Source organism: Phalacrocorax aristotelis, chromosome Z, assembly GCF_949628215.1.
Source record: "Phalacrocorax aristotelis chromosome Z, bGulAri2.1, whole genome shotgun sequence".
Taxonomy (NCBI): domain Eukaryota; kingdom Metazoa; phylum Chordata; class Aves; order Suliformes; family Phalacrocoracidae; genus Phalacrocorax; species Phalacrocorax aristotelis.
Genome location: NC_134311.1, coordinates 57,547,278 through 57,691,456, shown reverse-complemented (window position 1 = coordinate 57,691,456; position 144,179 = coordinate 57,547,278). Strand labels below are relative to the sequence as shown.

At 40.1% G+C, this 144,179-nt stretch overlaps 1 protein-coding gene across 4 annotated transcripts; it reads left to right on the top strand.

Annotated features, from left to right (window-relative positions):
• The first annotated feature begins 68,694 nt into the window (after nt 1–68,694).
• PIK3R1 (phosphoinositide-3-kinase regulatory subunit 1) lies at nt 68,695–127,538 on the top strand. Of its 4 annotated transcripts, XM_075080004.1 has the most exons (17): nt 68,733–68,852; nt 70,265–70,414; nt 73,502–74,265; nt 102,526–102,618; nt 103,712–103,786; nt 106,688–106,819; nt 108,805–109,006; nt 109,207–109,286; nt 119,483–119,585; nt 120,262–120,360; nt 120,508–120,688; nt 121,156–121,281; nt 122,305–122,447; nt 122,720–122,896; nt 123,004–123,072; nt 125,412–125,582; nt 126,037–127,538. In XM_075080004.1, exons 3-17 carry the CDS (start codon nt 73,932–73,934, stop codon nt 126,224–126,226), a joined length of 2,175 nt encoding a protein of 724 aa, XP_074936105.1. In that variant the 5' UTR covers nt 68,733–68,852; nt 70,265–70,414; nt 73,502–73,931; the 3' UTR covers nt 126,227–127,538. The 4 variants fall into 4 exon arrangements, with proteins under 4 accessions (XP_074936104.1, XP_074936105.1, XP_074936107.1 ...); XM_075080003.1 differs by lacking the exon at nt 70,265–70,414 and having other exon boundaries at nt 68,695–68,852; XM_075080006.1 differs by lacking the exons at nt 68,733–68,852; nt 70,265–70,414; nt 73,502–74,265; ... (3 more) ...; nt 108,805–109,006; nt 109,207–109,286 and adding an exon at nt 115,825–115,940.
• The last annotated feature ends 16,641 nt before the right edge of the window (nt 127,539–144,179 follow it).

Genomic DNA, 144,179 nt, shown 5'->3' with positions numbered 1-144,179 from the left:
CATTTGAAGCCATAGCTGCAAGAGTGAGTGAGAGCTAGCAGCCTGATAGAGAGGAGACACAGAGATCTCTCACAGTTCCTTATGTGATTTTCCCTGTAATTAAAATAAAGACTCATCATAGTTAATAAGCTTTGAGTCAAACTTCCCTTTAACCATGATGAAAGAACACTGCCATTAATTAGCTACACATGCAACTGCCAGTGAAAACCTGGAAATTACAGCTGAAATAAGAAGCAACCCTATCTGATTGCAGCTGTATTTTGCACTCCTGCAATATAAGTGCATTTTTTTCAAATATGTTCCCTTTTAATGCAAGTTTTACTTGTAAGGACTTACTTTTGATGTAATCAAACTTACATTCAAAGCAGATTCAAAATGCTCCCAGTACACAAGCTGAGAAAATATGAACAAGATTAAAGCAGAAAGTATATACATAATCTAAAGTAATTTGAGGAAATGAAATGAGCTGTGCTGTGAAAACTAGAACTAAGCAAGCTTCATCTTCTAAGGATTTGTATGCATTGCCCCATAAACTTCCCCCCTAGAAGTTTCCTTGAAATAAACCCAGCTCCCTAGAACCCACTTCTCTTCCACCTTATCCTCCACACCATGAAGGGCAGCAGGTGTTTTAACCCAGACAGCCACTGCCAAAAGCAATATATAACAGCACAGCTCAGCTCACTGTTCCCTCCATGGGGTATTCATCTGATTCTCCCTCTTCCACCCAGAAACAGAGTTTCAAAAAACTTGTAGGTCTGCCCTTGCTCACTCTCAGATGTCTCCTTCTGTACCGCTCTTGCTTGAAATCTGTGAACAGTTATTGGGATGGAGAGAGGAAGAAATGCCAGCAAAAATAGCAGGCAGGCATATGGTCAATGCCAGCGGAAATGTCTTCTTCCATTAGAAAGCCTGGCTAAAACCAAGCAAAAGTTATTTATGAGTCAGCACACTGGAGGCACTCACTGAGGTAAGAGAGATGTCCTTGAATCTCATGGAGAACGAGATCAGTATTGGTGCTTATGGCATTATTTTATCACTCCCTGTATGTTAACCCCTCTTGTTTTCCTTTCCCTGACCTGCCTCCTGGAAAATTGGGGTGTTGATTATAGGATCATTCAAGAATTTTGAATGTAATGTAGCTTTTGAAGTTTTTGAGAAAGGAAGTAGGGCTATTTCCGTATCTTTAACAGCTACAATAGTATAATAATTTGCTGTAATAATAGACTTTGTTTTGTAGCCTTAGTTACCTTACTAGACTATTTCTGATGTGTATTTGCACATCTTATGCACTACTTCCAGCTGTTGCAGTCTTAAGTTAAAGATGGGCCAGAAGCATTGCATTCCTGAGAAATAGCCCCTGTGATATTTTGCAGTCAGGGTATCTGTGTTGCCAGGCATGCTCCATAGTGAAGTGATAGGCATATAACAAGCTGGTTGTCTGGCTGCTACATACCACAGATTAGTTGTCATGCCTCGGTCAAAACAAAGCAGCGTGAAATACTTTTCCCTTTCCTGAGAAATACAGCACGTCATAATAAAAGACAGGCTTCTGTCTGCTCTTACAGAAGCAACTTCCATCATACAGTTTTTCTTTGGAAACTGAACAATCAGATAAAATGAAGCATATCTGCAGTATCTTGTGTCCATAATTTGTCTTGAGTTACACGAATTAAGAATATCACTTATGTCCCTTCTGTCAGAAGATAAAAATTACCACAGTGAATGCAAACCATTCATTTTTACAGACTCTATGTTCAAGAGAGTTTCATCAATGTGACCGCATGATATAATTTGCATCTGGATAGATTTCAGCTGAAATAGGACTAAAATCACAAGTAACTAGGCAACTCCCCCTCATATTCTGGGGGTTTGTGCTATTCCAGTACACATATAGAAAGTGTTGGGCTTGTGAATGATGCTAGTAGGAGTACAACTGTAACAGAAAGACAGCTAACACTTTTTCAGATTTCTTGAATATGGCATTTCCTAATTGACGTTCAGAAACACTTGGTGCTCTTTGCACCTTTTGCCGAGATTTTTAGAATTGTTAATTAGGTGTGTAACCGATCTGCGGGAGAATTCTCAAAGGTCATTTAAAGGACAAGCTTTGTTGGGAACAAAAAATGTACAGTACTAAAGAGGCTGTTTACATCAGTTCTAAAAAAAGTGCAAAACTTTCTCTTCATCTCATAGAAACACAGGCATTTTACCTCTCTTGGTACATCATACATGAATTGTAAAATAAGAGCAAAACCCTGCCTAAGATGAATCTGCAACAAGGAAAAGTTAAATTTTTCACAAGCAAACAAAAAAATTAAGAATCCATGGAGAATTTACACTGAAGCTCACTGAATCAGTTCTGTGTGTAATTTGTGAGCCTCTTTTTATGTTTAGTCTGGTACAACAGCTTAAAAATTCTTTTGGTCATTATTTTGCCACAGTTTTCATGTGTATTCTCCTGTTCATTTACTGTGCAAATGTACCATAAATACTTTTGCTACACCATTTGAACAATGCAATAGGATAATGTTAGGCTTTCATTGGACATCTTACTGTAATAGTCACTTCTTATCTACTGAGTCATTTTCCAGGTTATTAAAAGGTGATGGTCGCCAAGGAGTGACTTGTAAAAATCTGCTTTGCCTGTCACTGGTTGAAAGCCCTTTCAAATACTTGTCACAGAGGTAACTGCACTTTTGAAGAAGCTGTGATGGTCTGAAGACATAGATGAAGAGAGGTCTGTGGAAACGGAGAGAATTTATTTTAACAGGTCAGCTAGCACAGCTGGAAAAAGTAGCCTGAGCTTGCAAGGCCCATATCTTTCTCTTTAGGTCAGAAACATTAGAAGCAAAAGTGAAATATTAATACAGGTCAAATAAAAGGAAGGTGATACCAAGGGAGTGGCAAAGGTTAAGATTCTCACTGGTCTTACTCTCACACTTGATGGAGGTAAAAAGGAGCAGCCCCAACCCTAGGAATAGCTTCCTGACTCCAGTTCCTGCCAGGTCTTTCATCCACACCTCCTCCCTAGGTCTAGCTATTTGAACTCAGCAGAAACCCACTGTCCAGTCTAAAGCTAAATTCATACCTGAGCATGCCACTGGCTGTATCTCCCTATCTTCCAGCAGGAAAGCATCTTCTTATTAATATTGGATTTCCACTTATTTTTATGCATCTTTTTCTTGAGCTTTGTTGCTAACTTGCAAGGAACTTTTGTTACATAGACAACAGTAAGCATGCACCACAAGGGACTACTCAAAAATCACAAGCGATGCTTAAATGGGAAATATGCATTTTGAGGTTACTGTATGTGTGGAGATTTTGACAGCTGATTTGAAAAGAGAACAGAAATAGAATTACATATGAAGCAGCAAAGAAAGCACTCAGTGTTAAGGAAGGATGATTGGACAAATTTTAGATAGTATGAAAGAAGAAACAAACTTCTCTGTAGTTCCCTTTTATTCTGCCCCTCCATGGGATTAGCTGTCTTGTCTTTTATGTTTAAGTCAACAGCCCGCTGCTTGTTTCAAGAATCTGTTTATTTTTGTGACCCATAGACTCATACAATACTGAAGGCTTTTCAGACACTGGTGAAGAACCATAAGCTAGGGAAGCTCAGGAGCTCATCCATGTGCCAGGGTCAGGGACACCCTGGGGCAGACCTGTGGCAGTTGTTGCATCTTATGGAACTGGCTTTTGCAAGAGGTACAATGAATGCGGAACTATTTTCAGAACAGAACACAAAACTTTTGTTCAGCTTGGCTTTTCACATGCTTGAAGCTAAGCAGCACAACTACTCCTCATGCAAAGAAAAGCCACAAAGCTTACAACTAGAAATGCCCTCACAGACCCTCTGCCACCTAACCAAACTATTCTTCAAGAAGTTGGGAAGGTGACCAGCAGAGAGACACATTAAGGTGGTAGGGTGAGATGCAGCCCCTGATGAACACACAGCAGACAGAGCAGACACAAGAGAAGCTTATGAAGAAATCTGGTGTGTGCACTGCATAAGGGACTACCCAGGGCACACATCTCCATGCTTGATGACAAAGAATTAAGTTCAGTCACTTTTTGGGTGGTCCTGGCATACTGCACCCCCACGGTTTTCTATGCCAGTTCACGTGCTATTTGGGGCCTCCACAGCGGGAATGATGTGGTTCATTTCTCTTGGAGTCACTGCCTCTTGTTCATCAGTTTTGTTGTGTGGGTTTTTTTTCTTTTTTTTCCCCAGAAGCACAAAAAGAGCAAGAGAGTGCAGAAAACCCTCAAAACTTACCCAAGCATTCAGAGTCATTTTACTCAATAATGAGACCTGCCTGGCCCAAGAACAATTATGTTTGGTCAAGCACATCAGATTCACTACCTCATACAAAAGAAAGTGGCCAGTGCTGGATAATGCTTCAGCAAAATAAAATCCCAGTGAAAGGATATCTTTACCTTCAGCACACATCCAACAAGTCCTTTGTTTCTGTTTCTGCTGATGACAATGGAAAGCACATGAAAAACAACGGCGACTACCTCTTCAAATTCTCATGTTGTGATGACATAAAATTCTTCCTGAATTGTAAGATGAAACTGGAAGATTCTATTGCTGTAGGTAAGAGAAAAGAGGCATGAGTTCCTGATAATGTGCAAAGGAGCCTATGAAATATGTTGCTTTAAAATGAATAGTTTCAGATTAAAAGAGAGACTTGTTAAAGGACTGGTGACAATTTCTTGTTAAAAGAAAGACAAATCTGACATTTTATAAATTATGCTCAAGCCTGTCTCCAGCCCGTAAATCTAATATGTGCACTATAAGATCACAGCAAAAATTTTGAACAGTACTCATGTTAGTGTAAATCTTCTTGAAATGGCAGCCATACCTAGCCATCAAGTCCTGTGAATAGTTACAGCCTTCTTCCATTTCACGGGATTTGAAGAATCTGTGACAGTGCTTCAGGGAGAACTTCTGAGGGACTTTGGCTTTCAGCAAGTGCAGAGGGGGTAACTTTCTCCCCAGTCTGAGAGTTACTTGCAGTGTGATTAGAAAGACGATCTCAACAATACAAGGTGTTCAGTTCAGTAAGAACATCTGAAAGAAAGAAGGTGCTGCCCTGTATTAAGCAGCGAGGGCTGGAAAGAGCAGCATTCGAGGAGTGTAACTTGATGATATGAAATTTCACAGCAGGCACAGATCTAATATAAAAGTGATCATCCACTGGAATGAAACAAAACCAGTCCGACATTTACCAGCTGCGCACTAAAACTGTTACGGGGACAGTTCACTTTAACAAAGCTAACAATAAACAGATTCCTGTATCTAAGAGCACTAGTGTGCAGGCAGTGATGTGCCTTTATTGTATTTTTTCACCTGTAATGTAAAGGACCATGAGAACCATATGCTTTGAATGAATGTTAAGGCAGAGGAGAGTAGATGACTTCTTTTTAAGGAAAAACTGTTTTCTCATTAAAGGTGATGTGTAATTGAATTACATTGTTATCTCCTCTTAAAAACAAGTGTGAATAAAATTAACTTTGAAATTATGACAACCTACATTATAGCTTAAATATAATGTGACTTAAGAACATACTTAACATTAAGATTCAGGCAGTACATAATTGCTATCAATATTTTAAAGAAAGTTAAAAAAACCCAAACAACCAAACAAACAAAGAAAAAGCCACTGGAGTTAGAACCAGTCTGCTGAAGGGATAATCTGACTTTGGACAGACTTAACTTCCTCAGAAACTGCAGAAAAACTGTTTTCTTCATTCTATTTATTCAGCATGGGTCATGTCAATGAGGTATTTTCTCAAAGCTGAGAAACTGCAAGTTAAAAGGAAACTATGCTTTCCCCAAAACAAGGTGTGGGAGATAGGAATCTATTAATTCTACCATCTAAAAGAACATAGGCCCTATGCCAGCAAATGTCCAGATCAACAAAGTATTTATGGCTCCTAGAAAGAAGTTAGAAACCTGAAGAGGAGTTAGAAGCTTAAGTATTTAATTCTGTTCTGTAATGTTTCCTTTATTTAAAAATTGTCCTGCTTTAAAAGCAGAAACAAAATAACATTCAAAATGGAACCTCAATGCACAAAGAGACATTGAATGGCTCAGGTGACAGTGCACAACAAAGCCCGTCCAGAGAGTCTTCAAAGCTATTCTAGGAAAATGGAAGGGCCACAGTTCTGAAATCCTGGATGGCACATTAACATGTTTGTTCTTCATAAAGAGCTGTTCTGAAAAGAACAAGGTTAATTATACTAATGCAGCATGTGGAAGGGCAGGCATACTAGAGGAAAAGCAAAATGGAGGTGAAGGGCCAGCACCCCTACCCTTCAGATATAACCATTTGAGATGATACAGGAAACTATGTCTTGTGGCAAGGCTTCATGGCTATGCAGACATGTCTAAACACTTTCTTAACATTAAAGAGACAACTGTCCTTCCTAGTAATACAGCTGAGAGAGAATGAGGTTTTGTTTGCCTTCTTCCTAAACCTCATTCCATCTTACACTGTAGTAAAATACTGTGTGACAGAGTACTGTAGTTTTGATGCAGTACAGCCTGTCACATAAATATAAGAGGGCAGGGAGGACCCACAAGACATGCTATGATTCAAAAACTTTGGAGATATTCAAGGAGCAAGTCATTGGTGATCAAGGTTGCCCTCCATCATTTTCTCTTAGCCGTGGACTTCAACCTTCCAACCCTCAGATGATGTAAGTTTGACTTCACTTATGTACTTTACAACAGAGATCACGTTGCATATTCCAACACCCAGACCATGACTCTATGTATACTAAACCCATCACCCTTAGTTAATTAATTACCTTACCCATCAGAAGAGGAAAGTGATGCAGAGTGGAATGAAGTTGACTGGTGCTGACTTGGCAAGAGTTACAATTTTGCATCTCTAAACAGTCAACTAACATGATGGTGAATGCAGGGAAGTGGTTTATGAAAATTCCATATTTTACAACTTCAAAAAGTACATACAGTGTAATACTGCTCCTAGTCTAGACATAACCATTACCAATATGTATGGATAATTCCTAAGCCTCCAGTGTCAACATGCCATAGGAAAGCAAAGCTGAGAGCAAATATGAGTGTGGTTTGCATCAGGAAAGTTTCAGTGTTGTTTCGTTTGCTTTATTAGAATTAACAGAAGATCTAATCAAACAGATTTTAAAAGAGTGAAACAGATCACAAATATGCAGTTTCTGATCCTTGTTACGCTGAGTATGTTTTCATTGCTACATTCAGAGGACAAGCATCTTTGATTTTCCCCTGATAAGCAAATGGCCATCTCTTGGAAAGAACATATTTTGAGAGATGAATAGCTCATGTGCATATCTTATCTACTTTGAATTGATTCAGTGTGGTTTCTTCAAAGCAGATTTAAAGCTGAGAAAATGTTACGGTGAACTAGCTGTACAAGCCAGAAGTAATTAATTTTGATCAGCAGAGTCTCAACAAAGTATGAGATGTTAAATACTTTGAGCCTCTTCAGTCTATTTTGAAAAAATGAAAAGGGTCACCCTGATGGAAGCAGAGTATTTTCAACACTGTTGAAACAGAGTTGATTGAACATCTCTGTGTTTTGAACATGGGTGGAATTATACTCTATCTTTATCTAACGTCAATGCATTAAGATGATCATTCATTCATACTTAACAACAAAAAGAATGTAGCTGTCAATCAGAAATTCCCAGCAGAACAGGGAGAAAGCTGATCAAAACCAGACTTATCTCCCTTAAAACTAAACAAGGAATAATGGCAACCCGCTCAGAATGGCTCTAAAAAGATGAGGCATACAACAAAAATCCAAATTTTGTTCCAAATAAACAGGACATTATGCCATGTGAACTCTAAATTATATTAAGTAGTGACTTAATACAAATAAAACTGGTCTGTGGAGAGTTATGTAAACATCATACTACAATTAGCCATCATCATTTTCTATTGTAAATGTTCGTAGGGATATCCATTCTTACCACAATGGCTGGATGCCAGCTACCAAAAGTTATACAAAAGCATTCAAGACAAGGAAATCCTAAACTACTACTTCTCAGTAGTGCCCATTCCCACTGAACTTGATGACACCAGGACTTTGGCTCCATAGCAATGAGGCCATACTACCAGCCTTTGTTTTCCTTAGAAAAGCCTGCTTCCTACATCTTTCGTAGTGGTAGTGCAGGGTTAGTACATCAGGGTAGTTTAGACTTTGCAAACTTTCTATAATCCAAGTTTTTGTTACAGGCACATGAGAAAACACTAGTTACTGATTAGGAAAAAAAAAGAACCTCTTCTTTCTGGACCTTTTTTGTCACATATCCTCCACCCCTTCTCTGTTTTGTCAAGTTGTAGAAAGAAATTTTACACTCTTTCCCTTTGTTCACTTTGCGTGAGCAGGCACAGACCTCTGTGTCCTATGGTCCTCTGACCAACCTGCTTCTTCAAGGATGTCCAGGCTCTACCAGCTCTGCAGTCTGGATCATATTTAAGCCCAGGAATTAATTTCCTGTGACAACAGTGGATTTGAAACAGACTTAAGCAGCACATACTTGCCTATCATTGACAGCCTCTCCTTAGTGCTGGCAGCCACTGCTGCCAATTCCCTCTCAAATTATTTGCTACCCTGCATTTCCCCCTCCTTTTCTCTGTCTGCCACCAAGATAATGCTCCTTTGTTTCCAGTCTTCCCTCTCTTGCACTTCTCTCCTTAAGCCTGTCCCAGTGTTGCTGCCTTTCCATTTCCCACGCCACTGAATACCTTCTTTAATTTCTTCAGTGGCTTTTTTTTCTCTTTTCTATATGTTTTAAGCATCCTCTCCACCTGCACAGTTCTCTGTCTCTTCACGTCCTATTTCCCTTCATGGTTAGTAGAATGTTTTATCTGTTACAAAGCACCACAAATACTCAAGCTGCCATATAAATTACACAATGTGCCAATGAAAATAAAGAAAAGAAAATACTACAGCCCAAATACTTACTGCTCAGCTGCCAGAGCTTTCCTTGTTCTTTTAGAGCTGCCTCAGATGCTGACTCCCATTTATACCCACTTGATTGACCTGCTGGCACTGCCAAAATGGTGTAATGTGGTTTAAACATAAATCTGTGTCAGGCCGTAATTTTGCAGTGCAATGCTGTCTCTCTGAACAGAGTACTATTCAATGGACTTGGGGGCATTTGGGATTGGCTAAAGGGTTATCCATAGAAATAGCAGTGCCGCACCAGGCCCCTGGTGTGGCAGCTGCAGCTGCATGGACAGGATGGCTGTGTCTGGTCTGGGCCAGGAGCTGTTCCACTGCACGTTCTCATAAGCTATCCTCCTCATCATGGTGACAGCAAAATTATAGTTCAGTCACCACACAGCAACATATGGCAGTAAAACACAGCAGCTCCTCAAATACATGGATCATTTTGTTTTATAACTTCCAGCTCACTATCATAGATAATCACCCCTGTCCCTGCCTCCCCATCTCGACTCTTAACATTTCCTCAGACAAAAGTACTTGTGCATCTGTCCTCCCAGTGTCCAGCAGCAGCACCTTCCTGCACTGTAGCAACACAACACATTTGTGTAGGATAAAACACTTCGGCGGATAGAGCTAGTAACACCACAAAACCTGACCTACCGAATCCCAACCAAACAGCACATGGCCCTGACCAATAAAACATGCTCGCAATTTATATTCTCTTTGAAATGTATCCAAAAAAACTCCCAAAAGCAAACACACTGTACAAAAATAGTATCTATATTTGCTAAGCAAAAAAGGTACGCTCTACTTCGTATTTTAATGCTATTGAAAATCATCCCAGCTTAATAACTCATCTCACAGGGTAGACAGTGGGAAGAAATCTTTGCCATGGGATCGCTTCTGAGGCCAGCTTTGTGAACTTCAGAAAAGGATTAGACATTTGAATGGGAAATAAAGGTCTCCACAGCTGAGATATCTGATGCTTTAGGTCTAACCGTCCCAGGGACTCTAGGCATGGAAGCTTTCTCCGAGCCTCGTGCTTCAAGTGCCCCTCCTGGTTTGGCATGCCTTGCCTTGCCTTACCCTTTCCTAATTCAAGCTCCTTTTCCAGACCTGTTTTCTTTCTATGCAGTCACTTATTATTTACCTGACCCTGAGACTCATTTAACTGGTTCCACAATAAAAAGAACCCACTGTATCTTAAAGTGTTTTTTTCATCATAATACAAAGGGTGAATTGTCATGGTTTTACCATAATGTGCAAAATTCTTATTTTACAAGCATTGTTTTGTCTTTTTTTTTTAATTTTCAGCTGCCCACAATTATCTTGTTATTCCCTTCAACAGCCATTCAGAGCATGCAGATTTACAGGATATGCATCATGTATTTTTATCTCTTGAGAGACATCTAGAAAGCTTTTGTGTCTCCATGATAACTAATAACTAAAGGTCATACAGCCCATCTTCCTGCAAATAAATCTCTTTCACACCTACTGTTGTCTTATCAATTTCAGAACACACTGTGAATCCTAAAAATAACCAGAAATGAATGTCACCAGAATAAAGGCTTTCACCTCATGTTTAGGGCACCTATCTGTTAGTGCAGTAAAGCTTGCTGTCAGTATTTTACTTTAATTTAACCCTGCATTTTATTATTTTATTCACACCATTATTTCTAGATCTCTAAAAAACTGTGCTAAATAATTCCTGTGGCAACTGCATAACTCCAGACTACATCCCAGATCAGCCATTCTAGTGAAGCTGTAATTACTGAGATTTGCCCTGCAGAAGTTAATTCTTCTTCTCCCCCAGTGCAGACACTGCCCTTGCAGCTCTACTAGAACTGGCTGGATGTAGGCTGTCACTTAAACTCTCAGCTGCTAGTTAGTTATCACCAATCAGCTGAAGCAGTTACCGTAAGCACTTCTTTTCCCTTTCAGTCCAAAGTCAAAGAGATCAGCTTACCCACAACAGGGAGGTGGTGTGAATCAACCTGACTGACTTGTTCCAAAATGGATTGGGCTCACTCACAATATCAGCTGTAGAGACTAGGCAGAGTATGAAGATGGTCTTTCCTCTTCTGCTCTCTGCCTCTTAGCTGTTAGCCACTAGATCTGAGCTTGAGCCTCCGTAGAATTTGCATAGACTCCATCTGCTGTCTAGACAGTACCCAGGAACTCACAGTTGCCCAGCAGGGAGGTCTCTCTCCTAGCCCTTGGCTCCAAGAAAGTCTCAGCAATTGGAAAGGGTGAGTGTCAGAGGAGCATCAAAGCCATGCATGGCTGATGAGTTAGAAATCCAGGTTGGATGCAAGCTGTGCTTAACTAACAAGGTGAATGAACTTGATAGGGAATATTGTCTCCTGTTCACACTGAGGTCTTTATAATCTTTCATTGTAAAAGCTCAGCAAAATGTGACTTTACCATAATACCCACAGAAGTGTCTGATTTCAGTATTCATCGAACAGCAAGCTAAGACTTCCAGAAGGTTCATGGTAGCTTCCCAGTAGTAGACAGTGTTCAAAATAAATAGCACAACACTATGTTACTTGCAAACATAGCAGTGCGATGGAAGTGCCACCATTTTTATCCATATCTCAGTCAAGGGAGATGCTGATACCTAGGTGCCTGTCTCCATTGTGTGCTGGAACATAGTGCAGAAATTTTCAAACTAACATCGAACATGATAACTGCAAAGAGAGACCTGCACAGTCACTTCAGCATGTTAGGCCACAGACAGAAAATACACCTGTGTCCAGGACTGCTTTTAGTAACTGACCTGGTATCTTTTCCTGGCACTGAACTTATTCCACAGCTTCCATTGCACTGGGTAGATTTGCCCCAAACATCTCTTGTAGGACCTGCTGGTAAGTGTGGACAATTTAGGGAAGATTGGTGTGCCCCCTGCATTAAAGAGTATACTCCTATAGCAAGTGTGTCATCACAAATGACACCAAATTCCATGAGACTGTGGATGTGCTGTAGCAGCCACCACTGTCACAACCCGGTCCCCACAATGCCACTAGCAGTCCCCCAGTGTTACCAGTGCTTATGGTTTGTTTATTGCTTTGGCTTATTGCTATTCCTGCTGTGTGACAAAACTTACATTCACTGCAATGGATTCAGAGTTAGATATGTGCTGAGCACTAACCCAAATTTACAAGCTCCAAATTTCCACCTGCCACTGCTGAAATGGAGGTCTCTGCTGCAGTCAGAAGCAGGACATCTACTGCTTTTACCAAGGTTTGCTCACCTTATGTTCCCAATGGAGCTGGAGAAAGGGTCAATCACATAGTTATTTAAGAGCTATGCTGTTTTGCAGAGAGGTTAGTTATCCCTCTGAATTATCCCAGGTTTAGCTGGATACTGAAAGTTCCTCTGTATCCCACCGATGTCAGCTTTACTAAGTTCATCCTAGTCTTCACTCTAGTGAGAATGTAGCAAGTTACACGGTGGTATTGTCAGCCATCTAGACATTGATAATGCAGGGATTTTAGTTGCAATCACCACATCTCAAGTTTCTGAGCTAAGACATTTCATTAAAAGTGTTAAAAAATCCCACAAGGTGGTTAATTCCCTGGTTTTTATACAGACTTCAATTTTTACTAAGGCTCAGCCCTCACAGAACAAGTCATCTAGCAAGGATAAATCTCTGAATCTGCTTCTGTGCTTGAGGAAGTGCAGGGACTGCTCCACCAGTCTGTTGCTGCAGCAGACTTAGAAAGACTACAGCCCCACTGCTGTTCAGGTAGAACAGCCTGGCAACATCAGGCATTAAGGAAAGGATTGTTTCTCTTTCTCCTCAAGGAAAAATCCTTGCCAGATTGCTCATGAGTAAGTACCATCTGTTCTTTCCCCCACCCTACACAGCTCTGTGCCGTGTCAAATAGAGCAGTGCTCTGTTGCCTCTTCACAGCAAGAACATCAATATCATTAAAAGGTCTGCAATCGCCTTTTAAGCTCAACACCAGACTGACAAACTATACCCTGGATTAAAAACATGCACAGACTTCACTGTATGTCAACAGGTGGAAGATTTTACTGTTTCCAGACCTTCTTCATGATGGAGAGTAATTATTATGATTACATGGCAGAGATACAGCAGCACAGAGAGACACTACATCTGTGAGTCATTCGCACCAGTAGAGTTAGCAGAGACACAGCCTGGATAACGGGATTAGCAAGGCAAGACAGATACATCCTTGTGAGTGAACACAACGTGTGTGCTCATTAGGTGTCAAAATAGATAATTAAGGATTACACTGTATTAAGAAGATCAAGTAGGACTTAGGGCACATTCATGTCAGCTGGACTGGTAAATGGATCACAGCACCTACACACTACTTTCCTCTCCCCACTCCCTGACCCCCAACATTGTCCCTGTTGTTTAGTTTTAACTGAAAAGCCTCAATGCCAAAAATAGAAGCTTAGGCAAAAGAATTTATCCCAGTACATTTCTAAATTTCATACAAGTATTGAAGACTATTGCAGTGTTTTAATACAGAAACACGTAAGAGAGTGCTACATATTTCTCCTCTTTCATTTCCTAAAAGCCAACATGGTAAAACTTTCCTTCCTTCCTTTCTTCTGTCCTGGAACAGTTCTTTTCCTTCAGTAATTGTATGCCCACATGGGGAGGGAATCAATGTGACTGAGGGGTTGGGCATCCCTCATGGCAACTGCACACTGGAATAACTAACCATGCGAAGCAAATTCCCGAGAGAGGGACAGAAATATGCATCAGAGTGCTTACTTTTTTTGATACGTACACCGAATGGCAGCTATGACAGGGAACTCAAAAATCTTTGTTCTCTGTTTCATTTTTGCTATTCTTTGGCTGTGCATTACACATACTATGTGTTGGAATTGAATAACAGTTCCCCTCAGTTTTTTCTTCTGTTCCGTTTTATAGAAGTCTCCTTTTCGTTATCTTTGTTATATTCTCCTCTTGCAATTAGAAGCAAGTCATAAAACCAAGGCTGATATTAATATCACACAACAAAATATTTGTGGTATTGTGGACAAGGCAAATATCTGTAAATAGCTTGCATCTCCCTAATGTCAGTGCATTTTCTATTCATTACATATCCTACTGCTGTGTTCAGCTATGTTTCCAGTGGTCACGTGATGGAAGCAGCAATGGTCAGAGACAGTGCCTGTAAGGAGACAGAATAGGGGATTTGAATAAAATCAAATGAGATCAGCATCCAGTAATATTCTGTACTGAATCTCAGAGCACGATTCTTTGTGCTTTCTCCTACCAGTCTTAAAAATGCATGATGGTGTTATTTGGGACATATAGTGTATCTTCTCAGCTAAACACCCATAAAGCTTTCAAATCACCCTATCATGCGTTTCTTATGTGCTCTGTCTTGGATGAAGAAGTGTGCACTGTCTGTACCAGTCGGGAGTGTACGGCTCTTGGTTCCTCCAGCACAGAGCAATCTCATTAACTTTTGATGGTCATCAAGAGCTTCTACACCTGCATATCTTCTCTTAAATGAACAAATCCAGCAGCTCTTATTCTAATCAGAAACATAACAAGACGGGGCAAGCTTTTTTCCTCCCAAGGCAGGTGGTGAGCACATACAGCCTCTCAAGGGCCTGTGGGGATATACAAGAAGGTTGTTCCTTCTTTGTGGACCATCTTACGCCTGATACAGAGTAATCCACAGAGAGGAATCTGTGAGATTAATTCAGCATCTATGCTCTCTTTTCATTTACACAGAAAAAAACTGGGAATGACTCCACCAGAGAAATGCAATTACAGCAGTGTAATTAAGAGAAGAAATATGCCCTGGGCCTCCACACTGACCTGTCTCCCCAGTGGGAGAAACTGCCGGCCTGAACTGTTGTGCCAAAACTGAAGTCAAACCTGCCCAGTGGCAGGGAGGGTTTGCTGTCTGCCTGTGGCAGAGGCTACATGATGGTAGCCTGCAGCACAGGGGAGGCACCCCCCTCACTGTACCCCCATCATGACAGCCTCATGCAGCTGCAGCAGCTGAGGGAGGGAGGGAGAGAGGGAGGCAGGGCCTGTGCACACAGCCTTTTTAAAATGTCACTGAGTAGGCTTCAACTAAAGTGCACAAAAAGAATCTAATTCCACTCCTACTCAAAGAGGGTAGCATATATTTTTTCTCTTCATTTATTTCCCCTGAAAGCTTTCTGCACCTGGTTGCATTAACGAACACTGAACTGATGATGATGCAGATCAATATGGATGTACGCCGAATTAGGTCATTCTGATGGAGAGCAGGTCCAGCCGGCCCAGGAGCACTCTGCCAGATGACAGAGAGTGAGCCAAGCCCTTGTCCCTCATTTTCGCTTCTTATACGATATGCATGAGAGTGAAATCCAGGATGCTAGAGGTGCATTCTGCGGAGACAAAAACTTGCTCTGCATGTGGCCTTGGGACACAAGTACCTTGTACGCTAAAGTACCAATACTTGGCCCCTATCTGCAGTTGTTGAGGCTTCTAACAGCTAGGTAGGACCTGCTCTTTAGATGCAAGGAAGAGGGACAATTTGGAAAGAGGAGACAAAGATCTGCTCATATACTCCGTGTGGGGTAGTAACAAGTCTTCAAGACTGGGAGAAGAGCAAGAGTGAAACCAAAGGTATCTGTCACTGGACGGATGGACTGTTACATCACACCTTCTGCCATCAGTGAGGTGGGTAGGACAAACTGGAAAGTGCAAGGGAGTCCCAGAGGGTCAGCTATTGACGAAACAGAGACATCTTAGGGCAGAGCCACAGGGAGCCGGCAGGGGTTGAAAAGCAGGTCTGAGATGAACCTTGTTGCTTCATGATATTTCTATGCTGGTACCTCAACATCCCAGAGAGCAGCCTGACTGTTGATACTAAAGGCTGTGAGCTTTATTTCTGCACAAGCTGAAAAAGGCACATTCCTGGACTTTACCTCAAAGTGTTACACTAAAATCTCCGGGAAGATACCTTGTGCTGAGGGTATGATATACTTCATTAATAATAAAAAAGATATAAAGTCTGAGACCGTTACCCAGCAACACTGCAAATGCATCAGGTATTATGGCATGTAAAGCTACTGTTATGCTGGTACATCCACCTCCTCATACATTACAGTAGCAGTACTGAGAAGAAGCAGGTAGCTTCTTGGAGTGGTACAGGCCACCACAAGCTAAGGGAGCTTAGGGGACAGTGGCAGTAATGCATCTCTGTTGCTCTGACAATGGTCCCACCATAAACTGCACGGACTGTGAATGAAGGGCATGCCAGTGTTTGAGATCTCCACCCTGTCTAAGCTTTCAGCAGTGCAGACCAAATGGGAAGTTGATAGGGACTACAAGGGCTACCAGGAGGTCATCACCTATTCAGGTCCTGAACTATGATCTCACAAAACTAAGCAAGAAAATTTGAAGCCTTGGTTACTCTGATGAAATGTTAATTACCATGATAATATTTCAGTTCCCATACAGTCTACTATTTAAACAAACCCAGACGGAGTTTTCCTGATGTGAAGAATGAGAATATGAACTGCATACTGTATGATGAGTAGGTGCTCCCAGCATAGGCATGCATGCTGGCTATCAAGACAAACAGCAAAACATTCCTGCCTGTCTGGAGTGAGAAACACAGCCCATGCAGTATTAAATGGCCAGTATGAGATTGAAATTTGGTTCTAAAAAAGCCTGTGCTACGGAAGAATGAGGGGGCTGGGTTTCATCATTTTAAAATAGATCTTTTCCCCATTTGTAGGTTGGTCTCATTTTGCAGCAGCTATATTCTGCACCAACATGTGGCAGACCAAAGATTAAGTCTCAGATTCCCAGACACTGGGTTAGAAGAGGCCAAGAATGTCACAGAGTGACTAGCTTAGTGTCAGGAGAAGGGGGTTTGGTTGCCATAATTTTCAGCACCTCTTGTTACTCAAACCTTCCAAGAAGCTTGACATTCATAACCGAAGTGGCTAATTCCCACCTCTCTTTTCCCTAGCAATCAGCTCTCAGTGGGAGGCTTAGCTAAGAAGAGCCATGTAGTTTTTTCAAATGGTTGTGGCTTACACCCTCCCGCTGGCAATATTAATACCATTCTTTGCTTTTTATGAAGTGGTCAAGACTTCATCAGTGTGCACAGACTTGGAAGCAGGAAAATATCAAAATAAATACTACAGTTATCAGCCAGAGTTCAAATATGTGCCAGGTAGTCATTCAACTGCTTTATGAAATGAACACTTTGTTTTAAAATTGCTTGTAGCATATGTTTCTGAACTCCTTTTGACTGCAGAGAAAATGATTATATGTGTTTTCAAGGCCAAAATCTTGCCTGGTTAGCAAATAAAAACATAAGAAAGATCAAAGGGATACAGCTACGCTACAGTGTGAAGGGTATTTCTAGGGCATCCTGCAGCCCATATACACTCTCCAGACATTTGTTCAGAATCACAGCCTAAAGTATGGGCATAAGCTGCTGTCAAAGGGATGTGGCTCTGCTGCTTCCTGAGCTCACTTAGTGGCTTAGTACATTGCAACTACTTGTTTAGGTGCTTACACAATGTTCCTGTTGCCTGCAAGATATCAAAGTCTGCTGGACATACATGGATGTGGGCATCACGTTGTTCTTCTGGATGTTCTTGGGAGCACTCCATAATGGCAGGGAAGGCACAGCCCTCCAGGATTGTTTGAGACTTTTTTAAGGTATCATTAAAACAAAAGTCTATTTCTCAATATCAGCCTTGCTCTTTAATCCACATACTTCATCCGGAGCTCAAAAATTCTGAACTTCAACATCTTTACTGTTTATATGGAGTCAGGAAACTCCAAACTCACCCATTTTTATCTTCCAGTACCCCAGGATGGAATTTTATCTTGGTTCAGTTCGGGGGATTCTGACTATGTGTTTCGTGCTCAGAAGCAAAGGGCTGAGATATGAGCTGGCTAAGAGCCTACTTCAAACCACTTCAGCAGAAAACCAAGTTCAGTTCTGGAAAAGGAATGTACGATAGTTTTCAAATATGTTTTTCCTGGATTGACATACTCTAGTGTCTGGAGAATCAAAAGCCAGCTTCAGATCTCATGGGAGATGGCAGAGGAATGAGCCCAGAGCATTTCAGTCTTTGCCAAGCTTTCATACCTTTTCCTTTTACAATCCAAATGCAACAGCAGAAAATAACATTTAATTTCACTCACGTATCTGAATGGGAATTTCCATTTTCTCAAAAGAAATGTTCATCTATACCCCAATAAGTGATTAACAGCACCTTGGAAAGCTAAACCTATGGAAGACACATTAATCTCCACCTACCTTTCAGACCAGTGAATTTTAACCAGATCACTAAACAGAGTCCTGATACATCAGCCTCTTCTACTGATACTCACCAGTCCTCTCTCCCAGTTGCAATAGCCACTCCAGCCCACACCATTTATCCTACCATTCAGATCTCACCTCTGAGCTCATTAGCTCACTATGCTGTTGGTTTCCAGCAAGGCTGTGGGTATTGCAGCTATTTCAGGCTACTGTCAGCATCAGACTTGCAGAGTCTATCTTATGCCACTATTCGAATGCTCTGATGCTTACTGAAGATTACAGAAAGCAGAAATGCAGTAAGGAAGCTCTGATGTCTCCCTGTAGCAAGTCACAGCATGACAATGGCTAGATTTGAACCTCCATTTCAAAGTAGAATTTTCAGTAAAAGTTAAATTTCCTAGCTGCTACAACCACTACCTTAAGGCCTACTCTAAAGACCAGTGAAGGTAATGGAAAACTACTCACTGACATTACCATTCCTCCAAAGTAAGGAACCACTTTCCATAACTACCAGTTAGTTTGTCATTCTTCTCATATTGACTATGCACTGGTCACCATAAAAGTGACCAGTACACCGCAGCGCCTCTCCACTGTGTGTTTATATTTCACTTGTGAATTGTCTGTGAACAAACTAAAACCTTCCCAAATTCATACCTGTTTTAGCATTCTTCTTTGTTTTCATAGCCATTGCCTTAGCCTATAGATATTTGTTGTTTGCACCTTTGTGTGATAGTTGCCATTAAAATCTCAGGTTGCTTTGTTTTAACATGTTGGTAATGTTCATTGATGGAATAATAACAACAACAACTAATGCACCATATTTTCAGTGCAGATGATCGTTACTTTGAATCTGCAATTTACTCTCTCTGAGTGTTCTCAATAATAATTTAAAATTCACTACTTCCAAAAGTATTCCTCTGTACAAATTTGGCTGCTAGAACATTAATGGAAGGTGGGTAGAAAAGGGGTATAAAGTAAGCTGAAGCACACATTAACAATTGGAAAAATTATTTATGAATATGGTTTTTGTTGTATACATTGAACTTTATGGATACTCAAATGTGTATTTGATCCAAATTGCCACCTAACTTATTTAGGGAATAAGCCCACCTTTTACTTTTTTTAATGAGTTACTAAGATAAATAATGAGTTCTGACTATCAAGGAAATATAAAAATTACAATGCATTTTATCATGTGTAATTTCCTATTCTAACAACATTTACCTTTTCCCACCCCCAGATCACAATTGACTTTTGAGCACATGGAGAAGCAGATGTGTCAGAAGTATCTAAGGGTGTACTAAAAGAAAGGGAAAAAAAATTATGCAGTCTCACATGATTTAATAAGGTTTATGTGAACTCAAATCTGCACTAGCTTAATAGCTTTACCTAAAAGCTGAGCATCATAGTTCCTTTTGTCTCTTGTGCTGACTTGCCCTTTTACATAGTTTTACTGAAGTTGCACTAAGTTTTGTATTTCAGCACGTTCCCACTGTGTATTTAAAAAAGTGGAGATGTGTCACGTGAAGATATCTGATATACAGCTAGAGATAGGCACAGCATTTTGGCCTAAATTTTTCCTGAATAACTGTAATTCAATGGTGTCCATTTTTTCTCAGCTGCTTAAAGAAAAAAAGTCTTAAAACTGGAAAAATGTCAGCATTTTCATTTTTAGATAGTTTGACTTTTAGTTCTAAGCATTTGGAAATCTACTTCAGTTTTATCAAGGAATTAACAAGGAAACAAGTAACCCTTCCTAAAACCCAAACCTTGTTCTTAATCATAAATTATTATTTTCTATTTGGCTAAACACTTCTTTCCAGGTTGACGGAAAATGAATTCTTGTAGATCTGCCAGTGCCCCCCCCAAATCAATTATTTGCCCAGCTCCAGATACAGAATTCTAGTTTGGAGCGTTTCTTTGGCAAAAACACCAGCTGTAATTTTTGTGTGAGTGTCAAACTCCTAGGTTATTTTCAGATAGATGAATGGTATGCTTTCAAGAGACTGTTCTTCCAAACATTCTGTTTGTGCTTATCATGCATCAGTAGTTTTGCTTTCACATTGAAAATGTACAAAGACACCACTTATGGTCATGAAATTGTGCAAGAATGATGCTAATACAAGGCCAAAAAGGAATATCTGGCTTTGAATCTACAACAATGCAAATATGAAGGCCTTAGTGGCTTAAAGGGGATGCCAGAATCTTCTATTTCTGTTTTACTGTTTTGAACCCTGGATTCAGCTTCTCATAACATAAAGGGTGAATGGAAGAATTTGCAAATAAAATCTGATGGGATTATCATAATAATATCGGTTGAAATAAAAATCACAGACAATTAGGAGCCTGAGGCAAGATATGTACTAACATCTCTGTTACACAAAATCCTTTTCTCCTGTCAGAAGGCAGCAGGAGATATGAGCACTGTCCTCTGAAATTCAGGACAAGTCCTTGTACAATGATACTGGCATGCTATGGACCCTTCAGTTTTCCAGGGCAGTGCAGGGAGCTCATGAGCAGTGAAAAGGGAAATACCACCTATGTACATCAGCCACAAAATCAGCATTTGTGAGAGGCAAGTCACTTTGTGAAAGGTGAGAAATCATGACCATTTGTGAGAGGTGAGAAGGGTCTGGACAGTATCTAAAGTCACCTTTTCATGAAAGAGTGCCAATAATGCTTTGAGCATTACCCATTTTGTGGCAGTGCAGACCTGAATCTACTGCTCTTTGCCTAGTTGGAGAAGATGGCAAAGCCTGCTGACATATTAGGGTGGAAGAAAAGAGAGAAGTTCAGATGGAGGTTCTGCTATTCAGTGCAAATGGTGGCAAAAATCCAGTCCTGCTGGATTCAAACCCAAATTATTTTCCCATTGCAATAGAAAGCAAAGCACTGCACACAGCTGTGGCCCAGGACACATTACTTTGGACCAAACTATCTTCATATACCCAAAATACACTAAGCACAGGACAATCACTTAATCATTTGTAACTAAAGCTGAGAAAATAATCCTTACTGCATAGTAAATGTTTTTCACCATACTGAGTAAGTAATGTGCAGCCAAATACAATTAATGAGCAACATCAAGGGTCATGCCTTCCCCGGACCTCCCTGAATCCTCTTTCAAAGGACTATCAGAGCACTGAAGTTACTTGAAGAATAACTCCTGGCTCTATCGATCTCTGAAAGATCAGATTTACTGTTTCTAGTGATGGAGATGACGTTGTCAAATCTATAAAGATGCCAAGTTTAACCACAAATTGCATCTGACCCATTGTTTAAGCTACTGATACAAAATGATTTTTATTCTCATTAAGTCCAGGCAATGCCTGCCAGGCACTGCCAAGAACCTAGCTGTCCAATTTCATTTTCTTCCTCAAAGGCAGATGAATTCTAGCCAATTCTTTTCTTATTTAAAAAAAAAAAAAGTTCATGAGAGTAACTGGAACAAGATGTACAAGCAACATGAATCCCACTTTGCAGAGAGCTATAGCTTCAGAACCTAGAAAGTTAGATTAAAGTTACATATGGCTACCACCCCATGGGAAGCAATGCTATCTTCAGCACAGTAGATAAACCACTACCAGGTTGGAGCTCTGACATTCTTCATCCATCTAACAAGAAGTGCACAGTTCTGCCACCAGGATATTTCACCTGAAGGACATCTGTCTCTTTGGATTTTTCAGTGTTCCCAATGGGACATGCAAATTTTCACACAAGAATCTTAAAATTCTCCGAGGTTCATGTCTCTAGTGAAAAAAACCCAGAAGAACCAAACAACATTTTTACAGTTTTGGCTTCATAATTCCATATCTTTGGTGAGCATGAAATAAAATGAGGAGGATACCAAGTCATAAATGAAATGCAAATAACCCGAGACTGAAGTGTCAAGTGCCTTTTGAATGGTTTCCTGTGCACTCCCCATTATGGGCAAAGTTCACAGCTATGTAATTTATCTCTGTACTAGAAATGCACCAGCATAATTGAAGTAATTCCAAGACAGGCACAAACAATTATTTGAGCAGTAAAAGAGATGATGTGTGAGATGAGTTGAGAACAACTGGATGCAGATATGTCCAACAAATTACAGTTAAGTGCCTCGGGAGACTGTAGGACAGAGCAGCCCATGCTTCACGGTGGGAAAGGGTGAAGCATGTTCTAGCCCCAGCCAGCCCCGGTCTGCTGCTCGGTGAGTCAGGTCTGTGAGCTCGGAGCTCTTGCACCATGTAAACAGCGTGATTACCAGCAGTTTCTGCACATGGTGACAGGGGAAGGATCCTCTCTCTCTTGGCCCTCATGCACAGACTTAAGCAGACGAGTAAGTGTCAAATGCCAACCCTCATGCAACAGCCAGAGAGATTCTACACAGAAATATATAATTAGGGTCCTTTTTCTGTTAAAGGACTTTGAGTAACCCAGTGATGATTCTCCTTTCCCCTCTCTTCATACCTTTTTTGTTTGCTTTCCTTTTTGTGAATTAATGCTAGATTTATTGCCTTGGGTGAGTTTTTCAAAGCACTCACAGTTGGCCTAATCCTGTTGCTGTTGAAGCCACTGGGAGTTTTGCCAACACTTTTAATGAGAACAGAGTTAGGCCAGTGCTGTCAGCTTTGAAGCCCCCGCTTTGTGTGTACTCATGTGAAGGTGGGGAACAGGGTGCAGATAAAATGAGAACCAGTCTAAACCTCGATCCAGCAAGGAAAATTAATGCAAACAAAACCTTTCTTGTGGTTCAAAGGAATCTTTTCAGCCATTTCTTGCACCATTCCAAAAAAGCATCAAATTGATTTTGTAATCAGCACCCGGTCTGTGGGGATACTCCACTCTGTTGGGCTTTAGCTTTGTTTAATGGTGATTTAGTTTACCTTTTGAGGCTAGCTGTTTTTCACTTAGGAAAAGTGTGCAGAATCCACCTTTTTTCTTCAAGTGCACCAGTGAACAGTCTGCTAGTAACCCACATTTAGTCAGGAATTTTAAAACCAGAAGGGACAATCACAGTCATATAGTTACACCTTCAGCATAATAACAGTTTGTAGAGTTACAGTCAATAATTTCAGTATTCATCCACAACTTCTGTTTGAGTTATAATAACGTATAGAATGTTCAAGTGTTTGTTTTCAGTGCTATAAATAGGGAAATACACACATAATCTACCTGGGTTGGGAGTGCCACAAAGAGAGAAAGCATTATCCAGTCTGAAACAGGCAAATGATTATGAAAGACAAACTGAAAAATACAGGGATTTTTTTGTTGTTATTGATGAATTGCAGTAATATTTTCTTATTGCCCTTAAATATAAAAAATATATTGATTTTGATTGGCATTGCCTGTTAAGATTGCTAGATTGGACAAAGATTATACTCATCAACACAAAATGCTTTCATAAATTCAATTTCTTCATCTACATCCAAAAGTAATATTAAGAACCGCATTTCTCCAGAACAGATTACTACATTGCCCTGACTCAGGCATTGCCAAGAGAGACAATAAACAGGCTTCAACTTGTTTGAAATACTCTTGCCAGTGTTAGCTTTAATGCAAAAAGCAATGACAGTTTTTACTGTCAGATTTTACAGATTATAGTATTTTTCAAAAGATATCAAAAGCAGTTGATTATAAGCCATTACTGTTTCAAAAACCCTCAAGCCCTAGAAAATCTTTGCTAAAAAATACCAGAAAAAGTACAGTGCTGGAATAAGAAACTTCTGAATTTAAATCCTGGTCCTATGGTCAGATGCTCTGCAGCCTTCTCAGTGAGGCCAAGTCTCACAATAGCTCAGTCAACTTCCTAAATCCTTTGCTGCTACAGTCAAGTGATAACATGAGAAATACAGCTTTTAGGTCAAGAAAATAAAAAACTGTGGCCTTCACAGCAGTGGAAGATACCTTCAAAACAAACTCTCAGAGCTCAACATTGTAAAAACAGTTTAAAACTCTCATTTTCTTCCAAATACCAGGGTATGGAGTAGGGCTGGAGTATCATTTGCACATATTTAGGCCAATCAAAGTTCATGCTCAGTTTCTCCTAATTATAGATAAGTATTCATGTCATAGAAGCTACTAAACAGAAGAAAACAATCTCTACCTCAGAAAATCCTCAAGGACAAAGTATTAGGGCTTAAGAAGAGAAGCATCACTTTCTGATCAGTTTTAGTGTTCTCATACTCCTGCTCCTATATTCTTAGCCAAAGAGGCTGTGTGCAACGGTTCTGGTGGATATTGGGCTGCATGGACCTTCACCTGACCCAGTGGTATGTCTATGCAACCAAACATAAGAGGCCCAGGAAACAATGTCAAGGTTCCTGGAAAGAGGGTCTGGGACTGTGTAAAGTAATGTGAATAATGTACTATGCCAGAGTGGACTTTTATAGACTGAAATTCAGGGTAATGCCTGCATGCTCCAGGGTGTAGAAAGGAGGTATGAAAGGACATCAGGGGATGCAAGGACTGACAGGATTGCGTTAGAGGACTGTGTACTGTGGAGGGAGTGAACTCTGGTGCAATACCTACACTGGTGTTTGGGGGGAATGGTCCCTGAAGATACCTGTCCTTAGAACTAAGATCAAGGCCAGTCTGACTGGCTCAAATAGAGAAAAGTAGAGGCTTAGTAATCAACTTGTCTCAGCAATCAGGAGGGAAATGCTCTCGGTTGCTTCCTGGACCCTCTTCATTTAGCAGCATGCATGTAGCCAGTGTGGTTATTCTTACAAGTTTTGGGAAGAACATTTAATTAGCAATTACATTGTGCTCTAGCACTGTACAGAAGTACTTAGTGTTATGCAAAATTAGAAAAAAAAAGTTTCTAAAAATGGTTCTTAGAGTACTTTTATAATGTTTGACTGTTTTATTGTCAAGACCACTCAGCTCTAACTTGCGGATACCTTCTCTAGCATCATTCAAGAGCCTGGAAGGGTGTCTCTTTGGAATGTGTTTCCTAGTATATTTTAAACCATGTTTTCACTTCTGATTTAAATGTAGTATTTGGCTGTGTTTCTTTAAAGCATTTTTATGTACTCTTACTGTAAGGGCTTTGAATGTGCCTCTGAAAACCACTAAACAACAAAGTTGTTGTTACCATTGCTGCTTGATCTTTCTGGGAGGCCAGTCCCACACAAACCTCCTTCTCTCTCCAGAATACTGCATATTGTAAATACAACAACAACTTTCAGTTTAGTCAGAGGAGAAAAATGCAGTAGCTTTCTCTTCTTTCAGATCATGAATTAATTTTTTGTTTTGTGAATACCAGTTTCAATAGTCGCACAGCCATTTGTGTTAACCAAAAGACCTCAGATATAACAAAAAGCATGAGGGATGTGGTGAGATGCTATTTCAAATTTGCCATTCTGGGACTGAACAGGGCATTATATTTAGATGTGTTCCCAGATTTTAATTCCTTTTTATACTTTTAGTTCTTCATGTGCTGTAATCACAGGTATTTAGTTGAAAAATTACATTAAAAGTTTATTCTCATCACATAGCAGGAAGCTTTATCTCTGAGTAAGTGAACTCTGACATTTCATACTGTGATAGCTATAGCCCTATTCATGTGACTGAAGAGAAACTGAGGGAAAGGCAGACTAAAAGAAGAGGAAAGAATATTATTCATGTTATCTCTGCTCTCCAAATATAATTGGAAAATTATCCTCCCATTCCATATGAGTTTTTTGAGATTTTGCAACTTTTTTCCCATGCTGAAATGGGGCAGGAATTGAAGGGTAGGAAAATATCATAAACTGGTACACTGGGGAAAAATAATTCGGACCAGATGAACTGTATCATTTTATTTAGGCATGTTAGAAACTCTCGTCTTCATTGTGGCCATTTTAAGGTAATTATTTGTCATCATAAGTGACTTAAAAGTTTTAAGGAAAAATGTAAACTTAAGGGGTAAATTGAAATGTGTGTTTTTCAAATGACTGAGAAGGGTGTTAATAACTTCCAATAAATTTGGAAACTTAAGACAGTTTTTGAATCAGAAGACTTGTTGAAACAGCTCCCTTCTCCCTGGCAGCTTCATTTTGACAAATTGACATGAAAAATGTTAGAAAGTTTTTAACCAGCTCTACCAATACCTTCTTCCTGTCCTCTTTTCTGCCATTTGCCACCTCTGGACATTTTGGCTACAGAAAAGGTGATTGTTTTTGAAATTCTCCTAAGTCTTACAGCTGTGCTGCTCCTTTGAATATTGCTCTGCCTGCCCTGCTGCAGCAGATGCAACACTTCCTGACACCCAGGGTGAGGAAACACTGGCATGCAGCTGAGATCTGGATGGGCACAACATGGTAAGAAGTGCACCAGGCAGACATGAGGGACTGGGCAAGAAGAGAGCCATAGGGAACATTCCTGTGTCACTGTTGCCTATTTTGACACTGCATCCAAGCTACAGACAGGGAAATGGAAAACACAGGAGGAGGCTAAAGTGGAATTGGAGATAAGGTGGCAAGTAGTCTGGGACGGTAACCAAAAATACAGAAAATTGGATCAGAGGTTTGAAACAGTTTGCAGAAGACAACTAAGAATGAATCCTAATCTGGAAACAGAAAAGGACAGACACTTCCAATTGTACCTCATCCCCCAGTCTAATTTTACTGCACATTTCTGCTCATCTAACTCTTGCTTCCTCTCCTAATGTACACTTAAAAGCTAACAATATTTTACCTCCCCAAAAAATGACTTTCAGCAATAATACTTGAATCATGGACAATCTTCCCTTACGTAGGAAAGTCCCTATGCATATTGTCGTTCCTTCACTATTTTTTTTTAGATTTCTAAAAGTGTTAGCTCTGCTTCTGTGCTTCTTATTTTAGTTGTTTAAAGGCTGAGTGTTGAATATTCACTGCTCAAAGCCCCATAACATAAAGACATTGTCATCATCTTATTCTTCCACATGTTTTGGCTTAGAGTCAGAATGAAGCAGAAAACGTGCATTTGCTATAATAGACAATATGCAAAGCAGTGCTCTACTTACTCAGAAGTGGAATAAAGACCTTGCAGAGCAAATGGAATAGAGGTATAAACCAGTATCACTCAGTACAGTCTGGAAATGTGTAAGTATGGTTGCTAACAAATCCGAAAAGGGCAGAGTTTTCCTCTCTCACAAGAAAATGTCAACCATAAGGAGAAAAAGAAGGAAAGCATAGGCCCACTGTTAAACGGAAAAGGAGAATCAATCACCAGTGATGCTGAAAAGGCAGAGGTCCTCAACACTTTCTTCACCTCTGTCTTTACCAGCACTGTTGGGTCCCAGGCTTTGGGAACAAAATTGCCAATTGAACCAAACACCAACCCACCATTGGTGAAGGAAGAGTTAGTACATGAATTACTACAGGAGCTTGACCCCTACAAATCAATGGGCCCTGACGCCATCCACCTGAGGGCGTTGAGAGAGCTGGCTGACATCATCGCAAGGCTGCTCTCCACAATCTTTGAGAAGTCATAGAGAACGGGGGATGTCCCAGAGGACTGGAGGAAGGCAAATGTTACCCCTATCTACAAGAAGGGCTCGAGGGAGGATCCAGGTAACTATAGGCCCATCAGCCTTACTTTAATCCCTGGGAAAGTTATGGAATGAGTCCTCCTGGGGGCCATCACAAGTCAAATGAAGCACGTGATTGGGAAAAGCCAACATGGCCTCACTAAAGGCAGCTCATGCTTGACAAACCTGGTGGCCTTAAACGACAAAGTGACTTACCTGGTTGACATGGGGCAAGGCAGTGGACATTGTCTACCTAGACTTCTCCAAGGCCTTTGATATGGTCCCCCACAGTCTCCTCCTGGAGAAATTAATGCATTACGACCTAGACAAGTGGTCTGTGCAGTGGGTGGGGAACTGGCTGACAGGCCGCACCCAAAGGGTGGTGGTAAATAGCTCTTTCTCAAACTGGCAACCTGTCACAAGTGGAGTCCCCCAGGGATCAATATTGGGCCCAATGTTATTCAATATCTTTATAAGTGATCTGGACAATGGCATCAAGTGTAGCCTGATGAAGTTTGCTGATGACACCAAGCTGAGTGGGGAAGTAGACATTCCAGAAGGGAGAGCTGCTCTGCAGGGAGATCTGGATAGGCTGGAGGAGTGGGCCAACAAGAACCTTATGAAGTTCAACAAGGACAAGTGTAAGATCATGCACCTGGTAAAACATAATTCAGGAGTGCAGCACAGACTGGGATGCACCTGGCTGGAGAGCAGCTCTGTGGAAAGGGACCTGGGGGTCCTGGTGGACATGAACAAACAGTGTGCTGCTGCAGCCAAGAAGGCCAACAGGATGCTGGGTTGCATCAAAAAGGGCATCACCAGCAGAGATAAAGAAGTCATCATCCCACTCTGCTCAGTGCTGGTCAGGCCACACCTGGAGTACTGTGTACAGTTCTGATCCCCGCTATACAAAAAGGATGTGGACAGGCTGGAAGGGGTCCAGAGAAGGGCCACCAAGATGATCAGAGGACTGGGAAGCTGCCACATGAGGATAGGCTGGGAGAGCTGGGTTTGTTCAGCCTTGAGAAAAGGAGGCTCAGAGGGGATCTCATCACCGTGTACCAGTACTTAAGGGGCAGCTACAGAGAAGGTGGAGACTCCCTTTTTACAAGGAGTCCCATGGAGAGGACAAGGGGGAATGGACACAAGTTGCTCTTGGGGAGATTCCAATTGGACATGAGAGGGAAATTCTTCACATTGAGGACAGTCACCCATTGGAATAATCTCCCCAGGGAAGTGGTTGACTCCCCTCCATTCATCCCTCATTATAGTTTGAACTAACCTTTCTCAAATATGACACCCAAGTTTGAATTTAATTGTATAAAAGAGGTTTCATGCATTCTTGGTACTGTGACTGTAACAGTACTCCATTTCTGTTGGAAGCACTTCTCCTAATACACACTAGTATCATGCTTGCCTTTCTAACTGCATTGCATTGGCAGTTTATAGCTGTTCCTTACTCAACTTCATACTAAGCTCCTCACAAGTCATTTCCAACGGATGTTTATGTTATGGGTCACTACAAAGTCAAATTCTTCATAATCCAAGGACCAAGAATTTCCATTGGGCAAAAAATTATTTTTCCCCAAAAATTGCAGAGTAGTTTCATTGCAGTGTTTGTGATAGCATGAGGTGCTAAGAAGTTTTAGCCTGAACTAATTTACAGTGCTCTGAAAGGTACTGTGTGGCTTTGCCATGCACAGAAAATGCTGAACAGTTGTGTCAATAAAAAGTCTACTGCATATCACTTCCTTGGTATTACTAATTGTATATTATTCATTTGGATATTTTTACATCTGGGTCAGCCCCCAAAATATGAAGGATATTCTGAAAAACATGCAGCTTAACAATGAATTTAAGGAATTTCAGAAGATTCTCTTAAGGTTTAGCTCTCTAAAGGTAAAAACCTCAAAATAAATTCACAAAACCATACATTGCCCGTACCATTGATGCTTCATCCTATCCTATTCTTTCTGAGGATTGACATAAGGCTTGCTAACGACTGCATAGAATTTCTTTGGTTATAAGTTTTGAAAAATTCTTAACTGTAATGCTGATGATATGTGGTGCATTACTTCCTCAACATCAAGGAACAACCTCCACAATTGTATTTTTAATACCCAGCACTGAGAGGTCCCTTTGCCAAATAAGAATGCCTGCAGTATTTGCCTAGTTTTCAGAATTGCCTGTAGTAGAACAATCTTAATTTAAACTAAAAATGCCATGCCAAGGAAAATGGAAGTATCTGACATTATGCATATAAGAACACTGCAAACATAGATGTATTTTGTAAACAGAAATTGAAAATTGTGTATTGAAACTTTTTGCATTCATCTTGGAAATGAAAATTGGTCTTATTTTAAGTGCATCTGCTACCTTCTGCTGCAGGTATGTGTATCCCTATAGATTTGCTTATCAAAATCCATCTGTATTCATCAGCTCCTGTCTCTCCATCAAATATAAAACAAAGATAATGATTCTTAAGCAGTAAAATGCTAACAGTTCTAGAAAAATGCTTCTGTGCACATTACGTGGGCATCTAAATCTTGCTACTCAATGACATTTTTTCAGTGATAAAAATACAGAGTTTGAATGTCTTTAGAATTTCTTGCCATGGAACTATTGGTGTGTTTGCCAGCCTCAAGTGTTCAAAAAAGGAGAAAAAAAAGATCAATTTAACAAAAAGTTGAAGATGTTGGTTTAAAAACAATGAGATTCTAAATAAAAATACCTGCTGGGACCTGTTTATTTGCCTAAAGATGTTTGAACCTGCAACGTTCCTTTTTCATGTTTTGCTCATTAGGCCAGTTTGTGGAGTGTTAATTATGTATGTATTTTTTTAGTGAAAGATGAGATTCTGATGTAGTCATCAGCTCCTTAAGAGAGATGTTAAACTGTGAGAGCTGTCAAAATGGTATGTCATTATCATTGACTTGAGAATGTTTTATCCAGTTTTGAGGGACTTCTGTATTTTAGAGTAGATTTTTGAAAGTACAGTAACAAATGTCTCTGAAACTTGTTGTTCCAGAATTAGAAATACACGTGCCCAAATATACCCATGAAGTAGCACACTGACATTGCTGTGGAATGCAAGGCTACTAGAAATGATGCGTTTAGTGGTTCAACATGATACTGGGCTTTTTGTCTTAATAACAGTCTGGTTATAGTGCATATGGGCAATTGACTTGGCATTAGAATAGATGACCTCAGCTACTGACACTGAAGAATTACTTATGGAGATTAAAAAGCATGCCCTTTAAGAAAGCAGAGTCTCTGAAACAAGCAGAGTAGTCCAGCACAATCCAAAGTTATGAGTCTTGCCAAGTAAAAAGCTAATCACCACTACTGTTACAACAGCAATGAAGGAACACAAAAGAAAAATCTTGGAGTTTGGCTGCTTCTGGACAGCCAGGGAGTGGTTTCTCAAGAATGCCTTGCGTTATTTGTGGAAGGCAATGAGTCTTCCAGTTTCTCCCTGAGCTGCAGGTCTCTTCACACCTCAACATACCTTTATCACATGGAGATGGATCCTAAATGCTGGATGACAGGCTTCCAAGAGGCCCATGTGCACCAGGACAAATCCTGGGCATCTCCAGGAAATGATTCTTGGTGGTGGAAGCTATCAGAAAGTGCTTCAAGAAACAAGAGCAACTGAATAATTATCCTGAATAATTATCATTAATTCTGGAAACTTTACATAAACTACATTCACCTAGATCTACTCTACTGTGTAAAGTAGGACCATTGTATATTTAAAACTTAATATTGTGGCAAGAACCTAAAAATATCGGCACAGTTAGCCTGCTCAGAGACAAGACACTGCATAGCACTGATAGTCCAGCACATCTAAATTATACCAGGTACTGGAACTTTGCCAATACAATAATTATGTCAGTTACAACACAACCACACATATATTTTGTGTGTTGTGTATAGACAATTGGACAGGTGGTTATATTAGTCTTCCATGCAAAATACTTAAAAATAAAGAAGATTCACTGCCTGCATTTCTCTGAATCCTGCCTGAGGGACAGAACAATGAGTGGTACACACGCAAGCCTATTGCAGCCCTCACTCTCAAGCTCATTGAAACTAATCAAGGAAGGGCACCAAGGAGATAGATGATGAAAGCTGTTCCCAGGCTCTTTCAAGCTGATTTGGTTCAGAAACCACTTCAAAGAATGTGGTCAGGTGCGCACCTCTTGGTTTTACATCTGTGGAGCTGCATCTGCGAGGACTGTCCTCCTCACCTTCTCCAAACACTTGCTCCTGGGTTGGCTGGTGCACATTGGCACCTGGATGCATGGCTTTTCACACATGAATCATTTACAGAAAAGACACAATTATATAATTTTTTTTTAGATATCATCTTAAGAATATTCTAACCAGCATTATATACAGCTTCCAAAATACAGAGCCAGCGAATCAGAGCAAATAATCTAAAAATTGTAGTAGCAGTCTTCTAAAAAGGAATTAATTGTAATGGATGGGAACCCTTATCTTTAATAGTTCAGTGGGCTATATCTGGTTTTACTCTGTAAACTTCCAGTTGTCTGCAGACTTCTCCTTATTCACACCTATATTCCACATTTGGAATAAAAAGCCAAGCATGAATCTGAATATGTTAGCCTTCAGGACATGCGAGACAGACTAAATTGTCTGCTGTGGCTTCACTCTGTCTGGAGGTCTGTGCTGTGCACACTCTTTGGATATTCATAGTCTCTGAAAGACCCAGAGGCTTGAGGGTTGCTACTATTTCAAATTCAGCTGAAGCCTGATATAGCTCTGCAGTTAAATGCTAAGCATTTTTGTCAGTCTATGGGAAGGATGGGTCCGAGAATATCGACAGAGATGAGAAAGGATAAACTGAGATTCATTTATAGACTTCTATTTTAATGCAAGGCCATAAGGATTCTATATTTCACCTTGTTTACATTAGTTCATTTCTGGGGCACGGACAGTGAAAAGTAAGGCCTGAGAGCATGGGATCATGCTCCACTTTCAGTTACTGACAGTTTTGCCTGAGCAAGAACAGCATGGCATGGTGCACAGTAACAACAGATGCTTCTGTAAGAGCTGGTCAGATTTCTGCATACATAGATATTAACCAGAATTATACATGCAGAGTGTTTAATTGTCACTTTGCTGCATTGTAACAGCTGGTACCGCTCAGCCCTTCCGCTCTTCTTTTTGGAAATTTCCCTCGAGTCCACAGTGTCTAATGCAATGGCCAAATACGGCTTAACTGTGTCTAATGTTGGTGTGGATTGGTGACAATAATATTCAGGATATAAATATCCTAATTCTGGCTTAACCTTGGGCCACCAGACTGCATGACAAATAAGCAGAGGACCAAATATGTGCTTGGAGGACTATAACTTATAGCTGCCACAGTTGACACGCATTCCTATTCAGAAGGCCCCTAAGGATTCACACATAGCTAACACACCACCCCCTGAAATCTTGCTGGCAAGGACTTATTCGGTTTTAGGGCCACTGATCTTTCTCAAGACAGTTGCACGTCCATCTCTTCTTTCCCACCAGTACTGACCCTTTTTATTGCATAGTACTTAAAAGTGTCAATATTGATAGCCCTTTAAAATTGACCTATAATTTGTAGCAGAACAGAGGAGCATTGCACAGGATTAATGACTTGAAAGCTGTTAATCAATCTCATTAATAATTATCTGGAAAGTAACCCTGTTGTCACTGGTTGATTCCAGAAGAAAAGAGAAATCATACTTTGCTTCTTAGTAAGGAAGTAAAATAGAATTAGTGAGGAAATTACTTGACTCCATAAATATCTACAATTTCATCTGAGAAGAAATATCAGAAGCACCCAGATAGCACTGAGGGAGCCTACAGTGTCAGAACAGGTTTTAAAAAATGGATCACTTATTTTAAATTACCCATTTTAGGCCCACGAGTAACTAAATCACTCTCACTACATCTGCAGCTAACAAACTATAGCAAGGAGGAATACCCTATGAACGCTGGAGAGCAGGAACTGTTTTAGCTCTAGGAAAAGCAGCATCTGAAATGCACTGCATGAATATGGCCAGCATATGCAAACCAAACTTTACAAATCGGACTAAATATAAACAGGGCTTAAGAAATGGGACACAGACAGACTCTTCACAAGTACTTCCCTAAATCTGAAGACCCCTCAAGGACTTGCACAAAAAGCACACACTGAATGATTAATAGGGAAAACTCATCTGTCAATGGATTTATTTGCAAACATCATGTTTCATTGTCTCTGTCTTACAAATCTACACATTTCTTGATCCCACTAATAACCTTACAAGGTTGCATGGTATTGACCCAGGTTAAATAGCACTCATTTTATTTCAATCCATAAACTGAAGCCAATCAACATGCCTTGATATCACTACCCCAAATTCTCAATAGGACCGAATAATAGAGAAGAAGTAAATCAAAGCTAACTACTTCAGCTCCAGCCAGTCTGTCTCCACTCAAAGCATCCATTCAGCTGGGAAGCACATCAAAATTTATAGCGTAGACATTTACTGTGAAAGGCTTTAACACTATGAGGAATCCTATACTCGTGCCTTGAAAGCCAATAATATGACACAGAGCCTATATTTGCACTGTCCTACAGGAGTGCTCAGTGGCTGACTGCAACAGCAAACAAAAGCATTTATTACCCTCTGAATCTTATTTCATCTGCATACACTGACACTGGATTTGTTTTCCCAACTAGAGTCCAGAATCACAGAATACTGATACAATTCTCCATCAAAAACCTGGGCAACACAACCCTGTGTTTCCACCATCATAACTAAGCAACACAGAGCACAAAAATTCTTGCACAGGGAATACAGAGCAAATCTGTTTTGCTAGACAGTGAAACTAACATTCTTCAAAGTTCATTAAAAGAACCGAGATTGCAAACATTTATATTGCTGGCAAAATCATGCTTTAATTCTCAATATTACCATTGATTATATGAAAGAGATGAGCATCTGAATTACCCTCTTACTGTGAAATTATAATCTTGTTTGGACAAATCTCACAGCTTTTAAGAAAGACCCTTGAGTGGATCAGAGATAGCAGAAGTATATCTGTGCTTCCTTTTTTCAATCTTAAATTTAATTTTATTGCATATTCCTCATGAGAAACATACATGGCTAAAGCAATGCATAGGATATATATGTTCTACTGCACTTCCCTTTATGTTTGGACAAGGGGAAATCGGGTGAATTAGTCCCACTGCTTTTTTCCAGATTGGGGTGTAGTCAGATGTAGAAGGTAATTGCACAGCTGTTGGAGTGAGTGCCCTTTGCAATGTCTGTCTCTCTTACAATCTGTTTGACAAAGCTGAATGTTACTAAAAGTGATTACTCTTTCCCTCATGAATTTAACAAGGTACTGTTTGGCAAACAGGAAGGACATGAGATAGGCTGACCTCGAAAGGCTCTTGATTTAATTGGTGACCTAAGATTTCTTTTTACTTTGAAAAAGAAGGCTTTCTTTTAGACCTACAACCTTCAGAGCATCCTTCTAACATTCTTTACAGCCAGAGAGGATAAAAAGCCATCACAGCTGTGATCTACATTTTGTACAGCAGTGAAATGCATTGCCACTTGCAGAACATCGTTGCTTAAGATTGCAACCCAGAAGCAAAGAGGATCTTTGTTGGCATTCTCTTATATCACTGAGTAATAATTGTATCACAAGTGTCAAGTCAGAAGTCCAACCTACTGGAGGGATGCTCAAGCGACAGGGACTTTCCTAGATGCTCAGTGGACGTACGAACAGGAAAACAACCTTGCTTTAAAGTAGCAGGAACCTTCATGCATTCCTGAGTGTTCCATTGTTTTGTTGTTTTGGTTTGTGCGTTTGTTTGTTTAAAGAATTATTTTGGCAATAGTATTTACTCCTTTCCTTTTCCCATCCCGAAAAGTTCAGAGGTTCAATCTCCCCTTACCTTTTGCTTTCTAAGTTTCCTTAAGCAAATCTAGGAAAGGAAGTTGTGCTTAGAACTTAAAAAATGTACTACCTGGTAATGCATAGAAAGTTTAAGTTTGAAAAACCATCATAGCATACTTTCAAAAGCAATTTATCTTCCTGGCCTATATTTATCCTGAGTAACTCACCTTTTCCCCATTCTGGTGCCTTTGTCTTTTCTTGTGTTTGCTAATTGCTTGCCAATGGCTATTCATTCACTTTTCAGGAAGAAGGTTTTTAATCTGACATGAGTAGTGCATATTAAGGAAAAAAAAAGTGAAAGGTGGAAACAAAATACCATAAAGCAAACCATGTGAAGTCATGCATGGCCTGTATCGCTGACCCTGCCAAGTTTATCTTCTGATACAACTCCACTTCGTTGCTAAAGCAAGTGAGTGGGGCAGTGTTGGCAATTCTGTTATAAAACTGCTAGAGCTGATAAAGGTTAAGAATTTTCTTTCCATTAGGCAATAAAAAATTGTGAGAGAAAGATATTCTACATTGTTCCAAAATGTCTTCAGAAATTTCAAAGCTTATTTGCAAAGGGGAAATTCCCACCACATTTAATTTTGAAATCATGACAAGCATTTCATTTCAGATATTTCAAATCAAACTTCTACTAACAACAGAAGCAAAGACAGCTCTTAGTTGTCACTTAGTTGCAACTAGCAAATCTGAAAACTCTTGGACTGCTGACCTCCAGGGCTGCATGCAGGATGGGGGCTTCCAGGGGTGCCAACCTATTAAAACTTAGGTCATGAACATGAGGCTGCATTACAGGTGGCTGGCCAAGCATACAGATGAGGAAACTGGTAAACTTCCGATAGAAAACTGTCTGGCAGGCAATTTTTGCAGGTCTCCTTGTAGGAAAAGTTCCCAGTGTGTTCCCAGATTCCCAGATCAGTATCTTCCTGTGACTTGATTTCATGCTATTTATTTCACAGTTTTGATTAGAAAAAGATCAATATGGAAATTTCTGACCAGTTCTAGTAAAATTTGTTACATAAAATCATGTATTATTCCCATTTCTTTTTATCTCCATTTCCTTTGATTTTCTTTTGGGTGAATTCATTTTCATTGTAGACATCCTATTAGATCCTATCACCTCGCGCACCCTTAGCTCACAGCTCCTGTTGAGCTGGAGTTCCAAGTCAGGTCCTTCATATCACACCCATTTGCTTGGTCTTTACTGACCAATGCTCTTTCCCTTACTAAACTTCCAAACTAATTCTGCTGCTTCTTGAAAGTACAGACCTCCCTTCATGTTGTGAAGGAGTTTTTGATATTTTCTAGGAAAGGAACATTCACCTCACAGTAGTATGTTAGAGCAGCTAGTTTCACATGCATCTTGTTCAAGCCATGCTAAAAAATATTCAGATATCTAATTAGGGAAGATGTAGCTCTCAGCTGACTACAGTGCACTATGCTATGGAGGAACATGCTCTGAACTGACTAGCATTACGAAAAGGCCAAGCCCCCCTTGGAGTCCTGATAAACTATTTCTAGTTATCAACAACCTGTCAGTGACTTACAACAGTGTGTGCTGTCTTTCCATGCAGCTTTTGTAGTAATACTCACCTTGTATCAGCAATCTCACCACATTTGAGTTAGTTGCCTCCCAACCCACCTCATACTGAATACAGGTGAAACCCCCAAACACAGATTGTTGTCAGATACACAGTTTTTCAGGTGACACATATTTTGAGTTAAAAATTTTACCTCATTCTTGTTGAAACTCCTTCCTACTCTAAAATATATTTAAGGCCAGATGTGCACACCTCCTATCATTTGTCATGGCTGACTCTGAGAGGCCGTCGTATTTGCTCAAACATACGTTCCCTCAGAGGGTGACCACATTGTTTTCTGAAAATATTAGACTGGATTATATGAACAATAACTGGAGGTGTATTCAAGATTGTGTAATTCTAGAGATTGTACTTTCATTCAAGATGTGTCAGTCTTCTATCTGTGAAAGAAGTTGGTGAGCATATCTATTCATCAGAGCTCAAACACCTGCAACTCAGATACTTAAGGTTGTTGGATAATCCCTTAATGAATCTGATTCTATAGGGTAAAGCTGAGCTACATTTAGACTAACTCCCATATGCTGTCTGACACTACTACTTCAAGAGAAACTCTTCTCACATGTCTTAGATCAATGTTTAAGAAGCTGCTCCACAGGATTCCATAAGATCAGAAGAATAATTTGGTGTCACCTTGAGAGCTGTCAAGCACAAAGGATGACCAAAATAGATACAGCTCTCTTCCAGCACATTATGGTTACCATATGCGATATAGGAAGTATACTATAATATTCCATGACAATGCCTAATCCAGCACAAGCAACAGGAACCTTTCCCACCAATATATTATTACAACTCATTAACTAATTCCTCAGCTGCGTTTGCAACACTTGTATGTTCTCACTCCATGAATAATCAAGCTCTTGCCTTTAAGAGCACAGATATTAATTGAAACTTCATTTGCTGAAAGTATTTTCTGTTGGTGGTGGTTTTAATGCTGTTATCTAATAACAGGATTTCAAATATGGTATGGGTTTGATGAGTTAACCACATGTGACAAGGTCTATAGTGAGGGCATGACCAGGGTGAAAAGTCTTGGGGCTACGGGCTGGAGAGGCAACGGTCAAGTGGCAAAGGTCACAGTCACCTGGGACTCATTAGCCTCCTAGAAAGCAGTCTGCAGCAGCAGAAAAGGAGAAGGCAGTTCCTAGTGAAATTCAAAGGGTAGGGTTTGAACTTACGTTGTAATGAAGGGTTTCGACAGGTTTTTTTGTTTGTTTGTTTCATACTGTTCCTAGATGCAAAGTAAGTTTAAATAGCATTCTTATCTTGCTGTGGCTTTCTAAGAACTTGGTGGCAAAGAACACAGAAAGCTGTTTTTTCCATATGGACGGGAAAATACATGGGATGTTACATGTTTTGGATCATCAGTCCGCAATGTTAATCTTTCCAAATTGGATGGAAAAGAACACAAATTTATTTATAGTTATGATTAAATAGGTAGGGGAGGTAGCATATTGAAATCATATCTTCAAGACTAGTTCATTACAGAGGAGATTCTGCAGCTCTTCAAAGAAGTAGGCTTTATTTTCCCCAAAGACTGAAGGTGCCAGTGGACAGTAACTAAACTGGGCATGTAGGCTGAGTTCCAGGGCTGATTTAAGAGGAATATTGGTGAGGACATTCTGAAGAAGAGCATATGAAGGAACCTGCATTCTGCCTGAGCCATAGGTAAGGCAAAGAAAGATCAGATATTGCAATACCCTGAAATAATTTCATTAATTAGCAGGAACTTGCTTTCAGCTAATGTGTAGCACAGGTCTGTAGCAAGTTGCATCATTCTACTATTGCAAGCAGGAGCTTGATAAACACCTTAGCATGATGGTTGTATGACATCCAGTGTCTCAACTGCCTGCTTCAGCTAGCTTTGTACTCAGTTAGAGGAAGGCATGCCATGCTAGTCATTCAGCCATGTCATGCCACCATATTACAAGGGAATACTTACTTTGATAAATGCCAGAGGCTGGCATCTACCAGGAGCACAGCATAACTCCTGCCTGGGGTATGTTGTAAGAACTGGAAGAGAGAAAGAAAGTTTTCATCCCCATCAAAGTCTGTCTTGCCTTGATATGGGATTAAAACAGGGCTGACAGGCATGAACTGGAAATTGTTCCCAACTGTGTTGGTATAGATGAAGTTGTAGAAAATATCTGCAACTGTTCCTGTAAAATGTATTATAATATTGTTGGGACTACCATTTTATTGCAGTTCTGCCTGGAATAATTACAGCAGAACTAGTGTGGAACCTCCTTATGAAAGACAAAATGTCTTACATATACAGCCTGCACCCACCTCCAAAAATATAGGTCCTTCTTACTCACCCTTTTTGGAACCTAGGCTGTTTTTCCAGCTTTAAATTTATGGTCACTAAACAAAGACTTCAGCAAAAGCTTCAGTGCCCACCTCGAGTCCTCAGCAAGTGCTTCTGTAGACACATGAAACAACTTCAGAGCCTATTTACACAGCAAGCTGGGGGATGTAGATGAAAGGTGAAAAGTAAGAACCAAAAGCTTTTGTTATCTTAATGGGAGACTAGGAACTGCCTGAGACCCTGCCACCAGCCCTCAGCCTATGGCAGAGACAATATAGGTATCTGTCTGTATACTGTGATCCTGGATAGAAGGATAATACAGAAAGACTTGTACAATGTATAAGAAACTAAAAATGGAAGACAAATTTTAATCAGATGAGTAAACCTGATCTCTGTGTCTGACTTCAAAGACATTAAGGGCTTCTTATTTAAAGATCAAATTGTCTGGGGAACTAATTAGTCCCCCTTATGGGACAGACTGAGAGAAATATATTCAATCCTACAGGAAGCTTTCAAGGAACAAGGACAGCTGAGGAAAAGGATCAAGGGATAACTCTTATTGGTGTGGAACAAAAGCAAAGGTAAGCAGGGGAAGAATGATCCAGAGATCAGGTGGATGCCTGGGGAAGCAGCACAAAACTCAGACAGCAAGATGGAGCTGTATGCGGGGTTCACAGTGCCTGGTGGAAAAAACACCTTGCCCTATGGCACAGCTACCAAAGGAGGACAAAAGCAGCAGTATCTGCAGGGTCTGTCAGCCATTAACTGCCATATTTGTGATTAAAATACCTGATCAACGACCCATTTGATTGCAGCTGGATTGGGAAACCAGTTGCCGTTGCTGCCAGCTGAGATAAGCAGTGCTATTCACATGGAGACACGTGGCTGAGTACTGGTGAGGTGTGTTCTGAGGCCAGTGGGCAACTGCTGGCTGTTGATAGGAAACCCACAAAATGAGAAGTGTTGCTGCTCAGATATCATCGTGGCTGGCACACAGGGAGTTCCCTTCTGTGCTGAGCAGCAGTGCAGCATGAACCGTGGTCACAGCAGAACATCAAAACATCTCAAGGAGGAGGGTATTGCTTTAGGCTCTGTGCAGTATGCTGACAAATGCTGAACAGAAGTTTAGAGGGAATTATTAAATCCAGAATTATCTTAGCTTTGGGCGATACACCTGAGGTCAGTTCCAGTTAGTTCCAGTTCCAGCTCTCTGTAGAGGTTTTCATCCTACATGTCCCAGTACCTGATGAAGGAACTTACTGCTGAATTCATATACTTGAATTACATGGAGACTGATTCACAGGTTTTTAAGTCCCATCTCAAGTTGTCTGGTTAAGTACACCACCTGTAATCGACATTATCAGATCAATAGCAGTAAGGAAAAATCCAGGTAAAGTGAGGGGCTGGACTAAACAAAAACACTGATCTGAGCATGGAAGACAATGACTTGTTCAGGGCAAAAGCACTGACTGTGTAAAATCAAATGGTTTTTACACTGCTTTGCGAGTACTGCTGTGTTCATTGCCAGCTTGGAAACCCCGACCCCACAGTAGGCTTCTGCTCATCCACACGGATCTGTCACTTGGGTCACTGAAGTAACTGATAGCCATCCACATACAGGATGACAAGAGTTAATGTTGGATATTCTACCAGGGTTTATCGTAAGTGTCTGCTGATAGGGGAACAGCAATATACCTTTCCCCTTCAGGATTTTTTTGGGAGGGAGGGGAGAAGAAGAATGGAGCAGGAAAGGGTTGCTTATGATTTAGTTGAAAGTTTGGGATTAGGGCATAGTTTTTACTTCCTGAGTTGTGCACTCCATTGGGTAGTGGAATTAACATTATGAAATAGAGAATAGATTGGAGACCTTGGGTCATTCTTAAAAGCAAAGAACTTTACTGTACTTGCAATTAACTGCTGGCACAATCCCTCCTTTTTGACAGCTAAGTCCCTTATTATGGACTGCGTAAAAGGAAAGCATGAGGAAGAATATGAGTCTTCTTGCATTAACAGTAGATGACTGAGGGAGAAAGAAATTTTTAGGAATGTTAATAATTTATGTGTGACATGAGGTTAGGAAGAACATTTTGTATTCCATCAGTTTCTGCCTGAACAGTTCTCACGTTGTCATCCTGCTCCCTGCTAAAACAAATGCTAAGCATTTCTAATGGCCAATAAACTTCATTGCATTATTCAAAGCATTTTTTAAATCCAGTTTTTACACTACATCAAGAATTGGCATTGCATTTCTTTCCCAGGAAAAAATCCAAATTGTTTTCACCAAGAGAACACAACAAATCCTGTTTAACTACTGTTACTAGAAAGAAAACAAAGCTAAGGAATGTATGTTGCTGATTAATTGTATTAATAAGTCACCAAGAAAGTATAATGCTATGACTGGCTGATGTGATGCATCATTCATGCTGTTTCTGCAATTCTGCATTAAGAACTACATGGAGTAGAAAAGGAATTATGAGAAGCTGACAGCACTGGGTTACTAAAGGTTTGTTAACTTCACCATAAATAAAAATGAATGAAATATTTGGAAGCAGGACTAGAAAGAGCTGTGTTGTCTTAGAAGTATGATAAGCACATTTTATTTTGTTGCCAGCCTTATTTTATAATTGAAGATCACTTTAAAAGGCCACAGCATGAAAAACAAAGCATTTGAAAGTTTCAAGTATACTTTCTATTAGCTAGGTTTTGAAAGTTGCTTGAAGAGAAGTTGGGTAAATTACACTTGCCAAAATATCTTTTTAATAAAAGATAGTAAGAAAAGCAGGTTAAAAAAAGTATGAATAGGAAACTTTAAACCAGACCTTTTGGTGAATGTATCTTTGGGCTTTGAACACTTAAGAACCTGGGGACTTTTAGGCAACGAGCAACTTTGGCTGATCATTCTAGTGGAATATCTAAAAGTGCTTCAAAATACTTTGGGTTTGAGTATTAAAAAAAGAATAGCTCAAGCCACTTACAGTTACAGCAGAAAAAACCCCCAAGCATGTAGAAAGGCTACCATCTGCACTGGAGTAAAGGCTGTGTTTGAACAGAAACTAGCTAAGGACCTTATATATGGACCTCATACATGGACCTTAAAGGTATTTTGATGCTTAACCAGCATTGCCTCTGTCCAGTTCATGTGGATTTGTCCTGTGCCAACAAAGTAATTTCAAAGTCAGTTCAGTTATCTCCATGCAGGTTACAAAGCGTGTCTCTTTTTGTTTCAGTCAGAGGAAAGAAGAGGTGCTGTACTAGGGATGGAAGCTTAAATAACCCACTTGACATAGGCTTTGTGCCTTAGTTACATATGTGGAGTTTGCTGCAACTCCCAGTTTAGATGACTTAGGTTCAGATACCCTGAGCTGTAAGTACTTCATACTGATAGAGGTGACTTACTGTGTAAGTACCTGCAATCGGGACTTCTGTCAAGCTGTATCACCAGATTCATCCACTTAACCACATAGATTCTGTAGGTTCAGTCCCCTGTTGTTCACGGCAACTGAACTTGATGTAGCTGTTCTTTAATTATCTACGGACATGCAGGAAGAGCAAGCTAATTTTGGACATTACCTCAGCCCTGAATAAGCCAGGGACTCAAGCCATTCATTGTTACTCATTCAGTTGGGAAAGTTAAAATCGATACAAAGTGTGCTAGATGGTGTCTAGTTGTACCGTCTTCAACAGCAATGGGATACTTGCCAATGACTTCAGTGGGTGGGGACTGGACCCTGAATCTCCATTCTCCAGCTCCAATTTCTGCAGTTGCATTTATGAGCTCTACCTCCAAATGAACAAGTCAGGTTCTTACTGGGTATTCATTTTTCCACATAATGGAGATTAAAAACTTTCTATCCACCATTCCAATTAATTTGAAAATTTGCAATTTATTTTGTGACTTGCAATCTGTTTCATGCAAACAAATTTGCAATTTTTTTCGTGCCAGTGGGAATTGTCTTGCCTTTACAAACAGGGTTGCAGGCATTAGAAACATCCAGAAATACAAAGAGACATTCATTGTAGAACAGCTTAACCAATTTGGAAGCAATTGCTTCTGATAGCAGGTGCTACACAGGGCAACTACACTGCTACAAAAATCATTGCATTTGGGAGGCCCAGCGCTTGGTATTGTTGAGGGAAGTTCTCACCTTCTGCATTAGTTTGTTATTGTGTTAGTGATATCAGCAATAGCTCTGTGATGGAAGACCTTTTAAAAGCGTAGAGAGACTGGCTTTCAAAAGTTACTCCAGCTAAGGTAGAAAAGAAGTGAAAGAAGTTCTGCTTTTGGAGCTTGCTGTTCACTGATGCAAACACTTCCAAGTAGCCTGATCCAGAGAAAAGGAGACATGTTAAACGGCGGGCCACTTTTGTGCCTTCTGGCTTTTAGGGTGCATAAGAAAAAAATTATTACCAGTACAGCAGCTATTACAGAAGATATAAAACTTTCTCACTGATTTATGATCTGTCAAAACACGTCAATTAAACAAAAGCATTCATTTGGAGTTCATTGTGTTTCTGCAGTTTTCTACTGTAACAACTGGATTTCATGTTAAGCATCCTGTTTTATATTTAGGAAAAAAAAAATCCAAATTATAATAAAGCACTGTGATAATACCGAAATTAATACAGTGATAAAAGCAACCCTTTGGGATTTAAGAATTCACTCCACAAGAAATTTTACATGTTTTGTCTTATTTCATTCTACAGTTGATTCCCATCCCTCTTGATGAGCTGTGCTTCTGGTCTCTGACCATCATATTTTTATTGGGATGTTTCCAAAGTTAGTTAGTCAGCACTTAAATAAGCTGTCTTCTAGTTGGGTAGTCAGTACATCTTGTCTTGTCATATGTTTCTTCAGTGGATAAACCTCCATAAACTTACAGTTGTCCTGTTGCAGAAAGGAACAGGCCATAGTCCTCTTTGCTGTGAAATTCTAATTCCACATTAATTTTATTTTTTAGTGCCAGTAAAGCATAGACATTTTTCATACAAACTTTTTTAATAGGAGCAATCTTTTCTACAAGTAGAATTTATAGGAGTGTTTTGGGTTTGTGTGGCAAGGCTTGGTAGCAAGGGGGCTACTGGGGTGGCTTCTGTGAGAAGCTGCTAGAAGCTTCCCCTGTGTCCAATAGAGCCAATGCCAGTCGGCTCCAAGAGGGACCCGCCCCTGGCCAAGGCTCGGCCCATCAGTGACAGTGGTAGAACCTCTGGTGTAACATATATAAGAAGCAGGGGTGGGGTAGGGAATCCAACCTGCACAGCAACTGCAGCATCCAGGAGAAAGGAGTGACAATATGTGAGAGAAACAACCCTGCAGACCCCAATGTCAGTGAAGAAGGAGGAGGAGGAGGCGCTCCAGGTGCTGGAGCAGAAACTCCTCTGCAGAAGACCACGGTGAGGCAGGCTGTCCCCCTGCAGCCCATGGAAGTCCATAGTGGAGCAGATATCCACCTGCAGGCAGTAGAGGACCGCACACCAGAGCAGGGGGATGCCCAAAGGAGGCTGTGACCTCGTGGGAACTCCATGCTGGAGCAGGCTCCTAGCGGGACCTGTGGCCCCATGGAGAGAGGAGCTCACGCTGGAGCAGGTTTGTTGGCAGGACTTGTGACCCTGTGGGAGGGACCCACGCTGGAGGAGTTTGTGAAGAACTGCAGCCTGTGGGAAGGACCAAAACTGGAGAAGTTCATAAAGAACTGTCTCCTGTGGGAGGCATCCCACCAGAGCAGAGGAAGAGTGTGAGGAGTCCTCCCTGTGAGGAGGAAGGAGTGGTAGAGACAACGTGTGATGAATTGACCACAACCCCCATTGCCCATCTGCCTGTGCTTTTGGGGGAGGAGTCGGAGAATTCAGGAGTCAAGTTAAATGCAGGAAGAAGGGAGGAGTGGGGAGAAGGTGTTTTAAGGCTTAGGTTTTGTTTCTTATTATCCTACTCTGATTTGATTGGTAATAAATTAAATTAATTTCTCCCTAAGTGGAGTCTGTTTTGCCCACGACACTAATTGGTGAGTGACCTCTCCTTGTCCTTATCTTGACCCATGAGTCTTTTGTTATATTTTCTTCTCCTCTCCAGCTGAGGAGGAGAGTGATAGAGCAGATTTGGTGGGCATCTGGCATCCAGCCAGGGTCAACCCACCACAAGCATCTATTTAAACCTATCAAAGCCCCATTCTTCCACCTGACAAGCTTGATCAATTCACACATTCTATGTGTCCTGAAAGCTGAACATATTTTGTGGCAGCCTTCTGCTACAGACTGAAAATGGAAACTCCTGGTGATGGGATCAATGCCAGAGGGGAAAAAAAACTAAACAGAGAAGTATCTACTTAAGACACAGTAGCAAATCTGAGGCAGAAATACGGTCAGCAGTAGACTAAGCTGTACAACGCCCTGCAGTGGGAGCTGGAGTGTCTTTCCATTGCTGTAGAAACATAAGGAAGGCCCTGTGTTCTCTGAAGGTGCAAAAAGTTGTGTTGAACAATTCCGATTTGAGAAAACGTCTGTTTCTAATAAAAATCCACCCCTCTGTGCACAAAGCCTGAGTGACAGGCATGGGATTTACACCTTCCTGTATAACCTGAAACCTGCCTGGCACACAACCTACACAGTGGGGCACGTGTATAGCTACCACCTTCACAGATCCGGAGGCTTCATTCTGCCTCACCTATGCCCTGCAACAGGATCACAAAGACCTGATATAGTAGAATCTCTAATCATGTTTAGAAAAGCAAACCAAATTGAGTAGACTGGTCATTTGACATTTCTGACTTAAAACAGCTAACTTAAATTAAAACAAGTGGGAAAAAAAACAACCTGAACAAAACCCCCACAAATCTAGGACAAAATGTCATCTATCAGAAAAAGAGGTTTCTCTTTGTCCAACCTACAGTGCATTAAAAAAACCCTGTTTATCACTCAGTGATTATTATATCTGAGTTTGAGCTCTTTTTTCTATTTCCAAAGCCATAAACTGGCTTATAAGGCTGAAGTAGTTGTGGGACAGCAATTAGCAAATGAGGAATATAGCAGTTCCTAAATGACAGTTCCTGTTCCACCATTGGAAGATCTGCATAGGTTTAAGTGAAGATGCTTGACTAGGGTTGGATATATTAATTTATTTCAGTTCTCTTTTACTAAAATACTTTTAAAACTGGACATAGGGCAGTGAAAGTACCTGAAGACTCTTTTCCACCAGGAAGCTCGTAAAACTCTCTGGGGAAAGTTGAAGTCTACAGTAGACATTTTCTCACCTACATAGCTCCAGGAGCATCTGCCAATGGGATTCCAAATGGTGTTGGCTAAAATGCAGAGCAATGCATGCTGTGAACAGAGAACATTCCACACTAGTGTCTTATTCATGTACTCTAGTGGGTGGATCAACTGTTTAAAGAAGTCAAAAAGAGCTGGTAAGGGGTATATATCTGTGCATGCCTACAGTTAGTCGTGGCAAATACTCTTCTAAGTATTTCAGATTATAGTATTTTAATTTATTTATAAACCTCACATACTCCAGAATTTTATTAGTCTGCATTCCACTCCCAGGAACAAGTCCCAGAGAGCTCCAGGAGTACAGGAAAACATTAAGGAGACTGCTGTTTTGGGACTGACTATAGAGGCTACCAAGTTATGCCACTGAATGAGGGGTGATATACTCTGAAAGAGGAAACAGTGTCAGGTACAGGAGAGCTGTTTTACTTTGCAATTAGGGGCATAATGCAGTAAAACGTACATGAGAGAAAGGTGAAGGTCTATGCAATCATTACAACTAGGGTCTGAATATGAAAGATACAAGTCGCAGAAGTCAGGTAGTAACAATGAGTGCTAAAAATTTAGGAAATGGCATTTGCGGTCACTGTTAGTGTGGAGTGAGATGGCTCTCAGTACAAACCTAAACCTGGCTGTTGCCTCTCTCACCTCCATGCTGAAATCCACCTAACAATTTAAGGACAAAACATGATATTTTTCTTGTACCATCAGGACATATTGAAAATATAGAAGAAAAGAAAGAATTATCTGCAGTCTCTTCTCTGCCACATTTCCATGCCTGAGCTTCTCTCTGAGCTAACTGTAAAATTACCATGCCTGCATTTACTTCTCAGTATAGAGTCCAAGGAGTAGAATGTCAGGTTTCATTACCTAATGAGGAAAAATATTTTTAAATTGCCTAATGAGGAAAAAATAACTGCTGCTCATTTTGCTCAGCTCAAACTTTCAGGCTACAGCATTATTTTCTTTTCCATACTTGAAGAGCAGTGACAGGATGTTGTAACTGCTGTTTGAAAGAACAAGCTGTAGACCTATACCTGCCTTTCTTCAGGAGCTATGCCACATTTATTTCAGAATGTCATTCTTCCATACCTTACTATAAATGTTTCACTCTGAAACTGTCCTGAAGCCTTTAACAGCTACCTGTGAGTCAAAGAACTTGAATTCAAGAAATTTGGACAGTAATTACTCATCTAGGACACCTGCCATTTCAAGAGTTGCATATAAGAAACCTGGCACTCAGCAGCGTGTAGAAATGTACATTGAAATGCCACTGAGACTTCAGTGTTCCTATACTCACTATATGGGGCAACAGCACTGGAAAGAGGAGGAGTAGCCTTTGCACTCTAAGAGCATGTCTGACTGCAGAATGCTGCCTGGTTTGTGTCTACCACATGTACTAAGCATCCAGTAATTTTGGCAGGATTTACAATAACTTGTCTTGACGTTTGGTAACTTCAAGATTAAGATGAATTCATGTTAGTTTGGTGTCCCTTCTGAATAGCTGCCAGTTCTTGGTTACAGTTCCATCTTTTGTAGATACTTCACAAGAGGATGCCTATATTCCATAAGAGAAAGGTACACTAAACAAATTGAAATTACTCACTTGTTTTGGAAATTATATGCCCAGCCCAGAATTCAGATCAGCTGCACAGTTCCATGTTATAGTACAAACCGGTCTTGAACCTACTTAGCTGCAAATATGTCAAATATTAATTCATCAATCACCTACCACTGACAAGGGAGAGCAAAAGAGACCAGAACTAGGATTTGCACTGGAGAAAGAAGCTGCATCTCCATATCAAGGAATGAATTTGTTGGCAACAGAGTGATGCTGATCCAAGCAGAGAGAGGGACCATTTTCTTTGCAGCTGCATTTTACTTTCTGACTAGTGAATTTATGAATGGAATTTAGATAGGATTTTGATTTTAATTAATTGTAATTTTGCTTTTCCATCACTGAAAGAAACCTGTATGATCAATGGGGAGTTGCCTGCAACAATAAAATCAACAAAAATGAGATAGGAAAGGGATCCCAGGAGATTATCTAGCCCAATATTTTGCTTCAAAGCAGGAGAAACATGCTTTATTGTTCATGTCAGATATTTGTCTTCCATGTTCAGTAAAATGCATGGTGAGATAAGACTTTAGGGAGAATGGCAGAAAGAAATGTTCTTCTCAGATGCTGTCTAAGAAATTAATTACAGGATGCACTCCATTTGTAAATTCCACCCTTTGGAGATGACTATGTAGTGAAACACGAAGCTCAATATCTTAATGCTAATTGTCCCACAGTGCTTCTTTTGTCCATTTCTCTCCCACTCAAAATTATTCATTACTAATGATGAGGCCCAGTTTCTCTACTTCTTTGCATTTTTCTGAGCAAAGATTATGTGATAGTCACTCTACAGATGGCTACAGAAATTGAAAGACAGAAAAAACAGGCCTTGAAGATTTTAGTTCAAAGGGAAAGAAGAAAGTCTCAAGGCCCCTTTTCTGAATCTACTTATGGGGAGAAGGACAGGAAGGAACTGTTCATTTTATTCATTTCATCCCCTCCATTCAGAAGACAAACAGCTGTGTTAGCTATTGCTACATCCAGCCAGATAGCAGCATGCTTTGTTGGTTGGCATGTTATTACCTCTAGAAAAACTTTACTCACTGTCTACTAGTTCGGGTCTTCTGGTCCTTCTCCCTGGGCTCAGAAGTAGGTTTCCTTCAGTATCTTCCACACCTGACATTGTTTAAGCCCTACAATTTCATCAATATAGCAAAAGAAAAAAAAATCATCAAGCCTTCTGAAACTTGTCTCTCTGGAATTATCTTCTTTAAGTTAGCCACAAACACACACACAAAGATATAAAACCAGTAAAAATAACTGTGCTGCCTTAAAGTTAATACTAATCTGAGCTGTGCTCCCACAGCGTCCGAACAAAAGTTGCAGTCAATTCTTCTTCTTCATGGGTCATTATATATGTTCTTAATTGCTTATACATCTGAATGCCAACAAACACGTTTATGGCCCACTAGCCAAAATGCAGTACTATAACAGTTGGAAAGCTCACTTTTTACTATAAGGTTTACCTCTAATTAGAAAACCAAGTGTGTCATGATAAGTCTTCCTTTGTCATATGACTGGACTGGCAGAGAACTTGCTAAGCTGTCTGTTTTTTGGAAACATAATACTTTCCATGAACTTAATTTCACCTGTGTTAACATTACTGGTGTCAAATAGCTGGCAAATTAACTAATAAGGCACAATTAACCAAGGACCTTAAAAAACACTGCGCAAATTGAAGTGAGGCTAATAATAACTATCTATAAAACCTGAAAATTTTATGCTCCGCCTCCCTTTTCTCATCATATTCAGAAAGAAGGCATGGAAAGAGTTGTGCTTATACAGAGAAAAGGTTTGTGACATTTTCCATTGAAATATAAATACTAAGTAAAATGAGTTAGGCAAAAGGGAATTTACTGTATGTTACGCATTTAAAATGATACTATTTGAGGAACTGCTGCTACTCCCAGTAAGAGTGAAACCCCACTACTTCTCTACTACTCAGCGAAGCAGTGATAAAACTTTCAATGTGATATTTGATGCATGTCCAGCTAACAAATGTGCAACATTTGTAGTTGCACATCTATATATAGCAGCCTATTAGCAGTTTAACACTATTCCAAATTACTATGAGTCTCAATGAAGCTCTTTATTTTCAGTCTGTGAGTGAATAATTGGTAGAGAAGTCAATGGAACCAGTTTAGACTTGCTGAACGTGTGGCCCAAAATTTCTTAGTCTTAGCTATTCTGGTAAGAAAGCTATTCTCAGCAATAAATAGACTGATTAAAAAACCCCCTTACATCACACAGGGACTATATTTATTCAGGAGCAAAAATAAGGTAACTTCCCAGCCAAAGTTGCATCATTAATGACAGATTCAAAGATAAGGATATCACAAAATGTTTTTAAATAATCCAGTCTCCTAATATGGACCCAGCACATTTTCTTCCTGCCAATTTTGGTGCAGAGGTAAGTGGGTAATTATTGACAGCCCATGCCAATATTAATTTTAAAAACTGTCTTTGTTTCTGCAATGCAAAGCCTCACCAAATGGTACCAGATCTTTGGAAAACAAGGTAATAAGAGCATACCAAGAAGACAAAAAAATTATCTTCACAAAAATCTGTAGGAGTAACTGCTTACCTCAGTGGCTTTATGTTGCTGGGAGTAGACAAACCCAGAGACCACCTTTTTAAAGGGATTTGTAGCTTGCCTTTCTTTGCACAAATGTAATTCACACCTTATCTGTCCATCTGTAGGATAATGCCCAAAGCTGATCTATGCTTGATGTGCAAATGCTAGCTCTATCATTTGCATGCACAAGTGATACACGCAGGGACCCATTTGCACTTACATATGTAGAAGATGACATTTGAAAAACTGGCTCCTAGAATCGTTCCTTCTGTGAATGTTATGCAGCCATCTGTACAAAAGTAGCAACCAAATACTTTGCCATCAGCAGAGCGTTAGCCTTTCAGATGTGACTGGTTGAGAGGGTTTTTTTGTCCAAACTTTATTTCAACAGAAAACTGGTTTTTTGCCTAATACAATTTTTCAACATAATGTTAAAAACGCAATTGGTTTTCAGCGGAATCCTTCCTTTTCTCACCATTGCCAAATTTGATTAATCCAATAGGCGTTAAGCATGTTCATGCTCTGGGACTTCAGTTTTCTCTGTGGTATCTTGATCAGGGATTCTTGTGACACATCCTAGAAGCTCAGCGAGATAAGTGTGATCTCTCGAGGGACTGTAGCTTATGAAAAGAAACATTACCTCAGATAACATCACAGCATTTGGGGAGAAAAAAAAAATCAAGGCTCTTTGTCTTACCCCACTTCCAAAAGCTTTAAAAATACCCAACAAGGAAAGAATTTTCTCTCCAGTCTATCCCAGTGAATATGAAAATCCAAATTTGCCATATAATGGTTCATCTTTCTTCCAGATGGGAACTATTCCAGGACAAAGGTCTTTTTCAGAGAAAATCATTGTGACAAATTGGCAATAAGATTTCTTTACACTAAGATCAATGTCAAGTCAGCTGCTCAAAATGGTCAGTGCTCTGTTTTCAATGAAGTATGTTGCCACTTGATCAATGGAGTGGACGGACAAAGTACGCAATGAGAGAGGCATGAAGGACAAGACTTTGGACAATGAGACCCACATATGGAATCTGTGGTTCATGCACTACACAAAATGCTCAGTATGCTAAACCTACCAGGGGCTACACTGTTGAGACTTTGCAGTATGCCCAGTTACAAATATTAAATATGCACACTCCATGTTAGATTACACCTGACTCAAATAACCTAAACACAGGTGATGGCCAATAGGAGAACCCATCAAAGAGTCATGAAAACAAGAGTGTGGCAATTTTCCAAACTCTGATGAAATAGCACACATGCCAGGACAGGTGTTCTTTACCTCCACGCATTATGCCAGAGAAGTTAATCAGAAAAGTGGAAGAGTGACTTCTATTTGTCATATTAATGAGTCTTAATTAAATTAATTAATTAATCTGTGAAAATACTCATTCCATGTTATCTTTCCTCTGTATTTTATATGAGACCGAGATCATGTGTGCACATGTATACACAGATCAGAGACATGGATCGGATTTCTTAAGTGAACAGTAATCAGTTTTATATTCTTGAATCTTCCACTGGGAGTGGAGGGGGGAGAAAAAAAAAAGCATTTTATACTCAATCTATATATTTAGGACAAATCTATATATTTAGGACAAATTTTGCTCTCAGTTACATAAATACTGGTGTCTGTTGAACTAAACAGAATTTTATCCATGAATCAGAAAAAAAAAAATTACTTTTCCTAGGGAAAAGTTGCTGCAAGTCAACACCTTTTAGAAAGAAATGTTGCATTAGACTTTACCTGCAAAACCTCTCTGGAAAGCCAAGGTACCCAACAATATCTGTGCTCCCTTTAGGAGGAGATATTTTAAATTTTCCATTTTTTTTCTCCCCCGTTTTCTTCACATCTTGCACTGTTCTTTACAAGAATACTGAATGCAGAAACAAAGCAATCTTATCCCACTTCAGTAATGTTTTATTCTTCCATCCTACATTCATATTGTTTTATACATACTTTCTGAGATGGTGAATTATTGCACAGGATACAAGACAATGACAAATCAGGATCTAGGAGCCAGTGGAATTGGGATTTTCTTTTGTATATGTTTCAAAAATGCATTTAGGTGCTCAGCACTCAACTAGCAGGTGAAACCACAGTCAGCAGTGCTTTGTTTTTACTACCAGAAACCTTTCTAAGCTAGGTTTTACTGAAAAAGGACATCAGGTAGGTGACAGCTTTTATGAAGTATATGTTTAAATATACTCTCCAGGCTGACATCCATTTCCATAGAAACAGAGGTGGAAATGGACCATTAGCATCTATGAGTCAATTTAGGCTACTAGCAGTCAATTTCTATCACTGAAAAAACAGCTTGAATCAGTGAAAATGGGAGACTTAAAATGACCTTTAAAAAAATCTTTTACTGTATTTTTCCGCACTTGTCAGGCTGGGTCTCTGTGGAACACAGTCACAAGGCACTCGGAGACAGCAGGGAAGCAGAGGAGGAAGATGAGAACTCCTGATCACATGCATTAGCTGGAAGTAAAAAACAAAACAAACGGCAGATGAAACTTTGGGGTTCTAAAACACCAAAATTAAAATTTTAATTTAAAATTTTCATAGACTTGTTTTTTAAACAGTGACTTTTTAATATCTTTGTTTGAAAACCAAATTCTCAAGTCCCTTTAACAACTGCAGCTATATTCTTGAGGAATTCACTTTCCTTGGAAAGGTACAATTACAGGAGAGAAGCAGCTATCTAGGTCACAGGGATATTTAGTTACTAATCATATATATGGTGATATGTTGTTTTACCAGTGCAGTCTACCCCCAAAGACATGAAAGAAGGAATTCCAAAGTATCTTTTGCTATGTAATTGCAGAATGCTGAGCTGTAAGAATGCTAGACTTGAGGTCTCTTGAGATTATGGTTTAGCAGCATGGTACAGATACTGAAGCCCACATTTCTTTTATTGTGGTGAAGCTCCATTGCCATTAATGACATTACTCCTGCTTTCTAAGCATGAGAAGCTTCCTTTGTGGGAAATCAGGGCAATCAAAACCAGTTTTGCAGTGTGCATGTGCTGTGCTCTATTTGCACATTACACCAACCACAATATTCGACTGCCATTTTTATTCTTGTGTCTTTGTATACAGCTAAAAGCCTACATGTTCTTTCTGGAGTTTGTACCCATTGCACAAGGCTTTAAAATCATCAGCTAGAGTCTGTGCTGGAAGATTATACTTCTACTTGAAGACAGCAGCAACATTTCTGCACAACAGTTTGGATGCCTAGGGCTCAGTAGCTTCTTCTCTCTTTGGATGGGTTTCACTCCCCCCGCAGATGGTTAAAGGATGAAAATTACATGCTTACTATTTTTTTTTCAGGAATTCTGCCTGATTTCTACAGTGCATTGATATAAAGGTCAAATTCCATCAGCTTCTGCCAAAGAATTCTCTGAATTTTGTTCTTTTTTCCAGGACACACAATGAAGCAGTGAACTTGCCTTAAAAATATTTCAACTTTTGGGTGATTTGTTAATTTCTTTTCTTCCAAAAGAAGTGTTACCTTTGTAAAGTATTTGTTGATTTCTGTATTTAGCTCCATTATTTCAGCATTTAATCTTCAACATTGGGTTGAGTCCTTTTTTTCAGTCTCCAAAGCTCTCAGAAGCGAAAAAGAACATCATGTTCCTGCAGACTGCCGAGGACACATGCTTCACAGCTGTGCCAAGTTTGCAGCTGACCAATTGGCCTATGTTGCAAGAAGGCTCATTTTCAAAATTTACAATCGTTTTTTTAAAATGTGTGCCAGATAGGCTGATTCACTGTGAGACTTCTTTGATTTTATTGACGTTTAGAGCCTCATCCAGTTCCCAGTGAAGTCAATGAAAGTCTTTCCAATCCTTATAGCACGACTTGGATGAATCTCTATGTGGGCAGAACTGTTTCCTGTCACCTATTTTGCCCACTGAGACATTCAAAAGATCACTGACCTCCATTCTGTAATGTAGTATAATGGCATTTATCCTGGAATTTAAAGGAATTGCATGATCTTTGAAGGTAGCTACCAAATTAAAGGTGGCAACTAACTTCAACAAATTCCCCAATGTTAAGCCTCTCATGGAAATGGTAATTCTAATGGCTTTATTTTGTTTGATTTGTTCCAGCAATAATGTGTGCTTTTTAGAGTCCCAAGTTCTGCTCCCCAAACATGGTGGCCTGTCTGGGTGAAGGAAGTGCATGAACAAGCAAGTGTTAGGCATCTAATCTAAAATATTACAATGTGATTTCACTAGCAGAATTTTTATAACAGTGAAAGCAGGCATAATTCAACCATAATATGTTTTGATTAGTGTTTAATGTCTGAAACTATTTCAGACTGAACATTTCAGTTTACAGTGCATATAAACAGACTTCCGAAAATCAGCATTTGCAAAGATGAAATCACAAGCTGGAAGACTCCAAACCCAGATGACACCTGAGTCTGCATCCACTCTGCAGCATAAAACAAATGGGGCAGCAGCAATGTTCGTATATGTACTTCTATGTATATGTTACTATATAAGCACAAAAAGCTTGTATACTGTATGTGCTCTGACGCCATTTTTCTGGTGTGTGCAAAAAGAGAGAAAACAAACAAACAAAAAACCAGCTGGACAGTTTAGGGCTTTTTGTTCCAATTACTCACCAAACTATTGGGGTAGGGGGTATGCAAGAAAATGGAGCTGAATAATTCCTCTCCCCAGTTGCTAGGGAAATTCTTTTCAGCAACCTGAAGCAGCACGACATCAGTATGGTAGATGTAGGGAAGAATGAAGGAGGCAAGACAGACTATTTGCTGAAAGAACTGGACTTTTTGGTACCCTACTTTTCTCTCCCCATCTCAGTGTCATCCTTCATCTCTGGAGTCATTATAAGGGAGCACACAAAGAGACAGAAATTAAAAAGATAAATTGTTACAAGAAAATAAAAGATTATTTGTCCCATAGAATAGTTGGCGCACACCACTTCTCCTCCTGTACTTTTGGTGAAAGATGACGAACACCTAATAATTCCAGCACAGTTCAAGTTGTCACTCTCACAGCTTTCAAGTATCTGAATTCACAATTGCTTAGGCCCCTAGATTCCTTGAACTGGTAGATCTTCATCCATGTTATCTGGCACTGGACTGTTCACTCCAGAAAGTTATTGGAGTAAGACTCTTGAAAACAGAGAGAGAATGTTGCCTATTGTAGGCACAAAGGCACGTGACTTGTCTGAAATGGAGCTAAATTAGGGTTATCAAGAAAAGTTTTTAGTAGTGATGTCTATAGGAACATGAAATACTACACCAGTAGAAGAAGTGGGAGAACCATTTACAGTGCTATTGCTCAATGCACTTGAGAATAGGCTATATGGAACAATTTTGATATGAAGACCATGAACTAGAAGTATAATGGGTCCTTTCCATCTCCACTTTCTCCACAGTCTAACAAAATTGAAACTGCACTGTTAGAAAAACTGGTAAAAGGTACAGATGTTTTTCTACATTTCTGTTAAGAGAAGGAAAATGCCATGAAATCGGTTAAGAGAAGCACTAAATCTAAACCCAAGCAATTATGGAAGAAGTGAGCATTGATTTGCCCCTATAGGCACCAGGTCTGCACTTACAGTCACACTGCTGATCTTTAAATGGAAGCATGAACCTAACTGCAAGACAAAGGTAAATGACCCCAGAATACAAGACAACCATCTTCACTGAAATCCTAACTGAAGTAGCAGTGACGCTTATATTGACCATGAAATCCCCTTTTTTAGTAGTATTTCTTAAAAATGAGGCAAATTTCTCTCTTAGCTTATTTGTAATAATGGACTTTTGAATCCTATAACAGGAGCAGATAAACGTTCAATTAATAAATGAATGGCTATGTTTCTGAAATAATACTCAGTTCCATATGGGCTAACAATTTGCTTAGAAAGCAGCTGATAAAAATATTAGACACAGAAGAGGAAATTGTTACTTGTTGCTTCCTAAATTATTTTTACTTTCAATGCTGCCTCAGACAATATTCATACATTGCCCACTGAAGAATTCCAGCTCTCCTTCTCAGAGATAAGGATACCCACAGCCAAGATGTTCTCATAAAAGATTAAAATTCCTTTCCATATCAACAACAAATTAGTCATTCATTTTCACACTGTTGCACTTTGGAATCAGAAAAATATAAATTATTAACTATTCTTATATTCCATTTACAAAAGCAACTATTTTAGCTAATTGCTAATTTGAGCATGGCTTAAAAACAAATTAGAAAATACACTGTAAATGTTAGCACTCAAATACATAACGTGGATTTTACCAGAAACAATATTAGCACACAGCAGGGAGATTTGGGGAATAATTGTTCATAGGAATAACTCTTAATACAAAAAAGGTTTGCAGAAGACATCATTTTCCTACATGGTAGTATAAATATGGATCAAGGTATTTAGGACACTATTTCTGTGTTATGTATCACTTATAACTACTGTATTTTGTTCCCTTCTATAGTGTAGAGTACTTTTATTAGTAGATACAGGAATATGGTTACATGCACTTGTGACTATTTAAGAAACCTGTGTGGTAACCTAATGATAAAATACAGTGAAATCTTATCTATTGGCAAGATGAATAATTATGACAAGAATATTTAATACTTTAACTTCATAACATTCCACAATGGGAATCCTTTAAACAGACTTGTCTGCATCACACCCTTTTACCAGCAATGAACCCGGATACATAAATAACCCAGTAGCATAAATACATGCTGGTTCACCTCAGGTGAGGATTGACAAGCAGGCTTCAACAGGGCTCAACACAAGGACATGGGACTATGTGGTTTGGGACTAGTTGTAACTATGGTTTTCTAAGGAGTAAATATATTTTCACACAGGTAGGGAAGTCCTGAAATTATAAGGAACATTCAGTGGAACATATTCCACCTGGAGTTATCATGCAAGGTAGTGGGCTAACGTAAATAAAATATCAGTCAGCAATTTTCTGGCATGACAAAGGGCTGTATCTTAAAGCTTCAGTTCTATTAATTAAAAACTATATTCAAGCATTAAAGCCATCACAGAGAATTTTCCTATTTCTTTCTTATTCATTAATCAAGCTCCCATTGGACTGACTTGGTGACCCATCACAGTGCCTCACCAGGATCTTGTTCAGCTCTTCTGCAGATCAGAAGGCTCCAGCCCACAGGCTGAGGCCAGGTTAGTTGGACAGACAGACTGCAAGCTCAGAACTTCATATTTTCTGCTCAGACTACAGTATAAACAAAGGCTGGTGAGAAGTCAGGACTGTTGATCTGGCAAAGATGTAGATCCACCACCGCAGACCCATATGTTCCATGGGCACATATGGGAAGAAGGAAATTGTACGCTTATTCTGCTACTATAGACTAGGTGCAGGATAAAGTTAATACGCAAAGTGTGAACTCACCTGCCACAAACCAGACGATGCAGACTCTCAACAGGTCTCTTAGCTTTGCACTGCTCTCCTCCAGTGGATCTGTGTGCTGCTTGATGTATTATGGAACAGAAGTTACCGCCACTAGCTGGAGTCAACTGCAGTGAAAGCACTGAGACTCAGGCTCTTTGTTCTGGAAGTCCTCAGCTTGATGCTAAGCCTGACTGTCCACTCCTACCAACAACCATGAGGGGCTACCACACTTCCCTGCTCTACCACACTGCACAGCTGAATCAAGGACACATGCACAAGTTAATCCCAACAGCAGTTTTCAGGGAGAATGAAGCCTTCAAAAGAAACAGCACTGCAATAGTTTCCAGGATTGGGCACAGGCATGGACAATTTCTGTACTGAGCACAGAGGGAGGCACTGGTTGGCCTAAGCTCTTTACCTACCTCTCACCACACAGCTCTATAGAGTGGGCCTCTTTTTGCAATGCCTGCTCCAAAGATAAGCACAGATGGGGCTTAGATCCCACTGATGCACCTATCCACAGGGCAAAAGCCAAGGAAAAATGAGAGCTATGGATCATATCTGTTGCTGTGATGACACCTCTGCAGCAAAACTACTGAAGGGATCTGTCTTTTCACTTGGAAATGGTAACAAAAGAGAAGTTTTCTCCTTTTTCTATAATCACACTGGCCTCATCACCCACATAAGCTATCTCAAGGTAGTCTCCTTTGACTGAGACATCCAAGGAAACACACTGGATAATTTGCTGTCTTCATGGAGGGAGGGTGGACTTTTCAAGAAATACTGAGGCTTCAGAGTGATACTGACGTGGGAAGTGAAATCTATTTCAGACTACCTCCAAAATTTGTCTCCCTTCAGCTTCTTCTTGCCGAGGCTCACTAAGATTCCATACAGTGCTGATATGATGTGAAATATAGCACTGTGTAGGAAACAAGCCCACCAGGCTTAATGGAATTACTTAATTGCCATGGTAGCTGTACATTACTGTATGGGACGCAGATACATAGATCAGGCATGCATCCAGCCTGTCACTGTTCCCACTATAAGTGGTGGAAGAAAATCAAGTTTGTATTATAAGGTCCCAGTCCTTACAGAGAATTGTAATGCTTTATTAAAAAAAAAACAAACCAGAATACATTATATTATCCAACTCAGAATAAGGTAGGACTCCCAGCCAACAGTGGGGAAAATAACTGTAGACTATAAAGTCTGTGACTTTTCTTTTGAATAAGGTTTTTTTTCAGTTCTCTACACCATCGCTGAAATTATATTCTAAGCACTCTCTGCATTATTTTGTAGACCATTAGCAACCACCAAAAATAAAAAGGCATAGGGTAAACATTCAGCGGTTTAAAAGTGAGATGCTGGGCTGTGAATTCAATAGGCCCTGTCTTCCCCCACCTCTCCTGAGTGTAGCACCACGGGGCAGCAACACACACTGTTCACCCAGATCTCCCTCTGCCTCTCTCTACTGAAAGCAGAAACACTCTCTAAGGACAATTGCTTACAACTTTTTTCACAGGTGAATCTACCACACATGCCCCTGTAACTCAATTTACATGAGCCTTATATTAGCTACATTTTTGCTCTCCAGCTTATTCCATTTTGCCGTTGCTACAACCAGCTGAGAGCCAGTTGTGGCTAGACTAAGGCACATAACTTGGACAAGGCACACCATAGGCTCACCCAACTTGGAATTTCTCTGGGTGACACTTTACTCATGAATACTTAAATTATATTTATTATCTAAATATCTAAAGGCCTCTGTGCTGAGTGTTGCACAAGCACTGAGAGAAGCCAACCTTGCAGGCACACTGGAATTTTCTGCCTCCTGACCTTCCAGAAAAAATGGATCATAGTCCTCAGGTGCCGGGGGACAATCTGAGATGGGGGATTTGCTTCCCACAGTCCAGCCCCTTGGCAGTTTTGAGTTCAGTCACACACAAGAATAGCCACAGTTTCAGAACAAATCATGCTGCTTTAATAGCACTTCCTCTCATCAGCTTCCAAGAAAATGTTTGCTGTACCAGCAATTCTTCTGTCCTTCATTTAACCATGATGTTTCTTACAGTGCACCTCACCATATCACTCTGTTCCCACAACCTATATATTTTATGGTTTTTTTCCCTATACTCAAGCCATCAGCATCGTCTTCTTATAAGACTTTCTCTCCAGAAGGACTCGCAAAAGTCAAACCATTTTTTTGTGTCACATTCAATACTTTTTTGTTTACTACTGTCTCAATCCACTTCTGTACTGAGTTCATCCATTTCTTACATCTTCAAGGCTGTCACAAGATCCCCCTGAGATCTGACTTGTGATATGACACAGCTGATGAACTACACGTTCCGCATATTCCTTTGCTTCAAAAAGTGATGCTTCAGGAAACAGGCCAAAGGGCAGTCCTGTCTCATAAACCACAGGTGCGTCACATCACGGGATCGCTTTTCAGCAGCAAGCTGCATGAATAAATTGCACTTCATAACACAGTTTCTACATCAGACAACTGGCACACTCAAACAAGGGCAGTGAGAGACCTAACCCTGCTCCAGACAACATAGCTCACCTTCATAATTATCTGAGGGGATCGTGGTATCTTTACACCAGCCACTGACTCTTGTTTGCCATCCAAACCTATGCCCATCCAAAAAAACCAAACCAAAACGAAGCAACCCAACCCCCTACACAAATAACAAATACTCAAATACTGCTGGAGACAACGTGGCTCTGTTCTAGGTCCATTTCCCTCTTTTGTAAAGGTTATTGGGAGGTGGTCCTTTTCCAAAATGCATTTTGTTTCCAAAGTCATACAGAAGTGAAATACTTGTTCTTATATGAAACATGCAACAACAATGACAAATTGGTGGGTAAAGGGCAGAAACTACCATCCTTATCTTTGAATTTCCATCCTTTTCCTTAGACCCCAAACCCTTACTTTAAAACTGTGGTTTTCTCCCCCCACACCCCTTTACTTTGTGGTTTAACAGATAAAAGTCGGAATGGGAGGAGGTTACACCGCTTTTGCTGCATGTAAAAACATTACATTATTCTGTTATTCTGAGGCTTGCTGATAGTATGAAGATGACAACTGAACACAAAGGATACAATTTTCTTGTTCTGCTAGTAACAGAGGGCTTCTTTGTTTGGGTTTTTCAGTTTAGCAAATTCCTGATGCAGTTGTCTTGGTATGAGCTCTTCAAGTTTTTACCTCAATTTTTTTTTGCAAAAATAACATTCTTCTTTTCCCTATTTTTTATTTTTGCAAAGAAAGTAATTTCTAAACAACTATTCAGTTTATACTGAAATATACTAGCTCACATGCATTTGCCAAATCCTATTTTTCATCTAATAAAAAAGGTGTCCTAGTAGCACATACCAAATAAATATTCTTATAGAAATGTCACATGTGATATATTGACTCTACCACATTCCAAATGAAAATAAAAGCAATTCAAATTTCATAGAATCACAGACTCACACAATAATTTAGGCTGGAAAGGACCTCTGAGGGCCATCTAGTCCAGCCTCTCCAGTTTGCTTCAAGCAGGGCTAGCTTCAAAGTAAGATTGTGTAAGCAAAAAAGAGTTGGTTCCAAATACTAACTGCTCATATAATTGTTTTTTTACATTGACATTCATTTAATAGTTCTCTAACATTTTTATGATAAGACATAATTTCTTGTAGTACAGCGACTTCTTTGTTGCCATAAAACGACACAAACTCCCTACTCAGATAACAGGCACAGTTAACAATCAATTGGTATGCATGTGCACTGGGGAGATTCAGAATTAATTATCCTGTCCTACAGCTGCATGGTGGAACTGGCACTGTTAGTTCCACTTGCGGTTCCTACCAAGGAAGAGGAGTAGGTAGGAATAACAAAGGCAATTTCCTGCCATGCATTTCCCCTTGAAAAAATGAGAGGCAAATGTTCTCAGCCTTCTGAGATTCAAGGAAGCCTGACTTTCTAAGGTGCAGCCCATAGCACCTCTATTATCATTTTGGCCTTGCTTGAATAACAGCTATCATGTTGTGTGATAACACTTGTAACAAACAGGTGGAAGCCCTGTTGCTGCACCATTAGTTAGCAACAGAATACCATGACACAGCTAACTAATTATGTTGCAAATTTGTCTCAAAGTTTAAAAAAATTATAGCTCTGACCCATCAGATTAAACAGCAAAGATTCATTCATTTATTGCTGCAATAAAAAAAATAACTACTTTCGTAGCCCAGGCAGCAAAAGGAAACTGAATACAATTTTCTTCTGGCCCAGAACTCCTACTAGCTTCACAGGATGAGCCCTATTTTTTTTTCCTAGTACTGTAATTGTTAGAGATGTCACTCAAGATATATTTTATATAGGAGCAACAGCACATGTTCCTGCCTAGCAGAATTTGGATTATTCATGCCCATATTGCAGTGAATTTTGTAGGGTCTACAAACACATGTCTAAATTGGCAAGCTTTCCAAGGCTTGGTCTTGCATCTTATGCACTTTGCAAGAGAAGGGAAAGTGCCATCTATAAAGTAACCATATTGAGACTTACTGTGATGAGTGACTCTATAAATAATTGATGTAAGGGTCCAGGATATCTCAGACAATTGGTAATAAGACATCTCTCCATCTCAGTGTTACTGGAAGAAACTAGACAACTCTTACTCTATAGAAACTGACGCGAAATGACTAAATGGTCTCAACCTAAATTAAACTGCACGTACTTCTCAGACTGAGCTCACTACTGCAGGATGCAAACCTACCTGTGATCAGATGTCAATACCAAAACCCAGTATCATGCAACCATACAAATGGCATCTTTAGGAAAACAGTTTCAGTAGAAAACACATCTACAGATGGCGGTGGAAATCTAGATATATTATTACTCATGTGGGTCTTATTACCCCTAGGGGTCTTACTCAGGTGCTGACAGACATTGGGTGCACAAATGACACAGTGCACGTGAAAACTTCCAAGGTATCTGTTCATGCCACACCACTTGCCTACACAGAAGACATGAGTCTTGCATGGCTGTCAAGCCTAGACTTTTCTATCACTTAGCGTACAAGCACTGAAAGAGCAGAGGAGGAATTACTCATAGATTTCATAAAAAGCAGAATCTATGTTTATGTAATTTTATACGGTTGAAAGATAAACACAGATGTTGCATTTGCAGATATGATATTTATAAAACTATTTTATCAATTATGCTGTGCTTCAGACACGGAAAAACATTGTCAGTTTATTTGTCTTAATAGACTATAGATCAGAAAAAAACTTATAGATTTTAAAAGATTTCTCAATAAAATGTAAATTTTCACACATTTAATTAGTCATGTAAGATTAGAGAAAAATATTACATAAAAAGTCAACTTTCAGATGACTAAAAATAGTTTGGAATTTTTAAGCAAAATATTTTGAAGACTTTTCATGAACACAAAGTGTTTTCTGGCTGTAATTTTCTCACAGAAATCTTGTTTTCCACTAGTTTTGTGTTTTAGAAATGTACTCCAAAGCAAACTGGAAAAACTCCTTGCTAACAGATCATATTGCAAAGGTAAGGCTGTCTGCTTTTACAACCACAGTCATCTGGTTTTCAGATATTGGGTGGGATCAGGGGAGTGATTTTTGGGCCACTTTGCTTCTGGTGGGTAAAATTAATTAAGAGAAAAGTACGATTTCTCAGGGTTTATGTCTTCTTCTGATAATTCATACATAAATGCGCTTACAAAACCATACGACCTCCAGTGGTCATCTATTCCATGCCTCTGGCCAAGGCAGGACAACCAGTATCTCTGCCAGGCAGCCATTTGACTAGCCTTCCTAAAAGCCTCCAGTGATGGAGATTCCACCACCTCCTCAGTTGCCCTGTATCTTGAAGAATGGAAAAAAGCATTAGATGTCCACCATAGCATTAAATGAATCATACACTGGAAATGTCTATAAAGGGAGATTTGTCTGATTAGCTGAGATACTGACATTTATTGCTGATGTCAGGTTCTTGGCTGGAAATAAGCTATTCTATCCTTCCCACAGAACTGAAGTAAATTCAGATCAAGTCACGCTGTGATGCCCAGCATGACTGGCATGCTGCTAAGCAGCTTCCTTCCAGCTTTAACATGAAGTTTGTCAGGCTTACTTCTCTGATTCTTAATACAATAGCAAGCTTTACTTCCTTCTTTCCTGGATTCCTCTATCTTATTTTTTAGCCCATTCTTTTCATTTATACACTAAAATGCTTTTAAGCAGTGAAGGAACTTGGTTTTCATGCTACTATTTTGTCTTCTGAAACACACTTAAAGTCACATTTTTGGGCAGCAATATTTTCTTTGTCCTAGCTATGACAGGAAAACATCACCATTCAGTCTTTGATGTTTGTCCTTCTTGTGGTCCATTTTATTTATTTTATATTTATTTCACATCTAAAACAACTATGGACAGTTTTTCCTGTTGTTTTCCTGACTCCCTGCTACAGTCACTCCTTCGGGAATTTTACACGAGTCATTAGGCAATGTGTGCTAGTAGAACAGCACAGTTACACTGTATTAATTCATTTCATCTTTGGGAGTAAGAAAGAACATAAGCGTTGATTTTCTTTCAACTTAAACCTTCAAATCAACTGGCTGAAACCCCACTGCTGCAGGATGGTACGATATTATGTCACAAATCACAGCACTGTTCTTAGTACTGATCTTAGTAAATGACATATGCCATTATCATTCATCACACCTAAGGTATATGCCAATAGAACTCCCCTGAAGTCTGCTGAACCTTTGTCCACACTATCCCAGGAGATCAGATTCAGCACTGATCTAGTCATCTTAATCTACAGATGGATTTGCCTTGATATCTCAGAAGAAACAGAAGGAAATCTCCCTGCTTAAAATGTGCCAGTAAAGAAAAAAAAATTGAGTTTGCCAGCTGTAGTGGAAGAGATCTGATGCTCTGGTCAGATGCTCTGATGAGTGAATTTTTCTCTCTCAGTTTCCATACTTTAAAATTTTGTTTCTAAAATCAAGCTGAACTTTTTCTTTTTTGGTTTTGCCAGAGGAAAGGGAACTTCCAGGGTAGATTCTCTCCGGTGCTGCATGACCTTTACCACAGAAAGCTCACACAGAGTTAAGATGCAAAAGCTCAAATCACCTGACTGCTACTAGTACTGAACAAAAGATCTGCTCACTTTTTCATTGCATTCCCCTAAGCAGCCTCTGGCAGAAATGCCAAGAGATCTCCTGACAGATGGAGATTACAGTTGTCTTCCTTAGCAAGAACAAGTGTATATGGCTTGTACCTTGATAATCCTGCCCTCTATCCATATTTTAGCCATCTGTCTTTTCTTCTTTCTACTGACTGCTGCCTTGACAATCCCTCCTGTCTACATGTTGCCTCAATGACTTAACTTTTCAATTAGTCAAGAACATTCTTCTCAAACATGTCTATGTGCATTATGCCCACTTTAGATGCAAAAGCTTTATGCAGTCCTTAAGACCTCTTGAAAAGCAGCTGATTGAAGAGAGAACCCAGGATTTCAGCTTGTGCATCCTCCTTCATATCAAGATTTACACCAGAGTACTGCTTCGCAGTGTTCCTAGAGCAAACCTTATGGCCTCCACCTACCAAGATTAGACATAGACTGATTCCTGGAGACAGTGGGATAATGCTGGGGTCTGCGGGAAAGGGATGTGAGGGAGCTGGAAGTGACCTTGAGACAGAAGTCACAACAGGCCTGGCAGTAAAGCCAGCAAGGGGTGCAACAAAGCACCCTGCTGCTATTGCCTACTTTTCCCCTTTTGGGTCTCTTTCTCTCCTTGATTGACAGAGAAAGCAGCAAGTGAGGTGCTCGAGGTGAAGTCAAAAGTCAAGTTCAGTGGAGAATAACTGGTAAAGAAAGCAGAGACTGAGATAGTCAGCTACCACAGAGGGCAGGCAGGAATGATGTCCTGAACCCTGCCCTGGAGACTCTCCCCTCCAGTGAGGGACACCATGCCAGCAGGAAGGGAACACAGCCATGGACTCTAGCCTGCATTTCACCTGTGGGACAAGACTAGTCTCACCAGTTGGGAACCATTACTCGAGAGGTTTTTAGTTCCCTTAAATACCCATTATCAGGCCAGTGCCCAGGACTGGCATTCCAACCAGCCAGTCTGTCTAATCCCCTTAAAAATCTATGCCGTTTTTGCCCTCAGCAACAGAAATGCCAGAGACAGGAGTCTGGACGGAAGAAATGGAACATTCTTTCTTAACTCTGCTTCTGCCTGTGTTTTCAATTCACAAAAAAAATGTATGAGACAAGAGCTGGCATTTCCCTCAACAATTTTACTATTTAGTATTTAAATTACAGCAGTGCTTTTGCTTACGTACAAACACCAGTCTCTGTTCCAAAAGAAGTGCTTAGTTTAAAAGTCATTCTGTGTGTTTAGATTGCCAGATAGGCAAATGACGGTGTTTTTACCGTGTTCTTGGGGACTGGATCCTGCAGCTCCAAGGCTGCAGCCTTACAGTGCTCTGTCATGTCCCTGTGGGGTCAGATGCATGCTGTTATCCCAAAGGGCCTTAGGAACTGTGTTATTCTCTCATCTGCAGTCCCGAAGGGAACACAGTCAAATCCTAACGAATCAATGCACTAATTTTTAATGGGTGTCAGGAAACATCCTTCTAGTGCCTCTTGAAAGCTTGCAAAGTTAGGAACTCAGTGGGGAAGAAAGCAAAATCCTCTCCAAAGCATAACAGGCCATGGAAAAGCATCTTTTAAATAAATTATCGCTGATAAGAGATTTCCACTCTCTGCCCATACTTGGTAAACCAAATTTCTTGTTTCAGAACATTTTTCAGGAAAAATACCTCCAAAAGTCTCTGACCTATTGCAGTTGGCAAAAACTAATTACACTTTGTTGTAGTAAAACTGTTCCGCTTTTTCTCCCAGTTGTCCATGATCAGACCATAAGTTAATTCACTGTTTCAGAACGCCCAACTGCCAAATATAAGCAAGGTGGGCTCTTCCCTCCCCCCAGCCAACATGTACTCTTCTTTCAATGTCTAACTTTGCCAGTCCTACAGTTTCTCACAGGGTATTTTAAGGCCTGATCCTTGCATTCTGTCCTGACGAATACCTTGTTCTTGCTCTTGATGTTTTACATATCTCTCATCTGTCCGCTTTTCATCAGGCCAACCCCTGGATCTAGTAGTCACAGCACAAGACTTACATCTTGCACAGCTGCCCTTGCACTCACTCCCTGCCAGCCCGGGTGTGTTATACCTTTGCTTAAACCACTTTCTCCTCTTTCACAGCGACACCTACAAGGACTTAGTCATGGTAACTTGTACGCATATTTAGTATCTAAAGATAAACAGAGACCTGTTCAAACACAGCACACATAGCTCAGCAGCACGACTGTCTTGCTGCAACCTCGTGGTGTTGTATCACGCCCTCGTGTTGTCAGATCCACGGGAGATTGTGCACTCCTTGGGGCAGGGAATATGTCATTTTATTCTGCACTGCATGGAGCCTAGCAAATTTAGGCATCGTGCAACGGTAATTAACGGTATCAAGTGAAGATCTCTTGCTGCTGCAGACAGCTACCACCTCCGCCCATTGGGCTGCGCCTTCTGCAAGGCAGCTGGGGCTCGGCGGGGCCGAGGGGCGCTCGGCCCGGCGCGGGGCTGGCAGCGGGAGGGCAGGACCCCGGCCCGCCGGGTGCCGCCTCCGGCAGGCCGCCACCGGGCTGCCGCGGGGAGGGACGGCAGGCTGCCACGGCCCTGCCGCACGCCGCGACCCGGTTCCGGACCCCGCCGGGCACCCGGGGCCGGCGAGCAGAGTCGGCTGCTTTGTTCTCGGCACACTCCACCAACGTAACCGATTGCGTCAACTTGGGGGGGCGGGGGGGGGGGGGGAAGAAAAAGAGGAGAAAAATCCCCAAAGAGGAACTAGGCAGAAGCACGCGTTCCCCCCACCGCCTCTAGCCGGCCCAGCCCGCCCTTCCGCGGCCGAGGTGGCGCCCGGGCCTCGCCGACACTGCCGGGCACCGCGCCCGGGGGCGGCCACCACCAGGCCCCCTCCGCCGCGTGAGGGATCCGCGCGCACCCCGAGGCGGGGCAGCGGGGCGGCCCACGGAGAGCCCGGGCCGCGACGGGCACCGCCCCTCGACCGCCGTCAGTCAGCAGGGGGGGCGGGGCGGGACGGGGCGGGCGCGGCGGCGGCGCGGGTTGGCGGGCGCGCCCGGGGGGCGGGCAGGGGCGGGGCGGAGGCAGCGCCGGCGGCGGGTACGGCGCCGCCGAGGCACTGGGGTGGTGAGCGCGGCCGGGGGAAGCGGGGCCGGGCTGGACGGACGCGGCGGTGGTGGGAGGAAAAGGCAGCGGCGGGAGGAAGAAGAAGACGACGGTGGCGGCGGCGCTGCCGAGGTAAAGTGAGTTGCCGCCGCCTCACCCGGCGCTGCCCCGCGGGCGGCCGCCGGGGCAGGGGAGCAAGGCAGCGCGGTGCGGGACTGTGCGGCCGCCCGGGACGTGGGCACGCCGGCCGCCTCTGCGGGGTGACGGTCCGAGCGGGTAGCGCCGGCGCCCTGTGCAACCTTTCCCCCCGCCGTCCGGAGCCGGCTGTGGCGCCGCCGAGCCCTCCGGCGCGGCAGGCCCGGGCGGGCCGCCCGCTGCGGCCGGCGCCGAGCCCCGAGGGTGGCGGAGCTTCTCCCCCCCGCGGTCGGGGCGGCCAGGCTCGGCGCTTCCTTGTCGGGCCGGGCGGGCGGCGCGCCGTGCCGGGGGCGAGGCCCGGCGGCCGCGGGGCTGCCCGGGAGCTGCGGCCCGCTGCTGAGGCAAAGTGAGTTTGCCGCCGCCCGCCCGGCGCCCCCGGGACGGCGGAAGGGATGTCCCTTGGAAGCCCTGAGGCGGCCGTCGCCGCGGGGAGCGGGCAGTACGGTGTCCAGCCGGCCTGTCCCTGCGTCTCCGCCGAGGGCGGTCCCGGCGGCTCTCCGAGCGCCCCCGGGCCGGGCAGCGCCCTCTCCGCGCAGCCCTGCCCCGGGGCCGGAGGGTCTGCGACCCCGAATGGGTTTTGGGGCGCGGGGACGGAGCCGCAGCCCCCGGAGAGCGGCTGCTCCTCGGCGGGGACCGCCGCCCGGCTGCGTGTCGGTGCAGCAATCCCGGAGCGGTCAACTTGCCGGCCTCTTGGCAGGGTGGAATATTAGTTTGCACTGCCTTCCTCTTTCTTTTTAATTATCATTTTTTTAATGATTTTTCTGAAGTGTTCTTATTGCTCCCCTCTTCTGTAGCTTTGCAGCCTGTGTAAAGTCTTTCAGATGTTTCTGAACGGGATGTGCTTTGCAGCGCCACAGTGAAGTTAACGTACTTCTTCCGTGTGGACGTATTTGAACTTGTTTGGCAGTAGGATCTCCACGGGCTTAAAGTCACTCTTTCAAGGACTGGAAGTAGTAAAAAGCTATTATAAGTATGCATCTCCTTCTTCGTGATATATCATGGAACTCACTTTCTTGCAGAAAATAGTGTTCTCTTGCGGTACTTGGAGAGCGACAGCATTGTACTTCAGAGATAACTGCAGTTTGAGTTACAGGTGTGTAGACACCTAGTGGGGAGAAGAGTCAGTCTTCAAGCAAATTCCCTTCAATTCTCGGTATTTCTTTGCCTCCCTAAGTATGTTAGTCTGCTCTCCTGTTGATGAAGCTCATCATTGCAGTGGAAGGGAGGTTTGTGTTGGGCACTGTTTCCCAAGGGATTTCTGGAATGTGAGAGTGATGGCAGTACAAGGAGATATGGTTCTTAAATGTATTAATATAAAGGTGAAGGTAATCTTTGCTTGTCTTTTATAGGGGTGCTGTAGTTGTAGCACACGCGCACAGCTCTGGTTGGGCTGGTAGTAATTCACCAATGGTAGCATTCACCAAAGGAATGCTAGCCAGTATGGGAGAAGATGCCTAGGTACCAGTGGAGTGGGAGCCAGACACCACTTTTAATTGGGGGTGAGTGGAGGAGAAGCTTTCATGTCCCCTTTTCCATTTAAATTTACAAGAATCTCTTGCATCTTTCTGTTGAATTGTAAATTCTATAACTGTTGAAATGCCCAACATAAACCATTCTGCTGAGAAATCAGAATTCTGCCAGAACTCAGGAATCTTTCATTAGAATCAAGCTCTTATACAATAAATAAACAAATGAGCATTTGATTCTCTTACAATACTTCTTCCTCCTTTTTCATTCCACTGGCCAAATGAAAATCCAGTGATACATCATCTCAAATATAACAATGTTTTGTGCCTAAAGTGTTTGGTTGGGTTTTTTTCCCCTGTACTTAGCATGGTCTCTGAGTTATTTATTTTAAGACTGATCAGTTTAAGTCAGTTTGAGTAAAAATGTCTGAGTGTAGGGACCAGGTAACTTCACGTGGAATAAAGAGAATTTGCTTATACAAGATCTTAATAGAGCAGTAAGTAAAGAACTATCAAAGAGGGCTCTTTGGATATGCTGCAGTGTTACCGGGCTGGTGTGAAGAACCAGTCTCTGTCCCTGTGTTAGGGCTGTCTGCAAGGTTCTTGCAGTCTGAGCCTTCCTCCATCCCCAAACCTGAAAGACAGTGAGAATAGAAAAAGGCATAGATCCAAAAAATTCAGCGAGGCCCTGTGCTGAGGGCAGTGCTGAGGAGTGAGTGTGAACCGGTACTGCAGCTCTGAGCCCCAGGGAAACAGGATTTAGGGAAACTTGGCTACTGTAACTGCACTGAGTTGTTCTAACATGCAAGTAAATCGGACTTTTTTCCTATTTGATTCAGGTTTTCAGTTTTTAAATTTGCTTAAAAACTGTCATAAGCAGTTTTTATGGTATTACAACAGTTCCACTTCTGTATTGTCAGAGCAAGCATAGGAGACACCAGTACTCATTTTAAATATCTGGCCGTAAAGTTGCTATGATACATTTGATAATAAAAGATCAGAGGATTAGGTCAAGTCAGTTAAATTATACAGCGTTTAGAAGACTGACTTCGTTGACTGCCAAAATGCCCATAGGCAGTAGGAGTGAAATGAGTAGTTGTAGCAGAGCACTTGTTGAACCTTTCTTAAAAAGCAAATATTTTGGAATATTTAATGTAGTTGAAGTGGTAATTTTCTAGCAGATTTTGCTGTGCATAGTTGATTTTGATTGGAAGCGTTTATATTAGGTTCACACTTAGATCTAAGGTGCATAAGTGCATTTTGTTCCCTTGCTCTATGAAATGGGAGGAACCCATGCTTTGAAAAGGCTTGTGTACAATTTATTGATACTTGCACTTTAGATTTCTATTTACCTTTTTTTCCCTTTAGTTCTTATCTGTACAGTTTCTTCTGATAGAAGTGGCAAAATATCAGTGACACTTTCTTCACATTAATTGAAAAGTCTGATGTTTGGTAGTGTGAGCTAAGCTGCAGAGTTTTGTTTTTCAGAAGCGGCTGCAGAAATTGCTCATTAAAATTTCGTGGAAGCTGGATGTTTAATCAATGTAGATAGATTTGCAAGTTATTAAAATAAATACTTGTGTGTAGGCTTTTTGAAATGAGAAGTCTAATTCAGGCTCAGATAATACTTTCTACAGCAAAAACTGGTTGCAAGGGATGATAAGGAAGTTCTTCGAGAACTTACAGGATTTTCTTCTGTGTTCTGTTACAAGAGATGTTGCGCAATAAACTGCAGGGAATTATATTTAGACCTGATGGACTGCAGAGGAGCTGCGTACAGATTAGGGATCAGGGTCATTCACTGGCAACGGAATCCCACACACATTCTTAAAAACACTTTTTATCTTGTCAGTTAGTTATGTTCCAGGGACTTGATGACTGACACATTAGAGAAAATGGTGTGGAAAAGGGCTGTCAGAGGTTCCCTGTTTCAGCCCTGTCTACTGGTGTCCCTTTCCAATGTAAAAGGGAGTGTTTCTCAAAAAAATCATCTTTCTGTACACTAAGTACATAGTACACATTCAATATTTTACCTCCAGGTATTACATAGTCCCCTCTGTTCTTTTATTCAGCTGCAGTTTAGGAGTTTCAATGCAACTTTGAGTACTTAGCACTTTCTGGTTCCCAGTATAACATTTCAAATTATGATTGGGCTTGTCTTTTTAAGTAGATGAAAATGAGTAACAGTTGAAATAATATTCAGAAAACTTTCACTGTTCTATATGTCTTTAAGCTGCCGTTTTCCAAATTTATTTTTTAGTAATATTTTTTCCTTTTTACTTTATGGTTGGGCAGCCTTGAGTCAAATGTTCAGGCCTGTATTCTCTTGCCTTTAGTGTAATTTAGGCATACACCCTGATACTTTCCTCCTGCTAGTGCTGCTTAGGTGGTCTGGGTGTGCCTGTTTCAGTTGCTGATTGTTTTTCTAGTATTATACCATAAACATGTGAAAAAAACATCTGGAAGATGGGGGAGTGGGGAAGCCCCTCTTAAAAAAAAAAAAAAAAAACCACAAGAAAAAAAACAAGGAATGTGGTATTCATCAAGTAAAAGCGTTTTGGACTTTTTGGTTCTTGTGCCGATTATGAAAAGACCCCTCCCTCCAATAGGTTTCTGGAATATAGGCTTTTGGCTGGGGATTGTTGCCCATCCTCACCCTCTGCATAAAAAGCAGGAGATTGAATACCCCAGTGGTGAGTGTTAGTGCTAATTAAAGTGAGCTCCTCCTCTGTCCTGGCAGACCTCTTGTGGGGAAGGGCTTCAGGGAGATAACATGTAAAATCTGGCTGACAGGTTAGATATTGCACTGCCCAGGTAGCTCCAGGGCTTAGCCCTCTCTCCCTGAGATTTCAGTAGCCATAAGCCACAGAGGAGGAAGCATACCTCATACTGCAGGGGTGCAAACCTGGTTCAAGCAATTAGACATATGTCCGTTATATAAAACGCAAGCATTAGGTAGCAGATTTTTTAATGAGATTGCTTTATTGTTATTTAGGACGCTTTTTTTGGGACATAACCTCTGCCAGGGTTGTGGAAAGCTTAAGTTGATAGTAGAATCCCAAGTTCTCAATTGTCAAGAGAATTTGAAATGATTTCACCAGTTTTCTCTTCTCTTTCCAGGAAGAGCACGTGTGCAGAGTTTGGTGGCAGAGTATTTAAGGTACGTGGGTGATCTGTGGCAAGTACATCTGAAGAAGGTGTGACCGGCTGCAAGAGTCAGCTGAACTTGAGTATGGAGGCCCAGAAGTGCCAGCAAGCCCAGGGAAGGAACTAATTGAAAGAATATTGCTAGACATAGAAGAAGTGGAACACATACTTCTGCAACAGTCATTGACTCAGAATAAATACATCAGTAAAAACATCAGCAGTGAAATGACAGTTCCTGGTGCTTTTTGATTCTCTGGTGGATTTTATTACTTAGACATTGCAATTGACATTTTTATTATCCCTTTTAATACATCCTGAATCTTTCTGTACATAAAAATATAACTGGACAATTGCATTTTGATACTTTTTAATAACACTTTTGAATGTTAAATTGTTTGCCAAGATGAGTGCCGAGGGATATCAATACAGAGCTTTATATGGCTACAAAAAAGAGCGAGAAGAAGATATTGACTTGCACATAGGGGATATATTAACTGTGAATAAAGGTACCTTACTAGCACTTGGATTCAGTGAAGGGGAAGAAGCAAAGCCTGAAGAAATTGGTTGGTTAAATGGCTTTAATGAAACCACAGGGGAGAGGGGGGATTTCCCAGGAACTTATGTCGAATACATTGGAAGAAAAAAAATATCTCCCCCAACTCCAAAGCCTCGTCCTCCTCGACCCCTTCCCGTAGCACCAAGTCCTGCAAAAGTTGAAGCAGAGAGTGAGCAACAAGGTCAGTACTGTTCTCAGAAGGCGTGTGTGTATGTACCATGTTCTTCAGATATTTTTGTTTCATAGAGTTGTCTGACTACATTTATGTGTGTAACCCCTGCTGGTCAGCTTCTTTAGTGTATGGCTCATTTCAGTCAATTAAGAATTGTTTCTACTTCATAATATTTAGCTCACATACTTTGTAGTTCCGTGTGCTTTGTCTTGGGCACCACAGAGACCAGTGATGTACTGTGAGGTACATCTCACAGGTGGAAAGTATGTTTATAATTCACAACTGTAAAGACTTAAATGAAGAATGAGCAGGGTAGCATTTATTTTAGGTTTTGAAGAAGCCAGTGGAACTGTTTTCCTCTGGTTCATCAAACTCAGTATTGAGGAGCTTCTTCATGAATCTGACAGTATGGATTCCGAATAAACAGTATGCCCCTACTGTAAATCTCTTGCTAACAGCAAAAAACATGTATATTGTCATGGAGGTTTACCTGTGGCATTAAAGGTAAAAGCAGGTATTTAAAAATTATCAATAGAATGATGATAAATTCAGATTTAATGTTTTTGGGGGATAGGGCATGCAGTAGTAAAAATAGCACTTATATAAACAAAGTAAGTATCTTCCTTTGTTTATATAAGTTACTTTCTAGCCTATATTTGAAACAGTGTGCTGTGCAGAACTCAATTTGATCAGAAATCTTAAATTAAAAAACTTTCTTCTATTAACATAAACTTTAGGGTAAAAAAAACAAAGCCACCCTCCTTCCAAGTGATTTGTCTCCTTTACCTACTGACATTCAGACCTTTGGGTTTTACATATCAACAAGCCAAGTCCATCTTAGGATAGATTTTATGTTGGTCTTTCGCGTCTCAATTAGTCTAGAGTGGCTTGTATTGCTTCAACACCTAATACTTCGTAAATACCCAGTGTTTCTAGTTGTAGGAAATAGAAGCTGTAGTATGTGATCCTGATTCTGACAGTGACACCATAGTTCTGAATAGTATGATCACCCTCTGCCTCCATAGAAATGTTTGCAGTGTCACTTGCAAAGTTGTGGTATCAGTTTATCAGCTTCCATTCCACTGTGCCTGTTAAGAGTTTATGTTCAGCTGTGCTCACAATCAACCAAGATAAGAATGGAAATATAGAGAACTGTATGTGGAAACCTGGCAGAAGCATTTCTAGGTTGGTGAGGGCTTAATAAAGAGTAAATCTGAACTGTTTTGTATAGCAGTGTCCTTAAGCACTCAAGAATTGCTTGCAAGTGTATAATGCCTAGGGTACATCGTTGCTAGAATGAGGGTGGGGGCAAATGGGGGTGCAGTGACATTTTAGGTTATACTGTCCCTATTTCTTAAGTCCTCGAACACTCAGCCTCTAGCCATTAGAGTGTCATGGTTTCTTATTAGATTAATTCTGAAAATGGGATATTCGCTTTCGAAAGGAAACACACACTTCTTTGGTAATTCCTTGTATTGGATATTAATGTATGCTGATCAGGTAATGTTGACTTTTTTGTTAACCCACCTGTGGAGATGGTTGTGTCCATCATATGTAGCTGCAGAATAAACATGGCTCTTTGGATAGACACCTCAAAGCTGACAGGTCATTTTGAGAGGCAGAGAGTGGAAAGAAAATCTCATTCTTTATATGTGCATTCAGTGGTGAAGTAACTGGTGTCCCAGGCTTTGATGCACGTACTGCTTTAAATTGAGTGCTTTGTAAAGTTACAAAGGTCTCTGTATTCATGCTTGCTTGATGCTCCTGTTCACAGCTCCATGCTGTAAGCTGGCCACAGCACTGTGCTGGGAAGTCCTGGTATTAGTCTTGCAGTTTCTGAGTGTGCCTCTGGACTGCATTTGTAACAGTCATTTACTGGAGTTTTGGCTGCTGGGAGTTTGGGAAATTTTGCTGCAGATTATGGGGCTCTACTTAAATGCAGGGTTTTCTGCTTCCTTGGGATGAGACAGTGCTCCAAGCCTTAGTGACTAGATCTCTCCTAAACTGAAGTTTATTGCCTCTAGACAGAGTACTATTTATGTACAATGTGTTTATTTTTAATACCTTGGGACTATGGGGATCTGAAGCAAGAAAATGTGCTAATTTAACTGGGAATCTTAATCTCAAAGTCTGCACACATGATCCTGCCATGCTCCAAAAGGTTTAAGAGACAGCTTGCACTCCAGGCTTGTATTTTTCTGATTCAAAGAAAACAATAAGCTAAATTCACGTAACTCCTTTTGAACTAAAGATTTTAATCTTCATGTAAAAGGCGAGACACCTTCAGTAATGCGCTAGGATCAGGGATTAGACCCTCCTCAACCGAAATAGAGGAAACACTGAAATTTGAACTCCAAATAGCTCAAGAGTTAGTTTTAATTACTTTTAGAATAATGTATGTTTACTTAAAAGAAATTGGGAAAAGCAATAATAAATTCTCTCCTTAAAGATCTTTCTACTGTAAAGAGCTAAGGCAGAGAGTGCTTTAAATCTTGAACAAATTTGGGTACTGTTGCACTGAAAGATATTATAAAAAACAAAATGAAGGTTAAATTTTTAAGTGAGCAGAATGATACAACGATACCTGTGGTGACACAAGAAGTGCAGGAAGAAATACAGTTCAGATAAAGAATAATGTGGCAATGTATGTTTGACTTTCAGGTGGCTTCACTATCTTTGTATATAAGATTTGGTGCAGGGAATATCACAGCTAGTATTGTCCAGCAGCCAACGTAATAGGCAGTGGGCCAGAAGATTCTTCCCAGGATGATACTTCTCTCTACACCCCTAGAGAGTATTTCATATAAGTTAATGAATGAATTAAAAGTATGAAACTTGCTTGACTAGATATAGTAAAGTTTACGTTTTCAGTACACGATGATTTGAAACTGCTGTAGATCAAAATGACAAATTCATGGGGAACTGGAAGCAGACTTCTTTAATGTACCTCATTTATTGGTGACCCATATACTTTTTTCATTCTGTGAAGAGTCAATACTGTATATACCTCTGTTGTGTGTATGTTGAATATCAGAAACTTAATTGGAGATTTTAAAGAATATATATAATCATATGAGTGCTTTTACTTTTACTGTGCACGTAGATTTTTTCTTAAGAAAATACTTTCTAATCCTTTCAATACTCTTCAATACTTATTTATTCTGAAAGTTTTTCCCCCTGGCCTTGTTAAGCTTGATCACTTGCTCATCAATGTCAAGATGGTTTTGTATTAGATCAAATTTGCAATATTTAGGCACAATGCTGCCAGTATTCACAATGCTGTGGTACTCATAGGGAATAATCACAGATATCTGAACAGACTTTGCAGGCAGTGAGGCTAGTAACATGGGCAGAGTTGCTCATCAGGCCAGTGTCTTATGCAATCACAGTGTTACTTAGTATTAGGGAGCTCCTTAAATGTTAAAAGCCAATCTGAAAACAAATAAAACTGCTGGTGGTCTCAAAATCTATTAAAACATTCATTTATTTATTACAATACTTAGGTCAAATCTTTACTCAGATTTTTATCTTATCCATGACCTATTTATATTTCTAGAACCATTGGTCAAGACCAGAACTGGAGCTCCTTGACTGAAATTTTAGGACTGTTGCATTTTGCCTGTCTTCACCTTACCTTTGTCAGTAAAGAAGTAGGTTTAGTCTGAGTTTGTGGGGCTTTTTTTTTAATTGCAACTGAAAAGATATGAAAATAAAGCAGCTACAAGAGCCCCAGGAAGTCTCTAGCACCTTTCAGTTTCAGGCGTGGTGCAGGACAGAGCTATGGCAAGGCAAATTTAATTCCTGTTGCTGGTGCAAGGCTCTTACTGGCCAAAGCTGCCTTTTTCCTAGGTTTCTTCTCCCACCAGGCAAGGGTGACTGGATGCTGCAGAAGGAATCAAGGCACTTGCAACAGTGCAGACCCCAGCCTAGGGTCATCTTTATGCACTGCACTAGGCATCTGAAATTTATGTGAAGCAGTAAAGATCTGATATTATTTTTTTCTTTAAATGCTTTCTTTTTTAAATTGGAGCTACATAGGGCTAGTTCCTCTCACTTAGCCCTGTCTTGCCCAATTCTTTGAAAATGAGAAGTGCATAAGCTGTACTGAATCCAGCTGAGTTTTGTGACTTTTGATTCAGCTCATCTGATACAGCTGCATACATTTAGAGTTGGCTCATAGGGTATTTTTTCTCTACCTAGTTTGTGAAGGCTGATCTTAAGCAGACTTTGAGGCATGAAGCTTTGATTGACAGAAATACTTTCAGATTTAACTTGGAATTCTAAATTCTCACTTTGAAATGAAGGTCAGACTGCAGAAGGGCAGACCAGATCTTTATATGAATAATATGTCTGTTTTGGAGCTTCCTGTGACTTCCTATATAACTTAAAAGGGTTGTGTTAATGTTGACACTTTCTACCATTTCAGCTGATTTGGAGCCTAAAAATAATCTGAAGCGCTTCCTTCTTGTGATGAAACTATAACATAAATATATTTAAAAACAATCCAAACCTTTCTTTACAATGTTGTCCTAGAACAGACACAAATCAGCAAATTAGACAAAGATAACGACACAGAACATTTGGAAACTCTTTCCTTTCAGAGACCAGGTTATGCAATGTCTGACAAAGATCCAAACTGACAGAGAGCATAAAACTGTGCATGCTTGAACTGAATATGCTGTAGGATTTTTTTCTTTAATTTTGCTGTAAAGCCAGTAGAGCAATTGCTCTACTCCAGTAGAGGAGTGAGTGGAATGCAGCGAGCCTGGTGCCTCTGGGAAGACAATAGTCATAATCTATCCTGATTTAGGCAAATGGAAAAAGGAAATTATGGGGTGAAGTGATGAGTCACTATCTCATTTGGTAAATGTATTTGCCATTCAAGCCAGAGCCCTCAGATTCGTTCTAAAAAGCCCAGTTTGAGCTTAAGCCTTTGTCCTGCTGCAGTTCTCAGAACTGCCCTGCAGTTATGAACTTCACAAGTTGGTTGCCTTTGACTTGCACTGAGAAATGAGGCGGGTCCCTGCCAGAGAGCCTCACCAGCTATTTGTGGTCACGTTCCTTGGTGTACAAGACAAATTTCTAGCTGCCAGATGAGTGCATGCATCAGAAAACAAAGTTTTTGCCACCTGCTTGTGAGAACAAAGATTCTGCAAGCTGTATTAAAGTAAGGCAGAGCATTTTTTTCACAGTGATAAAATCCGATGATTGTAACTGAAAAAGCCTTTAAGTACCACAAAAAGCACAGGGATATGCTTGCAAGTACTAGTACAAATTGCACATGAACAGTGGTCCTCGGCAAGTTCATGGTTGATGCATGGCCCCACCTGCTGGTAGAGGAGGAAGGAAGCAACACGGAGGAAGGTGCTTCTTCCATGTTGTGTGTTAATCGTCACAGAACAAGAGTACAAGTGAAGAGCTTTTGAGAAGAATATTTTAACTGACCAATTGATATTTCTGGGAAAAATATATTTCTTGGGGCACACAGAACCCCCTTTTGATCCTCAAAGATGACCTCAGACCTGAAAAGGCTTATGTGGCTGAAATGCATCTTTTCTCCCTAGCTGGATCAACTAGTCTAAAAAAAAAAAAAAGTAAAAGTACTGCCTTTTGTTACACATTTTGCTTTAAGAAACTGAAAGAATAAGATACTCCTATTCTGATGCTGTAAGAAATATTTGTCTGTTTTGTATAACACCGATTTTCATATGGCTTTTAATAGTTACAACAGTGGCATTATGCTGAGTGACTTTGCTTACCTTTCTTTAGCCTTCGGTAATACTGATTCAGTCTGTTAATACTTCCTGCTGACACGAATGCTCCTGGGGCAGATTTAAAACACGGCAAAGGTGAAGTAGCCTGCTCCTCTCCCTTGGAGTTATCTTGATCTGTTCCTATAGCTGTGATCCAGGAACATCTATAAAACAACACTGGTTAGCAAATAGTTCTTACTTAGGCTTGCATATGACAACATCAGTTTGTGAGTTTCAGCAACACATGATGCTAAGTATTTGCCAAGAATGGATCATTCTGCACCCTGAGCAAATAACTGCCCACTTGAATAGCTGTGTGATGCCATATACACATCCAGATTTTCTTATGTGAAAGAACACAGGTGTTGTAACTGCAGCTGGCTGTGCACTCTCGCACATCTGTCTTGCTCCTAAGCTGCTTTCCATGATGAACATCCATGAAATCAATCTGAAGGCTAGAATACAAAGGGCTGCTTTATTTTCATAGCTAAGAATGACAAGGAGAATTACAGGATTTAAAAGAAATATTTATTTTAACTGGAGAAGGATTTTAAGTCCTTAGAATACTTTGGTGAGAATCTAGGTACTTAGAGGAATTTAAAGAGCATTTTTTGGCTTTAAAAAAAAAAAGAGTAACAACTGTGGTTAATACTTGCTAACTCCTATTCATTCTTTCAGCAAAATATGTGACTAAAATACACTCCTATTTTGTGGTTTCATTAATAAAAGAAATTCTTTTCTTTGCCTTTTTTATGTATTGCATTTTTTGTACTTTGGTATAAAAATGTCTGGATCCTTGGACATTGCTGAAGTCTTTTGGTGAAGTGTTAGCAGGTGTAACTTTTTTTACTAACTTGGCTGCTTTTTGTTCGGTCTTTTACGAATGGTGTAGTCCACAAGAATAGCACCCAAACACTATTCTTTATTTTCACATATTGATCCACTTTAAAACAGTTTGCATGTCAAAAAGCATTTGAAAATAATATTTAAGCTTACAGCTTTTCAGGTAATAAGGCTCTATAATCAAAATCCTCAGGACAGAGTTTCAAAAACATGCTACTGCCCTGAGCTAGGAAAAGATGTAATTGCGTATGGTTTCTGCACTTTAAAAATATCTTTAAGACTGTCTTCTACTTCAAAACTACTATGTAAACTATGGTATGAATGATGAAAAAGGTCTTTAACAGTTCAGTTAGCTGTCAGACAATTTGCTTGTATAATCCACTGGATCTGTTTGTATACACTTGCCATCATTTGTTGTGTTAGAGCATTTCCCACAGGTTGTCTGAGAAGTTTCTTCACTAGAGATTGTGGAAGTTGAGGGCAAGAAGTGAGATCTACCCTTGGCAGGTCTGAACATACCAGTTTCCGTCTGTGCTGGCAGATTACTCAGTGATATCTGGGATGGGAAGATACTTTTGCAGAAAGCAGACCTGCTGCAGGAAGAGCCGCTACTTCTGGTCCACTCAGCTTCCAGAAGCTCTTGAGCAGCTATTGTATTTTTCAGTAACTAAGGAAGGCGTAGATGAGGCTGATTTTCTTCTGTGGTTTCTTCACTTTTTTTTTTTTAAATTGTGTTTACGTACATGGGAAACCAGGCAAAATTAACTCTTCTGTCCTTTAAAGTTTTGATGCTTCCTTTTAAAAAGCAAGTGCACTTAAAAATGTAAATATGCTGGCCAAAAGTTGAAGTATTACAGAATCACAGAATGGCAGGGGTTGGAAGGGACCTCTGGAGATCACCTTGTCCAACCCCCCTGCTTGAGCAGGCACACCTAGAGCAGGGGGCACAGGACCGTGTCCAGGCAGGGTTTGAATGTCTCCAGAGAAGGAGACTCCACAGCCTCCCTGGGCAGCCTGTGCCCCTGCTCTGGCACCCTCACAGGAAATAATTTTATTCTCATGTTCAGGTGGAACTTCCTGTGTTCCAGCTTGTGCCCATTGCCCCTTGTCCTGCTGGTGGGCGCATCTGAAAAGAGTTGGGCCCCATCCTCTTGACACCCACCCTTTAGATATTTGTAGGTATTGATGAAATCCCCCCTCAGTCTTCTCCAGGCTGAACAAACCCAGGTCTCTCAGCCTTTCCTCGTAAGAGACATGCTCCAGTCCCCTGATCATCTTGGTAGCTCTCTGCTGGACTCTCTCTAGTAGGTCCCTGTCTTTCTTAAACTGGGAAGCCCAGAACTCGACACAGTACTCCAGATGTGGCCTCAGGGCCACAGAGTGACCACTGGCCACAGTATGGCCACCCATACTAGGGTGGAGTAGAGGGGCAGGATAACATCCCTTGACCTGCTGGCTCCTTTTAATGCACCCCAGGATATCCTTGGCCTTCCTGGACACAAGGGCACACTGCTGGCTCATGTTTAACTTGTTGTCCACCACCACTTCCAGGGCCTTCTCTGCAGAACTGCTTTCCAGCAGCTCAACCCCCAACCTATACTCGTGCAAAGCATTGTTCCTCCCCAGGTGCAGGGCCTTACACTTGCATTTGTTGAATTTCATTATTCTGTTTAAACACATCGGGTTGATATAATTCAAGGGATCTCCTCCTTGCTCTTTCTCCCATCAGATCAGGTTTGTTGGATGTGGCATGTCCAAGCACATCTGTGCTGTAGCCTCCTGCTCACCAAGGAAGGGAGAGTAGCACAACCTGACATCTGTAGTCCGAAGAGGGAAAGCACCTCCCAGCAGGCATAGCTGTACCATTTTGGTGTGTCTTGTTAACAGATATAACACTGGAATTATTTGTTGGGGTTAGGAGAGAAAACTTTAGTGCTGTCACTGATTTCTTCCTAGATCTCCTCACCCACTTGGACAAGATTGGTAGGGAGCAGATAAGCATGGAGGATTTTTATTGGCAAAGAAACTTTTAAATGGCACCACATGCTGCAGACCCATGTTTCAAAGCATGTTATGGCATCTCCAGCAGTCTGTCTCAAAAGGAAGGCTTTTAGTTTGTGAGGTTACCTTGTAATTTCCAAGCCCTCTTTCTAAGCTGTTTTTGGCTGGAGATAGATCAAGGCACTTAAATTAGGGAATTAATGAAAGAAACCACTAATTATACACAGTGGTAGATAAGGCTGCACATCTGTGTCTGGTTTCATTCTATTCCTATCCAGGAACATTCCAGAAATAAGCAGTTAAGGGTGAAGATTTGCAGTCCTTTTCTTACTTGCACATGGTGTTCAACCTTGTGGCCACACAATCCAGTCCTCTATTGCTAATTAGCAATTTTTCAAGTGTTGTGCTTGGATGGAGGCACAAAATGTCTGTTGTGCTTATGAACTTAGTCTTGAATTCTCTCCTCACCAAGGCACAGCTGCTTGGCACAGGTGAGGAGTGACTGAGGCCATGGCAAAGCCCTCCATCATTTCCCTCTTTCTTCCTAGTTGACTGGCATGCACTTGGGCGCATCTGCCCTGCTGTGGTCTGCAAAGGGCTGCAGGGTGCAGCGAGGTGTGATCTGCTCCCATGGTCTTCTCATCTCTGCTAATACATGGGTCATCTGCGAAGGGTCAGTGTTCTTCGAGAGCTCCTACAGGATGCTCTTGGCTGACCAGGCTTTGTGCCCCTTACTGTAAATACAGTCTTTCATTCTTCATTTGATATTTATTGCACTGTTTGCAATAAAGCCAGTCCCTTGAGAGAAACATCAGAAAATATCATCACTTGACATTTTGAAGGAAGTTATTCTGGGTACTTTGGAGTTGAATCTGTACGGATGTTTGAGTATAATTTAGAATATATTCTTGCCAGTACAAACCTACTCCACTGTTCTGAAGCCAGAATAGCATAGCTAGTTGTTAGCCTATGTAAGCCATTTTCTTATGGAGAGAAAGATTTAGGTAAGCCTTTTGTTTCAGTGCAAGCCAGTTCTGAGAGTAAATGGGTTTTTTAGTGTTCCTCACAATTTGGCCTGGTCAATAGAGAAAGTGTAAGGAAAGCATATTCAAAAGAGCAAGTAGCAAAAACTTCATCTCAAATATCTGGAAATAAAGGACCTCTATTCACTCAGTGAGAGGTCCTCAAGGGCACAGAGGGATGAATGTTTGAATTCTCTTTGCTCAGCTGTATTTATAATTTATTGCCGTTGGTTGAAAGATTAGCGTGCATTCCCTACTGCTTTAATGTTTTTCTAACTTCCTCTTGGGTCAAGCTTAGTGCTGACAACTCCAAAACTCTTCTGGTAGTTTGTGTAAGCTGCAGCCCCCTACCTGAAATGAGAGATTTTCACAATCCCATTATTATCAGGGACACTTTTTGGGTGTTATAGTAAAACACTGGTTTAACAATGTTTACTACAGAGTAATTAACATGAAGTCTCGCTTCTTTTGAGCTGTCTTCTGGCTTTTGGGAGAATTCAGTCTGCTAGAGGAACATTTGGTGTTTGTCTGTTGTGTGTAATACTAATCACTGCTTTGGACTACTCTCATAGTGGTAGTTAAAAGTATCTTTTATCTTTGATATTAAAACTGAAAAGGATAGTGGGCTTTGGGTGCCTTCCCCAGTGATCTAAGATGCAGGACTTTTGAGTTGCATGTACAGTTTAGCAAAAAAGGGGAAGGCAGTTACCAACTGTTATGCTTTTTCTCCAGATGTTTCCTCTGAGACAAATATCTAGGGTTTTATTATGACACAGTAAGAACACACCAATAAGATGAGAAAGGTTGGGGTTTGGTTTTTTTTTGGTTGTGTTTTTTTTTCCTTTTAATTATCTGCCTGATCTAAATAGCCACTCAATCAAATACTGTGGTAAATTGTCTGGTACTTTAGATGGAACATGCCCATGCTTGTTAATGTGAGCTGCTCTTTTCTAAACACAGTATTGAAATGCTTTATTCAAAATCCCTTTGGATGCAAACTAAAAATAAGATTTTTAGTACTGATGTTCTTGAAAATATAATACATGGTTGGGGTGGCAAAACCCATTTTGACTTCAGAAGGAACAGGATCAGACCTATAGTCAAGATTTAGCAGCGTTTGGACAAATCCCGTAGTTCTTACTCTCACTTCTCTCAGGCAAAATTCCCATTGCCTTTAGGGTTTGGAGCACAAATGCTAGCTCTGTTCTGAAGAGATTCCAGTATACCAGATTGCATGTAATATGAACATGCATGAAATACTACATGGTAAAATCTGATGGAAAGAACAGTTTCTGACTGTCCTTTCATGGATTTTGAAGAGACAGAAGGGAAACACTGTTACGATCATCTCTTCTGAGGTCCTAGGTTAATGTGGGGCATGGAATTTCACTCAGTAATTTCTGTATCAAGCTCATAACTTCTAGATAGATTTAAAGCATGCTCCTAAGTAGTCCAAAATCCTCCCTTTAGTACACAATTAATATAGATGAGTTAACTTTTTAGCCATTTGTATGTCTACTATATAGTAAGAATTGCAAATTTAGTAGTACAAATATCTTCATTTGGGGGACACAAACACATTTAATTGCATTTGGTGATGACAGTATAGAGATTATTTTCCCCAAGTTATTTTCTTGCACTGTATTCAGTCGTCTTCACTAATGCATATGAAAAATTTACTCCATGCTGCTAGATACCTGAGCAAGGCTGTTCTTTTTTCCTTAAGGCTGCCTGTTTGGGTAACTGGTGTGACGGTAATGAGGGTTTCTTGTGATTGAGGAAATGATACGGTGACAGCTTTAATTGTGTGTTCTGTTATTATAACAAATTATTACCTTTGTGATAAATACAGAGTTTTATTACCTTGGTGCATGTGGATATATATACAGTGAATTACTCCAGTAGGAGAACATTGGTAAGATTGCAAAACTTCAGGTATGCATCTAAAACTTGTGCTTGTATGTATAATTATACCTTCTAGTAGTGTATGCCATCTGATACAGTTTTTAATTACATAGTTGTCTGACCCCTTTTCTTGTTTATCCTTGCTTTGTTCATTGTTGAGGTCTTCACTGAATGAGAGTTGCTTCATTCTGGTTGTTTAGTTTGTGGTCTTAAGCCACCTTTTCTTCACAGCCTTCAGGCTCCTCTCTAGAAACAGGTTTCTTCATTGCTTCTTCTGTTCTTTCCAGTGATGTGTCTGGTAACAGCTTCATAGAGCTTCATAATCACAAATATTAAGTCATCTTCAGCACACTGTTGTGAGCAAAGGTGGTATCATGATTCTTGCGAGGAGTGAGGTAGACCAAAATGACAGTTAAAAAAATAACTACTGTTTTAAGATAGTTTAAGGAGAGGTCATGTGGAAAAACACTTCAAAAAGCTGAACCTGGGGACGGAACTCTTAACTTAAAGAACTCTTAACTCTAACACTTAAAAGTTCGTTGAGAACTAAAACCAGAAATGAGAACTGCATTAGGTTTGACAGTGTAAGGCTTTATTTGTCGCAAGGAGCAAGTACCATCTGCTCACTCCATGTCTGTCTTCAGTTACTGAGTACTGGGTGTGCGAGACAATGCCTTGCAGAACAAATCCTCCTGGCATACGTCTGCCTGCATCATCCAGCTTCACCAGCTGGAATCCAAATATAAGCATCAAAAGCAAAAGAATTATTAGAATGTGAGTGCACAGATTCAACAGATGTGGTGACATAACTTAGTGTTGTCTCACTTGTTTTCCGATTCTCAGAAGTCAAAGTTTTAAGTTCTCAGTACTTTGTTGTACATGTAAACCATGTCTTGCAATAGAAATACACATTTCAGGGACATGCATGTTTTAAGTACCTTTTGCTTTGCTTTACTTTGCCTTGCTTTACCTTTATCAGTAACTTGCTTACTTGAAAGAAACTTTTGCTACCATCTTTATTCTGCCATTGGTGTAAACTGCGGCCTTATTTGATCAAGAGGTGTGGCAATGCAACTTCATCCTAGTGCAACAAAGTTTTTTCCTTGATTACTCTGTTGCTAGCATCATACATTAGATCTCTCTTTTGGAAAATACTAGTTCAGAAAGTGGAAATCAAGGAGGCATGAGTGTGGGTGATAGACAAGTAATGGGGGAGGTATGAAAAATACTCAACACCTAGAATGGTTATTCATTCACTTTCCAGACACACTAGGAACGGGAAGTGTGTTCTGTCATGGAGGAATCTGTGCTGTCTTGCACGAGACCTCAGTGCCAAGTTGGAGAAATTGAAGGGTATGCTTACTCCATATGAAGTTGTCTGTACAACCCTTGTGTCTTCAGGTTTTTCGTTTCGTGTCTTTTAGGTACTGATATGGAAATTGCAGGGTCATTGGCTTTGTACGTACAAACAAGGCACAGGGCTCTGAAGAATCATGGCATTTGATCTTCAAAAACCAAGAGTGTATGAATGCATGCTCCTGTGAAAACCCTGAATTGCAAAAATTGTTTATAGTGGGCCAGAGAGGCATTTGACAGATTACGTGCAAGTACATACATGTGTGTTTCATTATTTGATTGCCTCAGGAGACTGGTGTTTAAGTTGGCAGATCTGCTTATTAAAAGCAAAGCTCTTTGGCTGGCAGGATTACAGAATGCCAGAAGGAGAAAAAGACCAAATGCTGAGAGAGAAACAGAGAGAACATGTAATGTGCAGAAAGCATGGGGAAGCTATAAAGCCAGCAGGAAAAAGTAGACTTAAATGTGGTTCCAGTTTGTTCTATTGGGCTCAAGTTGATAGCCATGCAGAAGTAAAACTATGAGTTCTCTCATTTCAATAAGAATTTAATGTTTTAGAAAATATAGTTCTCTGTCATATTAAGTATGATTTGGTCACGTGTTTGCAGCCTGTCAGAAGTCTTTAATCTGTGCTTATTTTCCTGACTCAAAATAAAAAAAAAGCAGCTCACTCTGAAGCTTTACAAAGTACTGTCAAACTACAGCACAAGTGGATGCTGTAATAGGCTATGACACTTTGTTCTTAGTCTTGATTAGCCTGACACAAGACTAAAGTATTTTCTCCCAGTTTATGTTAAATTTCTGCATGTAATTTGGTGATATGTAATTTGTATCTATTTGGGGCAAAAACCAAACCAAAATAAAAACCAACCCAGACTTCATACACGGTAGTTTAGAACTAAACTATCCTGCAAGGTTTTGGAAGCAGCAGCCAAACAAGTTGAGTATATATGTCTAGAGAAGTCTATGCCTGTGGCTTCATACATTCTCGCTCAGGTTGAGTCCCTTCACAACCTCAGGCAGCACAGATTAGAATGTTCACTTGGTCCTTTGCATTATTTTTTCCTAGCTAAATGCCGTTAGAATAACCAGCTGCCTTGCTCTGTATCCTAAGACTCCTCAGTTTGAGAGGAAGGTTTGAAATGTGGGAAGCTGGGTGGTGGAAAGCTGACTGATGTAGTGAAACACAAGAAAAAGAGAAGCAAAAGGGCTGGCTCCCCTGAGAGGTCAAGAAATATGCTATTAAAAAAAAAACAACAAACACCATCAACCAAAACAACGAAAAGAAAAAACCCAAAGAAAAAGCATTTCCCTTTAAACAAGACCTAGATTTAGATGACTGCTTATACTGGCCTCTCTAAAAGAGGCTATTAGTGGCACATATACCATGAGATACAAGAACCCTTTGGGAGGTGACAGGCTCCTATTTAGCAATTCGGAGTCCTGCAAGAGTTAGGTACCTGGTGGTAGTGTAATAGAGCTTAGGTGAGTTACACCAGCTGTCTGCTGCATCTAGTAATTTTGAGGAGCTTTATCTTGTAATAGCCTCAGTAAAGTTCTGTGAAGATGCCACAGCTGAGCTAATTAGGATACAAGTTTTTCCAGCTTCATGGACAAGTTTGGAGGGGTAAACTCAGAAGGAGAAATTGGTAGAAAGATGCTTGTTCTGATGTAGAAGGCAGTTCATGTGAACTATGTTTAAAAACAGGGAGTCATAAGCCTGTTAGAAAAATCAGGTCAGTTTAAAATTAATGCATTCTTCTTCCTTTGGTTCTCAACAGGGAACTGTTTTTTTGGAAGTATTCTCCGTCTAGGAGTTAAGTGAGACATCCTTTCCCTTCTTGGCATGGCCCACATCTAAATAAATAAATAAATTTCTTTAGAAAGGTAAAATGGAATGAGAAAGAGCTGTTGTGTTCTGGTAGGGTCAAATAAAGGTAACTCTGGTTCTTTCTCTTGGCACGATGACCAAGGGATTCCTCTGGAGCACAATAAGAAAAACAGACGTGTAAGACTTCCTTTTCCTTCCCTTCCCCCCCTCCCCCCAGTAGGATAGCAGGAAAACAACCAGGATATACTTGGAAGGGCAGCCAATTCCCAGTCCTTCTTAGCCAGTGTGGAAGAAGGCTTAATCCTTCCAGCCAGCAGCCTTTCAGCCTCGCAAATCTCCACCCATTTCTTAGTGAGTCATAGCTGGAAGATCTTTTCACATGTTCAGTCACATCTTGTACAAGTCAGGGATGTACTTTTACTCCTTTATTGCACCCTATAATCAACATTCTGAAACAACTGAGTTATTATAGCTTTAAGCTCTGTTTGTTCTTATGTGGAAATAGACATAGATGTATGGATAGATTGTGCCATTATATTTTCAGATATGGATGGATTAGTTAGAAGACTATCTAACTTTCTTGGCAGGAGCAGGACGGTAGAAAAACTGTTCTGGGTTTTTCTGTGTGTGACCTGTAGAAGCTCTGTACACTTGAAGCACTTAGGTATTCAACAGATTAGTATTTCCTGGCATGCACATTTATACACTCAGTACTCCCCTAACTTCAGAGGCAGTCACCTTGAGTATTGATCCTGCTCCCTGTGAATTTTCTACAGGGAAGTCAGAATGTGTACAGCATGTTCCCCTGTGCTGTAGTAGCCCACTGTAGGGCAGCTGCCCAGTGGCAGATGCAAGGAAGGGAAGCAGCAAGGCAGAGGGTTTCTTTGTAGAGGACATAAAAAGAGCTTCTGCCTCCCCAGCTTCTTGCCTGGAAGAGCAGCTTTCATTTGATCCACCAGAGTTAAAAATCACGCGGAGCATGTTGTCAGTTCTTAACCAAATGCATGTTGTGTTTTTTTTTTAGTTTACACAGCCCCTCTGCAGTTTAGGCTTTCCAAGACCACTTACAAAATATTATTTGCAGTTATTTCAGCCTCTTCTGCCCAGTCTCAGTCCTTCACAGCACACGGCTTATTTTCATGAGGGACAGATTTTTTTTTTGTTTTAGACAACAAGAAACTCTTTTAACACTGTAGGGTTGCATGAAGGTTGCAAAAGAATTTCTCCAAGTTGAAGTGCTTTGAATTATGCTTGGGTTTTTTTTTAAAGAGAGGCTTTGCCTCTTGCTTTTAGTCTCTTTGCAAATGAATACTTTCAATGCAGACTGAAATTCTGTTCCATACCTCCTTACCCTGACTTCAGTTAATCTTTGGCTTGCAGACAGTGAAGTAAAACCAGCCATTTTTTTGTGGTAGCTTTTCATTAGCACCTATAAACAGACTTTGCACTATATGAATTTCTGCAACACAGTGTGCTAGACAGTACACAAAGGAAGGTCTTTATCCAGTTACAGTTAGCAAGCCAGTTGAGACCCTGACTGCTTTGTAAAGGTCATGAAATTCATTCGCCACTTTAGCTGCTAAGGTCTAAATTAAAGTTACTTCAGCAATGGAATGTGAACAAACAGTGGTTTATGGAAGAGAGGTCTTTAAGTTGATGCATTAAGTATATGTACTCATATCCCGTGACATCCTTTTTGTATAGCATCTTGATAGTGTGAAATACACCAGAACGACTAATCAGTGCTGACATTGCTATGCAGAGAAATCTCAACAGGTGTATGATATGGGTCAGAAAGTGTTCTTACATACAGACTGAGAGTTTTCGTCTTCATCTGAAATTAAAGACAATGGTGGGATTAACTCTTTATAGATCCAGTTCAGGGATTTCCTAATAATGTTGTTGTTTCTGTATCTATCTCAGGTCCATGGTTGAATGGCTGTAAGGATTAACCCAGTTTTACTTTCTTAGAAGATTGCCTTTCAGCATTGCTGTATTTCTGTTGCTACAGCTAGAGCCCTAAGCTTTTTCTTCTATTTCCTTTTTTTTTTAAGAAGAAAAAGGCTTGATTTGAAATTCATTAGTTTCCAGAAGAAAAAAGTCCTTCTGATGCTGGATTGCTGTTACCATTGTTTGCATTTTATTTTTTTTCTGCGTGACTGCAATATACTCATTATTTTTAACTTTCTGTGTACTTATGTTTCCCATCATTCCCAAAAGATGAAGGAGCTGTTTTGGCTTTTATCTGTTAGCAGCTTCTGCCCGTACTTTTATGTAAATCTTCCAGATCTAAACAACTTGACTTCTCAAGCACAGTAATACACACTATCTTTTTCTTGCGGTATTGAAGAGCTTATTCTTTTCATCTAGGTTGCTTGCCTGTGGATAGTTCGAGGGGTATTTGTTGGCATTTTTTCCCCCATTAGTTTCTCCACAGCAAAAAGGTAGCAAAACAAAGTGTTCTTTCAGAGCAAAGCAACATACTGTCCTGAATTTTTATGTCTTACGATTATTGAATAAAAATAGAACATTTTAAAATATGCTTCTCAAGCAGAGTTATTATCACAAACCAATGACAGCCTTGCATATGAAACAACTTTGCATTACGAAAAAAAAGGAACAGGGATCCTTTGAGCTGTCCCGCCTGTATTCTGAAGAGAGTTCCAGCATCCCCACTATCTCACAGTGCACATCCAACAGTCCTATCTCAGTTACAAAGAGCAGGTGATGCTGGAGCACTGTTGCTAACCATCTCCATAGTTATGTGGAAAGGGAACTGAGGTTAGTAATCTTGATAGATTAGTGCCAAAGTATTTAGAAGAAAATACATGTCATTGCTTTCAGGTAAAAACGGTTCCAGTGTGGGAATTCACTCTGTCTGTGAAGTTTTATGTGACGGCGATAATTGAAATCATCTCACTATGACTCTCCATTGGCTGGCCAGAACCAAATTTTCAAGTGCCTTTTGAGATGGACCTCAGCACTCGTTCCCTTAAAAGATAGGCAGCTGTTGTTCTTTTATGTGACAAAGGTTTCCAGGATCAACCAAATATGTATTTCCTTCCCTACTTGCTAGGAAGAACTTGAGAACAAGTTGTGGAGCAAAGTAATCTTGCACAGAAAGCTGAGCTGAGCTGAGATAACAGAAAATTCAGGTTCGAAGAGGAAAGTAAACAGGAGAGTGTGAGCCTAGTGGATGGCCATGTGCCCTTGTACAATCTGGATAATGCTCCAGGTGATAAATACCTCAGCTCTTCAGCTGGGTTCTGACCCTTGAGAGCACTAGGCTTTATGTGTTGGAATGCACAGAGTCATTTCATGGGAAAAACGCTATGTTATTATGTGGAAAGAGACGAGAGGAAGAACTGAAATTGCTCATGCAGCTCTAGTTCTATGTTGTCTGCAAGTTTTGAGTGCTTGACCTTGTGGTCTTGATGTTCTTTCAGTGTAGTTATGTTTATGTGTCTGTGTAGTATAACAGGCACCAGACAGAGGGAGCTTTGCTGCTGATTCCTTGTACAGGGACTAGTAAAATGCCATGTAAATGTATTAACTTGCATGTAGCATATTTAAAATAAATCATGCTTTTACTACAGTTTCACTGTTCCTTTAAAAAAAAAAAGTCTGTACTGCAGAAGTTAATAGATTATCATGGCTTCAATATCCTTGGGAAAGTTGAGGTAGAGTTTGTGGGAAGGCAGCTGGCAGCAATTCTAAGAGATCGCTTAGTTAATCATAAGACCAGTAAGGGAAGCTTTCTTTGTAGAGAGCTATCCCAAGTTTGTTCCAACCCTGATAATGGCTTCTAGGTACTACTACTGCAGCCTGGATGTTTAATGACAGCAATAACCCTGAAGGTTGTGCTGGGAACCTGATAAGTAGGTCACAAGATGCAGCTGCCAGCAGAACATGCTGTTTGTCCTCACACCTGCGCTATCCACGCTACACTTGAATATTCAGTGTCATGCATTTTCCTCTGTGATATTGTGTATGGTTTCATGTCAAACCACTTCCAGAAGCTGGAATGGTAAGTTTTTCATTGCCAGCTAATATCTCTGAGGAGAACTGGGCAGAATTACTCGATTTCTGGCAGAGCTCAGCTCTTTTCTAGCCCTGGAGCAGCAATCCTGAAGGAAAAGGAGGGAATATAACAAGCCTATAAGGTATAAGGTACCAGCCTGCTTGGGGTTCAGCCCCAGCAGTGTCTGTCCTGGGCCTGCTCTGTGCTCCTCAGCTTGTTGAGTGCCCTCCTCTACTTAGAAGCAGAAAGGCATTTTTTACTGTGTTCTTGCTTATTTCTTATTTTACTGTTTCTGCTTATCTCACAGATCTTTGAAAGAACAGTTGAATAAGCAGGTGGTTTTCCCATCTCTTCCTTGTTTTTTGGGGGAGGGTTCTTTTGCAAAACAGTTTATGTGCTATGTATGGCATTACAATGCAGCGTGCGGCATGCCAGGATATTGCACTTAGCTTATTTTTTTCATAAGCCTTGCAATTTTTCCTCAGAAAAATCAGGGCTGCTAATTTCTCCAATTATGTTAATGCTAATTGGAAATAGTTGCAGCCATTTTAAATCCTGAATTCAGTTCTAGTGTGAAAAGGAGTATTGCAGAAGCTCACCCATAGAGGGAAACAGAATACTATCTTTACAACAGTTTGAACTACAGGCTGCTTTTTAAAAATTATCTGTGCTTCAGTTGAAGCCAAAAAAGAACATCTGTTGTCTTATTTATAGCTCCTATTTCTAAGAAGTATATTCTGCAGCAGATGAGAACAGTGCCTGACAGCTCATAATTCATAATGTTACTGAGGTTTAATCTGATAGAATATAATGTACAGAATTCCTTCCCAGTACAGACAGTATCACTTCCCTTTCAACAGATGATAGAAATAGGGCTTTATGAAACATCAAATTAATAGGTGTGAAACATGATTAGCAGCCACTATTAAAAGTATTGAACTATTATAAAGGAATATAGTACTCTACACTATGCTTGGTGGTTTTATTTTTATGCTTATTTGTGCAGCTAAACTTTCCTCAAGCCAGACACTGTCTTCTTTTGTTTCTCTCTGCATTTTCATTTTGTTTTGTCTTAGAGGAATTCTTTGTTGATTAATGCAGCAGCTCTGTTACAAGCATCAATTTTTGTGCCAGAGAAGGGCAAAGATACCCCAGATTTCTTTCAGGAGAATTGGTACATTATACATTATGACTTTCAATATCAAATCAAAGCTTTATTCTGTCTACTTCTGCCATCTATTGTTTATAGATTATTTTCTTGCACTAATCTGTATTTGCCCAAGCTTGATTCCCCTCTCTTCCCATAGTTGCCCCTTATTCTTCTTAGCCCTGAGAGTGTTGCTGGTACAACTTTATAAATGGGGATGAAGAGAAGAATTAGCTCTCCCAGCTCCCCAAACTTTCTGCATAATCATAGAATCATTACACTGGAAAAGACCTCTAGGATCATCATCATGCACATGATATTTTATGAATCACATCATTGCTTGCATATATGTGCTGATAACGCTGGAAAGTATCTAGGCAAACTATTTGGCTTGTCTCAGTTACAGCATTGATTTATACAGGTGACTGTGTCTTTTCCCACATATTATGCGTAGCCAGGATAAAATGAAGTAACAATCATTTTTTATTCTGACCCTCCAATATTGAGTGGGTTGGACTATAAATGGCCCAATCATAATATACATATATTGATGCTCCTGGAAAAATGACTGACTGGCCTTATTCTGTTAAGTGCCACATATATTACAAGAAGTTGTGTACATTTTTCTACAAAGGTCGGTTTGAAATGCCCTTTTTCAAGCTTATATGGAACGTTGGCAGTACCTGCCTCATGCAGAGGATTCTAGAGATGCTGGCTTTGTGTTTTGGGTGGTGCACTGGGACTGACTGGAGTTCAGAAGGGCATGCTGGTGAGAACTCCCACACTTGCCATCCTTTGGAGTAAGCCCCTTGGGAAAGTTGTTGTCCTTCTGTATTATTGATATAGGATCAGAGCAGGAACATGGGTGCTTTAAAAAGCTATTTGAAGTCCAGAAGTGTATTAACAGAGTACTGCTCATCAGCATGGGTTAAATGTCGTAATTGAGATACCCTAGGATCGGTGTTCTGCTTTATTCAGGTGTTTCTCCATCGAAGACAAAGGAGAAAGAGGAGTGACAGCTGGTGTGATAAACCTTTTTTTCAGTAGAGATCTGTATTTCTTTCTGTGGCTAAAATCTTCAACATACCATTAAAAGAGAACATCTGAATGAAATTGTTGCTTTGTCCTCTAGTTCATACCAAACACCTACTGACTGATGGAAGGAGTAGACTGCTGGCCACATAGTATTGGAGGATTTTAGAATTCGTGGTATTTCCATCCAGCTTCCTGGTTGTACTGCAGTCACATAGGGTCACCAGCAGGCATCATTTCCCTATTCCTTTTCATAGCTCTGGGGTCATTCATATAAGGCATCTGAGTAGTAGACATTTTTCTGCCTCTGTAAAAATGGGCTGCTTGTGAGCCTGAAGGCTGATAGTGTTAGTGGGCTAGACCATTCCTTCTCCTAGTGCTCTTCACCTCTCTTCCACTGGATCCACCACCTGGATCTAGTCTCCTTTGGCTCCCAAGGCTTCTGTGGTATTCTGAGCATCCAGTCTGCCCGATTGACGACATCTGATAAAAATAAAAAGACAAGTAATAGTAGACAGACTTATTAAGATTCTTGTAATGGTGTGTCAAATTCACTGAAGCTTAAATCTCTTTCATATTTTTCCATTAATAGTGTTGTCTTTTTAAGTCTTTCTAATGAAACTAGTACTGGAGACGGTGGTTAAGCCCTGAAAAGCTCTTGCTCCTACCACTTTCAGTGATGCTTTCAGCCTCTAGGAGAATTTAACTATAGCCAAACTAAATCATCTGAGGTCAGTATGGTCTAAGAAGAGGTATTTTTCTCTTCCAAGAGTTGCAGCTGGATTTACTATCTATTGCAGTCCTCAATTTATCTGAGACACACAGTGACTTCAACTTCTTTGTCTTCGCTCTCACCTTCTTGTCTTTCATCCTGGCCCAGTGAAAACATTTTGTAAATAGGAGTTGGGCAGTTCTGAGCACTCTCTTTGCCTGTTCTTTTGGTAAGTGCCATTAGGCTCTCCGAAATTATGAATGCCAAGGCAAGGTTATGATCCTCAAATCTCAAAGTTAATTTGTCTGGTATTTATTTGTAATACCAAACTTGTCTTTTTCTGCCTTGATCTGGCATTGAACCCAAAGCACTCTGTGGAACTTTCTTTGTAGGGTTTAGGGTTAGGTTGGGTTTTTTTGGTTTGTTGTGGTTTTCATACTGTTCTACTGAAAGTTTCTGCAAGAACTTGCTGCTTCTTAAGACTTACAAAGAAACATATAATGGACCATGAAATGCTCTCTCATTAAAAGTTATGTGTTTTGTGTCAGTAAGAGTCGTTTCACTCTAACAGGTTGTGAGGCTTATGTGGCCTTTTATACCCAGCTGATGAAAGCAGGTGCTGAGGGGGCTGCGGCAGATGAGGCTCTGCATCTGGATGAGCTGCCACTGCAGGGCTGTGAGAAGCATCAGGCCACCTCCTGGCGCTTTCCAGTGTTTCAGGATCTGAACTCCTGTTTCGGCAGGGATGGCTTTTTGTGTGTTCTCAGTGCAGTCTCCTGAAGCACTTCTGTCGCTGGTCTGGGTGTTGCTGGCAGTTAGCACACAGAAGTACATGGGACATGAATTCATACCACTGCCTTAAAGGCTGTGCAGGAATGCCAAATTGCCCTCATTTCCAATGCTGCTTCACTTGAATTTGACATTGTATACTAACAAGTGATTAAACTCAGCCATTATGAATCTTACTGAAATTCAGATTCTATTTCAGGGAAGATGGGTGATAATACAGGAACATTATTTGAATTACATATCCTGTACCTAGTAGAGTACATTACTTCTGAAATATCAGCATTTCAATCAAGAAAGCAAGCTCCCATGTTTCCCAGAATTTTCAATAGCAATCATGGGTGCTGAACTTGGTGGAAAACCCTCCACTGTTCACAACTTGTCATGCATTATGCCACTGATAGTGCCACTGGCGAAAGTATTTTAGGTGCTTTATCAGCTGATGTTTCTTTGGAGTTTGCTGGCTAATCTTGTTGGAGGCATTATCACAACTTGCTTGACAATGACCCTTACTTTTGCATTTCTTATTCTGTCTTAATGAATATGATTATTTTATTATAGTTAATTTCAGTGCTGGTCAAACCATTCACACTTGGACATACTGTGTGACTTTCAGACAAGAATATGTGTAAATCTATGAAGGCACAATTCACTATGTTAGTGGATACAGTTGCATGCATGAAGAATATATCTGCTTGCACATAAGCCAGTTATGATCACCTTAAGACCGGAGCTCTCAAATATTAGTCTTTTATGCATTGTGTTGTCATTGAATGCAATATGTATGCACAAACTTAAATGCTATTTCTGAAAAAAGATGATGATGCATGGTGTAATCTTGACTCAAAGCTAAATTCAAATAATGTTAGTATATCATTCCTGTAAATTAAACTCCTTCACATGGTGTGTATTGCTACATTTTAAGTTACATTCTTTTTTTTTATATTCATTTTCATTCTTCTAGCAGTAATGAATGATTTGGCTAGAGTCAAATTCTAGCTTTAGATTTCCACTTGTCATTGCCAGGTACTAACTCTAAAATATCTCTTTTTACTGAGAACCCTTCCAAAAGGTGCAGCTGTGTGCTGGTTTCATCTTGCACTTTGTAGCTGTGCTGGCAACCCTTGAACGTAAGGTATGCTCTCATCTCCCACACGTTGCCATTGCCTTAGAGCTGTTCAGGCCTGCCTATATCTGAGAGGGAAGAGTTCACAGATTGGAGCAAACCCTGGCTTGTGGTTCATCTCATTGGTTCTCACTGTGGCATGGTAAAAATAGAACTAGTGGAAAATCCAGCTTTTATCGTGTGTCACCAGAAGCTTCCTTACGATCTGGAGACCCGCTACCAGGCTTGTGACTAGAAAGAAGACATGAAAACTGTATGACATCTTTTCAGAACCATAATATTTTGGAGACTCTGGAATTTCAAAAAAATTACAGGAATTTTTTGGGAAACATGATTGCTTTAAGTGAAAAACTGATACTGGGCTGTAGCAAATGGATCTACAAAGTTGTTCAGATTCTTAAGAGTGGATTTGGTTCTCCAAACCTCTGTGCTGTCCTGCAGCATGCTTCAAAGCAAAAGACACTTCTGAAATCAGGTACTAAATGCAGATTGCATGTGGGCTTTTGTTTTCTTCTCTTTTATTAAAACTGACCTATCTGAAAAGTGTTCCTTTCCCTCTGTAGACTGTAATATGCATGCTGAGCTTTCTTCCAGAACACCTAATCTAAAATCATGATTTCTTCAAGGATATCTTGTATTCTGGCTCTGGGAGTCAAACTTTTTTTCCAAAATTAGGTGTAGTTTTCTTCAGTTTAGCCTCTGCCATTTCCTTTCGTCATTTTGAAATTGAAGGGCACTGTTCCCAAACTTGGCTGTCTTCTGCGTAAATGCTGCAGACTGGCTTCAGTTCTATAAGTGCTGTTATGGTTTCTTTTCTGACAGATGTGTGTTTCATGAGGCCTTTTGCCTTTAAATGAACATACTTTTCTATTTTGTGCAAAAGTTGGGGAGTTTGAAGTACAAGCCAGTATGATGCTATGAGTTAATTATATTGGAGATGGCGCAATGGGTGGGAAATCCTAGAAGAGGTGGGAGGTTAAGTGATTTTAAGTTGTTAATGCTATCTCCTACATGCTGATGAAGTAAATGTTTTTTTTTCAATGCTGCTGAGCACTACAGCTGTGTGACTTAGATGTATTCTTCTGTCATTACTGTGCTGAAGGTAACTGCAGGTTTTGACCTGCCATTGTGTGTGTTTGTGTCTTTTTGCTGTAGAGCTTATACTCACCACTGTGTGCATAGTATTAAAAGAGAGGTCAATATCCTGAGTTTTCCGTCAAATAGGCAAGGATTTTTACGGTTTATGTGTTTATGGTATAGATTGTCATTGTTTTAAAGGTTCTCTCCACATCTAAAAGTTCAGTAATGTCTCTGGTAGATAGAAATTTCTGGTTCTGGAAAAAAGGAATGGTGTATAGGGAGGAAGAGACACCAGAAAGCCTCTGAACTGCTAAAATGTTAGTATTTTCCAATTGCGTATTTTAGGGTAGCAGAGGAGTATTGGAAAACTTGCCTTTTAACCAATGTCATGTTTGCTTTACATACATACAGATTATACAGACAGATTATAGAATTTGCAAAAGTATAAAGATAAATGTGTAGCTTCCAAAAACCTTTCACTTTCACTAAGAATATTATTGATCCAAGAATAATACATATTGAAGAGATACAGTAGCAGATTATGATATAAACCTAGTTTTATAACCTAAGCTCCTGCTTAAAGTGTAGATGAAAAACATGGAGCATCAAGTAGGTTGCAGGAAGAGGCACTCCCTGTTCAGGTAATCTGGTAAGGTCTTCATCCACCCCATTCTTTATGTCCCATAGAGAAAAACCATTTTCTGTAGTGTCTTTCTTTACCCTGCAAGGGCTCCTTCCTGTGAACTGAAGTCTTCCCCTGATACTGGGTTCTCCTTTTTGCTTTGCTTGGACTCCATCCCTCATGTAGGAAATCTAAATCTAGTGGGAAATTGAATTCTTTTTCTAAATATACCCTGTTTATAGGTATTTGGAGTGTATCTCTTGCCATCATTTCAAGACACGGTTTGGGTAATGCAAGAAAGTATTGTTCTCCCTGCTGCTCAGTAGCCTGGATGGAGCATCCCTGAACTGCTGAGCTTTACCTGAAATGTTTCTCATGTCTGTCAGGTTGACTTGCACAGGTTGACTCTGTGTCTTTTTCTCCTTCTTTGTCTCTCCTTTCTTTCCTTTCTGTTGTTTCCTTTCTGTTTGCTGCATACTGCCGCCAGCTGGAATTACAAGATGAGCACCTTTGTTCAGAGATGATGCAATTTCAATGCTGTTATGCAGGAGGGAGAAAGGTACTTAATGTAACTAGCTACCTACGGGAGCAGAAAGTTGTTCTCATAAGTAAAAATACGTAAATTCTGTTCTTAAAACCTGTTCTTCCTCTGCTACCATGTAAGGGATGCATGTTATGCCCTTAACATTCTGTGAGTCTATTAGTATCTCATACTTCCAAGTATTTTCATGGCATGCCCTTTGATATGACTCTGAGCTGATCTTTCATTTATTCTTTCAATAGTTTTGCCCTCATAATGAGATAGATTAATAGTTTGGGGTTGAAAGGAACTATTTAATCTGAATATTACAAATCAAACGGTCTGTATTTCAGCATGCCTCAGTAGAAGCTGCTTGGAATGCAGCATCTCCCATTTGAGCCGAACTTGTGTTTGATAAAGCAGGTATGTTAAGCTAGAAGAGGTGTTCCAGTGGAACCTGAAAGTGATTTGAAGACATAAAGAGATGAAAAGTCCATTCCTGCCCTGAGTAGCTTGTTCTTCATTAATAACTATACTTGGAGATCTGGTGGTCAGCTACACCTATATAATATGTGCTTTCTTTGAATTTAGCTTTTAATCACAGTGTTATACTAAGTCAACTATCTGACAAAACTTTAGAGCTTATTATGTCTACTCATTTGCATTTTTCAGCTAACTATGGTGCCACAAAGGAAGGAAATATTGTGGGTTTTAACAGAACCTAACCTCTGAAAAACTGTGCAGACAATACTTAGTTACAGTGCTCTCCTTTATTGCTTTATCATGTAAGTCTAGTATCAGGTTTTCATTTATTTTGCCCAGGACTTATAATGTAACTAGCATGTAGTCATCTTACTTGTCCTTTCAGAGCGTGGATTGGGCAGTAGAACTCTTTTGATCCCCAAGAACTGCTCTGATTTTCCACAAGTCATTAAAAAGTAAAGTCAGCAGGACAGAGATCGGCTTAACAAACTCTTTTGGGACTCTTGAATACTCATTTTCTGGGCCTCCTAAGTTAGACTGTTACAACTAACATGTTTTTCTAATGTCCTCCTCAGTTATGAATGAACTGGAAAGTATTCCATCGTTATCATATCACCATTCTGCTTCTTTTCCAAGGGACATGTCTCAGTGTCCCCATATGCTCCACTTCCATTACTAGTTTGTAAATAATTACTTATTGTCTTTCACTTCTCTGTTTTCTGCGCTTCCAAACTTCTGTACCTTCCTTGCTGTCTTACCACTTTTAAATTTTTTGCATTTTTTTGAAGGTTATATAACTGTTGCTTCCAAAATAGGGTGAATTCAGCTAAAATTGTCCGCTTTCTCAGTTGTAGTATATTTAAATTTTTGGCTATCTCAAAGTTTTTCATTAGAAACTATTCATTTTTTTTTGTGGTGGTTTTTTTCTCTTTTTCTTCTTCTACTTATCCTCATAATTTTGTTCAGTTTCAGTCTTCTAGAAATACAGAGTATGCATATGTGTGCATGCATCTATACATATGCATGCAGGCACACATGTGCATGTTCATTTAAGAATTGCTCTCTGTTTGTCCATGATGAGTTTAATTGGGCAGAGATCACCATCATTTAGGTGACTGGCAACATTTACTTGAGTGATTAAGCTTTGTTTATCAATCACAATCTATCAAACTATGCCAGATGTTTCTGGCAGTAGTTTAATAACATCTTTATGTAAATGTTCTTGATTTCCAAGAGTTAAACAGGACCACACTAAAACTTTTGTATTACGCTTTTAGCAAAAATAGTGTGTTTAGCAACAGATCATCCCTCACATCACAGAGCCAGAAATCACATTACACAGTATGTTCTCTCCGGGAAGAAACTGGATTGCGTGAAAACTGACTTTGTATAAAATCCGTATGCAGGTTTCTTTGAATCTGCAAAATGTCCTTTTCTGATTATACCACTATTTATCCTTAACCAGTCATTGTAGAAAAGAAAATTCTTGCTTCGGGAAAACTATACTGTTAATGGTAGTATACTTGAAAATTGAAAGCAAACAGAAGTTATTGAACTTTTGTATGTGTGCAAAATACTTGTTTCTACTGCTATTTCAAGCCTTTGCAAGTCTGTTTTACCCACGGGATCAGCAGCTCTCAGATGGTGATGTGTTTAGCTCCCTCATCTGGTGTGCACTGGATGTAAATACCTCAGACCAATAGATTTTTTTTTTCTTTTCTTCCTTGCGTTGTATTTCTGCCCATCCATAGACTACAAACTTTTTATGGTGCTTTCTTTTCCTAGGTAATATGGAGAGTGATTCTAGGACTGACTCAGGTCCCTAAAAGAAAATGCTATAAAAATGCGATCGTCATTGATTTTACTCAGCTTTCTGATAACTGGTGGAGTGTTCTCATTTAGGCCTGACAGTTGGTGTGCTTGTTCCATACTTGGAAAATCAACTGGTTGCATTATGTGTCATGACTTACATAAAGAAAAATTGCATTCTGCTGTAGCTTGGCTTATGTATCTTCTTTTTCTTTTACAGCTTTTTCTCTTCCAGACCTTACAGAGCAGTTTGCACCTCCTGATGTTGCTCCACCAATTCTTATCAAGATAGTGGAGGCAATCGAAAAGAAAGGTAGGCTGAAGAATGATCTACCAAGGATTTTTGTTACTTATGTGAGCCAAGGCTGCTGAATCAGATCCAGAGCTGGCATCCCCTCTTTCTAGAGCTGCTAATGTATCACATTACTGAACAAATATGAAATAATCTCATTTAAGGTTTGTTGCATCGGTTTCTGCTCAGTAGAGGCTACTTGGACTGCAGGAGCAAAACCAAATCTTACCTCAAATGATACTTAATAATTCAACTAATATAAGTATTATTGAAAGATAAGGGAGAAAGGTTCGGTATTGCTTTGTTTTTTTCTAACAAATCGGCACACTAGGTTGGTTATGGAAATCCCATCATAACATTGAACTGGATACACAGCCAAACAAGTAATGTTTTGCCCTGAATTTGGGGGGGGGGAAAACTAAATATGAAGGAGTTACAAGAACTGTTTTTATGCTTCAGGAGCCAGTTCTTTATTGCTGCCAGTGTTATTTTTATGGTGTTTTCTTCTCCTGCTTTCCTGTGTTGATGTCTCTCTATCCTTTTGAGGCTTTCCTCTTTCTTCTACTATGCCCTGTCTCTTTTGCCCTATTTCTCTCCTCCCAGCTCTTCCTCTGATGTCACCTTCATAGTCCAGGTGAGGTAAGGAGCAGCTCAGTGGGTCCTGGTGATTAGGTGGCCTTACAGCCAGGGGGTGAGAGGAAAAGTGGTTTCCTGACTGGGCTCACTACTTATCCACCTGAAAGAACTGGTCTTTCCAGCTGGCATGTAGAGTGTAAAGGAAGATGTGGCTCCCATGTTGCTCCTGCAAGCTGTTTTGTTCCCTGGGGTATGTGAACCTGTTTCCTAGTGCTGACCCTCTACAGCCAGCCCATGGAGAGTTGTACAGAATACATGGGACCACTGGCTTCTCTGATCTTTCTTGGCCAGCTCTTTCTGCAGACCCAGCAGTTTGTATGTACAGCCTTAAAAAGCAGTCAGGTTTGGTAGTGTTGTAGGCGGATGGTGGTGGGAGAATGTTGCTAATTTATACTGTAAGTACTTACTTGAAGAAGACAAAAGTAGCATGGAAACAGTCACTGGAATATTAATGTATCCCATCAATTTTGTTTTGAAGGTCTGGAGTGCTCAGCTTTATATGGAACACAAGGCTCAAGCAGCTTAGCAGAATTAAGACAAATTCTTGAAAGTGGTAAGTACACTTCCTTAAAGCACTAGACAGAATTTGTGGTCAGACTGCTCCTATTTTCTTTGTTCCCCTACTCAGCTTATATATTTAAGTGCTGGTTCTGAATAACATCATATTAAAAGGACAAATATAAGAGAAAAAAGTTTTTAACTGTAACACTTAATACGAAAGGTATTTTTCGCTTTCACAGGCTGTCTTTTTTCATGACTTTGCTGCATGGTTTTTTTTCCAAGAATAATTATTTTAATCTTTTCTTGGTCACTTGCTTTTTCAAGGACTGGCAGCTGTAGAGAGAAAAACAAGGTGTTTTGTTCAGAAGCAAGATAACAATACTCTATTTCTGTAAGGCTGTACGTTATTATTTTGTAAACAAATTGCTGTTTGTTTACATACAGTTCTGTGTGTGGTTTTTTTGGTCTAGTAGGTGGAGGGACAATAGCTGCACATTCCCTGCCTGCTACAGAGATGATGCTGTAAGGGAAGGAGCAAACTGAATTAATGTTGATGCAGTAGGCTGGGTTCTCAGGGTTTGGACAGTAAAATGCAGCTTCTCCACTACACCACGTAGCCATTCAAGTTACCTGAAATATATTTCCTTCTTTTTTTGTACTCCTTATTTCTACTTCAGGTCAGAATATACTGGCGTGGCAAGTGTCAGTTGCAATATGAGAGATCAGGAGATACTATAGGAGGAGCACTTGACCACGCCTTTGCAAGCCGGGGTGCAATGTGGCATGTGAGCTTGCGCTTGCATAAAAGAGCACAAAAATACAAGGGCTAGAAAATGAAACTGGTTACATGCCATGTTGCCAAAGGGACAAAGGAAGCAAAGTCAAAAACTGAATTAGTTTTCTTCATTTTTAGTAATTGCAAATATTAACAAAATGAACAAGAGATGATACTATGAGTTGTCTGTTCCTTCAAATCAAAAGAGCATCCTGTCCTCTGCTGATTGTGGTGGGAGTGAAAAAGTATATAAGCGCAGAAAGCAGGGAGAGGAGTTACACATGCAGTGCTAGCAGGCTAAACCATAGTTTTAGTATTGTAATTATATTTTTAAGTCCAGATAAATCCAGATTTTCTATGTTACAAATATGAATGTATCCCTTTTTAATTCTCTAGACTGAGGTATGCTTTTACAAAAAGTTCATCTATCTCCTGAGATCAAGAACTTGTGGTTTACATGTATTCTTATTTAAAATGTAATTAGGTTTGAGAAAAGCAAACAGGGCCTTACCCTTTAGCAATACTATATCTTTCTGAGTTCTCTTTAAGGTAGAATCAGAATCTTCCAGGACAGAGCAGGTGTAGTGAGTGTCCAGGTACATGGACACAGACAGATCTCATCTCCTCCACCTACTGTCTTTGAATTAGCAGAGTGCTAATTCAGAGAGCAAAGTCGGCTTTGGTCTCCAAGTTGTGAACTGCCTTAGCGTGCTGTTCTGCTTATGGTTAAAATGCTCTCCATGTTAATTGGATAACTGCCTGTTAGCTTCAACACAGTGCTATCTAGCTCCAAAATCAAAGCTGACTTGCATCTGGCCAATTTAGCAGATGGAAGAATTCAGGTCTGTTTATGATATTACACCCAGAGTTGCAGAGTACCACAAGTTTATTCTTACTCATGTATTCATTATAATAATTTGTAATGTACTTCAGAGAGTGGGTCAACACTGAAAGGACCAGGGTTTAACTTGGCTTATGAAATAAAAAACATCCTGTGAGCAACAAAACTAATGAAAACTATTTCTTACAAATTTGTGGTTGGATTCTCTGACACATAATTGCTTTTGTAGAATTTGTACCCACACTGCAAGTTTTTTATCATCTGAGACATTCATAGTGTCTTTTTTCGCATGTAAATTCTTTGGTGTTTGCTCAGAATTGAGCTCATACTGCAGGCCTTCCTTCGGGGAAAACAGAAAGGAGGTGGAGGAGCACTAAGTTTCTTACCACCCGCCTCTTGACTGCCTTTTTTCATAGTACATGTAGGCATACCATGTATCTGATTCCTCCACGTCCAAGTTGAATTTGGTTTAAACAGGCCAATTAGATTCAGGAGTTATTTTACAGGGGACTTGGCTAGCCTAGGAAGTTGGTCAGCATTAATACCTCTAAATTCTTGGACCAAATGTGGATCTTTGTAAAGATTGAGGACTTTACTGCACCAGAATTTCATGTTTTAAGATGAACCATAATCTTGCTTGCACTAAGTAAGCATTTCTGTATTTTCCTATTTATATTTTTGCTACTGATATTCCTTGCTCCAACGCTAACAAGTAGTCCTTCGTGTGATAATTCCAAACCTTAGCCCAAGCCTTAACTATCCTGGAAGGATATCAGGTTTTACTAGATTAATCCTAACAGCTGCATAAAACGTCAGGCACCCAGTTATGCACGTGCATATTTGTTTCAACTTACTAACATAAATATTTACAGACCTGGAGCCCCAGGCTGTTAATCAAACTTCCATTTATAATAGAACTAGCTACCAGTAGAGAACCTGCATTTGCCCAAACCCTTGATTAATACTTACTTTTCACACAAAATATTTACAGGTAAAACAGAGAGCTGTTAAAAATATTCTGATGTTCCATAACATTGCCAACAGCAAGCCAGCACCATTATTCTGAGTTCAGCCCTGCGCTGTATATGACAGAAGGCCACACAGAGCTGTATAAGTCATTTGGTTCAACACATGCCAAAGACTTGAGCATGCTGTTGAGCACTGTATGTTCTTCACCTCAGAGATGTTTCTTGGTGTCCTACATTCTTTCTTACAAATTGATCCCTGTAAACCCAGATATAAGTTAGAAGTTTTGGATGGTATAAAGCCCTAATATCATGAGCCTCTATATTTTCCAGTTTCTAATGTCTGAAAAGTATGTTGCTTTTTCCCCTTAGACGCCTCTCTGTTGGATTTAGAGACATATGATGTGCACACTTTATCAGATGCTCTCAAGAGGTATCTCCTGGACCTGCCAAATCCCATCATTCCAGCAGCTGTTTACAGTGACATGATTTCTGTAGCTCAAGGTATGATTATCACATTATTTCAAATGTCAAACAAAAAAGCCTATATTAGGTTGATGAATATCCGGTGGTCCAGCTGTCACCCACAGAACAGGGAAGATTCTGCACAACCTGGCAGCATCTCAGAAAATACATATACCTTCACCACTTTTCAAAGAATCATAAAATCGTTAAGGTTGGAAAAGACCCTTAAGATCATCGAGTCCAACCGCTAACCTATCACTGCCAAGTCCACCACTAAACCATATCCTCAAGCACCACATCTACCCTTCTTTTAAATACCTCCAGGGATGGAGACTCCACCACCTCCCTGGGCAGCCTGTCCCAATGTTTGACAACCCTTTCAGTGAAGAATTTTTTCCTAATATCCAACCTAAACTTCCCCTGGTGCAGCTTGAGGCTGTTTCCTCTCGTCCTGTTGCTTGTTACTAGGGCGAAGAGACCGACCCCCACCTCACTACAACCTCCTTTCAGGTAGTTGTGGAGAGCAATAAGGTCTCCCCTCAGCCTCCTCTTCTCCAGGCTAAACCCCAGCTCCCTCAGCCACTCCTCGTAAGACTTGTTCTCTAGACCCTTCACCAACTTTGTTGCCCTTCTCTGGACACGCTCCAGCACCTCGATGTCCTTCTTGTAGTGAGGGGCCCAAAACTGAACACAGTACTCGAGGTGCGGCCTCACCAGTGCCGAGTATAGGGGCACGATCACCTCCCTGCTCCTGCTGGCCACACTATTCCTGATACAAGCCAGGACACTGTTGGCCTTCTTGGCTGCCTGAGCACACTGCCGGCTCACGTTCAGCCGACTGTCAACCAACACCCCCAGGTCCTTTTCCTCCAGGCAGCTCTCCAGCCACTCCTCCCCAAGCCTGTAGCATTGCATGGGGTTGTTGTGATCCAAGTGCAGGACCCGGCACTTGGCCTTGTTGAATCTCATACCGTTGGCTCTGGCCCAATGATCCAGCCTGTCCAGGTCCCTCTGTAGGGCCTTCCTGCCCTCCAGGAGATCGACACTTCCACCCAGCTTGGTGTCATCTGCAAACTTACTGAGGGTGCACTCAATCCCCTCATCCAGATCATCAGTGAAGATACTGAACAGGACCGGCCCCAACACTGAGCCCTGGGGAACACCACTCATGACTGGCCACCAACTGGATTTTACTCCATTCACCACCACTCTCTGGGCTCGGCCATCCAGCCAGTTATTAACCCAGCACAGAGTGCACTTGTCCAAGCTGTGAGCAGCCAGCTTCTCCAGGCTTTACTAAAGTCCAAGTAGACTTTGATGAGAGGTGTTTCATTTCAGACCAAGACATGCGTTATTTACTTACCTATTTAGGTAAACATAATGGAAAATATAACGAATAACACAGTTCTCTTCATTTTAGTAAGTATAATGACTATTTAAAAACTAGGGGGAAAAATCAAGGACTTACCTGTATGCAGAAAGCTAATTTTTAACTTTTTATCAGTGCTGACAAAGTAAATGTGTTAGAGGTCATGGTGTTCTGCAGTACGTTGGGAGTTGCAGATTATGAAGTGAGAAATACATGCATGTAAGATTCATCATCTACAACGGTCATTCCAAACAAGTACGACTTACAGGCTTTCAGCATGTGGGCCAAGTATCCTGTTATATATTTCAGGACAGGATATTGTTACTGGTAACCTTCAAAGTTAGAACAGCACCTGTGAGACTTATCTAGTGCATCTCAGAATTACCCAATCATGTGTGACGCTAAACACAAGACAGACTTCTACCAGTACACTCTGAACACATTGTGGTTTTTACCAAAATGCTTATCTGTTTCCATTTGACTTAAATACTTGTTCTTTACTCTTCCCTGAGCATTTCAAAAGAAGAAAGAAAGCTCACAGAATTAATGAAGGACAGAATATATTTTTTTGTAAAATTGATGCTTCCAAAGGAGTCACTAGTTTAATGAATGTTCCTGTGCTGATATTAAGAGCTTGTTATCTGTTTGCTTGCAGAAGCGCAGAGCTCAGAGGAACATGCTCAGTTGCTGAAGAAACTCATCAGGTCTCCAAATATACCTCCCCATTATTGGCTCACACTCCAGTATTTGCTCAAACATTTCCTCAGAGTTTGTCAAGCCTCCAGCAAAAATCTCTTGAATGCAAGGTCTCTGGCTGAAATTTTCAGCCCCCTGGTTTTCAAACTGCAGATAGCAAGGTACGTGGGTCATCTATATTGTATTTCATGCTTTAAATATGGGTTAGTTATATACAAAACTGAGTTTAATTAATTAATTTTGTGACCTTACTTCTAATGTGGAGGGCATTGTTGTAAATTTTTCCCATGAGTTTTTGAATAATTCTAATATCAATTTTTGTATTTTTCCTAGTTCTTACTGTCTAATCCATCTCTTGCAGCTCTGATAATCCTGAACACCACATAAAAATCCTAGAGGCTTTAATCACAAGTGAATGGAACGAGAGGCAGCCTGTACCAGGTAAAAACTATTTTTAATTTTAAAAATTATATACCATTGTTTTCTTAAATACTAAGTTTCAACTTAAGGACAATAAATGCTCTTTGTTTTTCTCTTTTAATCAAACTTAATGAGAAAGTGCATAATAAACTAAGTAGAAGTTGTTCCTATGTTCTATAGCACTGTGCAACATTCGTTTTATAAGAAATTGTCTTTCTCATGAAAATCGTTTTAGCACCCAGAGTTTGTACAGCCTTAGGACTTTCATTTCTTTTTCAGTAAGCAGTGAACAGGAAGTTTTGAATTTCAGATCTGTAAACCAACAGAATGCATATCACACTAGGGTGGTGGAGGTGAGGTAAATTTTTGGAGGTTTTACTTAACTCTCATTCTACTCCCAGGCAAATTTTCTTAGAACTACAATACCCCATAGAAATCATCAGAAGAAACTAAGATTTCCCCCTTTATTTATGTATGTAGTTTTTTTAAGCCAGAGAGTCAAAAGAGTTCTTTATTAATATCAATAAACAACACAGAAAATATTAAAACATCATTTAGAAAAGTGCAATTATACTTGTACTGATCCTGAGTTAGCATCTAATTTAGTCAACAAACAGTAAAACCCACCTCTAATTTATGCAAAAATCCCCATTTTTAGATCACATATTTGGTAGGAGCAAGGCAGAGTTGCGAACTATGTGCAGAGGAAATTATTAACACAGGGACTTTAAATGTTAGCTTGAAGTAATTCCTTTTACAGCTTATTAACAGAGAATATCCGAACAAAGGATAGGGCAATGATGAACAGAACACTGGGCAGGCTGTGGCTTTCCCCCCTCTCTATTCCAAGTACAAGGTAAAGTTCATGGCAGTAGGATTTGTAGGGCTTCTTAAGATTTGAAGAGCTACAATACCGCAGCAGAAAAATGGCTTATTTCTCGTATTTCAGGTAGGGGCACTGTATAATCCCCTTCATCAACTAATGAAGATTAATTTAAAATTGCTAAGTTTTTGTTACTACTGCTTTGATTGGAAGGCTTTTCCAACCTTGCCAGCTCTATTAGTTAGGAGCCTTTCCCTAACATTTAGCATACACCTGCTTTCAGCTAGTTTATACCTATTTGGGTTTGTTCAATTTTGTCAAAATAGTTAAGCAGGCATTTCCAGAACCACTGTGTATTTTTCTTCCTAATGCTTCATAACAATCAGGAGAGTCTGGACTTCCAATGACTATTTGTCCTATTTTACTAAGAATCAGCAATTCTGTTATAATAATAATAATTGCTAAAGAATTATTTTCTTTGACGCCTATTAGAAGCTTTAAAAAGCAAAGTACATTTTTGAATCCTCTAATATTCTGAAGAGTTTGCTAATAGCATTTTATTATATGTTTGCAAAGGCTTTAGAGTATGTAAATTTATATGGCTAGAGGCACTGATTGAGAGGTTACAAAGGTAGGGTCAACAGTGAGAGCTTCTTAAGTTTCAGAGTGGGTTTCTTCAGTTGCACTTAAGAGATCACTTGGTTGCATATCATCCTGAGTTGCTTCCTATGAGGAAAGTGTACAAGTGAAATGTGTTGATGTTAGTACTAGTGAGGACAAGGAGTCTAGTCACCCTGAGAGTAACATTAGGGTGCTTGAAGACATGTGGCTGTATCCATCAGATTTATAGAGTTTGACACTACATTAATCATTATAATTTTAATATTGCTTCTGCATTAATTAATATTTTGTAATGCAATAGTTTATTTTGAGAGTCCTCCTGAGATTCTTCATATCAACCCAAAAACAAAAGTAGAACACTTTCCCTATGCATTTCAAAGTCCATCCTGGGCAGTAGAATGTTTTTTGGTAGAACATTTGCATATCTATTAATATGCTAAAAAAACCTCAGAGGCAAATTTTCAAGCTTTGTAGTCTATGGTTAGCTAGCCTCTGCTCTGAGGCCTATAAAGCGCTTGAATAATTTTCAGAAGTTGTCTTAGTAGGATGTTACGTAAGTTTACAGGATTAGGACACAAGTCTCTCTTCCACATGAAAATCATTCAGTGACCTGGTTGTCTGAAGTGCTTTGTTTTTATAGTTCTCACAGAACACTTAAGATGTATTTTTCAGAATTATCATTTTCAAGATTATTGCTTGTAGTGGCTTGAGTTTCCATAAAAATTGTTTGGAGACATTGTAATAAAAGGAAGATTCCTAGAAAAGGTAACTTACTTGCCATGTAAATGTTCTGAGAATGACAATCTATAATAGAATTTTAAAAGTGCAGAAATTAAGAGGTTTTAAGCTGAAAGAATGTTACTTGTTGAAAGTAATATAATGACAAGTAAGCATAACAGGGAAGCCCATGCTGCCAAGTTTCTTCTCTTTTTTACAGGCTGGAGTGATAGCTTCCTTCTTTCTTTTTTTCTTTCTGTTATTCTCAAACATTCTGTCTAAAATAAGCTGTCCGTGAAGTTTTAGTGGTATCATCTTACACAGTACATCGATACATTAAATGTAGTGTTGGAGATAGCTGATCTGAATAGGGAGGAGAGCTTTGCACAACTGTGTGGTGTTTTCTTATTGCATCACCCACTAATCATCCTTCTTGCCTCAAAGCAATAGAAAAGTTTGCATTAGGTCCTTAAATCTTAATATATCTTAAATTCAGCATCTTAAATTGGGCATCTTTAATTAAACATAGCTAGCGTGATGCTTTGCATACTGTAACACAAAATCAGGAGTTACTCCTAGGACATAACTTGATTTTTTAATCACAGAACAACTCTGCACTGATTTTTTTTTTCTTCTCTCTTACAGTGTTTAACAGCAAACTGCATTTTAGTTTGTGAATTAGAATAGTGCTTAACCCTCCACAAAAGTTGAAGTACTAAATTTAAAATACCTGTTGTGCCAACATCTATAGTAGGTGAGGACAATGTTGCAGAAGTAAGATTGGAGAAATTATTATTGTTTTGAATAATTGGAAACCAGATTCATCTTCTGATGCCAGTCTTATTCTTCAAGTTTATTAGTAGGAGAGCCAAATTATGGTGTCAGTAGGCAAGCTAAGTGATTTAGCATCCTATTTTAACCCCCCAATTTGACGAACAGCCACACAGGCTTTAAAGTATAATGCTGATTTTACAGTCAGAAACAAAGTGCATGTCTCTAAACATGCTATTCAAAACAGTAGTATTAGAAGAAGATACCTTAATTGTTACAGATTATAGCTAACAGGGCTGCTTATGTCTCACAGCATCTCAGACATCACACAGAAGTGTGAAGGCACATGTGCTTGTAGAGGTAAACACTGAAAAACAGGCTATATTTGTAGGTATAGAAGATTGGATTGTTTCTTCAGTTCATTTTTAAGGATCCTAAGGGTTTTGTGTGTCTGGAAGAGGCCTGCCCTGGATACAGGTCCCAGGGCCATCTATGGGGCCTGCAGGGTGCTCAGGGCAGTGTGGTTGGTTTGGAGCTGGTAGCTGGGAAGGCAGGTCTTACAGAGGAAGCTGAGGTAGTATGAGAGTTGGGAGAGGATTTTTGGGGGGTAGTCAGGGAGATGGGGTTCTCTCGGGGTCACAGGGTATTAAGGAGCATGGAGTGGCTTTGAGTGTGTGAGATTAAGGTGCATCTTACCCCAGGAAGGCAAAGAGGAAGGAGGACATGGTGGAAGAGCAAGGCGACATGGGGAGATTGTGGCATTGTGGGCAATGAGGCCATTGAGGGCAATGAAGCAAAGGCTGGTGAGGAGCAGAGGAAGAGCTGCTGCACTGGCGAGAAGAAGCTGCTATCCTATATGGATGAATTGAAGCTTCTAAAGGCCTGTGCACTAACTCAAGCTGAGCTGCTTCATCTAGGCTATCTATCCCAGTTTATTCATGTTTCCCAGGCTTGTAAATAACATTGTAAATAATGGCTCAAGCTGTGACTATTGCAGTTCTAAGCATCAAGAGGCAGGTTTTACTACTCACAGGGTCATAGCTAAGAATGAGTGACGTATTGAGACTGCCTTACACATAACTGCTTACTTGCTGGTGGTGGGGTGAGAGTCCTGGCAGCATCACCAAGAAGCAGACACTTTGCTTTTAGCTGCACGGAATAGTAGTAAGCATGGTAGCATTCCTCTTGGAATCAGATGCAAAGCTACCCTGGACTGCTGCAGTGATCAGGCTCAGCCCACAGTCTTGTTGGTAGTGTCTCGGGGTCACAAACAAATATGTGGGAGTGCTGTCCCTTGTCAGGACTTTTCTGCATCATGCCACAGGCTTGGCTGGACTGTCGGCAATGCCGAATGTGGTTTGGAGCATGCAGAGGCAGCCTGTCCCAGGGAGAACTGATGTCGCACGGGAGGGATATTGCGCGCCCATGCCTCACCCGGCAGAGGGCTCCCCTTCTAAGCTAATAAGAATCAGGCTTTATACCTGATTTAACGGAGAACGAAATACTTTGTTAATCACCATACCTAGAAATGCTCTATTCTTGGTTTAGGTTTTGACAGTAGTCTATGCTTTATGTTTCTCAATACCTAATTGAAAGTATTTGATAAAACTGGAACATGTACAATGTTATTAGAACTTTTTACAGATTGATATACGTGTGAGTGTGTGTATTTGTATGTGTAACACACATGCAAGCCTGTCAAAGCTGATCGTTTCTCTTCCTGCTTCATACATGTTTTAGAAAAAAATGCTTTATAGGTAGAAGAACACTGGGAGTATGATTGCAGAAAACAGGCTGCTGACTTTCTGCAAATACAAATCTGTATATTCAATTGGTACCACTGAAGGTTTTGAAATTTAAATGTAAATACAAATTAAGATAGAACAAGTGTGTGAAAATGACAGGGCACTTGACTCCCTTCTGCAGGATGACTAGGAACTCATTTTTGCACAAGGCACTGGAATCAAAAAAAATCAGACTTAGGAACAAAACCTTATCTTTTATCTCTGTGTGGGTACCTGTGCTTTTTAATATTATAAACAATTCAGTGAACCAGGTTTGGATTGTCTTTTCTCCTTTGAGAATATGTTTCTGTATTTTGGCCCTATAAATCAAGAAGTGTTATCAACCCCTTCTGTAATTTTAACAGTAAATAGGAGGCATATCAGCTACTGTCAGAAGTTGGATTAGTTCAGAAATACAAGTAACCATCTCCATTTGAAGAAGGCTGTTCCTTTATGACTGTGCTGTTTTAAATTATATATAGAACTGACAGTTTTTCAGTAGACAAAGGCTAAAACTAGAAAAGCAAGGGATTGTTACAGATGGAGCTAGTCAATCAACTGTAAAACATCAGAAATGTACTGCAGATATTTGGGATTTCATTATGAGGTACAAGTGGGTTTCGTATTTTGTAGCGTAGGAGGACTTTGTTAGGTTCAGGAGGTGAAAACTTTTCAGTGCCATTTGACTGCCGTAAGGAGCACAAGCTGATCTCAAGGAACACAGCTACTAGATGCTCTCACTGTTTCCAACAAGTGGTAGGAAATATTAATCCCCTTCTCTTCTTTCTCTGAATTAAATCTTGTGGTCTACTTCTCCTTTTACTTTGAACTTATTTCTCGGTAAAAGTATAGCTGGCAAAGAAGTTAACCTCTGTAGGCAAAGGGGAGCAGGCTCTTCAGTTGCTGCTCTGTTCCTTTAGCAAGTCTGATCTCAGCAAACACTAAGGCAAGGAAAATATATTTGACCCAAACTGTTCCCCCTCTGAACAGTCTCTTTTCCCACCTGCCTGCCCAAGGAATTAACAGTCTTGACATAGTGGAAGATACCATGGATACAGACAGGTGTTTTTTTACTATTTTCAGTTTATAGGAAATGGATAGAATGTCTCAGAGCATCATGCTAAGGGTCTTCAAGCAGCACCTGTATTTGTGATCCAGCATGAGTGTGTAGGAGGTGATGCTGTGCTTGCAAGCAGGCCATTTTGGTTGCACAGGGCTGCTGAGAGATGCAGCTCTTTTCAAGGAAGGTTTTGATTTGGGTTTTTTTCTGCAGTTAGTTAGTCACTTCCTGTATTTGGCTGTTCATGGTGTTTTCTCAACTTTAATACTGCACTCAGCAGCCAGCGACAGAGACTATTTTACTGCCTCTTACAATGGTCTTCTCATATACTTAGCTAAAATGAGAAAGTTAGCCCTGCATTGACCACTTGTTAGCTGATGACAACTTTTACTTTGAATCTGGCTCCCCCTCCCCCACCTGAAATCCCTAGCTCAGCAAATATTTGAACCTGCCCAAGTTAATCATGAAACTGAGATCTTTATCTGAGAGAGACATGCAAGCTACTGAGGGTGGTGGTTCCTTGTTTGTTTTTTGTTTTTTTTTTTTTTTTTTTAACAGTACTAAAGTCAGGTTCACTATTTAATGATGAACCAAAGTAAGAGGATATCTTCTGCACAACACAGAGCTTTAAGCAGTTAAGGGAGAGAAGGCTTGGATTTTCTGACTGCATGTTAAAGCTTTTTTAGGGTTTTTTATGGAACACTGGTTGGAAAGCAAAGCAATCTCTTTCAGATTTTTTTTTCTTCATTGCTTCAGAGAAGCTTCCTAGTAAATGGAGTTTTGAGGGTTTTTTTAAAGCAAGATTTTTATAAGAGGAAACCAATTAATTTTTCAGGTTATTGGATTGTGTTTTCAGGCTGTATTACAAGAGCAAGCATTTCTGATGCATAATTTACAAAGTAAGTGATTTTGAATTTCTGTGTGTGTTTTCTTCATCACCTCATGGAAGTATTTTACTGTAACTGATTTCCAGGTAGAGCTTTCATGGTCTTAAGGTACATGAATGAAAGTCAAGTACCTGAGTACCTCTCCAGGTTATACAGGGAATGGGGAAATCACCTGTCTGCCTCCTGTCTTTTCTTGCCTGCAAGCAAGGCTAGTCTGAGCTGAGCACTAACCTGATTATACAAGTGTGGGCAGTCCAGAATTTGGCCATCAGTGAAACAGTGAAAGTGGAGAAGTAATTTTACCTGAAAGCCTTTTTTCAACAGAATAAAGAAACTTCCCGATCCCACGAGAGACCTAAATGCAGCAAAGTAGTTAGTCTTTGTAGGAAATCTTTAAAACCTAATTTAAATAATTGCTTTGGCAACTCAACTGTTTGGGTAGCAGGTGGGCTAAACCTCCAAGTTCAGTGTTTGGACTTGTGTCTGGGATGATTTTAAGTATCCTATTTCATTTTTGAAATGGAAGGAATCTTTGGAGCATGTCTACCTAAACAGGGAGGGGAGAGTCTACTTCAGAATGAATTTAAGCTTGTTATGTATAAAGCAAAACTAGCATGCATTTTTTGTAGCTGTTGGTGCTCCAGACATGTTCTTGTGTGTTAATGCTTGTCTAAGAAGGGTAAGCTGCTGAGGGGCACAGAGAGGGGTTAGATATATGTGAAATATTTGGGAAGGATATAAATTGTGTTAATTTTTTAAATGAGTGTTTGTGAGATAAAGCACATTTGAGCCACACCAGGATTTCATATGATATAGGCACAGATAGTTGCTACAGCTACTCTTTGTTGTGGTTATTTTTGGTATCTGGTTTTCTGCCCCCATAGATTATAGTGAGTATAAAGCAGTCACATTGCTTTACATAGCATTCTGCTCTGGAATTAATAGTCTATTCTGTGCATGTTTCTTCCAAGAGGTCTAAGAGGGTTACGGTCAGCGATGGGGGGAGTTAAGAAGGAATATTTCTAAATGGTAGGAGGATACTTATGACATAAAGTCAAGTGAGGAAGGAGACACTGACAAGGGACTCTTGCTTTTAAAAACAATTAACTTGATAAATATCTCAGTGAGAACAAGGTAGAGAAACAATGTGAAAAGGCAGACTAAAGCTGGTTGTATCCTGACAGACTGGCTTTTTATGTTCAGCAAAATCACATTTCAAGATCTTGCTCAGTTTTGACTTTCTTCCACGGTTTAGGCAAGTCTGCTGAATTTAAGATCACAATATTTGGTTTGGGGATTTCAAAATTACTTAATCTAGATCGATTACAATTGTATTTTATTAGTAAATGATAAGGGGGGGAAGACATCTCTGCAGTAAGCACATTTTATATAATATCAACTATATCAGACCTGTGTATTCATTAAAATAACAGAAATCTGCACAGTTTAGAAACATAATCCATTATTTCATTATGTGGCGTTATATATGCTTCTGTGTGTAAAATGGGTGTGTAATGGATACACACACATGCACAGAGGAATGTTCTTTTCCCTTCTGCACCTTTAATATGTACAGTAGGTCCAGAAGCCTTTTAAGGCTTTTTGAATGGTAAACTTCAGGCATCCAAGCAGGAGAAAGCAACTGAGATGTGCCCGACCTACTTCTAAAGGGAGCTGCCCTGTGTGTGAGTGCGCGTGTGTTGTGTGCGCGTGTGTGTAAGAGCTACGTGCTGCAGCATATCAGCCTTTTGTCATCCTGCCAGGATTGGACTGTACCATGCTGTAAAGTCAGGAAAATGAGCCGGGAGGCGGGTGAGGAGAGCCCACTCGCTTCTTTTGTTTGCAGTACTAGGTTTATATTGCAGTTCTGCTAAATGTAGATGGTTTCTGAAACTGAAATTGTTTTAAGATTAATGTAGAACAAAATGATGAAACAGGAGTGGTCTGGTGACATTATTTTGACATGATTGGCTGAGGATTATGATGTAATAGGTTACAGTGCAGCCCCTTATAGGTTTTAAAATGAATTCCAAGACACCATTACAAAGAGAGCCTGACTCTTTTCTTGTATCAGAGCTTACTCAGTGAAACTCATACAAATGTACAATACTGTTTGGAATATGGAAGAACTGGATATAGAATATCCTAAGACAGATATAAATTGTGGCACAGACTTGATGTTTTACATAGAAATGGATCCACCAGGTAAAACTGCAGTCTTATTATGGAAGACTTAATTAATTTTGGTCTTTACAATAGCTGCTGAAAAATTCTTAGTGGATATGTAGAATTTCTTTACTTTGTCAATGATACAAATAGCTTTTTCTTTTTCCTTTTTTTCATAAATTATAATTAAATTGTGGTTTAGTGCATGGTTATAGTAATTACAATCATAACCTGTAGAAATACCTGCCTGCTTACTTAATCAAATTTTTACTGAATTGACCTGCTTCTGTTTTGGTTTTATTCTGTCAGATGTAGTTCTAATTCTGCTATTGTATTATAAAAATTTTGTGTTTCTTTTATTATTACTTTTGCTGTCTGTGTTCCACACTGTGACTAAAAGGAGATGCTGTAATAACACTTTAATTTCCCGAAACAGTGATTACAAATCATTGTTTTGGATTGTTCGAGGAAAAACAGATTTTAAAATCTAGCAATATTTATTGAATACCTGATATTGCGTAATTTTTTCATATCATATGAAAATATTTTGTTATCTTGATACTCATTGCAACTTTAAAAACATTGTCTTTTGTAGCCAGTCATAATATATAGGGCAGGGACGTTCATAAGGAATGATGTACTTACTGGAGAACTAAAAGAGCTGGGTTGATTTTTAATCCTGATTCCAATGTAGTCCCCCCTGCTACTAAGTCAGGAGTGCTGCAGTATCTTCTCTGGCACCCACTGGTATACGTGTGCAGCTTTGACATTGAGAGGAGGGGGATGTGGTTTTTAATCAGTCCTAGCATTTGGAACACAATTTATTCTGTGGAATACTAAGATTAACACAAGGGATATTTGGGTCACAGATGGGTTTCTTAAACTGTGTTTTTGGCAAATCATCGCACAGAGTGCTGAGGATCACAAAAACCCCAATTCTTCTTAAAATATACAGTATTGCCGTGGGTTTCCATCTTTTATTACTCAGCTTCTCGGTAAGGAAGCAGCAACATCTCTAAGGTCATTACACAGGAGGAAAAAAGAAGAAATTTTACATGTTTTATTATTTATATTTACCTGAAGAGAGTGGAAGAAAGTAAAAACAAACTTCAGAATTTTTTTTCCTCAAATGATTTCTTCACGGGGGAGGAGACAAGTATGGTGTTATATTTTGCTTAAAATATATTATTGCAAAAGTAACTTACTTTTGTGAAACAGTACATCTTTCTTGTTAAATGACACTGTTTTCAGTAAAATATCTTGAAAAAACTATTTTTGTAGCTACTCTTTTTTTTTCCTCATTCATGTAATAATGTGTAATATCAAGGAGTATATGGTCTGGTTTTCAACGAGTTATAATCAACCTTTTTGCCGCCTGTCATCTGCAGCACTGCCTCCTAAGCCACCGAAACCTAATACTGTAGCTAACAACGGCATGAATAACAACATGTCATTACAAGATGCTGAATGGTACTGGGGAGATATTTCAAGGTAAATCAGCTCAAGTTATGTATTTTTTTATGTTTGGCTTTATGTTCTTGCTGTGCTATTCTGCATGTACGTATTTTGTGTAAGTACAGAAGAATTACAGGTCTAAGAGCCATTTTTAGGATATTTTCCAATACAAACATATTACAGTTGGTTTGATTCCAAACATGACTAAAAAGTTACTGGCAGTCATTTAGAATGTAGTGTGTGAAATGATTGTTCTGTTACTTTAAGACAGCTATATGAAATGCTAGAATAGAAGGACAACACCAGGAAATAACTATTTTCTTCTTGTCTGTCATCCAGAACCTAAACTGTAGACACAATAGTTAACAGGCCAGACTAACAAGTGCCATATATTAGCAACATTTTTAACTGTACTATATATAGGTACATTAGACCAGCACTGGCTGCTCCAATTGTGCAGACTTGTATGAACAAGCAGAAAGACCTTTGCATTAATATAATTTTGTCCAGCAGTGAGAGGACGTAGGATATACCATTTTTATATCACAGTTGTTCTCCAGCAATGTTAAATAAGCTATTAAATATATTAATTTAGAAATCAAGAAGGCTTATAAAAACCACTTATTTTAATACAGAAGAATTTAGAGCACAGTGAGAGGAAAAATGAATGAGAAGTAGCTGAAATGATTGGTTACTTTTGCTTTCATTTTAGAGAGGAAGTAAATGAGAAGCTTCGAGACACTGCTGATGGTACCTTTTTGGTACGAGATGCTTCAACCAAAATGCATGGGGACTACACACTTACGCTAAGGTAAGATTAGTTACGCTAGATCTGTAATGCTTGAAAGTAAATAAAGTATTTACTGTTAAGACAGTAAGTAAAATGCAGTACTGCATTTAAAATACAGTGTTCTTTAGGAAATAGTACGCCTAACTTTTCAATGAACTTTATTTGCAGGAAAGGAGGAAATAACAAATTAATCAAAATATTTCATCGAGATGGAAAATATGGCTTTTCTGACCCATTAACTTTCAACTCTGTGGTCGAGCTAATAAACCACTACCGGAATGAATCTCTAGCCCAGTATAATCCTAAACTGGATGTAAAATTACTGTATCCAGTATCTAAGTACCAGCAGGTAATTTGGTCTATTTTCTTTGTGTTTCACTTAAATACAGAGAAATTACTGCAGAGTGGGGAGTCATTTATCATGAAGAACTTCGGCTCTGTTAATAATTGAAAAAATAGCGTGGGTATAAAAATGGATATTTTTGTTTAAAACCAACTCCACAGTTTGAATATAAATAATTAAAACTTTAAATACTGCAGATACATTTTTAGAAATAGACTATGTTAATAAATATCCCACTCATTAATGACAAAATAAATCATATTCAGCTGAACACTTGAAATGCAAAATTGCTTTTTGTCATTAATTTCTCATTTGCATATTATGCACATAGTATATTATATCTCCGTATTAATGAAAGAGGAGTCACTTTTACCATGTAACTATCGAGGCACGTTTAAGCAGTTTTATCCTGCAAATCTGTGCAATATAATTGTTTCTTTATGAAGCATCTTTCCTTCTGTTCATCATTCCAGGATCAAGTTGTGAAAGAGGACAGCATTGAAGCAGTGGGAAAGAAATTACATGAATATAATACCCAGTTCCAAGAAAAAAGCCGAGAATATGACAGACTGTATGAAGACTACACAAGAACATCTCAGGTGAGCTAGATTTACAAACAAAGGGAGAGTGAAAGACTTCTGTAGGCTTAGAAGAATATGATTGTAAATTCATACTGCCATCTTCCTTCATCATCCTCCCCCTCCCTTCTGCCACCACTACCATTGCCCAAAAGAGGAAACATCTGATGTGCTTGCTCAGTACAGTAGAATCACTTACTCATATTTGAACAGTCACCACCTGTAACCTAACCACCCTGTGCCCAAGTCTGACACCTGCATCCAAGGCAAGCACAGAACTATCTTGATTTACCAACACTTCTGCATACTGACCTCTTCAAGCCAAGTTATGTTTTTCAAGACACGTTTACAGGGAAGCGTTGTGTTTTATTACCAATTTTTGAAGGGTCTGGTTTAATCTGTGCAGGGTAGAGAGATGGTGTGTGTTGATACAGTGCAGGAATGAAAAGCTGCCTCTGTCCTCTTTCAACTTAATTACTAGCCAAGTCATGAAGTGCCAGTGAATTATTGCTGTTTTACAGACCCAGAATCAAGACTGCTTAAAATGTGCGGGAGATAACTTGAAGAAAGGTGGAGAAGTGCAGGCAACTTGAACTAATGACTTAAAAGACTTAGCTATTGACTAGCTATGTAAGGGCAGGAGGATGGACTAGATGACTTCTTGAGATCTGTTCTGGCCAATATCTTACACTTTCATTTCAGAAAGCCAGGTGTGCCTCTAAGGACATTAGTTGGCATGAAGGGCAAAGTGCATTGCCATAAGGCTCTAATCATCACAAATAAAACTTATGTATACAAAGCAAAGATTGTAGCTAGCTCTTTGTCTAGCAGCTTTTACTTCTTGGAAAACCTCATCATGAAAAGCCTTGTCATGGTAGCCTTTTGCACAGGCCTATTCTCTCTGTCTTATAAGGCTCTGCACACAACACATTCAAGTAAAGGATTTTGAAGTCTTTGCTACAATATACTGAAGTGTTTCTGTGATATAAGCCAATAAATCATCCTTTCTGATAACAACTGTAATAACAATTATTTTATTTTCAGGAAATTCAAATGAAAAGAACAGCTATTGAAGCATTTAATGAAACAATAAAAATATTTGAAGAGCAGTGCCAGACACAAGAAAGATACAGTAAGGAATACATTGAAAAATTTAAGCGGGAAGGAAATGAAAAAGAAATACAAAGGTCAGTATTTGTATTTGCATTTCAGATTGAATGATTTTGTAGAAAGAAACAATGCCACGTATAGATCTGCCTAAAACTAAAGTAAGATGGCAAGTTTAAAGTTGTTCAGTTGTAAGCAAACCAAGCCTCAAATGGGGTAGATATGAACTTGCAAAATGTATAGCTACATCTAGACAAATAATCTGTTCTCCTGTCTACACCGCTAAATAGCAGATTATAAAGTTATGAATAAGACATCATCAGAGTGTAACCTACCACATTATTCCATTCAGAATTATGCACAACTATGAAAAACTTAAGTCTCGAATAAGTGAAATTGTGGACAGCAGGCGTAGATTAGAAGAGGATTTAAAGAAGCAAGCAGCTGATTATAGAGAGATAGACAAGCGTATGAACAGCATTAAGCCAGACCTCATACAGCTGAGGAAGACAAGAGATCAGTACTTGATGTGAGTATCATTATGAATTAACAAAATTTTTTTGAAAAAATAAAAAAAATTTATTACTATCCAGCTTCTGTGACTAGCAATTAATTTTATTTGCAATTATTGTCCAGGTGGCTGACTCAAAAAGGTGTTCGGCAAAAGAAGCTAAATGAATGGCTTGGAAATGAAAATACAGAAGAGTGAGTATTAAAAGAATTAAATATTTCTGGTATTCCAAATCATCTTACACAAAAGTGAGATAAAACATATTTAATTGCTGGACCACACAGAGAAAGTCTCAAGCCTAGGTCTCCAGTAACAATGCACACCATTAACACATGGCAGCCTAGATCATGCAAGTGTTAGAAAGGACTCTGCTCACGCCCTACTCTCCATTATTCAGAGAAGTGCATATAATCGAGTTACTACAGCAAAGCACTGATTTTAACCTGTGCCTTTACTCTTACCAGCAAAATAAAGACCATAAGGTGTTAATGTCTTTTAGAGATGCTATTTGGATGGATAAATTGTTCAGAACTTAGGCACGCACAGGCTTTTTCCAAATTTCAAGTGTTGGTACTATGGTGCTACCTAGTATACTAATACCCACATCAGCGTATCACATTGCTATTGGAGATGATAAAATTTTATATGCTGAAGAGAGGTCCTTCTCTGGTTTTGTGGTCTGGTTAATTTTACTGGGAAATTGCAGGGTAGAGTTCTGTCATTTCATAAACTCAGTTTACTATAGGTTCTGGCAGGGATTTGGCTAATGAACGTGTTTCACTTCATTCCTGGGAAAAAAGCAAAAAACACTTGGGTGGTGTGAATGTAGACCAAATTTTAACAAAAGGAAGCCACAAAGTAATCTCAAAAGTGTAGTAACATTGAAGAATGAACAAAGAGAAAAACGAAGTTGTCTGAGTATTATTCATATCAACATTTTCTGCCTAGGTAGCTTCCTGTGCATGCCTTTTATGCTGCTTGGCTGAACATATAGCAAAAGCAGCAAACTGAAATGACTCTTCTGTGGATTTACATTCTAGCCATGTCCACATCTATTTTAATTTGGCTTGGTTTATTGAATCTCCTACTGTTATCCTGGAAATTGTGCACCTCTGCTGTGTCTGCACTGGTAGAAGCAGGGGATGAAAATGGCATACACTTTTTAAAGCCAAGTTGTTCACATAGTCTTAGCACAGCTCAAAGATGGTATGATGGAGAATATGTAGGGACCTTTTTCCATCAGTAGTCCCATCACTTAAATGGTAGACAAAAAACAATGCCAGGGCATAGTTCTAATGTAGCATCAAAATAGTAAGTGAAACTGTTAAAAGAAAGTCGTCCTTTTCTCTCTGTAACTCTGCTTACCAGCGAGTCTGGTTAGTGCTCAGGTTTCTGCTGAAAAATGAAACTTTCAGACTATTGCTTTAGGAAAAATGTAATGCAGAAAAAAAATCAATAAAATGAGCTGCAAGAAAAACAGGAATCACTTTCTCTAGATGCTAGTTGAAAATAGAGCCACTGCTGAATGCATTTGAATATCATACAGGACAAAAGAGTACAATGGGATAAGGGACCTAGGAGTGTCATCTGAAACAAAAGAACCCTTCTTTCTGAAAAATTGAATTCTGTGTGAGATTGCTGATTTCTGTAGACTACTTTGAGAATCTTCAGAAAGACGGAACTGTAGATGAGTGAGAAGTTGTGTTCTCTTAGACCAAGGAAAACTGATTAAAAACCTATTACAGAGAGAATAAATACATTAGCCAAACACAGATGATTGCAAGCTCAGCAGGAGAGGCAGGGCTTACGGGTACAAGCTGCTGGTGGAGTGGGGAGCTCTGGAACTGCAGGATATCAAAGTGGTGTCCACACAGCTGAGCCAGAGACATCTTCTTTCATGGTAGGCTTTAGCTTGGAGGGTTGTCTGTAACTTTGAATCAGCTTTGTAGTTGGTGGCTGTTTTGGTAGAGAAGGCCCTATATCATATGCTTTTCTCATAACCTGATTCTAAGGAGAGAGAGAGAGCACTCTTCTATTCCACCCTTTCCGCAAAGCCATCTCCCCTATAAATAATTAATGTCTACCTGTACAACTGCTCATAGCTTTCCTAAGCAGCAGCTGTAGTTGATATATTGCATGATTTTTCACTGCTTACCAGGTGTTCTGATCTTTGGAAATGAAGCTGACTCAGAGGGTATTGATTTCTTTGGGCTTGCTATTTACCAAAACAGTGAGCAACAGTAGAAGTACTGAATTGCTCGCAGCAGATTCTGAAAGATAGCACAGCATCCTTTTATATCCTTCTTCAGATTTACATGAGTGTTTTTAAAAGAAACAAGAACAAGAACTTATATTTTATTTTTATTCAGTGGTTTAAACAGTGGAGTGGTTTATATCCCTTGTTTTACCAGGGAAGCATTCCATTAATCACTGATTTTTTTTTTCCCCCAAGTAATATGAAATGGGAACTGCTTAATTCATGGATATTGTTCTGCTATGTGTTTCATAAACACATTTTGTCCTATTTCAACAGCCAATACTCTATGGTAGATGATGATGAGGACTTGCCCCATCATGATGAGAGAACGTGGAATGTGGGAAATATCAATAGAAGCCAAGCTGAAAATCTGCTGCGGGGAAAGCGAGACGGAACATTCCTTGTTCGAGAGAGCAGCAAACAAGGCTGCTATGCTTGCTCTGTTGTGTACGTACCCTAATTTGTGACTGATGTAACTAACATTTGAGGCACCTACCTTGAGCCAGGGGCAGATAGGCCATTGCATATGCATGGCTCCCATTGGACCTTTGACCTCAGAAGCAGACCAAAAAGTCCTGAGGCCATCCTTATTGCTGCTCCATTTCCTACACAGCTCAAACATGTGCTACTCCCACAGGTACGCTGCACGCAGAAGAGAAACCAAAGCATCGATGCACTCCTTTACGTGCAGCTGCTGAGCCCCGCCTATCTCCTGCCTCCCTTACCTAATACAATATCTGAGAATTTGGGTTAAACCTAGGCTTCTACCATTATCCCATGAGGGAAGGCAGGAATTCTATGTAGTGGCTAGCATCTTAAGATTTATTGCTGATGTGTTATTTTCTAGCTTAACTCTGCTGTACTGACAAACTAAAAACTGATTGCTTTTTTTCCTCTTTAGGGTGGATGGAGAAGTAAAGCACTGTGTGATAAACAAAACACCTACTGGCTATGGATTTGCAGAGCCATATAACTTGTACAACTCGCTCAAAGAACTGGTGCTACATTATCAACACACATCACTCGTGCAGCACAATGACTCTCTCAATGTCACCCTAGCCTACCCAGTATATGCACAGCAGAGGCGATGAAGATCTTAATACTTTGGGTTGTTTGGTTTTTTTCTAAAGAAAATATCTGACAACATTGAGGCCTCTGGAGAGAGAAGGCTCCTTTCAGCCTTACTCAAGAATTTGAGCTGCAGTATCAAAGCTATCTGGCTTCAGATGGGACTAGAGTTTTCCTTCACAACTGCAGTGGGAGAGATCACAGTATTAAGCTGTGAACGTATGTTTCTAATCTGAAGTGCTTTTTTTTTTTTTTTTTTAATTAAGAAGAGAAAAACAGAAGAGAGAGAAATCCTAACCTGATCTCCCTGCAGGGACATAGAGGCCTTTAACCATGGTGCTTGTTTACGACCACTTCTGAAGCTTTACCAGCTAGAACATTGGCATTGGATTCTTCAGACACAAGGTGTAGGAGGTCTTTGTCATTCAGTTACTGGAATTTTGTGGTCACGACCTGGCTTGGATTTGGTGTTGCTGCACTCAGTGGATCCAGACACAGAGCATTGTGGATTTTTTGGTTTCTAGTGGATGATATGTAGCAGAATGGCACTTTCATTTCTAAGGGACACTTTATAAAGGACTTCAGTTACAGTATGTTGTTCAGAGTAATTGTAATAGCAAAGTGCCAGAAAATGTTTTGTTTAGACGTTTAAAAATCCTGTTTTAAGAATATATTTAAGACTGAAGAAAACAGGACTTGCAATGGCATACAGTATATAATAATGTACATACTATTGGGTGACTAACTATCATTGATGGAAACTATCAATACCAAACTGCTTCTCTTTTCCCTTTTCTGTTTGCTCAAAGCTGAATTCCTAGACTGTGCTATGCAATACTGAACTTTCTTTAGGCTGTAGTCTTCTCTCTAGCATATCTGCAGGTTAGCTTGTTTTTCTTTCTTATTTCAGTGTCTTTTTTTTTTTTTTTTTTGCCTGAGAATATTTTTCCTGATGGTTATTTTTTGTTATTCATTTTGGGGTTTTTTTGTTTGGGGTTTTTTTTTATGTACAGGAAGCTAGCAAGAGCTGGCTTCAGAACTAAAACTATGAAATATTTTACAATTTTCTTTGTATAGAATATTGAGCTACTAGCTCAAAGTTTTAAAAGTTCATAATTTTCTTTTTGAATAATATTTTGTTGGGCAGTGCCTGATAAGCTTCAAAGCTGCTTTATTCAATACAAAATATATGACCATTACACAATATCACTGAGTCCAACAATATCGTTCCAGAGATATCTTTAGAATACGGTACCACACTATGTTTGCTTTTTGGAGCATTTTGATCTTCTATCATGATTGTCTTTGGAAGACAAAAATATTGTGTATCCTTCTCTGATAGTGACTGCAGAAAAAACGGGAAATTTGGCTACTGGGGATTTCAGAATGGATTTCAGAATGAATCCACTCTTCATCGTAAAGAAATGACTTCGTGACCTGCTGTGGCAGAATCTTTGTCAGCATCTAAAGTTATTTTCATTTCATATGAAGGAGATTTCTCTAATCTGTTGCCTAGGTTTGTTTTTTGTATTAGTATTGTGAAAAAAAAGCTCCCACCTTTACTGAGAACATTTGGATATAACATAGAGCTAATTGAGACTGGAAAACGTGTGTTTTTAAAATTATTAGGCTATCATATTTAACATTTAAATTTATTTTCCTAAGTTTATAGTCTGAGGCAGTATCAAAGTGAACAATTCTATAACTTCAGGCACCAGAGACTTACTGATTATGGTTTAGTTAAAGGAGACAGATACGTGAATCCCACTAGAGCAAACTTACTGAGAATTCTGGGACAATTCACTGTGGGTGGTTTGTAATGGTTATTTATTGTCCTGACCACTGAGGAAATTCACACATTGCAAACTGATAAAGTAATGAAGTTCAGAGAAATCTTGGAAAAGTTTTGACTAAGTGAACATATGAATTTATTCTTCCCCCAAGATGCAAAGACAAGACCCATTACTGTTAAAGGGAGTTGCACACACAGTCAGAAGAGAAAGACCACGGAAATCTCTCGTAATAGCTCTGTTTTAGAGATACGTGATATGCAGTGCTTATTAAGCTATTGGTAATAATAAGAAATTTGCCAGTCTCCAGTAGTTTTTATATTATATTTTAAATTTTAGATTATTCCTTCACTTCTGAGGCTGCAAGGCTTTTGATTGTATTTTGATTTTGTGCTCCTTTCTTTTAGTGGGTTATTTTTGCTTTCCTATAGATGTATTTTCTTACTAGAATTTATATCAGGAAGCAAGATTCAACCAACATTAATGTTTTGGGGTAGTCACCACTTAAAATATTCTGAATATTTTTTCTGAATAGAAGTTTAGTCTTCATCCCTTCCCTTCCTCATTCCACAGTCTTTTCAGGCCTGTAGGACCATGTATATTTGGTTTACTAATAACTGGTTTTTACTACGAAAAGCACCAACAATTACTCTAGCATGCCAGTTATACTGCTGGGCTTGAAGTTACAAATTAGTTCAATATACAACAATTTAACGCTTGTAGCAATCCAAGATATTCTTTGAACATATATTAATTTTTGAGTGTTAAATATTTTAAGAGTAAAATTGTATTTTTTCTCTGTAAGCAAAATATATGTAATCTGAATTGATGTTTCACGTAGCATTTCTCAAATTTTATCATAGTTAAGGCATTTGGAGCTAATTTTCCTTGTACTAAGAAAACTTCTACTATGTCAGTGGGCCATATCCTTAGCATGCCTGGCCCAATAGGGGATATCGTGTTCCTGTTGTGCTGTACAACTTCTCTTCATCTGTGGTTGTAGCAGAGAAAAAAAATGTGTGCAAATTTGGCACTTGCTTTTCTTGCACAAGCAACAATGAGAAATAAGCACTGTGTTGTGAGGATGAGTGCTTAGGGCTTCCGATGGGGATGTTCTGCCTGGCAGGGTCTGTGCAATTTGCAGGGATCACTTACACTCTCAAACTGGCATGAGTGGCTTTTCTTTGGTACATAACATATTGTGTGGCCTCTGCATTTCCCACCCTCCTTAATGCACAGAGCTACGTCCTGCCAAAGGCCCTATTCACTGCAGACTTGTCCTTAATGTATCATATAGTTCACTCCAGTTTTGATTTGATCTCAAGCAGCCTAATATGTACAGAAAAAAAAGCATGTGGATATAACTGAAGAAACACGGTGCTGTTCTGTATTTCTATTGACATGTAGTTTTTCCATCTAATGTGATTCAAGGGTGGGATTTGTTTTGTTACGTGTTTTTGGTTTGGGGATTTTTTTGTTTTATTTTAAATCTGTGAGTTACGCTGCACTGCAGCAGCACTTTCACAAAGCCTTTGAAAGGTATGAAATATAACACAAAGAAGCAAAACCCACAAGCAAAATTAAGAGTTTCTGATTAGGTTGAAATTTGAATTTGCAGGTTTGAGCATGTGTACACATACATGCGCACACTTGCTGTTTATATATGACTAGATCCTAGTATAGGTACATTTTCACCAAACATGATCATTTTGCTGAATTCAGTAAGTGATATCATTAACTTTGTTTAAAGACACACACGCGTGCACACTAGACCTTTGTGGGTGCAGCATGTTTCCAAATACAGTTAGAAGACTAAGTTACTGTGTGTTGTTGGATATTTTCTTTTTTTAAAAAAAAAAAAGGCTTGTCTGTATGGTTCAGTTATCTACGAAATCTTGTCAAGCAATCTGTAAAACCAAATCTTGAAATTTTCTATTTGGTGTCAACTGTTCTGTAGCAAAGAAATGGCTTTGTCTTGTAATTGGCAATGAAATAATAATGCTTGGGAAAACATTCAGATGCTTCTAATGGGGAAAACTTCTGCCGATTTTCACACAGTGCTTTTGCTATGCATGGTATTAAGTTGGGAAAGTGAATCCTGGTAGTATTTTTCTTCAGGGTCACTTTAGAAATGGGCAGCTCAAAGCAGAATGCCTCCCATGGGACAAGGTTCCAAAATGCAACATTTTGTGTAGAATCATGAATTTACTGCAGTTGAAGACTAAACTGAACTGTGGGAGTTGGTAACATTACATTGCACTTGTCCTAATGAGACTGCATTAGCTGCCCAAGATGCTGCTATTTTTTTTTATTCTTGTTTTTAAAAATAAAGCTCTGTTCTGTTAACTGTCTTTAAAACATTAAGATTACTTTGTTTTAAAATGGTCTTTGAGGAGGTGGAGGGTAAAGTGGGTTGTAAATTGCCTTTACAAGGCAACAATGAGAACAAGCCTCCTTGAAGTTTCGTTTAAGCTATAGAGTTGATGGAGCTGTGTCTTGTTTTTAAGTTGCTTTAAAAATTGTAATAAGTCTTCAAGCAGAATAAAGTTTGTTTTGAAACTGCATTTCAGTTGTTGAGGCTTCAGTAAGGACTGAGATGTCTATTTACCAGCATCCCTGGCCAACTCTTCCTGTCTATATGTGGCCTACTTTGAAAATGAGGCCTAAATGCTCATATTAGAGGGAACTAGGGAGCAAATAATTTCAGCTGACTCACAGCCACCCTATGTATTGAACTGGAGTAGTTGAGTAGCTCCAAAATAGTCTTGCGTCAAACAGTGCCAAAATGGCAGTTCTGCTCATCCCATACTCTTGCAAAAGCAGTACAATATTCATTATATGTTATCTGCCTTTTACACTGCAGATGAAGTTCTGGTTCTTCTGAAATCAGTGTAAGTTTTGTCACTGATTTCCATGAAGCCAGCCTGTCAGCTTTAGTGGCTAGAAGTCATTTACCAGCTTCATGGCTGCATCTAATTGTGAAAATAACCCCTGATTGAGGTACTCAGCACAGGCTTGAAATAATTAATAATCACAACATTGTCACTGACCTTTAGAGGTTCTTGTAAGAAACCTAGTTTAAAGCCCGTTATGTTATTTTTAGCCCACATAATAGAAAGTGGGGCTAGATCTCCGATGAACATTATCTGTTGCAGTTTTTCTCTGTTAGTAAGCTGATTCTTTTAGACAGTTTATCTCATTCATGCTCCCTGAACCGATGTTGAGCAACAGAAACTTTTCTGCAGCCATAGAGCTTAACATCTGAAAAATCAGGTTAGCTAGGTTGTGAATCACACATTGCCCATCATCAGCTATTCAGAGAAATTATGACTGGCTGATCATAAACCGCAGAAATCTACAGACCGGCAGGTTTCTTGCCTGTATAATATGTTGTATAGAAATCACTCTTGGCAGACTGGAAAAATAGTTTGCAAAAATGTCATTCTGTTTTTGCTGTCTGCAGACAAACTCACCCTCACTTTCCCTCTCTGCTTTCTTGCTAAGGTTGATCACCATTTTTCATAGGGAATATGAAAAACTATTTAAATCTATGCAGCTACAAGTGGGTGTGATATTTTTAAAAGCTTGGGAATGCTCGCCATGGGGTTTTTTTCCTCCCCAAGCTGCTTGACTCGTGTGAAGTCATGTGCAAGTAAACTCACACAAATCCCTTTCTTTGAGCTGCAAAGCCAAAAAGGGAAGAGGAGATCTTAAAACTTCTCACTGTTGCCTTCTCCAGGCCTCGCTGAAGGGACAGGTGCCCTCTCCTCCCCTCAGACCTCAGCCTCCACCATCTCACCCCACCCCTACATCCAGCACCGAAGCTTCCCTGATGCCCAGGGGGGAGCTTCCTTAAGCCAAATGTCCAGCCCTACTGTAAATCATACACCCATGCTGATCAGTGAGCAAGGGTGGCTTTGGCAGGCAGAGGTCCCTGTAAAGCAAACAGCCCAAGTGGCGGGGCAGACAGAGCCCGAGTGGTGCCTGCGGACAGCTCTGCATGAACAAACACAGTCAATCCCGTGGCGGCAGGCAGGGTCAGCCATGCACAAAATGGCAGGGGCAAGGAGAGCCCTGTGGCACAGGCCTGCTGAGGCCCTGGGCCGCCCCTCACTGCCTGTAATGGCCTCCTGCGGAGCCAACCCTCCCATATGGCATGAAGAAGAGCCCCTTTTGTTTGCAGAAGGACCCTTTTGAGATTATTGCATTCAGGGTACACCTAACATATACTCCAGGGACGTGACACCCCATGGGGGCCCTCGTTTAGAGGGTGGAAATGACAGACAGTGAGGTCCTGCCAGCATCCCTGGCTGGAAAGAAGGCTAAAAATAAGCAGTTCTGTTTTCCCTGTGGGATGGCACACAGCAGAGCGGGGTCAAACATGCTTCCCATCAGACATGGGCTGTACAAAAGGCACTATGGCTTTCCTATTGCCTCTGAAACAACAAAAAGCATGAACTGTGGGAGCACTGCTGAGGACATGGTTATGGTGTCTCTTTTAATCCCTTTGAGGGCCTATATCCTCAAATATGTAGACTACCAAAAATAGAAACTGTAGGGACCTTCTGGGTAAACAGATATCAATTGATCAGCCACTCTTCAAACTTTGGATAATCTTTGCAGGGACCAGCACTTTAACCTCTGAGCAGCAATCAGATAAACAGAAACGTCCTGACAATTCTTTGAAAAAGCAGGGGTTTATCCATGGCTGCATCAGGCCATGTTTCCTGCCAGAATGCCATCGCAAGGACACCTCTTGTTGTGCCATTCTTTCCTCTACAAAGAAATTATTTTTGCATACTCAAAAAGAAGTTTAGGCCACTGATTTAAACATGTGCAAATATTGACAAGAGAAAAATTTAACAGGTAACACATAAAAGGATCCAAAACCTGCCATCCTCAGGTCTTCGAACAAGCAATATTGACAAAACCAAACATGAATATAGTTAATTCAGATGATGATTTCACTGTTGTGTGTCTGGTATTCCTAATTCATTAGAAGACAGTAGCCTGAGAAGAAAGATAATTAATTAATGCATACTTGAGAGCATTTCTTCCTTCATAAATGTTTGTTTCCTACACAGTTTATTTTTCCACAAATCTTGTGCTTGGTATAAAATTTTTTAGTGGAGGTTGCTGGATTAATCCTTTTCATATGTTTTTTTATGATGCAACCACCTGAAGTACTTTAGCAGATTTGTTAACAGGGTGTTAGGTGAAACAGACATATTTGGTGACCTTCCTGTAGGGAATCACATGGCCGGTTTGTGCGACAGGGTGGTCCATCACACCAGTTTATCCAGTACCCACGGCAGTGCTTCAACTGATGCTGGTTTTCATGTGCCCTCCAGTCACTGAACTCAGGGGAATGAGATGTAAACTTTACTTGTCCAAAAGGTGAGTATAGCAACTCTTAGCATCTTGTATGCTGTGAGGCTGAACAGGAGTAGAGGCCTGAAAGGGCATGAAGTGGAAATATGAGAGGAATGCAAATCCAGCAGCCATGACATACCAGGGGGCAAAGGCAAAGGGAACAGTCTCTCACTTCTCACTGTACCCTGTGGGCAAGGACACAGACTGCACCGTGCTGGGTCTGGGGCCCCAGGCACCTTCCACCTTCTCTGTGAAATCCATACAGGATTATTATTCTGCTAGGTAAAGGCTGCCACCTAAAAACAGCAACTGTTTGCAGGCACGTGCAATTTGCAGCTCTCCCCTGTTTCAGGAAGACAGGTTGAACATTTTGAGGTGGGAGTCATCTCATCCAATTTTAAGCACCTAAAAGAAAGGCTTGTCATCAAAGCTATCTGGCAAAGCTCTCCTCACAGAGAGCCAGGCAATTCCCCAGGGTGATTCATCCCTCCTACCTCAGGCACTATTCTTAGGATGTGGTGAATCATGCTCTGGAGTCACTCCATTGACTGGAGTGGGAGCCCAGTCTTATGCTAGATGTGCAGCTGTAAGGTGGCTCCGGTTAGATGGACTCAGTCTCTTTCCTGCTGATAGGCAGTTCAGCTTTAGTCTTTCCAGTACCAGCTGCGGTATCTTCTGCTCATAGGCATAACAGTAAGGGACAATTAACTTGGAGCAGGATGTTCAGTTCATTTATAGATTTTGGGTCTTTCATTATAATTGTGAAGGTGGCAGACAGGTTCAAAAAGATGCTCGGCCATATCATCCTTGGAGCAGTAATGCCAGACTCCACACCGAGGAATGCAGATAATCAGTAATGCCAGGATACTGCCAGCTTCTCTGCCTGCTCCAGGGCAAAACCTGGCACTGCCTCAGGCCTGGTTATCAGGACCTTCCAATGGCCTGTCTATGTGAAAGCTGTAGACCTGTCTTTTGGGGAATAATTTGGTCTCTTGCCAGCCATGTGGTCAGCTGAAAAAAGATGGATGAAGAAGATGCTGCTGTTTTTTCCAAACGAGATCAGTTTGTTAGTCACTACGTATGCATTTCCTTTCTTATCCAGGGGAAACATATGGAACTGGACTTTCCTTCCAGTTGATCCATAGCCAAGAGCACAGGGTGGCATGTTGTGACAATAAAACCAAGCTAGGAAGGACTTCAGTCAAATTAGCTCCCAGTCACACTAAGCTCTACCTCAGGGTAGGAGAGGAAATTCCCCATGTATCTACTACATGGAAAATTCAAGAAGGCGGCAGACCGTACAATATGTTTTGGGTACGAGAGTATATGCATCCCTACACCAGTTAAACCAAACCTTTCAGCATTCTCCAATGCTCTGCTGAGAAGGGTCCGCAGACTGCATGGGCAGTTTTCCTGTCCAGTGAAATGGAAGATCTGGCCTTGCATAGCCTAGGTGCCTAGAGCAGATGCGGTGACAGGTCTTAGGCAGGAACAACATTTTGGGGTGAAGTGTCAGAAGACTTGAGGTGAAAGAGGAGAAGCTGTTATGCAAACGGCTACTGCTCTACTGATAACAGGCAATGTAAACAAGAAAGCCACGGACTGTCAAACAACCCATAAGCACCAGGAGTCCTCAGGATATGTGAATAAGATCCTCAGAATGAGTTCACAGCATTGCACCTCCTTATGGTAGGCACAGTAGGTTTCCAGACAAAAGAACAATGCTCCTAGGTGAAGACAGACTGACCTAGCAGGTGAATAAATATGCACAACCACTCTCCTGCAGGGCTGTGAGTATTTCAAAGGGGATGACAGGACAAACTGGTTAAAAAAAGCCAACTGGTGTACAAATAAATTATGCTGATGTTTCAAAATATCTTGTATCCTCGTTACCAATAACAGTGTTACTAAAACTGAAATCTTGTCAAGGTTCGTTCATTTCCCTTTGTAATCTTTGCAGGCACAGATGAGCAAGGTCTCATACCTGGTTCTCCAGTGGAGAAAATGCTTCTTATCTGGCTGGGCCACATGGGCTTCCAGCAGAGTGCAGCCAGAGGCTGGACCCAAGTTGTCTTCTATTAGCACAAGTCACTTGGGTGCATGTGCACTCTTCTGGCCAGATGCATCTGAGAGCTCCTGGGTAATGCTGGCTCAAAACATCCATTTTCAGAGGAAGGGAGCAGAGGGGAAGGGGAAGGGATTGCTACAATATCTTGATAAGAAATTTTTTCACAAGAATCTTCCTTTTGGTGTCACATACACTGTTAAGAGCACATCCTCTATTAAGATAGTTCAAGAAAGCTCATTTTAATGGGGAATGTGTTTAGCTGTGGTAATTAAATTAACATGTTTCCCTCCCTTATTTTCAGAACATCTATAGCAATGTGAATGCACATACTCCCTCAGCATGTCTATACTGCAGACACTGTGACTACAAATACCTGCAGGCACACCTGGGCTCACCTGACATTTCTTAGCTGAATACAGCCAGCAACATGGCCTCAGGCCTGAAGACAAGCTGACTAATTGAGAATGTATTCAGCTTCTTAGCCAGGCCATGCCAATGAATAGTCCTCACTTCAAAATGCCCCACTTCCCCACTTTTAAAATTCATTTATCTCTTGAAAACGGTATAAAATTGGTGAAAAGCATCTTAAGAAGCCTGATAAATCCATGTCAATGCCTCAGTAAAGTAACCACATGCACAAGTGAAACAGGCTGCTGTAGTTTTCCAGAAAGGTAGTCTGGAGCTTGAAAAATTAGTCTACCACGGCTCCATCACTGCATCCCATCCTTGTTGTATGTATCTATGATTTCACGATCAGTTTTGCTAAATTCACCTCTAGTCAAAATAGAAAAAAAAAAGACTGGGTTTTTTTGACTGTCCTCAAATCTTAATATTCCAACAACTGACAGGGGAAACAGCTGAAACAGGCCAAAGCTGCTCCCACCCACACACCTGGGTCGTTTTCTGTGGCAATGGGACTGCAAGGGAAGGTGATAGCTAGCTTATGCCCAGTATGAAATCAGGACACACCTGAGGAACATTAATGAATATGTAGGCCTCAACTGTTCCATGTCCATGCCCAGTTCAAGATGTATGTTTTCTTCTTTGAGCTGTCATGTTCAAAGTTTTACCTCACAAAAACACCAGCACAAGTTAGGCAGTTGGTTTCTTCAGATTTTTTTTAAATGGCAGCTCTACTCTGTACAGTCCTGAAGCTGAAATAGCTGACTGTAGGGTCCCCACAAGAAAAATAATGCGTGCCTGTGGGATTCAGCCCCAGCAGATACTTCACATATAAAGTCTCTCTACACTGTCACCCCTGTAACTTCTAAAGTAAACCTGGCACTGGAACTTTGAGAACTGTCTTCCACAGAAAGAGAGGGACCATGAGACCTGGAAAAAATCTTCTCTTCCAGTATTTTCCTGAGCTACCCATTTTCAGTGAACCAGTTTCCTGGGAGATCTACTTGAATGCAAGGGGAAGGGTCAAGGCAGAGAAATATGACAAGATCGTTAATGACTAGATTTTCTATTCATATAGTCTTCTAAAACCTTGGGTTTACTTATCTTTTTAATTTTGTTCTGCAGATCATTAAGGGCAAAATTTTCCAGCCCAGCATCTTGATCAATTTAAAGTTATTGATGTATTTGTTAGTGCTGATGCATTTGATAATCCAAGGCTACATTCCTGTGTCAGATAAATGGCCCACTTGGCAACAAGATGTTGTCATTCTCCATGCTCTCTTAGAAATTAATCTAGTCATGGACCTTGAAAGAGACTAGGAATGTAAAGACTAGCATGCACATTCTAGAGTTGATCAAGAATAGTTCTGCAAGGACAATTCTTATTAAAAAACCCTTACTTGTTTGATAGGAGACCCTCACAAGGGTTATGGATTCAGCACAACTTTTTCAATGTTCAAAATTAAAAGCAGGACTCCATTTTCTGTCTAATGTAGCCTGTTAGTTAACAGTGACCATCCTAGTAGGCACTTAGCATATGTGAGGTCTATGAGAGTCTCCAGCGAGCAGTGGCTGAAGTCAGAGATAAGGCATCCTAGGTGAATGCTTTTCCTACCAGACTAAAGACTTGGCTTCAATCCACTGGTGATTTTACTCCATATAAATAAAAACAGTCATTGGGATAAAGAAAACTGATTAAAGTGCCCAGTCATTATGGTACTCACCAGAGACAAGGGAAGACTGAATTCACATCCCTGCTTCAACAGTTACTCCATGTATACAGCAAGAAGCCTCAAGCTTCTTGAAAACTAAGCAGGCTTAGGCTGAGAGAGGGAATTGTGTAACTATAAAGATTGTGGTGGTTTTCTCTCAGCCGTTTCATTTCTTGGTTCTTTACAGAGTAACACAGATCAAGAAGTGACATCTATATCAGAACTACTTTTAGACCAATACTCATATTTCAAGGCCTAATTGGTCTGCAATGTGAGTCTAGCAGGAGGTTTTTCCACCATGAGAAACCATCTCATGTAATTGTATAAATCACAAACTTTCTGCTTTGAACAGATATAACTTAAAAACAGAACAGGAAACCAAACCCAGCCAAATCTGAGTGTGACACAGAAACCAGACTGGACTGGTCTTTTCATAACTGTACTTTATCCACCCAGAAATCAAAGGTATTTTAGATACTTAGTTTTGGTTTGGCTCGTTTTTACTGAAAAGCTCAATGCTGCCTAGTCTTTGGACCAGAAACATGAACATTTGAATACAGCAGTAACAAAAAAGGCCAGTGAATGTACTAGAAGCCTTTATGGCTCTGAAAATGTACCACAGTGTAATTAACTGTTAACTGATTGGAAACTCCTAACCAGAAAAGATCCGTGGCTCTTCTGTCCCAAAGCCCTTCCCTCCAGACTACTCCAATTCCAGCACAAATACATGTGAACTAGAAATGGACAAATATACATGATGGGGCTGTGTATACCAAAAATCTGTTTAGGTTCACTGACTCCATCTAATCCCAGGATAAAAATCTCTGCAGAAATATCTTTATTCCCTATAGATAGATTTGGCTGCCATTCAGGTTACTATTTTTACTGTTAAATTAAAGTGATGAGCCCTGCCTACTTGCTAAGCTGAAATATGTTAAAATGGTTTCTGCTTTCTTTACCAACAATTTTAAATGTAACTGAACAGACACCATTGGTCAGGCCTCCTAGCTTTGAAGACATGCATGGTCTGGTAAAGGAGAAAGTTTTCCCCTATCATTTGCATGGGAGCAGTATCAAAGTGCAAAAATCCTGGTAAGTGTTCCTAGTAAGAGCACCAAGGGAATTCATTAAAGAAAGTTCAGTAGAAGACTCACATTAAAACTTTACTCAATCCATTTTGCAGAGTATCAGAGGAACACCCATTCAAATGCTGTTCAAACAGCAAAATGGTGATCATATCCACTAAGCAATTTATTTGACAATTTTTTCAATTATCTATCTAGCAGTGATATTGCATTTCTAAGTGAGAAAGTATAAACTATCAGCCTCATTCAATTTTGCTGCCATGAGCTCCTGTGGAGTGCTTTTGTACTAGTGTCACAGAAACCTGTTCCCCTTGTGTGCCTGGCTGCATGTACCTAGTGTACCTGAATGATATTTGCAATAGAAAATATAACTTGTATTTCCCAATTAGAGAGCCTGACTATTCTTACAGACACCTGAGTTTCTTGAGCTTTTTGTCCATTGAATCTGAACTACAAATTTTGTTTAAATATTGTTCTGAGAGGGGGCATTTCTTTATTTAACATTATTCTGCCTGTTCATCTCCCTACCTAAAAAGTAAGTTGGGGGAGGGAGGGAGAGACAGTAAATTGGCAGTTTGGTCAGATGCTTGTCTTACCTGGTCATCAGCAGTCACTTTCATGATGGGACATGTAGTTGATATGACAGCAAACTCACAGAGACTGGTGAAAATATATTCTTGTGGCAGTCACCTGAATCAGGAAGGTTCAACTTTTTCTGTCTCCCTTTTATTTTGGAGATAGCTGGGAATGTGTGTGGAGGGGGGAGGAGTTTTTCTGTTTGTGGTAAGGGCAAAGGGAGGTGTCCATTTCCTCTTCTAAAAGTGCAATGTATAAAGCTGCTTGGGGATTTTTGTCTGTGTGTAGACAGGCATAAAGGACAAGTCAGTAAGTGTCACTGCTGCAGCACCAGCTTGTACCATAAGCACAATCAGTCATAAGGCCCATACCTAACTTTTTTCTCAGCTTGGCAGTGGAAATTCACATCTCAGTCTGTTGCCTTATCAAACCTGAATCTGTGAGAAAGCCCTTATGTACCCAATCCAAAGATCAGTTCATAAATCAGTAAGCAACTGAACTGTTTCAAAGACTGGAAATCTTAGACTACATATGGTTGTGGTATCCTTTGTCTAGAAAAGCAGATTAAAAAAACTAGCAAAAGTATTGGGCAGGACAATAAAGATGGTTGAAGGTGTGGAGGAGCTTCACCGAGAGGAGAGATAGCTGGACTAGTGTGCTTCAGTTTGGAAAAGAGGCTGATGAGGAGGTGTGATATGTGCAACCACTTCTGAAACACAGAGGGAAGGTAAACAGAGAAAATTTACTTGCTGCTCCTCAGAACATAAGGTCCAAGGTCATCAAATGAACTTAACAGGTGGTTGATTTCAAACAAAAGGATACAAATAATACATAGGTAAACTGTGAAATTCTTTGACCTGGGAAACTGTCAGTACCAGAGAGTGATTGGAAAAATTCATGGCAGTCAGCTCCATCAGGACTACCAAACAAAAAACCACTGCTACAACTGCCAGGCAGTAAAATCCTTAGACTGCAGGTAGAACTGAAGGAAACTATTATATGGGCACTAATCCAGTATCTGACAAAAAGTTAATGAGATAATTCAGACCTGGATTACAAATTTATTAAGGATTTGGGGGTTAGGCTCATTTTAACTTCAACTGCAGTGTTCAACTCCATGTAGTTATTTAAACTTCTGCCTTCAAAAATGTGGGGTGTTGTTCTGCTTTGGCTTTTTTTTTTTTTTTTTTTTCAGAATTTTGATTCAAACTTGTATCCCACGAATATTACTTTTTTTAAAAAAATCTCTAGCTCATGACTGGTCTTATAAAAGTTTAGGAAAAACCTGTCAGAATTCCATCTCCACAAGAGGATGCGAGACTCTCTGTCAAACTCTAGGGTGTACAGTACCATAGATACATGTACTAAAATTACACCAAGTATTTGTCAACATAAACAAATACAGGGATACTCTTACTGTGTTCTTATGACCTTTTGCTTCAAAGGTAAATGCAAGCTTCATTTCTAGTATTTCTCAGCTTTTGCAGAGGCATTCTAAGAGGCTCAGTTTTAAACAAGATTGAGCATGTTCACAGCTGAAATCTAAATGGGTTCTGCTTCCCTGTTGAAATGTCCTGCTTAAATGTTTGATCCTTAATGCAATCTACACTCTGCCCACAGCAAATGTTCCTCCCAGCTGCTGTTCTTCCCATTAACAGAAAGGGGAAAAAGAATTAAGGTACTGCTCTATCCAAACATGTTGAAGCCGAGAGTTCAGTAGCTGCCATGCAGTATACAGTGGCCTATAATAGATTGGGTAATTGCATGCCCATAATTCAGAATTCATATTGCATGAAAATAACATTTGCTTTGTTAGAAGTATATAGGAGAACAAGGTTCAAGATGCTACTCTGGCATCCATTTAATTATTGATATAGCCTAATAGACACTATGTATCTACTCTAACAGCACTAACAAGAGATCTCACTTGAAAAAGTCTTGTTCCAAGTACCTATTAGCACCCTGGTGAGAGTACGCCACTACATCGTGAAAAAGATGCTTTTTTTATTCTTAAACTGACTCAGAGACAGAAGCTCATTAGCAATTAACCATTCTAGTGAGCAGAAGGATGGTCTCCCTTCCCCTTGGGTTTCCTCCACCAAACAACCATAATATTATTTATATTTCATTTTCTTTCATGAAAGGAGAAAACTTTGCCTGCCACTGATGTGGCAAAAAAACCTGCATCACAACCAGCAGGTTGCCTCAGCTCAGTTGATACCTTTTCAGTGATTTCTAGAGTATAGAAGGAAGCCAAGGACTGTTGCAAAAGGACTTTGAAATCACCTAACACAGGCTTTGCTTGTGGAGCTGTTCAGCAGTGTGGCATCACCTTGTCTTGTCTGCATCCAAGCAAAACAACCCCAGGAGGAAACATTCAAGACTGTAAAAGCTCAGGGGCAGGGCAGAGAGGCCAAAAGCTCTGGCCCCAGAACTGAGCTTGTGGAGGAGACTTTGTTACAAATCAGCTTAGCCAAGAAACAATTTTGTGAGGAGTACTGAGGCAGTAGCTAACGGCAGGGTAATTTGATTAGAGACAAGGAATTAGACAAAGGAGTGGCTTAAAATAAACTGCTTAGATATTTTAAAGCTATGAGTAATAGGAAAGACTGGGAGAGTGCTCTGGATAATTTTTGGTTGGATTTTCAAAGAAAGCATTCAAGAAGATTTGCCAGTGATAGAGGCTGTGTGGAGGAGGAAGTCATGCAAGCATGAGCATAAGGAGCACAGCAGAGGTAACACAACCCAAAAGACTGGTGCAGAAAAGTGTATCTCATGGGAGAGGCGGCTTGGCAGGGCATGGCTTAGGAACGGCCCTGTACACATGGGTTGTCATTCCACTGTGGACTAGGAAACATTTTTCTTAGTTTTAGTAATGTATTACGTTCACTGTTTACCTCAAACAGAAACTGAACCACTGCAACAGCGAACATTATCATCTGCCAGAAGGCTTTGGGAGGCAGAAAATCCGTATCATGCTGTATGCTTGAGATGGGCTTGCAGCAGTAACAATACACCAATTTACCTGTGTGTTTACATACCCTGGGTCTGAATCAGTAATGATCCACAATGCCCTAATCGCTTTCTTGAACTGATTCTAAATCCTTGGAAAAGCTGAGGCTTGGTTTGAAATCAACAGCCAGGAGCAAACCCCTGCACAAATTTACCCATATCAAGCTGCCACGTGCATTAGGAACAATGGGAAAATGTATTTCCTGTACAAACTTATTCAAGTAGAACAGAACTGTTATGCTAATTTATCTCGACTCTTCAGTCAGATAAGTCTCATCCACCACAAGTCAGGGGTACAGAAAGGTATCTTTGATCTTATGTCTTTGATCCTTCTTTAGGAGTAGAAAAAGTGCGGCTAAGTTAACTTCAGATGATTGAAAAGCCCAGCATAGCTGCAACTTGCAAACACTTTAGTATCTCTTTAATATCCAGTAGCTTTTGTGTGGACTTTCATTTCACTTGTGAATGTGACTGGAAACCTGCTAGAGAACTTAGATAGTGAAACTATATATATATCTATCTGCATACACATCAGTGACAGATGTGTCTCTTTGGAATCCAATTATACCTGTATGGTTTCCTGGTTTTATTTATATTATGTTAAGAGCAAAGCAAAGTTTGAAGGTATATTACTCAATGCATTGTAACCTAGATGCCACCTAGGCTAAAATATGGTCAGCTAACAAGTTTTACGCGCATAAGATTGCAGCCTAACATAGTTTTTGAGCTGGATGAGTTGCATTGCTTGATCTAACACGAGTGAAAAATGAAGCTTTTTAGCCTTCTGAGACAGGATCTCTGAGGAAGCAGGAACAGAGTTCAAAATGAAAGGATAAGCTTATACTGAGGATTTTTTTTTCTGCCCAGCAAAATAACCAGGAAAAATCTTGAATGGTTGTGAATGTTGTCATGGCTGTGGTGTAGGTGTGGTGCAAAAAATACTTGCTCTTTGCTCTCCCCAGTGTGGTTTCTAGTCCTGAACTCAACCATATCCTTGCACAGCCAAAGCACAACACGGTGTAGTGCTGCAGTGCAGGAAAGAGTGGAAAACTGCTGTTTTTTAGATGACATGCAGAGGACCACTGTGGATGGATAGGACTTCAGTCAGGTACTCCTTGTCCAGCCAAGTCCAACTCTCTGTTACACAAAGCCAAACTACTGTGTTATTCCAGGACTGCATCTAAGCCTGTCTGGGCTGGTGTTGATCAGGGAATTGCAGACCTTTCAACCTCTGCCCGCCAACAGATACACACTTCCCCATCTGCACTGCTTTGGGAACTGATTTCCAATGGCCTGTTGGCTCATTTCTCACAGAGGAGAGGTGGTGAGCACCTACTGATCCTTTTGACTTCTTGGGATTCAAAAACATTCATCACCACTTGGAATTACACAACATTTGGCAAGTCCTAAAAGAAGAAACACTGAATGGGATACATTTCTCTGTTGCATCTCTGCTGATAGCTGCACATAATGTCAGGCCAAGCACAGGTTTGCTGTACCATTAATGACTCAAAACCACAGCTAGTTTTCAGAAACTCTCCACTCTATAGTCGTCTGCTCTCTGCTCCCTCACTGCACTCAGAATTCATCATCCACAATATAGACAACACTTCAACTTGACATTTCATCTCAAAGAAAGAAAAAAATTCACATTTGACTAAGAAATTTTATTAGACACTTCAGAGCTGTAACTCCTTGAGGTTGCTTCCCATTATATCTAGAATAATGTGGATAAAAACCAAGAGGATGAAAGTGGCTTCTCTGTTACAACAAATCTGTTCTGTAGGCCTCATTAGGCCTTGGTTATACTGATCCTCATCACAACATCAAGTCTAAATGCTTAAAATATTTTCCAGCTATGGACAATTACTCTACAATTGTGCAGACTACACCGTTTTGTACTTGCAGCTTTCTCTTCTCCCATCGATATTCCACGTGAACTCCATGAGAATGACAGC

Coding starts and splice junctions, on each gene's coding strand:
- PIK3R1 (XM_075080003.1), top strand. CDS start 73,932: ATGAGTGCCGAGGGATATCAATACAGAGCTTTATATGGCTACAAAAAA. Junction 109,287..119,482: donor CGAGAGGCAGCCTGTACCAG/GTAAAAACTATT, acceptor TGTCATCTGCAG/CACTGCCTCCTAAGCCACCG. Junction 120,361..120,507: donor GACTACACACTTACGCTAAG/GTAAGATTAGTT, acceptor CTTTATTTGCAG/GAAAGGAGGAAATAACAAAT.